At 41.7% G+C, this 112,500-nt stretch overlaps 7 protein-coding genes across 9 annotated transcripts; 5 read left to right on the top strand and 2 right to left on the bottom strand.

The window, feature by feature from the left end:
• Positions 1-863: 863 nt before the first annotated feature.
• LOC311034388 (kelch domain-containing protein 3-like) lies at positions 864-1,892 on the top strand (the record flags this gene model as incomplete). Its single annotated transcript, XM_084042269.1, has 1 exon — positions 864-1,892. A coding segment is annotated over one exon (1,029 nt), but the record flags the coding sequence as incomplete, so codon positions are not given.
• Positions 1,893-8,690: 6,798 nt separating this feature from the next.
• Positions 8,691-25,497, bottom strand: LOC311035391 (mothers against decapentaplegic homolog 1-like). Of its 2 annotated transcripts, none has more exons than XM_084043562.1 (9): positions 25,397-25,497; positions 23,153-23,512; positions 20,152-20,261; positions 19,078-19,183; positions 16,224-16,463; positions 15,021-15,152; positions 13,679-13,900; positions 12,075-12,331; positions 8,691-10,542 (listed from the first exon to the last, which is right to left on the bottom strand). In XM_084043562.1, the coding sequence occupies exons 2-9, from the start codon at positions 23,334-23,336 to the stop codon at positions 10,399-10,401; spliced, it is 1,395 nt and encodes a 464-aa protein (XP_083899688.1). In that variant the 5' UTR covers positions 23,337-23,512; positions 25,397-25,497; the 3' UTR covers positions 8,691-10,398. The 2 variants fall into 2 exon arrangements, with proteins under 2 accessions (XP_083899688.1, XP_083899689.1); XM_084043563.1 differs by having other exon boundaries at positions 23,153-23,337; positions 25,397-25,464.
• Positions 25,498-27,747: 2,250 nt separating this feature from the next.
• otud4 (OTU deubiquitinase 4) lies at positions 27,748-51,302 on the top strand. The gene is made up of 20 exons (XM_084043538.1): positions 27,748-28,196; positions 30,765-30,848; positions 32,997-33,047; positions 33,155-33,201; positions 33,946-34,018; positions 34,789-34,870; positions 35,422-35,587; positions 36,426-36,477; positions 37,818-37,923; positions 38,871-38,935; positions 39,917-40,017; positions 40,697-40,803; positions 42,732-42,906; positions 43,102-43,180; positions 43,511-43,570; positions 44,190-45,888; positions 45,991-46,031; positions 46,356-46,917; positions 48,511-48,575; positions 48,853-51,302. Exons 1-20 carry the CDS (start codon positions 28,047-28,049, stop codon positions 49,423-49,425), a joined length of 4,338 nt encoding a protein of 1,445 aa, XP_083899664.1. The 5' UTR covers positions 27,748-28,046; the 3' UTR covers positions 49,426-51,302.
• Positions 51,303-53,074: 1,772 nt separating this feature from the next.
• Positions 53,075-65,346, bottom strand: LOC311035387 (ATP-binding cassette sub-family E member 1-like). Its single transcript, XM_084043556.1, has 19 exons — positions 65,177-65,346; positions 61,700-61,814; positions 61,486-61,571; positions 60,876-60,973; positions 60,420-60,537; positions 59,339-59,476; positions 58,951-59,020; positions 58,733-58,829; positions 57,795-57,884; positions 57,590-57,711; positions 57,309-57,433; positions 57,084-57,180; positions 56,507-56,566; positions 56,280-56,338; positions 56,048-56,158; positions 55,619-55,761; positions 55,386-55,508; positions 54,681-54,792; positions 53,075-54,523 (listed from the first exon to the last, which is right to left on the bottom strand). Exons 2-19 carry the CDS (start codon positions 61,800-61,802, stop codon positions 54,470-54,472), a joined length of 1,806 nt encoding a protein of 601 aa, XP_083899682.1. The 5' UTR covers positions 61,803-61,814; positions 65,177-65,346; the 3' UTR covers positions 53,075-54,469.
• Positions 65,347-66,028: 682 nt separating this feature from the next.
• On the top strand, positions 66,029-71,410 carry anapc10 (anaphase promoting complex subunit 10). Its single transcript, XM_084043585.1, has 6 exons — positions 66,029-66,172; positions 67,685-67,802; positions 68,035-68,125; positions 68,708-68,828; positions 69,307-69,360; positions 69,872-71,410. Exons 2-6 carry the CDS (start codon positions 67,688-67,690, stop codon positions 70,046-70,048), a joined length of 558 nt encoding a protein of 185 aa, XP_083899711.1. The 5' UTR covers positions 66,029-66,172; positions 67,685-67,687; the 3' UTR covers positions 70,049-71,410.
• A 6,644-nt stretch (positions 71,411-78,054) lies between these two features.
• On the top strand, positions 78,055-96,752 carry naa40 (N-alpha-acetyltransferase 40, NatD catalytic subunit). Of its 2 annotated transcripts, none has more exons than XM_084043584.1 (8): positions 78,055-78,425; positions 81,408-81,503; positions 87,066-87,118; positions 87,282-87,377; positions 87,982-88,140; positions 88,998-89,081; positions 90,012-90,089; positions 91,338-96,752. In XM_084043584.1, exons 1-8 carry the CDS (start codon positions 78,420-78,422, stop codon positions 91,495-91,497), a joined length of 732 nt encoding a protein of 243 aa, XP_083899710.1. In that variant the 5' UTR covers positions 78,055-78,419; the 3' UTR covers positions 91,498-96,752. The 2 variants fall into 2 exon arrangements, with proteins under 2 accessions (XP_083899710.1, XP_083899709.1); XM_084043583.1 differs by having other exon boundaries at positions 78,055-78,431.
• Positions 96,753-97,832: 1,080 nt separating this feature from the next.
• Positions 97,833-108,584, top strand: b3gat3 (beta-1,3-glucuronyltransferase 3 (glucuronosyltransferase I)). Its single transcript, XM_084043571.1, has 8 exons — positions 97,833-97,967; positions 98,668-98,782; positions 101,023-101,203; positions 104,125-104,308; positions 104,620-104,781; positions 105,241-105,327; positions 105,583-105,786; positions 107,348-108,584. Exons 2-8 carry the CDS (start codon positions 98,689-98,691, stop codon positions 107,444-107,446), a joined length of 1,011 nt encoding a protein of 336 aa, XP_083899697.1. The 5' UTR covers positions 97,833-97,967; positions 98,668-98,688; the 3' UTR covers positions 107,447-108,584.
• The last annotated feature ends 3,916 nt before the right edge of the window (positions 108,585-112,500 follow it).

Genomic DNA, 112,500 nt, shown 5'->3' with positions numbered 1-112,500 from the left:
GAAAACATATTTGGACTTTAGTTGCATCATCTGTTCTTTTTCCTTGTTTGGTTTGCCTTTAGTATTGTTTCCCTGGTTGTTTATGTGTTATTTATTGTATTTTATATATTCAGCCTATAGTGTCTGTAGTTCTATGAGTTTGTGTTGTGGTCTTGTTGTTTTGTACTAGTTTCGCCAGGCATTGTGTGTCTTATCGTGTAGTATTGTTCCTGTGCTTCGTGTGATTTGCCAGTGTTTCCACCTGTGTCCTCTTAGTCCCCTAGCCTATCCTAGTGCTGAATGTCAGTTGAGTTCACCTGTGTCTAGTTATTTGTCTATTTATTTGCCCCTGTGTGTTCAGTTCTTTGACAGTTTGTGGTCGTAGGTGACATGGTCAGTATGTGTATTTCAAGTTATCTTCTAGCGTATCTGAAGTTCCTTGCTTCCTTGTGTTCCTTGTAATTTCCCAGTGTGGGTCTTTGAGAATAAAACCTCTTGCATATTTACTGCTCTGCCTGTAACTGTTCGTTTTGCATAAGTCCTACATCTCCCGAACCACATTGTGACACTAACGTTTTTATTTATTTTTACACAATGTGAACAACATGACCAATCCAAATCCTGACACTAAATTATAAAACTGCGTCTGACCTGTGCACCGCCCGTCCTGATAGGTTTCCGTCGGGTATCCCAACTTTAATGGGGTTGCTATGGCAAACAATTTTCACATTATTGGCCAACCGGATACCCTTTGGCTTTCCGGATTGGCCACGCTTTGTGTGACGTTAAGTTGTAGTGTATACATTAACACTCTTTTCTTTTAACATTCTTTTTTTACAGAGGATTTGAGGAATAAACTTTGATACACTGTTCTGCTGTGTGAAATGTTTCGCTGGGCGCCACGCCTGAAAGGACCAAAGGGAGACAATAACGTTCCAGTGGCGGTGGGGAACAATGTGTATTTATTTGGAGGGTACTGTTACGGGGTGTCTTACATGGACGACAACCATCAGATTGAGGTGCATGTGTTCGACACAGTGTCTTTGCACTGGATGAAGTTGCCCCCGGTGACAACTGGAAGAGGAGAACGTCCCAGGGAGGTCCCATATATGCGCGACGGCCACACTGCTGTGCTTATAGAACATGTCATATACATTTGGGGTGGGGTTTCTACATCTATTTACACAAGGGAGGACAGTAACGTGCATGCATTTGATGTGGACACCCACAGATGGTCCAAGCCCAAGGTTTCTGGTACTGTTCCAAAGGAGAGGTTCGAACACTCAGCCTGTGTCTTGGGGAAGGTCATGTATATCTTTGGAGGATTCAGCCTGCTGACTGTGTACAATGACATTCACAAGTTGGACACCACCACAATGGTCTGGGATTTAATTAACGCCGGAGCCGCTCCACCACCTGCTTCAGAAAAACACTCTGCCACCATCATCGGGACAAGGATGTTTGTATTTGGGGGCCAAGGGCGGAAGTACAACTACTACAACAGCATTAGAGTGTTTGACACAGTGACCAACTGCTGGCTGAGCACCCCTTATGCAGAGCTTCTTCCAGAAGGACGCGTGCGACATTCAGCCTTTGCCTACAATGGGGAGCTGTACATATTTGGTGGCCATAGTTTGACCCAGACCTTCAATAATCTGTGGAGATTCAACCCAGAGACCTTCTCCTGGAAGAAGGTTGAGCCCAAGGGGAGAGGCCCGGGTTCAAAGATGACTAGGATGTGCTGTTCTATGGTGGGAGATCGTATCATACACTTCGGAGGATTCAGAGTGGATGACATGTACATCTTGGACTTAAGTCCTAGCCTTAAGACTATATGCAAGCTAGTAGTTAAGAAGTACGTTCTGGAGCAGTCAGGACTCCCACACAACATCAGGTGGGAACTGGCAGCCATGACTATAAATAATAATAATACTAATAATAATAATAATAATAATAATACTACAAATAATAATACTAATAATAAACTAATTATTATAAATTAAAAATGAAGTAAATACATTTACAAAACAGCAAGCCTACTACATGAATAATAAATACATTGATGACCACAGCAGAGAGAAAGTTTCCTGCAATGAAATGGAAAAAAGGGAAAGGCCTCCTGCCTTAAAAAGGCTCCCTTCATTCACATGGGAAAGTCACTGCAACCAGCTCCAAACCACGTGACCCATGGCCATGTCCAGCAGGTAGATTTATATATTTTTGCATAGTGCATAGAACAAAAGGCACATTTTGTAAATATAAATCAGAAACCAGCAGCAAAAACTCATATTGTGCTCACAATTGTAGCTACTTATTAAATACGTTGTGTTGCACACACAGGTCCAGTGGCGTGTTGAGGTCCCTGCCACACAGAGGGAAATCCTGTGAACCACTCGTGCCGTGATGAGGAGCCATTATCGGTGCAAAACCAATAAGTGAAAGGCAATGATCCCACTCCATGTGTTTAGATCCAACATAAGCTCGCCTCTGCACGCTGTCTTTATCGTTTCATTCACTCTCTTAGTTTAGTTGGGTTGAGGGTGATGGAGGACAGTCTCCATCAAATTTTCCATGATGATTCAAACATGTTGCAGACAAACTGGACACCCCCTGTCGGATGCCATGTGTTTTGGTGCTCTATGTCTTGCAAGGCAGTGGTTCTCAATGTTTTTTGCCCCAGACCCCCATCTGAAAATGTTTTGTGCCAGGGACGTAGTCTGCAAAGAATAGAACGGCTTGTAGGACTCCTCCAGGCTTATATGGTTAGGGTTTCTGAACTGTTGTACAAGACAGCACACAGGTTGAGATCCTTATAAGGATCTAGGCGGCATGAGGATCCTCTATCTCTGAAGTAGACAAGGCCATCGTGAAGACAGAATTCAGAAGAATTAACTCAGTCAGGACTCAGGAGCCATTCCCCAGTATGGCATGTAGTGAACAGATGGTTGTCTCAGAGGCTGGTTCCTGAGATTCAGTGATCACACTGTAGCATAGCTAGGGAGTCAATTACTGTATGTCACCGAGTGAAACTCCTGAATCACTGCCATCCACTCCCTCCTGTCGCATCAGGATCTTGAGCTCTGCAATGTTGTTAGCTCTGCTGTCATGCTACAATGTGTCGACATAGGTGGCACACCTCTTTCCCCTCCTAGCTGCGCCTTGTGTTGGCTCCCACAGTGCCAGTTTGCTCGCTACCAATTCCAGGTGCCTGGCGCAGTGCCCCGCCAGCCTCATCCTTCTCTCTCTCTTTGACCTTGAGGCCTCCGTAGAGTACCATGTTTCTGATTTGGTCCTACCATGTGAAATCAAGTGCCATTCATAGCATTCGTGTGTAGATGCCACCCAGGGCCTTTTCCTGCTGTACTGTGAGTGTCCATGACTCGGCCCTGTACAGCACTACTGACTCCACTGTAGCCACGAACAGTCGCCCCTTGAGGTCATCTCCCATGTCAGATTACCACACTCAGAGAGCCCAGTTATGTTATTGTCACTGTTTGTTCTTCTTTTTTGGAATGCTCTAGCTCCACCATACGTTCACCCTGAAGCATCGTTCAGACTTCAAAATGTTTGTGTCCTTCGGGGCACGATATCTTTGCTACACTATGTCCTTTTCTCCTTTTAATTACCATTTTACCTAACCTGTTGTTTTTATTAGTTGTTGTGTTTTTTACCATGATGACTGTTGTAACTCCGAGGCAGCTACATTTCCCTCGAGGGATCAATAAAGGTCTGTCCTATCCTATCCTATCCTATCTTATAGATAATAATAGCTGGGACTTTTAGATTGTTTGCTAAACTTTTAATTTATTTTTAATTTTTGGTTATAATATCCATGTCATGTTTGATGTGACATCGCTCACTGCAACAAAATACCAACTTTGGAGTGTTCAGGAATAGATGATGAAAATCCTGTGTCAGATGATTAATAATTAGTTGATCAAGCCCACTGTTTCTTCCGGAATGTTACCCATCAAATGTTTTATCTTTGTGATGGCTGACTCATCAGCCACACATTGAGACAGCCTAGCCGTAGAATACAACTCTCGTAGACGTATTTATGATTCTGACGTTTTCAATCTACGAGACTTGTAGGGTTGATCCCCCATGGACAACTGGACTTTCAGCTCCTAGCCCGTAGACTCTCCAAACATGGACAAATGCAAAAAAAAAAGGTGCTTACCCCCGCGCCCCAAATGTTAACTCTTTCTACGGCGTAGCAGTGCAATGTAATAATCCAATAATCAATAAAGTTTTAATGCCATCTGTGGCCGATTCTGTTGGAAATTCACAATGGGGCGGTAGTAGTCTCACATGGCCAGACTGTTGCCTCCCACAATTGAATAGTTGTCTGGATACGCGAGACTAGGGCGGTAGTGACGAAGCGCCTCCCCGGAAACACAAAAAAAAATAAACAGGAAGTCAACGGGGGGGGGGGGGGGGGGGGGCAGACAGGATTAAAACACTTCTTTATTGAAAGATATGGATTATTACATTGCACTACTACGCCGTAGAAAGAGTTACAATTTGGGGCTTTTTTTTGCATTTGTACATGTTTGGAGAGGCTACGGGCTAGGAGCTGAAAGTCCCTGTGTCCATGGGGGATCAACCCTACAACTCTCATAGATTGAAAACGTCAAAATCAGAAATACTTCTACGAGAGTTGTATTCTACCTACGGCTAGAGACAGCCTATTCACCTGTTTCCTAGGCTGTGTGTTTTCCACTTCCTGTCGATTTCATTGGATATCATTGGTCATATGACCAGTTTCATTGGATTTCATTGGATCAAATCGACAGAAAGTGGAAAACACACAGCCTAGGAAACAGGTGAATATTGTATGTTCTGTGGGAAGCTGCTGAGTGCTGAGATAAATGGAGATGATGGGCTGGGCAAAGGAATGGGGATCAGCTGCTCCAGATCTGCAGCTAATGTGGACAATTGGACTGCACCACAGTCTCTCTGCAACATGGGGAGGGGCAGGGGTTATTAGAGTGTGTTTAAGTGGTAGTCTGTGTCTTTTCCCCCTTTGTGTTAACAGTGGTCTGACCCGTCCCTATATATGTCCACCTCATGTATCTTTCTGGTTAGTTGAGTTGAGTTCAGTTGTGTAGTTCAGTTCAGGTTTTGTTTAGTTCAATTGATTTTATTTATTTTGGGCACACTTATTTTTGTTATTCCTTAAATCATTTATTTGAACCAAAGAAAGAAAAAGAAATGAAAGAAAGAACAATGTTTTAAAACCAACAACCAAGTTTCCCTGTGTCTCTCCTTCCGACCAACTCGGTCCCTGACAATCTTGCAACTTTCTTTTGTAATTCTTTTTTTATTTATATATTTTTTCAACAGCAGCCAATCTACAGTACATGTATACATCTATGGTGATGACGAAATGCCACACACTACTTTTCAATGTGTTCACTCACTGTCCAAAATGTATCTCCATACAGCCTGTAGTCCTGGTAATGTTGACAAACCTTTTCTCTCGAAACCCAATAGATACATTTGGTGTCTCCCCGGGACCCAGACCTACAAACATACATTATGAATGAATCACTTAAGCCTTAATAGTGAAAATACCCGATCCACAAGCTCACAACGTGTCGTGATGCAGTATGTTGCGAGTTTAGATCTGCAATAAATGACTTATGGAAATATATGGAAATGTATGGACTTCATTTTTCATTTAAAAAAAATGCTTGTTTTACTTTTGAAAATATTTTGATATATTAATAACATATATATAATAACAAAATAACTATTTATCGTGCCCCATAAAATGGTTGTTTCACCCCCCAAAAAAATTGGAAACGCTGCTTAATTGCATCTTCATACGCACACAACCCCAAACCATTGTCATCACCCAGACAGACAGAAGGATGGACGGAAGGATAGGTTGTCCGTCCGTGTGTGTGTGTGTGTGTGTGTGTGTGTGTGTGTGTGTGTGTGTGTGTGTGTGTGTGTGTGTGTGTGTGTGTGTGTGTGTGTGTGTGTGTGTGTGTGTGTGTTTTTTTAAACATTTGTAATCTTACCTGGGTCTCTCCTGATTCAACTTAGCTACTGTTGCTGATGACTGCTTCTTTTTGTGATAATTTACCTGGTGACCAATTGTTACCCCAGCTGATTATCATTGATATTGGGACATTGTGTTTATATAAGAATATATAACTGGTTAAATCAAGAATCAAGACGGTTTGTTTGTCACTGCTCATAGATACAAGCATCAAAATACAAGTGTGTGGGGTCTGCTGCAAAAATACTGTGCAACATAACAATAACGACAATAAAACTATAAGGTAAGATGAAACCTTGTGAAGAGTTTCTATAGCAGCAGTAGAAACATTACTGTAACACAATACAGTATAAAAGATTATATTTGTTTTTGCAAATAATGCATAACCATACGTGCATATACCTTGTAAAAATATACAACAGCAGCAATAGGAACAGATACCTTGTATCATACTATAGCAGTAGTAGCAACATCAACATGGGTGACTATTCTATAGTCTAGTAGGCCTACCATGCTTTCTTTTTTTTAACCCAATTTGGTTGTTATGCCAAGCCTCTGTCCTACTCCTGTCCAACACCCCCTGCTGACAGCCCGACAAACTTGAAGCTATCCTCTCTCTCCACTGGTTCTCCGTTGATCAGGAGGGGTATGTAAGACCTCTGTCTCTGCGTACAGAAGTCCACGATCATCTGTTTGGTCTTTCTGACATTCAGGAAGAGGCTATTTTCCTGTATCAGGCTTGCCACCCACTGTAGGTCCTCTCGTGGAAATTTGTTTTTTTGTCGTCAGCAAACAATGGTGTTTAGGCTGTTCTTGGCCTCATCGCCATGGTTGTAAACAGGGAGGACAGCAGAGGACTCTGCTGTACTCCCTGGATAGGAGGACTTTTTAGGGTGAGGGTGGTAGAGGTGTGATTGCCCACCCTGACCACTTTGTCTGGCAGTTAGGAAGTCCGGTACCCAGTCGCACACTGTAGGGTTCTAATCCCATCTGGCAGCTTGCTAGGTGGGGACTACCGTGTTAAAGGGCAGAACTGTAATCAATAAATAGCAGCCGAACATATTTCCCCTCTTTGTTGTGGGAGAGGATGCATGTTGAACCCGGGAGTCGGGAGATGGCGTCGTCGGTGGATCTATTTGGGCAGTAGGCAAACTGTTGCGGCTCAAAGGTGCTGGGGAGAGATGTGATCCTTTACTAGCCTACCAAAGCACTTCATGACCACCGAAGTCAGCGCTAGTGGGAGGCGTTCAGACCACCTAGGGGTGTGTTCTTGGGTACATGCAGGGACAATGGTGCACCTTGTTTATGGCCCTAACAGTTGAAGCTCCTCCCGTGCCTGCCCCGGGCTTTGAGACACCTCAAGTACTTGCCAGTCGACATCATCTCAAACAGTCTGTATAGTTTTAAATAGTTATACTAAGAATTAGACCTTAATTTAAGGCTTTTATTGCATGAAAGGTGCCATGGACATTTTTACTTTTGTTAAATGTAGTCCATCACATTTAAGATTTCTAGGGGGTGTGGGGAAGAACTTGAAATTAAATATCGACTGTAAAAGGTAATTTTGTGTGTGTTTAATAGCTCTACAGTATATTCCCATATCAATCATTGGTATAGTGTTTGTTTAGCAACAGGGGTCTTCCTGTCTCTCCTGCTCTTAAAGCTGCACTATGTAACTTTCCTTTTCTACCTTGGATTTCAACCCGGTTTCCTGCGCAAGTGCTGACATTTTTACAATTGAGCTAATAGAGCCTGCCTGCTGGCCCAGGGGAGAAATGTAATCTTGACCCACCAGGTCAAACTTTGTGTCAGATCCTGTGTGAGACATGACCTTTGACACAATCTAAATGTCTCAATAGAAGAATAGAGGCATTGCATTGGGGGTTTGCCTATAGAAGCGGTGAAGGGAGCTGACACACCCTTCTTGATGTCAATCTATCAAGTCACCTTAATCCCAGTGGCAGATGCCAAAAAAGGAGGAGTTTTGTGATTTATATATATATATATATATATATATATATATATATATATATATATATATATATTATTATTTTTTTGCCAGACCCAAGGGGTCGGGCTTACATGAGGCTTTGTATCTGTTTTCTCCATACATGGGCATGGTCACTTTGTCCCCCGGCCCCAGCCAAAAAAGTCTGTCCCCCTTTCGTCATAGAAGGGACATAGAAGGGACACACGTCATGCGAAGCCCGGCCATTCAGATTTCAACCACTAGGGGTCTGGCAGTACCAGGTCTCCTGGTTCCCTTGTTTAGGGGCATGTCATGTACAGTAGTCTACTTGCACAGCTTTTGTGATCTACTGTTTTCTACATTTGGGCGCCATTGCACTAGGGGATTGTAATAATAATAGATAGTGTATTAACATATTCTACCATACAGTTTGGACAAAATTACATTGTATTCATTAAAAAAAATTACATGCCGCTTTAAGTAAACACAAGATATATTTCCAGGTTGGGATACCAATTTCAACCAGTCAGAAGAGATTGGATGAAATCGTTAAACCTCCATCAATGACTCTGGCCCTGGCAACTGGCAAACCATCTTAACAAGAATGAATTGCTGAATAATATTGGTCTAATTTTGGATTAGTCCCAATCGGCACACTCTAAAAGAAAAACACACCAATAAAATCAGCATTTCAATAAATGATTTTATTTCATCTTAGTTTGTCATTCTAAGCTTGTCAAGCTCAACTTAACCACATGAATCCTAGTGTTCTGGGCATGTGAACATTTGGCAAAAAAAATAGATCTACAAGCTTGCAAAGTAGAAATGACGTGTAGTGAGCTTGTAGATCTGCTATAAGAGATTTGGTGTAGAGGTAAAAGAAATGGAGGGGGCCAAGTACAGACCCATGAGGGACCCCAGTCAACAAAGTATATAGAGTTTAAGTTGCTACGGTGATTTGATCCACTGCACCACATCGATGTTGTCTCTAAACTCATGTTTATTTGGTTGCCTAGCAACATCTTCACGACTCCTGTCTGTAGGCCTGAAGGCATAAGTGAGGACAGTGACAGTCACGTAGATCAGTGGTTCTCAAACATGTTGATTCCCATGTTGATTTCAAACATGTTGATTCCCAAACTCCCAAATTAATATGTATTTGGCCGTGGACCCCCGTCTGAAAAGATTTTGTGCGATCGACCCGTAAGAGGAAATTAGTGTTATTAATGTGATTAGTGTTATAAATTATTCCAATTATTTCACATTTCACATCCAAGATATTTCAGTTTTTCTTCAAAGATAGCCGATATACAAGCTTGTAAATCGCTTAAGTATAAATTACGGTTAAACTGACTGGCTGTATTAACAGATTTAGCTGGGGAACCCTTTCAAGGACCCCTGAGAACCACTGACAACCACTGACAAACATACCTCAACATCACTCCACTATGTTATTATTTACAAAATGGCACAAAAAAAGTTATACAAATGTTCAATAAACAATGGTTATTCCACAGTTATTCTAAATTATTATTTGAGCCTGGCAGCAAAACTGAATCTTCTGAAAACATGTACCATAAAAAAGCAATCTGGAATACATTATTATAATTTGATAAACCAATATACTGAATCATTTATCCTAAAACTGTCTCAAAATGCAAAACAAGGAAAGATAAAGCAACAATACTGGTTAAAATGTGCCCCAAATGAGGCCCTGGTAAAAGTAAAAAAGGAACAAGAAAGAGAAAACAAATAGTAGAGAACATTTTTAATTTTAGACTATAATGTCCTGATGGAGATAACCTGCCTGCTCTCCCCTACTTCTGTCCTTCCACATTATACTAGTGCTACTGGTGCTTAAACCAGCAGTACTAGAGGTCCTGGTAGGATATAAAACAAACCAGCAGTACTAGAGGTCCTGGTAGGATATAAAACAAACCAGCAGTACTAGAGGTCCTGGTAGGATATAAAACCATCAGTACTAGAGGTCCTGGTAGGATATAAAACCAGCAGTACTAGAGGTCCTGGTAGGATATAAAACCAGCAGTACTAGAGGTCCTGGTAGGATATAAAACAAACCAGCAGTAGTAGGTCCTGGTAGGATAATAAAAAAAAGATATAAAAAAAACAGTAATAGAGGTCCTGATAGGATATAGAACCAGCAGTACTAGAGGTCCTGGTAGGATATAAAACCAGCAGTACAAGAGGTCCTGGTAGGATATAAAACCAGCAGTACTAGAGGTCCTGGTAGGATATAAAACCAGCAGTACTAGAGGTGAGGACCAGGACTGTGTAAACCTAACATAAGTACAATGTTGCAGCACCAGTCCAGCGCAGTTCCTGTACAGATTGTTCATGTTGTCTCAGACATATGTGTGTGTGTGTGTGTGTGTGTGTGTGTGTGTGTGTGTGTGTGTGTGTGTGTGTGTGTGTGTGTGTGTTATGAGACGGAGGATATAGCATTGTGAGGAGATCCCATCTGTGTCAGTACTTTGTCCAGCCACTGCAGAGGACCATGCAGATGCACCTCGATCCAGCAGGGGGTGCTGGTCACATCCTGACGATGGTACTCCGCCCCCCATCCCTGAGAGAGAGAGAGAGAGAGAGTGTGAGAGAAAGAGTGTGAGTGAGTGAGTGAGTGAGTCAGTGAGAGAAATGGAGAAGGTATTTCATGACATGGGTCCAAGATTAACAACAGCAAAACTATGTTAAAAATAACACTGGGACACAGGTTCTTTTTTTTTTCCATTTCCTGAAAAGTAACGGTTTTGGCCATACAAGGTTTCCACCGACAGCGACATTATATACCTTGTAGGGCTGTCACGATCATTACATTTTATTTGACGATGAATTGTCATTTCATTGTGTTTTAGGCATTGGATAATGGAACATAAAAGTTACATTTCTCTTTGCCTTTTAGGCTTTGTGAACAAAAATTGCACAGGGACCAAATGACAAATAACATAAATATACAAAGAAATGACTGACAATGATCAGTACCAATTATCAAAATGAATAATGTGCTACAGCCAAAATTGGCCATATTTAGTCATTTTATACTTTCTAAGTGTTCAAAACGATTGTGGAAATAGCCGATCTGAGCACGCAGAAAATGTATGAAAATATTTCAACATGGAAACGATTATGACAATTATGCAAAAATAATTGCTATTATCTCAAATAATTGCCATTATCTCAAATAATTGCGATCAGGCGATTTAATCATTTTGACAGGCCTTGTGGTTAGAGTGTCCGCCCTGAGACTGGGAGGTTGTGGTTTGATTCCCCTGCCGGGTCACACCAACGACTTTAAAAATGGGACCCAATGCCTCCCTACTTGGGAGCATCAAGCATCAGCATCAAGGGTTGGACTGGGGTACAGTAAGTCCCTGCAACATGTCCAGCGGGTGTACTTGTACTGTCCGCAACCTTTCTGACATGAAGTGCCATGTTTTTATTTTCTTGATAGCCAGTGTGCCATATCAACATTAAATTTAACTATGACACCACATGAAAATGAAATATTTCCAGTCGATTTTGATTGTCCAAATACAATGACTTGTTTTAAACATTATCTTTCACATCAGCACATAGTAATGATCATTAGAGCAATAACCCACCCATCTCCCAGACTCTCTTCCTCAGTCAGAGTTCAGAGTTTGAATGAATGTAGAATTATGTGCAGGATGTAATTTGCATACAGATGTGAGGGGACTTAATTTAATTGACTACATTTTAAAAATATATATTTTATTTTAAAAGAAAAATCCTCTCTCTCACACTGTGTGCCAGTGATCACCCTCCCCTGTGCCAATGGTGGCACCCATGCCTAAGGTTGCTTAGCCCTGCACTACAGTAACAGGAGATAGGCTCCTCCTCGCCTTTGTCGCATTCCTAAGCCAATCATTTGATTTGTGGTTCCGGTAGGACACACAAAGAGTCTCCTTTGTGTCTCCTACTGGAACCGCTGCCTACCGGTCCGCTGGTCATCAAATTATTGGCTTAGGAAAGCGACAAAAACAAAACAATATCCATGAATTCAAGTCTCCATGGGGTGACTAATCGATAGGAAGAAAAGGTCATTTTGGAGGTGAACTATCCCTTTAACATTATTACCTTGACGAAGCTCATGCGGATGGTGCACATCTTGGTGAGCTCGTAGACGGCCTCGAAGCCGTGGTTAACGGACTGGGCCAGCAGCTGGGCGAACTCCTGGTTGTTGAAGATCTTCAGGCTGCAGCCGGACGGGATCTTGCACACCGTGGTGGGATGGAAGCCGTGGTGGTGGTTACAGTTACGACTCTGGACAAATATGCTGCTGCCTGACAGACACTCTGCGTACACCTCACCACCTACGTAGTACAGGTGGACACCTGGAGAGAACGAGAGAGACAGACTTTTATGCCAAGTGAATGCAAGACATTGAAATACTGGCCGTCATTCGTTTCAAAAGGTTTACCCCAAGCTAATCTCTCAAGACAGATTCTGCTAACAACAGCAGAATCTTGTCTGCACCGCTGCCTCAAACATGTAATGTTGTTGTTAGTAGGAATAAACACAGAAGCACCCGGGAGGAAGTGGACTAAGAAAGGGGAGGAGCCAAACCGAGTTCCTGTTGCTACACAAAAAAAAAAGGAGGTGGTGCCCCCAGAGACAAAAACTGAATGGGTTCCCTGATAAGAGCCCAAACTTTCCTATGCGGATGTATAACTATTTCTGACAGCAAAAATGCACAATTCTTATGGTTTTAAGTTGCTATATAACACAGCTCTGTATAAACATTCATTTATTCCCTTTTAATTGTACATACGTTGTTTGGTTTGGTTGTTTTGTTCCACTTCTGCTTTGGCAATGTAAACGTATGTTTTCTAATGCCAATAAAGCCCCTTTGAATTGAATTGAGGGAGATGGAGAGAAGAGAGGAGTGCGGTAGGGAGGGAGAGAGAGCGAGAGAGAGACAGACAGACAGAGGGAGAGAGAGAGAGAGGAAACCCCTGTGGTCTCAGATAACTGGACTTGAGTTACAACTGTACTTTATTTGAGGACCTTTTCCGTCTACACCTAATCTCTTTGCCAAAAATAGCCGATCTACAAGCTCACGATGCGTCGTATTGTGAGCTAATGTTCCACCCCAGAATATGGACGCTGGGGTTCAAGTGGTTAAACTGTTTCTATATGTGTGTGTGTGTGTGTGTGTGTGTGTGTGTGTGTGTGTGTTTCCGTTTATGTTACTGTTCAGTCCATTTGTGTATTTGTATATGTTTGTGTGTGTATCATACGTGTGTGTGTGTGTGTGTGTGTGTGTGTGTGTGTGTGTGTGTGTGTGTATATTTGTATTTATTTATGTGTTTGGGCGTACAGTATATGTGTGTGTGTGGGTGTACTGTGTGTGTGTGTGTGTGTGTGTGTGTGTGTGTGTGTGTGTAGACCCCGGGTCTCCCACATGGAAAGCCAACATCTCATCCACTAGCCTAAAGGGGAATTCCCACTTGGCCGGGGGAGATACTATGAAGCTTTTGGCCATCAGGCAGAGGCTCTGAGCCACTATACTGCTATGTGTACTGTGTACTCTGTGTGTGTGTGTGTGTGTGTGTGTGTGTGTGTGTGTGTGTGTGTGTGTGTGTGTGTGTGTGTGTGTGTGTGTGTGTGTGTGCGTTGGCGGATGCGTTTGTGTATGTGTGTGCGTGTGTGTCTGGGGCGTACGTGTGTGTGCGTGCTACCTTTCCCTATGTGTCTGCGAGTGTTCTCTATGGTGCTGTTTCTGTTGACGTTGGACAGCAGGCCCAGACAGAAGCGCTTCCTGGTGTGTGTGGGGTCAGTGAAGCCGTCCACCAGCACGCTGCAGTCTGACGCCAGGAAGGCGTCGCCCACGCGGTTGTTCAGCTCGTAGTACACGATGCTGCACCAGTGTTTCGGCTCCTCATACGCCACTGGATGCACGTCTGGATGGATGGACAGAGAGAGAGAGAGACAGAGGACACACTTTGAACCCTCTAGACCAGTGGTTCTCAAACTGTAGGTCGGGACCCGTGTTTGGGTCACAGACCCATTTTTATGGGTTTATTATTATTAAAAAAAAATATTATTTCAAAAGATTTTCCATTTCTTTTACTTTTAAATCACAATTATTCATTAAAAGAATGTAATTCAAAAGAATATCTTATATTAAAAAAAAATAATGAAGACATTCCATTCCAAAAAATTAAGGAGAAGTGAAAATACTAGTGAAAATAGCCGATCTACAAGCTAACAACGCGATGTGTTGTTGTGAGCTTGTAGATCTGCTATTTATTATACATCACAAGCTAAAAAGTTTGGGAACCACAGCTCTAGACCAGTGCTTCTCAAGCTGTGATGATTTTGAGGGGGGTCCCTAGATGATCTGCTTCATGTGCAACATTGTTTTCTCACTCGACAGTAAACAAACCCAACATACAGTACAAGCGTATACAGGGTATCTGCACATTTCTACAGTGACAATTTAAGGACTTTTAAGTCAAAAGTAATCAACAAACTATGCTATAAAAATAATGCTCAAACATTGACCAAATTGTCAAATATTACCAAAGAAAGAGGCAAAAAATCTTGAGCGTCTTCAAGGCACTCTTGATGAAGGTCTTGATGAAGAGCATGTTCAAGGGCCTCACTATACATCTTAGCCGTTCTAAAATAACGGTAAATTCACGGCCTCTGGCGGCTTATTGTGTGAATGTATGCTCGTACAGTGTTGAAACAGCGAAAATTGCCCAATTGACTATTTTTGTATAAAACCGTTTTGTCTTCAAGCTCACAACACGATGCGTTCTGATTGGCTATTTTCGGCGCGCGACACCATCGTTCCACAGAGCAATTAAGCGAGAGACACAGACGGACAGACAGACAGAGGGATATAGAGAGAAGGTCAGAATAGTGAAAGAGGACATAAAAATAGAGGAGGAGTAGAAGCTAAAGGTCACACACACACACACACACACACACACACACACACACACACCGGGATGAGGCGTGAACACACACTTTGTCCTCCAAAGCTGTGACATGCTGGGTGGTTGCCACGGTTACCTGGCCTGTTGTTGGTCTCCATGGTGGCGGTCGGCATGGTGACCAGCAAGCCCGTGTCCATTGGCTGAGACTGAGAGTAGTCCTGGTTCAGCGAATCATCTGGGGGCATGTAGGCAGGGGGAGGGGTGTCAGCTGGGGGGGGCAAAGGGCACACCCACGTGTGCATGCACATATACACACGCGCGCACACACACACACACACACACACACACACACACACACACACACACACACACACACACACACACACACACGCACACACACACACACACACACACACACACACACACACACACACACACACACACACACACACACACACACACACACACACACAGTGTAAGTGATTAGACAGAACATAGGTTGTAATGACATCTGCTGTCTGATTTATGTATTTCCATATTTCATCTTTCTATGTTTTTTTTTAATTTATTTTTGACCAAAAATAGATCTACAAGCTCATGATGTGTTGCGATACTGTATTTTTTACTTCTTTTGCAAATCTTCAAAGATTATAGTGGTTACGGGTATCTTTGGGTTTTATAAATATTGAACCAATGACCAACAGCTTGTGACTAATAACTACATTGATCCATTGGATCACAGTTTGTTTTTTCCATTTATCTGGAAGGAAAGTAACGGTTTTGGACAAACCTGACCATATCAGAATGAAAGGAGAAAAGAGGGGTGAGACGATGGTGAGAGACAGGGAGTGAGACAGTGGGGTGAGACAGTATATGGTACATTAAAGGGACAGAGGGGTGAGACAGAGAGGAGGTGAGACAGACAGACTGACATACAGGAGATGAGACAGACAGACAGACAGACAGACAGGTGAGACAGACGGGGTGAGACAGACAGACAGACAGGTGAGACAGAGGGGTGAGACAGACAGACAGAGGGGTGAGACAGACAGACAGACAGACAGACAGAGGAGTGAGACAGACATAGGGGTGAGACAGACAGACAGACAGACAGACAGACAGACAGACAGACGAGTGAGACAGACAGAGGGGTGAGACAAGCAGACAGACAGACAGAGGAGTGAGACAGACAGATAGAGGGGTGAGACATACAGAGTGGTGAGACAGACAGACAGACAGAGGAGTGAGACAGACAGAGGGGTGAGACAAGCAGACAGACAGAGGAGTGAGACAGACAGATAGAGGGGTGAGACAGACAGACAGGGATGTGAGACAGTACCTGGTACATTAAAGGGACTGTCGGGGTCGGAGCTCAGAGGGGATGCTGGGTAAGCGTTGTCCGGGGAACAGGGGTGAGGGAACGCCCCCAGGTTGGTGCCGTGGCCGACCGGAGCAAAGGATTCTGGGTAGGTGGCGTTGTGGGGCATGAGGGGCTCGTTGCCGTCACCATGGAAACGGGAGAGGACGCAAGGTCGCGAGGTCATCTCGTTGTTCCTGGGGACGAGGACAGGGGGCAGCACTAACACACACACACACACACACACACACACACACACACACACACACACACACAGTTATTAAATATGGTTTAATGGACAACAAACTCTATGAAGAGTATACTGTAGCTGTATTTATTGAGACTAAACTAGGGCTGCAATTAACCAAAAATATATCGAAACCGATATTTAGCACCAATAACAGACTTAAATCGCCCAGAATTAAACATGGTTGCAGTACATCTGTGGTATCAACTTGACAATGCCTAATTTGTGCAGTATTAAAATGGATGGTATGGGGCGGGTTGTTGTGTAAGCACACGCATCAAGAGAGAGACTTAACACAGGCTGGATGTGTTTGTCAGAGAGAGAGGCTGTTGTGTAGCCTATAATATATATCTGCATTACTCCTCATCATTCAACACAGGACACCCTTTAACTGCTACTTAGTATTTATTTTATCATTTATATTGGTGTTATTTAGCCTACATACAATTTAGGCATTTAGCAGACGCTCCTATCCAGAGCGACATACATAGGTAATCACATACATCAAATGCAGAGAGACAGGTGGCCTGCAGGCCAAAATTGGCCCGCCAGGGATGATATCTGGCCTGGCAAATGATTTCGTAAATGATTTCTGACAGTCCCACATAAAGGCTAGTGATTCTCAAGGTGGGGTCCAGGGACTCCCAGGGGTCCTTGAGGGGCTTCCAGGGGGTCCCCAGCTAAATGACTGATAGTTTGGAACCAAATGGACCCTTAGAAAGATCTGTATAATATGTAACTCCTCCGACTACAATGTCCACTCCAAATAGAGAATCTACCCCCACCCTAGGAATGTTTTATCCATGTTGGGAGTGCTTCACAGTTTCATAAAGTTTCTCTCCATATCCAAGGACCTTGAGCTCCTATTCAATGAAAGAGGTTGTTTATCTCTGTTCAAACGGGAGTATGTCTGGCTATCTCCAGATGTTACTTTTCTTTTTCTTTTTAATTAACTAAATGTCCTCATTCAAGGATGTGGCCTTCACAAAGTGATTACCCTATAAGTATTCCTATCTGCACCTGTGACATTTGATTACAGACACAGTTCTATCAGTATGCAGTTATAACACGCAAATCTTTCTTTAGTAACTTTCATAGCAATAACAAGTAATATATTTGTAATTGTATAAGACGTTCTGTCAAAGTTTCAGACATTAAATTACCTTTTGATTGTGTTCTGGCCCATCATCTAATGAGAAACCAAGAACCTAGCATCGGTCTAAACTATACAGGTATACTATCAAAATAATAATATGTACATTGAAAGGATAGGATATCAGGTAAACAATGAACCAAAGCATCTGCCTAAATATGCAACTGTAAACAATGAAACACAATTTACTAGTATGTTACGTATATTATAATTTAGTTTTCTTTTGCAAATACATTTGTCAGATTCAGGATTTACTAATAGATAATTCAGATAAATTATCAACATAAATGAATATGACCATAATTATAGCCATATAATATCAAACATGAGTTCAACACCGCAATTTCTAAAAAGAACAGATATTTTATTAGGACCCATAACATTTCCCTGGGACCCATTCAACTGACCACCTGTGGGTCCTGAAACCTACAACATTGAAAACCTAACAACATAACTGGGTATTCGTATTGCAGTACTGTGATAGTAGAATCATTTGTGTCTATACTACTGCCATAATAGTAATCTTAATTAGAATAGAAAATGTGTAATGCCATTAATAATGAAACACCAACGTGGATGAACACAAAAAAGGCGAAAATTGTTTCCATTGTGGTCCACTCCATAAAAACACTCAACACAGAAAGAACAACAGTGCTAACTAATAAATAAAACGGTTTTAACAAAACAAAAAAAAACAATACGACGGGGGCAGGGGTCCTAAGAACTAGAGTAGTAGTCTCGCGTGGCCAGACTGTTGCCTCCCACAATTTTCAAATGTTTCCGGTCATACAGTCTGGACTCGGAAGCTCTGATCATGATTAAAATATAAAGCAGATGTGAAGCCTCCTCCCCACGTCGGTTTCGTCTTTAAAGTCGCGCAAATGTATCCTAATATAAATCAAAATCATCAAAGTATATTATATAGCTTGCTGCTGAGCAGAAATGGAAATTAAAAAATAAAATGTAAAGATATTTTAAAACATATTTTTGTGAACGTAAGTGCCAGCTTCCTCTCTCGGATTTCGGGAGGTGTAGTTCCAGACTCTATATAGCATTCGGCGTTTGTGGAATAGTTGTCTGGCTACACAAGTCCAAATAGAGTTTAGGTGGAGCCATGATTTAAGATCACCCTTGAACCTTGCAAGTGAAACCAGGGACTCCACATCCATAGGCAAGGCATTCCACTGGGTGGTGGCTGTATAATAAAAGCTAAATTTGGGGGGGGGGGGGTGCGAGGTCACGGGAACCCCCCCTGGTGGAGTACCTGTGAACATCTCTCACTTTAGAAAAACAGCTGATAAAGTACCTGGGCACAATACCATTAAGGATCTTGAAAACAAGGCCATTGTAGTAGTATAGTCGTATTCGTAATAACAGCAGTATAGTGTAGTATTCTAGAGGTATTCTAGTGTTATAGTAGTATTAGTAGTACTTACTGGGACTATCCACTCGTTTATAATGGTAGGGGTTGATACACACATCTTTCTGTTTGGAGCCGAAGGGAAACTGACAACAGTCTAGAGCTTTCAACTCATGATGAGACTATGAGAGAGAGAGAGAGAGATAACACACAGTTAATAACACACACACACACACACAGAACAATTTTAGGTATGTGCAAATGTACTTGACAAATACCCCAACAACAGCAACACGTGCACGTACGCACGCACACACACCTGTTGTTTGTTTGGATGGAAAAAGTTTTAAATCGGGTCTTCTGAAGAGCTTATGTCAGAGGACAGGAGGTTAGAGGTCTTCTAAAACAGTGTGTGAGTGTCATGTCCATGTCACTGATGTTTTACACAGAGTCTGGCTCATATTCGTTCAGTTGTTGTCACCAACACATATTCTGGTGTGTGGAAATAATGACCTTTATATGCTCATAATGAAAATGTGATATTTAATCTAGTTAATGTTTAACTGAATGGTGTGTGAAAGTGTACAGTTCATAAATACCATAATAAAGCATCCTCAGTAGGCTAGAACACTGGTTCCCAAACCTTTCAGCCCGAGACCCAAAAGACAAATTTCCCCGGGACCCAGACGTATAAAAATAGCCATTATGAAGTAACCACTTATGCCCTATTTAACAGTGAACATGGCTTATCTACAAGGTCACAACGCGCTACTAGTTTCACTTTTTTCTTTTTTTATGAAATGTTTGGGAGACTCTTTTCTTTATATTTCTAAAATGATTTTCTTTTGATTTTTTTGTATCTTTTGAAATAATAATTAAGAAATATGATAGGAAAAGCTAAAAAAGGGATACTTACTCACAATCCATAAAAATGGGTCCCGACCTATTGTTTGGGACCCACTGGGCTACAGAGCAAAGTGCATTGTATTGGCATTTTAATGCAACATCACAGACATTGGACAGAGTCCACTGGTTCATATCTGCTTTTAATCCTAGCAGTTTACCCTTAATAACTGGTGAGCGGTTAGAAAGAAATGCCTCACAGTTGGAAGATGACATGAGTAGTAATAGTACTACTAGCAGACAGTACCTGTAGATCAGGCCACCTCCAGACCTTACAGTAGATCACGTGAGGAAGTCCTTTACGATGAGACACTTGTAGGCGACCATCCAGAGACCTGGGGATGGTCACACACTGACCTACACACACACACACACACGTTATGAAACGTAAACGAAAGAACCAAGAATTTGAAGACCCACAATCACACACACATCATGTCCACAGAGAATACTCTGACTGGCCGTGGCCGGTGGGTGTTTTAACAATAGCGGCCTCATCACTGTTCTTCAATATTAATGCAAATGATAAACATTGTATTGTATTAACGGTTAACAAGGCTAACTTTTAGAGGACCACAATGGAAATAAGTCCTGGATTTTAGTGTGTTTTATCCTCCAATGTTTTATAACCAACACGTATGACTTGTGGGTTATTTACAATTCTAACTAACTAGCTAGCTAGCAAACAAACTAGCTAACTAACTAACTAGCTAACATTACATAAAAGCTATCCATAACCACTCAACCCATTTAGACCGGGAACGCGTCCCGGTCTAACGCATCCCGGTCTAAATGGCCGTGCCATGAGCTTGTAGATATTTTTTCGTGAAAATTTGTGCAAATCTTTTAATATTTTATTTATATATACATATCATTTATATATATCATTTTTTCCCCCATTATGTCTTTCTTTATTATTTTTATTTGTAGAATCGGCCTCAGGTCTAAATGGGTTAAACCACATAGTTGAACGGAGTCCCCCAGCGGCAGTGTTGGGAAAGTTCACTTAAAATATGAACTAGTTCAAAGTTCAGTTCACAAATTTTAAAATGAACTAGTTCAAAGTTCAGTTCATAATTCAAAATTTTGAACTAAAGTTCATGGTTCAAAAAATGAACTAGTTCAGTTCTTTTTCGTTCTTTTTTTCAATATATATTAGTGCGATTAATCGCATATTAATCGCATATTTTTTATTGGCTCAAACTTGAATGATGAACTGAAAAGCAGTGCATTGTATTGTATATGGAGCAGGATGCATCCAAATATATTTATTATTATTACTATACTTCTATTATTTATCCAATTCATTATAAAACCAATGTTATTTATTTAATTTTCTTATACATTATATCCTCTCTGGTGTTCATACATAAAGCACCCTATATTTATTATGTCCAGTGGTGTAAAGTAACTAAGCACATTTATTCAAGTACTGTACTTTATTTTTAATTATTTCAAAACTTGAGTTACTAGTTACTTTGTAGATTTTACAAATACATGAATCACTTCAGCCCTATTTAAGTTTTGGCTATTGGAAAATAGCCGATCTACAAGCTCACAACAGGTCACGGTGCGACATAGTGAGCTTGTAGATCTGCTATTTTCTAAAGATTTTCATTCATCTTGGGGGCGGGCTGGGGGCTTGTCAAAGTGAGTGTATGACACTGTTAACATCAAAAGCCAGGTGCAGAAGTCCACTTTTAATGCCAAAATAAAGTCGGGTCGGACGTCCAGACTACAATATGACGGTCATTCAGAGGTTCGGGGGCCGGGGCTACCGTCCTAAAGTCGGCTGTTAGGCTACGGTGCTACACAGCCACGTTGTTGTTGTGACATGATCCCAAACTCATTTTGCCATTCCGCGGTGTTTACTTATTAATTCAGCCCAGCTTCAAGTTAATTTTGTCGGCAGTGAAGCCAAGGAAACAACACCGATACTTTGGAAGAGACACAAGTCAACTTCCAAATGCTTGTGGCCGGGAAATGATCTTCGCAGAGCGGATAAAGTGTCAGCTCTTCGCCCTGGCCGAGTGGCCGTAACTGTTTGTGCTGCTCGGACTCCGCGCTCGGCGCGCTGCGCAGATGAATGTTAGACACCGCCTTGCTTTTCTTTTTTGGGGCTGATGGTGCGTTCAAGGCGCCTCGGAAACACAGAATAGGATGAAATACAACCAGTGATGCTATGCTCATTTGAGAAGTGGTTGCACTCTCTATTTTAATGACGTGACGCGCACGTCGCTTAACACCTACAGTACAGGTCACACAATGGACAATTGATATGCATATAGGCTAATTCCTATGTTAATGTACCGCGTGAGTCGGGAGCCTTTGTAAACTTTGATGAAGTGTGAATTTAAAGTAGTTTTAAATCTATGCGTGTGCCTGCACGTCCCCCTGGCCAAATAAGTGGTTGCACGGCGTGCAACCGCGTCCACTGAGCATTGCACCCCTGAATACAACATGACAAACCGATGTAACCATGGAAATTTGGGACACTCTTGAACGAAGAGAGAACGCCGTTCACAAACGCCAGAATGAACGCGTTCACGATAACGTTCATCTAGCGGATATACAGTACGTTCAGTTCACGTTCGCCCAAAATATGAACGAGTTCATGAACGATCGTTCATTGAACGCGTTCAGGCACAACACTGCCCAGCGGTCTATACTAGGACACTTCCTTTTGTCTCTCTACACCCAATATCTTTGCCAAAAATAGAGTTCTTCCCCAGAATAGGGCACGCTGACAACAACAAGGATTTGGACAAAACATTCATCCTTTTGAAGTAACATAAAACATGCTGATGTGTCCATGTGTGTGCAGTAGTTAGTATATGGGGCAGCAGTGGCTCAGGAGGTAGAGCGGCCATTGGGATTGGGGTTTGATCCCCGGCTCCCCCTAGGTTGGCGTCAAAGTGACCTTGAGCAATGTGTGTGGAAATGGGAGAATGTAATGTACATTGTAAAGCACGTTGGATAACGGGGCAATAGAAATGCACTTTTTTTGGGGGGTATAAATAATTTCACTAGTGATAGCTGACTGACTCAGTTGCTACTTGTTTCTAGTTCTTTACTGCGGACACACACACACACACACACACACACACACACACACACACACACACACACACACACACACACACACACACACACACACACACACACACACACACACACACACACACACACACACACACACACACACACACACACACACACACACACACACACACACTCTTGGTCCTCACTAGTTTGTCCGGGCTGGCTCAGGGCTTTCTCCAACTCCTCCATGGCGCCTTTCTTCTTCTTTAGCTTTTTGACCAGCGCGTCCACCGCTTTCTCGGCCCACTTCTCCTCCTCGTCCCCCTGTTTCCACCCCAGCAGCCTCTTCACCGCCGGGCTGGTGAACGAGAAGAGAGACGTGACGTTCATCCTGGACACAGCGAAGGACGGGCGGGCGGACGGACGGGTGGAGAGAGAGAGAGAGAGAATAAAAACAGAAGGTGGAATGGTAGAGTAGTACTTAAGACGATCAGAGGTTCTCCCTCTTCTGGTTGTCTGGGTCAGAAGGTTCAAAAGGTCAAAATGGCTTTGATCTTGGCGCACACCTGAGAGAGGGGTGAGGGGAAGGGGGTGGGATGGAGAGAGAGAGAGAGAGAGAGACAGAGAATGGGGAAGAGAGAGACAGGGAGGGAGCAAGAGAAAAATAAGATTAACCACTCTACCGCTTTTAATCTGGCATGCCTATTAAGGTCATTATAGGCGCAAATGTTCGAAAAGCTTCAGAAAGCTTACAACAACATGCTGCGATGTGACAAGTTTGTAAGACCTGCTAGTTTTGCTATATTTGAAATCTTTTGAAGAAGAACCTAGAATGACATGGCCAAAATAGGGATGCCTTATGTTCATCCAAAAAAGGTTTTTGTTTTTTTCCCGAGGCCACAAACAAGGCTCTCACACACACACACGCGACATAAAGTGCTTGCACACATGTGCAAGACCACTTAGTATAGTATGCACACATACAAATACAAATACACACACACACACACACACACACACACTTATCTGACACCCCCGTTGCCACTCTGCTGGAGAGAAAATCAATGAGTCTTTCTAAAAGGAAGAGAAGGATGGAAGGATGAAAGGAGAGCAAAGGAACAAGAGATGGAGGGATGGAGCTAATGGGGAGAAAGACAGAGAGAGAGGAGGAGGAGGAGAGAGAGAAATTGAAGTGAGGTTTCCAACCAGATAGATGGAAGGATGGATTGAGATAAAGAGACTGAGGGAGAGATGGAAAGAATGAATGAATGAATGAGAGAAGCATGGATAAACGTAAGGATGGGGAAGGAAAAGGAGGAGGGATTAAAGGAAAAGGAGGTGTAGAACACAGGATGGAGGGAAGGAGGGATGAACCTAAGGGAGGAGGGATGGAGGTGTTGAGTTGCACACTCCACTACATCACTGCTCTCTCTATAGAAACAACTACATTATTTATCAGAGAGAGAGAGAGAGAGAGAGAGAGAGAGAGAGAGAGAGAGAGAGAGAGAGAGAGAGAGAGAGAGAGAGAGGAATTAACTACTTGGGATATTCGCCAAAAATAGCAGTGCAGAGGGGGGGTGAGCAAGGAGAAGATGGGATGAGGAAAAACTGAGGCAGAGAGAATATGTTGCATTTATCTGTAATTAAATGTGTTTTACCTCACACAGCAACTTTGAAAATGTACATATATAAGTGTACTGATGTACATCAGTTTTGTCTTACTGTACACATACTGTATGTACTTGATCTACATATAGGCCTACTGTATGTGTGTATTTGCTTTGACCTGCGTTCTTATGCTACCCTCCAATTCTGCATATTCAATTGCATATTCCCTGTTGCTTGTTTATTTTATTTTTAAATAAAAAAGTACAGTAGTATTCTTATTACCTTGTTGTTGTTGTATTGTATTAATGTTGTTAGCAGGCTCAGTCTTGACAATGTCACATCAGAATTATGCTTGTATCTGTATGATGGAGAGAGAGGCCTGTCCTGTCGAATGCTATCATTACATAGTAGTTGTACACTCGTACACACACGCGCGTGCACACACACACACACACACACACACACACACACACACACACACACACACACACACACACACACACACACACACACACACACACACACACACACACACACACACACACACACACACACACACACACACACACACACACACACTATCCATCCTTTTACAGGGGATCACGTGGTTTCCATGGTGATAAAGCGTGTGTCTGTGGTTAACCACGGACACACAAGTTACTTTGTAAAAAAAAAGACCCCGTCCGTCTTGCTTCTTTTCACAACAATAGACCACCGTAAAAACTAAAAGACCACCGCAACTCCACGTTTTCGGCGACACCATTCCATTGTACGACGTCTGATAGACGGCCGTGCGCCGTTTAACGTCCATAAAAGAAGTGTTTAAAGTTAGTTAAACTTACCTTATAGTGGTTGACGTGTTCTGCTGAAACAACGCGCCGCTCAGACTTCTACTACTTGTCTAGTCTACTACTACTCACTCAGTGTTGCCAGGGTGTGTGAGACAAACAAGCACCCGGGGCTAGGAAAACAAGCCCAAAAGAAGCCCTTTAAACCTTCGGCTATTTTGAAAAAAGGAACACATTTTGAATATTTATTTTTAAACATTTGAACACAAATCTGGTAAGCGGGTCCCAGCTATTTTCAAATCTTACTATCTTACTAAATAAAGTACATCAATCAAAAGAATCTTGATAAAAAAGACACAATTTTAATATATATATATTTTTTTTAACCTTGGAACACAAATCTGAAAGGGGGTCCCAGCTATTTTTGAAAGAATCTTGAAAAAAAAAGTGACAAACTTTGAAAAATGTTAACAACACAAATATTGTATGGCCATGCCTTGCACAAAATATTTTCAGATGTGGGGGTCTGTGGACAAATACATATTAATTTGGGGGTCCTTAACTTGAAAATGTTTGAGAACCACTGTCTTAAACAACCTTAGGGGAAAAGTCCAAATAAGCAACTACACTTTAGAAATAAGCCCCCAAAAAATAGCAATATTTACAAGCAAATTTACAGAAAAACAAGCCCAAAGTCGCTTATAATAAGCGGACTTGGCAACACTATCAACTACTACACTGCTGCTGCTGCTCGCCCCGCCCATTGTCTCTTCTCCTGACGTCACCCCGTACGAAGGGAGCGTTCGAAGCATTGCACAATCCCTCCCCGGTCGCTTGATTTATTGATGATGATGATAATATAATAACAGTGGTGTAAAGTACATGTACTCAAGTACTGTACTTCAGTACAATTTTGAAGTATTTTTACTTTACTGAAGTATTTTCCATTTTCTGTACTTCTACTCCACTACATCTAAGAGGCATGCATCTAAAACATGCATTCATCACTACAGACATCACTTAGTGATGATCACTACACTACAGACTTAGTTTGGCTATTTGAAAATAGCAGATCTACAAGCTCACAACGCATAGCTTTGCAAAACTGTAATTTGTAAGCACTTTGGATGTTTAAAAACGGTTTTGTTATTATGATTATTATTAATATGTATTATGAATGTGTGTGTCATTCTGTCATGTGTTTGTGACACACACGCACGCGCACGCACGCACGCACGCACGCACACACACACACACACACACACACACACACACACACACACACACACACACACACACACACAGCATAGTTTTGATATTATTTTGTAAGCAAGACACATCAAATGGGGCCCGGGGAGGGACATCAAACAGAGGATATTGAGCGCTCCCCATTGAATGCTTGACGCTACTTCAAGGTAAGATCGGAGGAAAATATCAAACGCTCCCACGGTGAAGATAAGGTAAAGACTCGTTCCCATAGCTCGGAGGGATGGTCGCGTTATGATTGGCCAGTTGGTACTTACTTACAATATCCCATTTCATAAGTTTTCATATGTATAAAAATGTATAAATCATAATAAACCAGTTATGGCAAGCCATTTATAACGTAAGGACAAAAATCATCAATTTGATATCAAAAGCTTTATATCAAAATTTGAGAAGTTTCTTATACTTATTATTATTATTGTTTTAAAACATAAAAACGGCTGCTCATGATACAGCCTCTTGTGGCCGGGCTTTCCGCAGTACGGAAGTGTGGAAAGCCTGTTTTTTATTTACAGTTCCGTACTCAGATCCGGTCTAGATTCCGCCTACTGTATCCGGTCATTTCCACTACAGTACACCGACAGTTTCCGTATCCGTTCTAGACCGGATCTGCAAGTCAATCCAGTAGAGCAGTACACTTCTTGTGACAAACAACTAGCCAATCACATTGCGCCCGTCTCCAGTGTTGCCATGTCCGCTTATTATAAGCGACTTTGGGCTGTTTATTCTGTAAAGTTGCTTGTAAATATTGGTATTGCGGGTTGCGGTTTTTCAGGGCTTGTTTCTTATTTTGGGCTTGCTTCCTAAATGTCTTTAACCACTTGTTACAGTGGTTCTCAAACATTTTCTTGTGATTGATTCTTTGACCCAAATGAATGTATCCACCCCCCCCCCCCCATCTAAAAGTGATGAATCTGTTTTTTTTAAATAGCTCATCTACAAGCCCACAACTCGCCACATCGCAAGCCCACGACGCTTGGCTATTTTCAAATAACCGACGCTCACGTGCCTGTAGTCGCTCTTTTTGGGCTTGTTTTCGTTAGAACTAGTTGCCTATTTCTCTCACAACATGTGGCAACGCTGCTCGTCTCCCCGGCCTATGGGACCCAGGCTGAAAGGGGGCGTATCGCTGAGGGAGGGTTGTTAGCCACCAGCTAAAGTTCATCAAGAAGAAGAAGCAGCTAATAAGCTAACAGTTTCATTTTGTAAAAACAACATGACATGAATGTTTTCAGAGATTCGAAACTAACGAAGAATCGGGTAAAATCGTGCGTTAACTAGCAGGTTAACATCCAGTGAGTGTGAATGATCGCTAAGTTGTCACTCACTTCTAGATAAAGGTAAAACAAATTAAAAAAAAAAACGAAAACAAAAAAAAAAAGTTTCAGTTTTCAGCCCGGTTGTTTAGCCCAAATTCGGGGTTAACGCCTGTTTTAGGATGGACGGTGCCGCCGGCACCGCGCGGGGGGGCATTCCCGACGACAGGGCGTCGGAGCGCGGCATGGATCAATACCTCCGATCGATCGGTTTACACCGCAAGAAGATCGCCAAGGACGGCTCCTGTCTGTTCCGGGCTGTCGCCGAGCAGGTAAAGAAAAAAAGTTAAAAAAGCAGTGTGTGTAAAGTAACTAAGTAGATTTACTCAAGTACTGTACTTAAGTTCAATTTGTAGGTATTTTTTTTTACTTTCTTCAGTATTTACAATTTTCAATACTTTCACTTCTACTCCACTACTACATCTCAGACTAGGCAAATATTGTACTTTTACTCCACTACAAGCATTTGAAAACTTTAGTTACTTTGTAGATTTAGATTATTATTACAAAACATGCATTAACCACTTCAGCCCCTTTCTGGACTTTTACTTGTAATGGAGTATTTTCTACAATGCAGTATTGATACTTTAACTCAAATAAAAAATGTGAGTACTTTTTCCATCACTGGTAAAAAAGGTAAAAGTTCGACTTCTTTTCTGTCGGTGTAACTTATGTAGTTTTCTTCTTTTTTTTGCCGGGGAACGTGTTTTAGCTCGTTAGCAACACGATCTACGGTGACGTGTTGCGTGCACATCGGTGACCTATCGAATTGTGTGACCCTAGTGGAGGTAGCCAGGTTACTTGGTTTTGATTGATTGATGGAGTACTTTATTACTAATAAAATATTATAAATGTCTGACTGTACCTCGTACTGTCTACATTTCTGACTAATTTAGCCAGCACGAGTACAATACAGTACAGTCAGACATTTAGGCTGAAGGAAAACATTGCATCATCATAGCATAAAATAACACAATATTACATGATGATGTCAACAACAAATACAAAACATTATAAGTAACTAGTAGTAACTAAAGTTTTCAAATAAATGTTGTGGAGTAAAAGTACAATAATAGGATCCGAGATGTAGTGTAAGTTAAAGTATTGGAAATTGGAAATACTCAAGTAAAGTACAAATACCTCAGAATTGACCTAGTTACTATACAGCACTGCTGGTAAAGTATTATAAATGTCTGACTGTACTAAACTATTATGACTGTACCTCGTGCTGTTTACATTTCTGGCTAATTTAGTCAGAAATGTAAAAGTTCAGTCAGACATTTAGTCTAAAAGGATAACATAGCATAAAAATAACACAATACAATACAATAACACATTGTCATGTTTTTGTTCTGTAATTTGAGTTAAGTTAAGTTAAGTACTTTGTAACTTTGTTTCAATACATGCTCTGTTTATTATTATTATCATTATTGATGTTTCTAGGGCAGGGGTCTTCAACAGGGGGTCCGGGACCCCTAGGGGGTCCTCAGAGTTACTACAGGAGGTCCGCCAAATCTTTGTGTGATAGGATTTTTTCCTTTTACATTAACCACTTCAACCCTAGCATCCCTTTTCTGAGGAGAACTTTTGCCAAAAATAGCATATCTACTGTGAGCTTGTAGATCGGCTATTTTTGGCAAAGAGTTATAGGTGTAGAGGGAAAAAAGAGCAGTAAAAGTTTATCTGAAACACAATTTTATACAATACAGAGGGGGTCCCTGCTTCATCTCTCTCTCAGCTAGGGGATCCTTGGCCTGAAAACGTTGAAGACCCCTGTTCTAGGGGTAACAAACCGCGTCGTGTTACTGTTTCACCACACGGGGGCGTATGAATGATGTGACAGGGTCACAGAATCTGATAGGTCGTTCGATCCCGTGTAACACCGTCATTCCACCCCTGGCTGCACGTGCAATGCATGTATCCCCATCCTGGTCTCACTCTCATCCATTCCATCATCTCTTATCGTATAAACGAACTAAACCCGAGAAAAACAAAATGTCTGCAACTTATATTCTAAACAACACCACATTTATATTCATTTAGAATTACTTTTATTGCACCTTATTTGGAAAGGGAATTCCTTATTCCAAAGATGAAACACTAGAGAGCGTGGTGGAAACTAAGCATCTAAGTACATTTACTCAAGTACTGTACTTAATTAAAAAAATTGAGATGCTTTTACTTTACTGGAGTAGTTACAATTTTCAGTACTTTTACTTCTACTGCACTACATCTCAGAGGCAAATATAGTACTTTTACTCCACTACAATTATTTGAAAACTTTGCAAATGTTTAATTCCGGACTTTTACTTGCAACAAGTACTTCTACATTGCATTATTGATACTTTTACTTATGTAAAAAATGTGAGTACCTTTTCCACCACTGCTAGAGAGACAGTTGGAATGTCAGGAAGTTACTGGGGTGTTACCTAAAGCTATGGCTTTAGGTAACACCATGGGTAATAACTTGCGCAACGACTTTAAGCAAATATTCCGTTGTCATACATTTGTTTTGGGAATATCAAGATTGTCAATTTAGCTTGCAATCAAAGGAGGACATGTTGTCAATCTGATCAAAACGAAACCGAAAAACATAATTCTTCTGATAAAGTAGTGTTTCAGGTGGTTCAGATGTTATTTCCAGGTTTTGCACTTTAATATAGGTGTCAATAATAATAACATGAACCAGATTACAATGAGAGCCTGGCTGTAACCTCATGGTATTTAACAAAAACGGTGAACTAGGTAACGTAGAGATTCTGGTTCTAACCTCATGGCATTCCAGTCAAGGCTGCTACTTTCTCTGTGGTAAATGAATATGACCTTTGCCCTTTCTGCAGGTGATGGACAGTCAGATGCTCCACACCCAGGTTCGCAACAAGTGTGCCGAGTTCCTGAAAGAGAACCGCGAGAGTTATGAGGCGGTAAGTGTACAGTAACATACCAACAACACCCATAGTGACCTACATACATTTAAGTAAATAACTGGCCCATTCACTACTCCTTATTTAGGCTGTTCTATGTAGAGGACTAGTGAGCTCAGTGGTCAATTGAAAAACACATTTTGGACACTACTCGTACTCGGACGCTGTTAAGTACATCATTACTGTTGCACGATTAAAACGTCCATCTACCGGCGTGTAACCTCTCGTCACCAGCCTTTCCACCTCGGAGGAAAGTCTGGTATTCGTTCTAAAACTAGCCGTGTGATCCGGTTTAGAAAAAATAAAAAAAATAATCGTGGTTCAGGTGTAGCCTGGCAAATATGGGAGACTGTAATTGGTAGTTGGTTGTAGGTCTAACCAATTGCGTCCAGAGCCATTCTTTTGATCCCGCCCCTTGGAAAAAAAACGTCCTCATAGAAGCACCAGACTAACATCCACGCAGTAATATAGTCTGGCATCGCATTGTTTTTGTTCCCCACATAATGCAAATCAATTAGTTTAGTCTCGCTAGTCGTGCCACGGGTTAGAGAATAAAGGATGGACATACCAATCCATTATTATACCAAACGAAACGATTATACTAAACTAAACACGTTTTAAACTAGGGGAATCATTTTGGAGATGCACGGCGCCGGTGGTTCCGATTGGTGGTTCCGGCCACCTGATGACGTAAAGTTATTTCCGCTCCGGCCCGATCAGAAACCCGAAAATGGCATTGATCCCAGGCTAACCGGCATGTACTGCGTATGTTCCCAAATTAATGAAAGACTTTATGTATGACAGTTTGCGCCGCTCTCCTCTCTATCATCTGTCATTTCTTTTCAGCGCAATGCATCATGGTATAGTGCTTGGATAGTGACCATCGGTTGTACCTTACATTTAAAGATTCATTTGTGGGGTATGAGGAGCCCACTATAGGGTATAATAACTCAAATAACTGATGAGTAAACAACTCCTCGGGCAAGGAGAGGATGTGCTTCACACACCCACACACTCCTTTAGTTACTGTACTGCCTCCATACACATGCACAAACACGCACCCAAGACAGGTCTCCCGTACATTTGTCCCTTCAGTAAAAACAACCACTAAATGACGGTCTGTTTGATCTTTGATCTGATTATTCAGTACTAAAATCCTTTTCCATTTTGTAAACGTAATCGCTGTATTGCATGGCCGTACATGGCATCAAAAACACAGCAAACTAATATTTGAGGTGTGAACGGCATCAGGTGAGGATAGTCTGACTGAAATGAATGCCGTTTAATCAGTTTTTCTCGCTCACGTCGATGTATGCTCTGTTAGGAACGGGAGGGCGTGAGTTTGGACTTTTGGGAGGGGCGAGAGCGCACCACTGTAAAGGAAAGGGATGAACTGGATTTACTACACAAGACCACACAAGTGTCACGGCCACTGTGAAAGTGTTAACTTAATGTCGAGCCCGGATAAGAGCGAGAAAACAAAGTCGTTTTTTGACAATGGATTTATTGTCACCGGTAGTCACATAGCTACTTCAGTGTAGACAGATGGTGCTGGTGACTGTTTGTCTCACATAGTGTTTCTGTACATTTGTGTATTCCACTTCAGGCAGTCAACATTCACAAAAGTCCATTTCTATGACAACATAAGAATGTGTTTTTGTATTTACTGTTGGTTGATCATGTTTATAACCATCTTAAAAACTAACATAGTAACATTATACATACTGACACACAAATGAAAAGAGAAATGAAAGACAAAACATGATTTATTTGACTGATATTAAGAACAAATGTGTCTCGTTGCTCAGGTGGCATCAAAAGAAGTGCTGTGATGTTGCATGTTACAGGGACTGCGATAAATACTAGGGCTGTTAGTCTTCCTCTATAATCACAATCACATTTATAACCTATGCTTTATTTGTAATATTCAAATATATTTTTAAAGTTTTTAATGCTCAAATTTAGCCTATTACTTATGTACCTATGTCAGTGCCTAGTTTATGACCCATGCTCACAAAATAATCATCCTGAGAAAACAACCTTCTCCAACAAGTTATTTAGCTCAAATGTAAAATAATTAACCTGTACACGACTACTGTACGTGTCCCTTCATGTGTTTGTGTCCCCTCCTTGTCTCCTGTCCTCCAGTTCGTTGAGGGAGACTTTGAAGAATACCTGATCAAGCTACGAGACCCACAGGTAACTATAGCTTGTATTATAACATGTATATGAACTTCCCGTGAGCTGTTGTAATGGTGGCTGTGTGTGTGTCATAATCTGAACGTGATTGTTTTTGTGTTTTGCAGCAGTGGGTAGGAGAGGTAGAGATCAACGCTCTGGCTGTAATGTACAAGTAAGAACACTTCTACATTAAACAACTCTAGCTATAGCTCTGTTCTCTCCCTATCTCTCCCTCTGTTCTGTCCAGTCTAACTAAATGTCCTCCATCTACAGTCACACCAAATGTATCTCTCTCTCTTCAGTGAAACCAAATGTATCTCTCTCTCCAGTGAAACCAAATGAATATCTCTCTCCAGCCTAGCTAAATGTAGCTCTAAAAAAGTAGCTCTCTAAGTCAGGGGTCTGCAACCTGCGGCTCTGGAGCCACACGTGGCTCTTTAGCCCTTCCCTTGTGTCTCCCTGTAGCTATAGAAAACATTATATGGAAATTAACAATGTTTTTTCTTTTTTTTTTTCACATTTAAATTTGTATTTATCGTTGCTGTAATATGAGACATGGATTCTTACGTGCTCCAATACTGTAAAGATGTGTAGAATAAATAATAAGTTTCAACATTTCTGTCAAATTTGCGTCAAAGCTTGCAACACATTTATTGGCGCGGCACCGGCATTAGTGGGCTAAAATAGGTTTTGCGGCTCCAGACAGATTTTGAATTTATTTTTTGGTCCATAATGTCTCTTTTGACCTTAAAGGTTGCAGACCCCTGCTCTAAGTGAAGGTCTCTCTCTGGTCTAAATAAATGTCTCTCTCTCCAGTCTAAGTGAAGGTCTCTCTCTGGTCTAAATAAATGTCTCTCTCTCCAGCCTAACTAAAGGTCTCTCTCTCCGGTCTAAATAAATGTGTCTCTCTCTCCAGGAGAGATTTCATCATCTTCCAAGAGCCTGGTAAACCTCCAGTTCACATCACAGACAATGGATTCAAGGACAAGGTGAAACACACATGCACACACGCTCTAGGCTTGCTCTAGGCATCTGGGTAAAACCCATAATATTCCTATATACAAGAGGCTACATTTTTCTTTGACACTTGGAAGAACATTGATTGATTTTCTCTCAAATAAAATGTTCTTTTATTAACCTCTCTCTCTCTAACAGAGACCCCAGTTACCTTCATTTTTCTAGCCTCATGCATGGAAAATCTTTACCGTATATGACACCCTACCCCTCCTACTCCCACCGCCCCTGACAATAAGACTGTGTATCACTGACTTTTAATGGCCGTGAATCAGGCGATGAAAATGGCAAGGATTGCCCAAGCCTAATGCACACACTCATATATCAAACAATATATGCACACACACTAGTTACATCAAAACACTAGGGCTACTACAACAACTAATGAAGCAGTTTAATCCACGATTTGATGTGACCAAAAGTCAGAGCCTATGACTCAGGCTTTTGGTTGTGTTGCAAATTGCACACAAAAAAAATAAGTTGGTTAAAAAAGGTCCTTCTGCACACCGACACCGGCAGTTAATGCATCGGGTATCTGCCGATACCTGATGAACGTTGGTGCGACCAAAACGTTGTATTCTCAATAAATACTCTTTAAGTGAAGACCGTGTGCGGGATTCCCTTTTTATAATGCAAAAAAAAAAAGAAACGATAAAAATGGCATGCCACTCATAAAATTGGTGTCCTAAAATGTGGATGTCCTTACAAGTATAGTAAAATCTGTGTGTGCGTGTGTGTGTTCCAGGTGCAGCTGTGTTTCCTGAACGGTAACCATTATGACAGTGTGTATCCCATCAGCCGCATGAAGAGTGCTGCTGTCTGCCAGTGTAAGTCTGTCTATTCAAACCATCTAACTGTATTTATGCAGCGCATTTCAGACATTAACGTTCAGTAGAATGCACTATGCATTTACAGTGCACAGATGAAAAGCAGGTGATGGTGATTAAAGAATCGTTACAGAACACAACAAAAAGAAAGTTGTATAAAACCGAGATCAGCGGTTCCCTAACAACCTTTTCTGAATCGGGTCCCAATTGAAGATCCCAAAAGCGTTCCCATCTGACCACTTAACATAGCAGCCAATCAGTGCGTTCTCAGTGCATGTTTGTTTTAATGATCAATCAATCAATCGATCGTGTTCCGGCTTGGATCAATGGAACCAGCTTATTATAACTGAAGTAAAACATTTTGCGGTGTCATAATAATAACCATGACAAATACCATGTGTTCCCCCACAGGTTGTGAATCGCTGAAATGGAGAATAAAATAGCGGGAATTAATCAAATAGGTTATTGAAGTTAAATAATGTTAAAGGAGAGATTGAAAATAATAACAAAACAAACCAAAGTCATGACTATATTTTGTGTGTGTGTGGCAGCCATCCTGTATGATTGGCTGTATGAGCATGTGTTAGAGGTGGATCGGGCGACTATGGGTCAGTGTAACCGGATTCCTCGCAGCCAGGACCTCCTCAACGATGACGCCATGGACCCCTGTGCCTCCAGCGACGATTCAGATCACGAAGAAGACCACCAACCCCAGTGGTACGAACCAGGAAGTAACACGCAAATACTAACATTCTAACATTCATTCACAAAATCTGAAGGAATGTTTGTCTTTGTTCCACTTTGTAAAATGTGAGTTTACCAGGTATGTGTTGTGTCAACTACCTTGGGGCTACCACTTAACTAAAAGTCTTGGGTTGTCTTAATCTATATGTCAGATAAGGTATTTAGTCAAACATATTGTGATATTATTACCTTTATTGTGTTGTCATTTCTTTTCTTTTTTTTTTACTTTGTTTTACTATCCTGTTATGGTCTCAATTAATTACAGATACTAGACCATACCCGGTCGGCGCAGCCGTGGGGGGATATACGCACATGATCTGGCAACCCGGGAGGCAGTTTGTCCCATAGCTGGGCAGCCGCAGCTATGGGACGACATTCTTTGACACAAAAACGCTAATAAGAAGCTGAGATTTGATGAAATTGAAAAACGGGCTTCACAGTTAAGTTCAGATGGTAATGGTCAATGGCTGTGTGCAAAATCAGAGCAATTGGTCCAGCCAGTGAGGAGAACCGGGTGTCTTCACTCACGTACCACTACACTCACGTACCACTACAGAGGTTACTAGAATTATAGTAGGAGGATTAATGGAATAGTCAAAAACTTCATTTCCATCAGTCTATCTGGACTATAAACCTGTTTTTCTACATGGATTGATGTAACTGGGAGTTGAGGAGTACACGGTAAAATACTCTGTTAATTTAACTCTCGAGTGTAGAAATGGAACCAAATGGACCTGTAAACAAAGGAATGTATAAATAAGCACTGAGGATTTGACTGTAGATGATGTGGTTTGTGTTTGTGTTGTTACAGGCTGGGGAATGGAGGCAGCACTACAGCACCCAGACACAGCCGCTCATATAGGGTAACACACACACACACACACACACACACACACACACACACACACACACACACACACACACACACACACCTTAAAGGTTATCATATAATTGGTCCTCACTAATGCTCATTATAGGATGCCACTATTTGTTTATGTTGTCTACTAGCTCTACATCTCATTGGTGGGATGTAGACAGTTCAGACACCTGCCTACCGGTGACATCATCGATGGGGATTTCAAGCTAATAGGAACTACAGCCTTTCTCTTCCTGGAGAGTTAGCATGCTGGAATAGAAGCCGCCGTTCTTGCGTTTATTAAAAAGTAAAAGTTTGAAATCTTGTCTGAAATGACCAAACCTGCCTGCCGATGATGTCACTGGTAGTCAGGTTTAAGAACTGTCCACAGCCCTCCTCTGAGACACAGAGTGAGTAGACAGAAATAGTGCAATCTTACAATGAGCATTAGTTAGGACCGGCCGAAAATGGGTGAAGTGGTCCCTTTATCACTTCAACCCTATATTATAGGTTGACCGGGGTCCTCCAGGGGTCTATAATTGGCCCCCTTCTTTCTCCCCGCTACACCATTCTCTTTGCTGAAAATAGCCGATCTACAAGCTCACAACATGTCATGTAACGTTGCAGCATGTTGTGAGTTTCGGCTATTTCCGCCGAATGGTCGCATATTGTGACATACCCAGAAAAGGGACACTAGGCTTCATGCGGTTAAAGGGCAAGAACACTTTGGTTGAGGTTTCGGTTGTGTAATTAGCTTGCCATGATGTAACTCCAAAGGTGGGTAAGAAATAAAAAATAATTGCTTCACTGATTAGAAATGTATACCGGTAATTCAAATTATGCTCCTCATTGACTTACATTGTACGGCAAAACCACTCTGGAGGCTCTCTTTTAGCCCGTAAACGAACACAAACAAGGCTGATTCTGACATCACCAAACCCAGTACTGTTTTTTTTATATTTATAAAAATGTCAACTTCCTGTTCATTTTACTATTTGAAGATCCGGATCCAGATCTGCAGATCCAGTCCAGGATTTGTTCCTAATAAAAATAGCAAAACAAGAAGTTGACATTTCTTTCAACTCAAACCTCTAAGAAAGTGTTCTTGCCCCTTAATCCCTACGTACTTCGTTGACTGGCGTCCCCCTGGGATCTCTACTACTGTAGGTCCTCTCCTTTTTCCCCTCTACACCAAATCTCTTTGCCGAAAATTCACAAGCTCCCATCGCAACGCCTTGTGAGCTTGTGATATTGTTTCATGTGGTTGAAGCTCCATAGTGTTAATCTGTCTGGTCTTTGGTTTAATTTGGCATGATTTCATGTGTGTGTGTGTGTGTGTGTGTGTAGGGGAGAGGTGCAGTCCGGCCATATCTGTCGGAGCGAGTGAGACGCTCTCTGAACCCAACACTGTTCAGGAACGTAGAGTACGATGTGTGGGACAGAAACCAGAGAGGTAACACACATATATATCTGCCATACAGATTGGTTAAAATACCAATCAGTCAGTGAAATGACTTGTTGTACAGGCTCCATCGTTGCAGTTTCAAGAAAGTCGGATAGAGATGGAGAAAGAAATAGAAAAACTGATCAGATATCAATATGGGAAGTGTGAAATAAATGGATAAGTATCATGATACATATGGTACAAACTGTTCAGAAATCTGGTGGTATACTATTGCCTCGGAAAAATGGGTGTGAGCTAGGCTGGGGTGGTGAGTGTCGATCCACTCAGTTTTGACTACACACCGCTTCTCGTACTGTATATTCCCTGGAGGGAGGGAAGCTCACCAGGGACGTGCACAGATAGACTGTAGGTGCTGCTAGAGCACCGGCCCTTTGCCCTCTTGACCAGAAGTGCCCTTTTGAAAAAAAAAAAAGTTTTTTTCAACAGGGGGTCCGGGAGCCCTAGGGGGTCCTCAGAGTTACTACAGGGGGTCCGCCAAATCTTTATGTGATATGATTTTTCTTTTTACCATAACCACTCGAAACCTAGCATCCCTTTTCTGAGGAGAACTTTAGCAAAGAGGTATAGGTGTAGAGGGAAAAAAGAGCAGACCAAGTAAACAAAAAAAAGTATAATTTACTTGAGCACCTGCCCCTCAAAATGTCTGTGCACGCCACTGAAGCTCACCTCCAACGATGAGCTGGGATGTCCGCAAAACCCTCTGTAGGGCTTTACGTTTGCGGGCAATGCATGCCTCAACCTGGGGGTCGCCAAATCATTTGAAGGGTTTGCTTAGTCTTCAGAGCGAGCTTGTTCTCCTGACACCAGTGTCAGTGAGAGTGTCCGTAGTTCATTCTTCTGTCCTCTTGTGTTCTATTAATATAGAACAGTATAGTAGTTCTGCTGTAGTTCTATTTTTTACAGTGTTGTAGTTAAACTGTAGTTTGTCTTGTCAGCCCAACAGAAACTAGACTTCTGCATTGCTGCTGGGATGCACTTCAGTACAGGAGACAGATGTCAGGTAAGGGGTGTGTGTGTGTGTGTGTGTGTGTGTGTGTGTGCGCGCGCGCGCCCACTCATATTACTACACTTATGACAGCCAAATGTATATAGTAGAATTAGAGAAATTGTGAGGACAATTTTCCTTTTCCTCACAAAATAAATGGTGGTTTTAAATATTTGGGGAGTTGAGCTTATAATTAGGAAAAGAATCACCTTAGGATTGGAGTTATTCCTGATTTATATTTGGTTAAGTGCCGGTGTCACTCACCGAAAATATCAGATCTACAAGCTCACATAGGATCTCAGTACGATGTGTTGTCGGCTTGTAGATGGTTTCTTTTTGGTGGGCGACACCAGCATGCACCAAGTAAAACTCAGGCTTAAAGGTTGGTGATAAAATGGCCGTCCTAAAATGTTGATGTCCTCACAAGTATAGTAATACCAACATGTTTTTGGGTAGAATGAATAAAACTGCCAGTCCTATACTTAATATTATTGATGCATTAAGTATGCATTACGAGTGCTTCACCCATTTTCAACATATCTACACTTGGTCCGACTCCTAACTAATGCTCATAATAAGATGGCACCATTCTCGTCTATTCAGTCTGTCTCAGAGGAATGCTGTGGACAGTTCAGAAACCTGCCTACCAGTGACATAATCGGTAGGCAGGTTTGGACATTTCAATGACGATCTTTCAATAATTCTACACTAACACTATTTCAACATGCTAACCTTCCAGTAAGAGAAAGCCTGTAGTTTATATTAGCTTGGAATCCCCATCAATGATGTCAGTGGTAGGCAGGTTTCTGAACTGTCCATAGCCCACCAGTGAGATGCACAGTGAGTAGATGGAAATAGTGCCACTTTATAATGAGCATTGGTGAGGACCAATTCTATGAAAAAAAGGTTGAAAATAGGTGAAGTGCTCCTTTAAATATTAAATTGTGTTAAATATAAAAAATCATGAGTATTAATGAAACGTCAAACTGTCATCAGGTTCGTCTTGACAATGGTGGGAGGTATTTCAATGCTACCATCAAGGAAGTGATGCCCGGCAACGGCCCTGTGACTGTTTACATAGAGGAACTGAACAGGAAGTAGGTCACATGTACTTATTAATAACTGTACTAATTAGATGCTCACTGTGTGTGTGTGTGTGTGTGTGTGTGTGTGTGTGTGTGTGTGTGTGTGTGTGTGCACGCACACGTGTGTATACTTTTATATATCGTTGCTGTCGGACAGAAACCTTGTATCCATATTTCAACTTTTTTCATAAATTAACGCTGTACTTCGTTATACTACAGTGTCACACAGAAGTTGCAAAAACATATTTTTGGGTGGGTCTGTTTTTTTTTATGAATACTGAACTGATGAAAAGTATTATCAAGAGCTTGTGCAAGGGATTATCCATGGGGAGCACTGAAGCAGGCCATTATTGAGAAATAAAACCCAGACAGGGTAATTAGAGTGCTACAACCCAGATTGATGTGAGCCAGGTGCTCTGAGTCTTTGATTAGACAGCGGTCTGTTATTGAGTTCAGCGGTCATTATTAAAAAATAACAAGACCGCTGAATTCGGTGATTGACCAATCAGAATCAAGCATTCAACCAAGCCATGTAATAACATGAAATAATGAGTGCTTTGGATCCATTGGAACACATTCCTGGAAAGTTTTGGACATACAAGGTTTCCACCCGACAGTGACAATATTTTAGTGTATCATAAGTGTACTAAATAGCTTCTCACTGTGTGTCTGTCTGTCTGTCTGTCTGTAGACACACAGTGCCTCTGTTCAATCTGTCTCCTCTCGGTGACGACAGCAGTTGGAAGACTGTAGTGGCAACCCGCGACAACAGGAGACTCAGTAATGGACACACATCTGGTAATATCACTCATTCACCACACAGCACACCACACACCTGGTAATCTCACCCACTCAACACACAGCACAACACACACCTGATTCCAACTCCTACTTCATGACACTAGGAACGTCTGTGTCTGCATCTTACGCGCTCAACTTAAATCCTGTGTCTTGCGTCCTTTCCGTGGGTTATGTAAAGAAGGAAATCTCCGCTGTCTTGCAGAAACCTTGTATCTACATATTTCAGCTTTTTATATTTTTCGTCACTTAATGCCTTTCTTTGTCGCACAAGAGTGTCAAGCAAAAGTAAAAAATAGCCGATCTACAAGCGCACAACAACACGTTGTGTGCTTGTAGATCGGCTATTTTCACTATCTCTGAACATTTTCCTTTTGTAAGTAACGGTTTTGGACCTGCGAGGTTTCCACCCGACAGCGACGAAATGACATCTACAGTATATAACTGTTGGATTAGTGGATATGTTGCACAATTAAAGAGCCTGTAGGTTTGAATCGACCGCGAAAACTCACTGAAACTTTAACGTGTAACCTGCAATCACACAAAGAAAAATAGTATCCACATGTGTAGATACGGTTGCACAAGAAGAATTGTTTATTATTTGTGACTATGAATATTTTTTTGCAAGTGCAAATTTCATTGTAAGTCACATTTTACGAGTGCTCAAATCAAATCTACAAACTCTCGAATTCTGCAACATATATACCTTCATAAAGTTGTTCGATCCTTCTTTACATTAGCCTGGTTCCAGACGAATCTGCCATTGCAAAAAATAAAATTGCCCTTGGCAGATTAGGTCTGGCCCCTCTCAATAGAGATTGGATTGGAGATTGGAAGTTGTGAGGAACCAATCAGGGCCCAGTATGCAAATATGCGGCGGGTTTATCACCAGAGGAGGCATTTTATGAATTTGCCCCTCGGAAATGCAGGTTCCACACAGAGATTCCAGACTAATATCTACGCAGTGATATTAGTCTGACCATGCCAGGCTATCTTTACATAAGCCTTTAGGAGGGAGGATAGAGGAGCAAGGACCGAAAAGAATGAGGACCTGAGACACAGCCTCTGTCATCTTTTAATCACTTCTGAAAATTAGTTTTCTTTATTTTTTGTGGCTTTTCGTGCCTGTATTTGCGAACGCGGAAGGAGGCGCGGCGAAGCCGCGCCTCCGACCAAGTGGAGCATACTATGACACTCGGCTCGGCTTGTGTGTCTGTCTGTATGCAGTATGTGTGCAGCCGCGCCCCCATGTCACTCACGCTCTCATTGGCTGCCCCCATGTGAGTCACGCTCTCATTGCCTGCATGCACTACAGTGTGGCTGAAATTCGCCTGTGCCCCTGGGTGACTAATTACACTCCTCTGAGAAAAATATAGCAGCGACAGTCAAAAATAACACATCTACAAGCATCTACACGAGTTAATCTATTGGGATATCTAAGAATTCCATGTCATTTGTGCATATTTCAGGCCGGATGGCAAGTAATTGCTCATTCCTTTCTATTCTTCTTATTGTTATTTTCGAGCTGCGTTCGCTTCCAGCGTTCGCGCGTCTTACTTGTGATAGTATACAGTAGATTGGCAGGAAATGGGGAGAGAGAGAGATGGGGAGTGACACGCAGAAAAGGTCATCGGGATTAGCAGCCTAGGTGCCCGGACCGCTGCGCCAGCCTCCCGGGCCTGAAAATCAATTTCTATGTCAAGCTCTTCTTTATATAGTGTGCATTGTTTCCTTTATTCTGTGCTCAAACCCGTGTATGAGTGTTTTAACTCGTTCCATTGATGGCACTTGAATTTGAAATTAGCTTTATAGTATATCATTATGCCCCCCCCTCTCTGCCCTCTCTCTGTCGCTCTCTCTCCCTCTCCATCTCTCTCTCTGTGTTTCGCTCTCTTGTCTCTCTCTCTCTCTGTCTCTCTCACTCACAGAGTGGGGAGAGGGAAGAGGACGAGGAGGGAGGATGAAGCCTACTGGGTCGTTGAGCCCATCCTCATCTGTTTCCCTGGCAACGGGCCAGGGTTCTACAGGGCGCGTGCAGAAGCAACACTCTTGGCCCCCACAGTCCTCCATACAGGAACAACACACAGGAAGTCACAACAACAGGTCTGTGTGTCTGTCTGTCTGTCTGTCTGTCTGTCTGTCTGTCTGTCTGTCTGTCACAGACAGACAAGTGTCTGGCCGTCTCTACGGTAACCAATCTGTTTGTTGTCAACTAGAAAAGTCTAACTGTGTGTGTGTGTGTGTGTGTGTGTGTGTGTGTGTGTGTGTGTGTGTGTGTGTGTGTGTGTGTGTGTGTAGGAGCTATGCAGTGTTACCAGAGGATGACATTGACTTGGAGATCCTACTCACCGATGAGCAATGTTTTCCTGCTCTGGTGGTGAGTTGTTTTTTTTACTTGAGAAATAACACATCACATATTTTAATACAGTGGTTCTGTATGTTTTTTTGAAACATCCAAATCAACATCCAAATCAGTTGAACCAGTTGAACCACTGTTTTAATGTAACTTAACATGTATTCACATTTTGGTGAAGTTGTAAATATCATATGATTTGAAATATTCACATCAGACATCACAAAAAAAATAGTATAACTAAATGTAATACTAATTATTACTAAATGTAATTTGATACATTTTCTCAAATTTATACAATTTTCTACTGATTGACATTTTGAAACTTGGACTAATTGTGTGTCTCATCATCAGACACAGAGCCAAGGAGATGGAGGAAAGAGGAGAGTGGAGAAGAAAAACAGAAGGAACACGGTGTGTGTGTGTGTGTGTGTGTGTGTGTGTGTGTATTTGTTTGCGAGAGAGGGTGGTGAAAAAAACTATGTTTTGATGCATATCACTATTTCGGGGTCAGTGGACCGAGTTTGATATTTGGTACGTTGTGGAAATATTACCGTTGCCAATTCCAACATACTCTCCATATTTGGCAAAAACTCTCGAAGAGCAAAAACAGTGTAAGTCATAGTACTGAAGTGTTGCACTAGTCTGGCCTCTACAGCTTGAAACTTTGAAATAGTTTACACTGCTGGCCACAACCCAATGGTACAGAAGTGGTGTGATTGCCTGATCTGGAACTGTGGGTGAAATCCACATTTCATTTCACAAAAGCGATTGCAAAGCCTCAAATCACGTTCAAATGTAAACCTCGCCCTCATCTCGATCATTTGATTCTCCATGGACTACATGTTTGGCATCAGAATGCTGGGTTGCGGAGGTCGATGTGGTTCTCCATTTTTTTTTAAAGTGTCAGAACCAGAACAGAGAGGAAAGACATGAGGAGAGTAGACCGCGATGAATAAGAAGTAAAATCAAAAACACGAAAGAACATTAAAGACTTTATGTTCTAACGTATGTTCCTCTTTGCATTCTACAGAAGAGTCCAGTTGACAACCTCAAGCCTCCATCACCCTCTGGTGGTGAACGACCAAAGTCCTCCACTCCTCCCCTCACAGCTACACCTGCTACCACCACTACATCTTCTACTACTGCTGCACCTAAAGATAAAACTACACCCTCTACTACTACTACTGCTACCGGTGACAAAACTACACCCTTTACTACTGCTGCTACCAAAGATACCGCCGCCCCAACACCTGCCGACGTCAACTCGGCCTCTGCTTACGCTAGCCTAGCGCACATGACGGCCACTACGCGCACCGGCGTGATCAAAACGAGCGCTCCGTCGCATGCGGCGGCGGCGGCCACCACGGGCGGCGCTCCAAACCCCCCGTCTGCATTCGCCGCCGCGGCCCTGGCTTCTGCAACGAGCGCTTCTTCCTACGCGTCGGTGACCAGCTCCAACGCCCCTTACCCCGCCTTCCCCCACTCTGCCCTCCCTTCCGCCGTGGCCTCTGCTGCTCCTCAGCCGACCTTCATCGCTCCCATCGTTCCTCCCCCCGCCTTCCTGACCCAGACCACCCCTCCTCTCTCGTCTTCCTCGCACACCCATCCTCCTCTCCACCCTCCCTCTTCCGATCATTCCCGTCTCTCTCTCCAAACGCAAATCTCCCACCACCAGCCTTCCGTCTCTCACCCGTCTGACGTCCATCCTTCTGTCTCTGAGCCACAGTCTACCGTCACTCACTCCCAGTCTCCCGCGTCTTACCCCCATCCTTCTATGTCTCACCCTTCTCACCCACAGCCTTCTGTGTCTCACCCCCAGCCGCCCCCTGACTCTCGCTCCTCTCACCTCCATCCTTCTGTCTCTTACACACAGCATTCTGTGTCTCACCCCTCTCACACCCAGCCCCCTGACTCTCAGTCTTCTCACCCCCAGTCTTCTGTCTCTTACACACAGCATTCTGTGTCTCACCCCTCTCACACCCAGCCCCCTGACTCTCAGTCTTCTCACAGCCAGTCTTCTGTCTCTTACACACAGCATTCTGTGTCTCACACCCAGCCCCATGACACTCGGACCTCTCACCCCCAGTCTTCTGTCGCTCACCCACAGCCTTCTGTGTCTCACCTCTCTCACCCCCAGCCTTCTATGTCTCAGCCCCAGCCTCACCCCCAGTCTTCTGTCGCTCACCCCCAGCCTTCTATGTCTCACCTCTCTCACCCCCAGTCTTCTATGTCTCTCCCCTCTCACTCCCAGCATCCTGACTCTCACGCCTCTCATCCCCAGCCTTCTGTCTCTCTCCACTCTGACGCCCAGCCCCCTCACTCTCACCTCTCTCACTCCCAGCCACCTGCAATTCACCCCTCACACCCCCAGGCCTCTGCCTCTCAGCAGTCTCACCCCCAGGCGCCTGTCTCTCACCCGTCTCACCCCCAGGCCCCTGTCTCTCACGCCCCTCACTTCCAGCCCTCCGTCTCTCACCACTTTCACCCTCAGACACAGTTTCAAACGGAACCCCAACAGGCCCTGACCCCTCCTCCCCACCAGTACCCTCCCCATCCTCACGCCCACGCCAGGGTGCCGTCTGTCCCCACCGGGGCGGTCCCTCTCCACCAGCTGTCCCAGTTGTACATGGACCCCCTGTTCCCCGGCTTCCCAGTGGGGGAGAAAGGAGAGGCTCTCCAAACGGCTCCGCCTTACTCCATGAGCTTCAACGGAAGTGACCTGCCCAGGGGTGAGTTGTAGATTTTATTACCTTTTTTTTATATTATGCATAATAATAATCTGAGCAGCCCTATGATCATTTTCTTTACGAATATTGTGTTCTGTGTTCCAGATGTAAACATTCTGAGGTTCTTCTTCAATCTGGGACTGAAGGTAAGACAGATGCTAGGTATATGGTTTATTTGTAGTAAACGGATGCTAGGTATATGGTTTCCTTGTAGACAGGTGCTAGGTATATGGTTTATTTGTAGTAAACGGATGCTAGGTATATGGTTTATTTGTAGTAAACAGATGCTAGGTATATGATTTACTTGTACACAGATGCTAGGTATATGGTTTACTTGTAGACAGGTGCTAGGTACAGTATATGGTGTACTTGTAGACAGGTGCTAGGTACAGTATATGGTGTACTTGTAGACAGGTGCTAGGTACAGTATATGGTGTACTTGTAAACAGATCTTCTGTCTCTCTCCACAGGCATACTCCAACCCCATGTTCTCTCCGTACATGTACCTCCTCCCTCTGCAGCAGGCGTACACCATGCAGCCCACCCTCCCGCACCTCTACCCCCCTCCCCCCACCTCCCGGGACCCCTCTCCCCTCCCGCCCCCTTCTCCCCTCTACTCCACCAGTCCGGCTCCGACCATCAGCCCCCAGTACGACCACTTCACCCCCCCTCCTCCTCCCCACGACCCCAACCCTCCCCCTCCCGTGGCGGCGCCCTCACAGTGGCACCATCAGCAGCAGCACCTGGGCGGGGCCCGACAGTTCTCGTCCTATTCCGCCGTGGGGTACCCGTCTGCCGCCACGCCCCCCTACCCCCACGCCCACTCCCCCACCTCCCAGTACCTCTATACGCCTAGCCTGCCCCAGTACCCCACCTCCCCGCTGGGGTACCCCCCTGAGTTCCCGGGGGGCCAAGGGCCCGCGGAGCAGCCTCGACCCACCGACAGAGATCTGCTGCAGGGCCTGGCGCCCAGGCAAAGCCCTGGCTTCGCAGATGCCTCCGTGGCCAACGCTAACGGCAGTGCAGCCTCAGGTAGGAGCACTTTATTACACTTTATAACTCTTGAGAGTGTACAAATGGAACCAATGAGTTCCATTTGTACACTCTCTGAGTTTACAGACCTGTAATAATAATAATAATAATAAACTTTATTTGTATAGCACCTTTCATGACATGAAATGCAGCTCAAAGTGCTTTACAGAGCAAGAATACAATTACAGTTACAACTAATTTAACAATAAAGCAGAAAAGAAAAGCAAAAGCATAAAACAACATTAAAATAATAGCAAAAGGCAGTGAATCAGGCAATACAGTGAGGACATGGATAACAACACAGAGATTTAAAAATCAACCAAAAAATCAGCTAAAAGTAAGAGTGAAGAAGTAGGTCTTGAGCTGTTCTTTAAAGCTTTAAATCGACAGGGGCTGCCTGTCTTAGGTGTAATGGGAGTTTATTCCACGCTGTCGGTCCATAGACTGTAAGGGTTCATTTGGTTCCTAAGTATCACATCTAACTATGGACCCCCTTTGAATACACTCTCAGAGTTTATAGACCTGTAAGGGTCCATTTGGTTCCTAACTCACATTTAACTATGGACCCCCTTTGAATACACTCTCAGAGTTTATAGACCTGTAAGGGTCCATTTGGTTCCCAACTGTCAAATTTAGCTGGAAGTGGACCCCACTTTGAGATGCACTGTATCACACTCCACAGTTTGTCTGTCCAGCCCCTTTCCCACTGGCATTTAAATCCATTAATCCACTGCCAATGTGCCACATTGACGTCATGGACAGGAAGTGGTGTAGATTGCCGTTTAATTTCACTCCGTCAATCTGGACCTTATCACTTATGCTTTCCCCCGCAGTTGGAATGGGAATGAAAACATCAGGCTGATGTAGCATCTGAGGTTTTGTCCCAGTAACAAAACTTCATGGGAACAATATTGGCTTAACTAAGAGAAAAAAATTTAAATATATTTTACATTTATACTGTAGATCAACGACAATAGCCTGAGTATAAATGTTACATTCTCTTAATGACTTCAATTTCAAGTCATTTAGTTATCTCGGCTCTACACGTTGTACATTGTAAGTAACCGTAAGTACTGTGTAAGATAAGGTGTTTTGGTATGAAAACCCACATTTGAAATTTCAACCAAATATCCTGTATCATAGCACACTGTAAATACATGTGACATTTGTAACAAGCCAACCCGCTTGAAATTCGTTTGAGAATTCAGTCTTACTAGACATAAAAAAGGAAAGGGGCATACAGTACAGTACATGCATTAGGACAGTGGTCCCCAAACGTTTAGCTTGAGACTCAAAAGAGAAATTCGATGTCTCCCTGAAACCCAAACTAGTGAAATTATTGAATTTCTTAGATTATTTTTGAAAATATATTAAATGGAATGAAAGGAGGTCAATGTGTGAATGAATATCCATCTTTGGATAATATATATATATTTTTTTATCCCAACAATGTTATTGATTCCATGTGGTAAAGGGGCTTCTGTCTCCTCTGGCATTCTTTCATTATTTACTTAATTCTTCATTTGATTCTCTTCACGTCTATTTCCATCTAATGGTTTGCTTGTGTTCTGTTCTGTTCTGTTCCTCTGGTAGCTATGACAACCAATGGGGAAAACAAAGACGGCAAACGTGTTTCACCGGTGGACCCTCTTAACCTAGTAAGACACACACATACACACACACATTTACGAATTACAAAAAGAATTGTGAAAAAACTAAGTTGACAGATGGATGTACAAGATTTCTGCCCGACGGCAATGAATTATAAAGGCATCTTACACACGCACACAGTGAGAACCATGATCTACAAGCTCAAAATTGTGAGCTTGTAATGTACAGCTATTGGAACACAGGTTCTTTTTTCCTTTTCCTGAAAAGTAACAGTTTTGAACATGCAAGGTTTCCACCCGACAGTGATTATGTTTTTCTCTCCAGGTCACATTTGTCTCTGACTCCTCCCACCCGCCGCGTGGTTTTGGCAAATACGCAGAAGTCACTGTGGCGGCCGATGCCCACGGGGAGGTGGTGGACCTCAACTGCTTCGCCCCTCCGTTCCAGCCGGCGGCGGCCCGTCCGACCAGCCATTACGCGGCCGCCGCCGCTTTCGGCGGTGGGGGTCACCTGGCGGGGGCGGAGCCTGTCGTCCGGGGGACCACGCCCCTGTCCGTGGGGTGCAGCACGGAAGACGAGCCGCAGGAGGATGAGGAGGAGGAGGTGGAGGAAGGGGAGGAGGTGGAGCGCGCGGCGGACCCCATGAGCCACAGGGGGAACTGGCGGTACAGCTCCCGCTTCCGAGAAGGAGGGGAGAGGGGCGGCAGGGGGAGGGGAGGGATGGAGCGCGGCGGACGGGGGAGTTTCAGAAGGAGGAGAGGGGGGGAAGGAGGCGAAGGGTCAGAGGAGAGGCGGGAGTACAGGGAGAGGAGGCGGGGAGGAGAGAATTACATGTATAATTATAACCCCAGCTACAGAGGATATGGTTGGCCGGGCGGCCGGGGAAGGGGCTTCTAACGGCCCACAATTCGTAAACAGTCGACCTATTTTCGGCGCGCCGATATCGTGCGACGGAGCATAAGTTAGGCCTAACAACCCTCCGTCAATGTTGGAATAGGGGCGTATGGCACAGCAGCTGTTCTGTTCGTTTGTTTCATTGGACGAATGAAGCTCGAGGCGTTTTGTGTCATCCAATCACAACCCGGGGGTTCTGATTGGATCAAGTCCGTAACACACCCATGGCACTTCTGCACTTAAGTATCCCCCCCGCCCCCCCAGCATGCATTCTGGCTACATGCATTTGGTCCAAGTACAAAGCGGACGCGTTTATTTGGACAAATGGTTATTTTCTGCACCTTTTTTGTTTGGTAGGAGTCACGTTAGAAAGCGTCTTCACGGCTCTACTTTACACTTTATGTATGTTCTCGACAGCTCTGAGCTGCAGCCACAAGCAACTTGGATGCTAGCCACATCTCAAGGTGCAATACCCTCCATTGACAGCCCCATTCGCGAAACATAAAAGTTCTGATTGTATTAAACGATGACAAACTCGCCAATATTGCATCCGTACTTTTGAGTTATGCTCTTTGTCTCTGTTAGGTCTTTGTTTTAAAAGGTATTCAGTTTTGATCTACGCAAAGAAAGCTTTGCAGATTGGCCTGTGCGACATTAATGTGAATGTACCCCTGAGAAGGTGGCTGAGGCAGGGTTTGTCTACTGTCCCAGTGCAAATGAGCCTGATGTGGCCTGTTGGAGCCGCATGACAGCCCTAGGCTCTAACACGATAAACGCAATCCAAAATGTGCCTTCCTATGCTAGAAGAAAGATCTTCCAGCTGTTTCGGTGGTTTCAGATAGGACTTTTTCTGTTTCATGAATGGGGCTGTCAATGGAGGATATTTCAACTTACGCGGCTAGCAAATAAGTTGCTTGCGTCTGGCATGTTGGCATGTTCCTGAATGCCCTGACAGCCTGTCATGTTGCTGGCACACAGATTAAATAGTTAAAGCGGGAAAAGATTTATTCACAACGACCTGCACATCCCGCAATGCTTTGTGCCTTGATAATGAGATAAGACCTGTATTCTCCTCATTAATCATCAGTTCCTCTGGCGTAGATTCAGCAGTAAGACTCATGGCGCTGTCGATGTCTTGCTAATGCTATGCTATGTGAAGCACTGGTTCTCAACGTTGGGTCCAGGGACCACCAGGCCTTCTAAATGGACCTTTACGGGTCTGTAACTCAGAGAGTGTACACATGGAACCAAATGGACCCATAAGGGTCCATTTGGTTCCATTTATACACTCTCGGAGTTCATTTAACATCCCAAAGATAAACATTTGTTCCATTTGTACCCTCTCAGTGTTACTGACCCTCAAGGGTCCATTTGGACCCCCTGGTGGGCCCCGGACCAGACTCTGAGAAACTGAGTGTTGTAAAGCACTATAAACGTGTACAGTGTTGTCGTGTACAGTGTGTTTGTATGTATATATGTTGGTTTGCGTTTCAGTGGTGGATGTTTTTATAGTCTTCCATGGGCTTTGTTAAACGTTTCCTTCCTTTTGTTCTATGAAGTTGAGTGGTTCTAAACTCTGTACCAGGAGACTCGGCCTTCTTGCAGGCTCTCTGTCGTACCAGCTAGTTAAATTAAATGCACCTGGTGTCACTTATTAGACGGATTCGAAACCAGACGTAGAAGACCTCGACTGTTGCTGGAACATAAAATGTCTTCTCGATGTGTACTTTAAGTGCCTTAAGTTCAGTCTCTTTTTTTTGTTCTTCTTCCATTCTGCTGTAAGAAACCAAAGCTGTACAGAACTACAGTTGTTTTACTGGGTTTTGTTATTGTTGTATTTTTTCTGTAAGTTTAAATGAATAAATTTTGGTTCAACTGGAGATCAGTTTGTTTTTTAATGGAGTTAAAACAATGTTGAATTGTAATTTTTCCCCAAAGAGTTTTTTTGGTGGACTAGTGTTGAAATTCAGGAGAACCTTGGGTTCAATCATTGTATGGTGGAAAAAGGTCTCTAAAACATAACATTGTATTAGTAAGTAGGGATGCAACTATAAATTATCTAGTGATTATTCTATCGATTACTTTTTTGATTAATCAAATCGTAGTTCATAAACTAAAGCCTTTTTCTTACCTTAATATTTATAAATTTTTTGGGAGTTTGAAATTCCAATTGGTGGCCACTTAAAATGTAATCAATATAACACTAATTCATACCTATATCTCCACCCACCGTTTCTCCCTGCATATGCCAATGGTCAATGACCATGTGAAAGTTCAAAGAGTCTGACTGACTGACTAGAGTATATTTTATTGTAGGATACAATTGCATATATTGTGTGTGTACTGTTTTGTATTTTCTCCTCCCCTGCTTACAAGGTGTTCAGGATCAAGGACGTTGCTGGCCCTACCAGGAGTCCAGGACCTGGCTGCTACACTGAGGAGGTACACATGAAAAACACCGTCCCACAAATCATTTGTCAAAGCATGTTTATTTCTGTAGTCCTTTTAACAGTCTCAGAGAACTTTACTGACCCACATTCAACAAAGTAAACAAACTCTGCCGATGTCCTTAGACCCTCAAAGGCCAACGAAAACATTCCTTCTTAAACATCTCAAGATAGTTAGATTTTTATTTCAGTGATGCCATCACTATCACATCTCCATCTATTTACGGCCAAAAGCAACTGCCATGTTCGTCATTGACGGTAATAGTTATTTAGTGTTGATTTGATTACATTTACCCTCATCTTTAATATAGCTACATGGGGTACAGTATGTCATAACATGTATCACCAGGCCGGCATTCGTTGTTGCCCTTACCCCTCAATCTTTGTCATTGATGAATTGTAACATCAGAGATTCAAACACAGGCCTCCAGCATAGGAAGGGAAAGCAAAGCCAAGGTTTAATTCTGCAGGCATTGGCTCTGAGCCACTCTGCTACACTCCACAAAAAGTCATATTTATACATTTAGCTGCAGAGACCGTGGTTACAAAACGATTCCGTACTGTATATAGGTCAGGGCCACTTGATAATGCTAGAAATCATGTGTATAATGAAGAGGCAGGGGCCCTCCAGCTCAAGGACACAACTGCTTATGTCTATGTAAAACCTGCACCCACTGTTCCAGGTGGTGTGATTAAAAAGAAGTGTATGCTCTATATTCTGATAGTAAACATTGCTATCAAGTGTTTGTTCAGTAACACTGTTCTCAACCGTCTCTCCAGGTCTTGAATAAAGATTTATGGTTCGTGATACAAATTTCATCTAATTGGGAGAGACATCTCGGAACAAAAGAGAATGAGCAAATGTAAGGTGATGAATGGGTTCTCGACATTTTAAGAGCTGAAGAGACGGAGAGATCTGTTACTTAAAACTATTGCAATGATTACTATCAGAATATAGAGCTCTGTCTTTTTAACTAAACAAACGTTTAACCACCAAAACCTTATACAAGTATACCTGTATACCATTGACCTTGGGCCTCTACACCAAATTTCTTTACCGAAAATAGCAAAATGTTCGCCTATTATGAACCGAACAATCATATCACCATCCCAATATGAAGGACTGCACCAAAAGCTTGAATTTTAAGATGTCGCAAAAACATTATCCCTGATCGCAGCCCTGAGTAAAGTACAACCACATACACTAGCAGCAAGTATAAGATTTATTGCAAATTCCATTAATTGTTACATTGTGTCATGACACCCATTTTATCAAACACCTCCACAATGCTGCTGGGCTGTTGAACGCTGCCCTGTCCATTCAGGCTGACATGAGGCAGAGCGTTAAGCACGTTAAGGTATAGTTTTAAACGCTGCAATACACTGATGAAAATCAACGCATCTCTGGGATGTTTCCACGCTGCAAGGATACAGAATGCCATTCATCAACACGACGGCCATTTTCCTCTTAGGTCACACCATAAAGCACGATTTATACTCTGTATAATAGCCAATCTATTATAGATCTATTTTCGTTGTATGACAGAGCATGAATTGGGCTTAAGCCACAAGTCTAATAGAGTCTTGCTTAGCCAGACTATCAGAGATCACCGCCTACTCATACATCTGTGGAAATGTAAATTCAATGTATAGGCTAGAACAGCACTAACAAACCTGCACCCACCTGTTTGAAAACCAATCCTGATACCGTCCCAATATGGACCTAAGGTCTTTGTAATGGTTCTGAAACGTTATTTTATAAATTTCCAAATTGTTTCCACCCAGTTTTAGCCCCTACATTGCATTTAGATGTCACCTGACGTATCGGCAGGCAGAGATCTCTGATCGCCTGACTACGCAAGACTAAATTTAATATTAACTCTAAGAGCAAAATGTCCGCCATGTGAATACAACCCACATCTGCAGTAAGTAATGTCCAGTCATGTTGTTGTAGCATGGAGGTCTGAATGGTCCAGATTTTCATCCATAACCCCTCCCTTCCCACACACACACACACACACAAAACACGCACACTATAGGCTCTGTGTGCATAACTGCAGTCCCGGGTTTCAATTATTTTTTCCATAGCTTTGTTTGATTGGCTCTGCAGTAAATTTTACCTGCAAACACATATGAAGGTGTCATGTGTGTTTTCCAGTTCAAATCTGCTGCTGAGCACCTTCAGTAAACCCGGGACTACAGGTATGCACCCAGAGCATATTACTGCTACCAGTGATACTATGACCCCACCCAAACTCAGTTAAAGTAGCATCGTGCTGATCGGTGGAATCAGTTGGGTCTGGTGAAACCTGTGCACACTCAGATCTCCATTGGCCATACTCGCACGGCAGCCATTTTGCTCTTACGTCACGTTCTGGGTGGGTTACCCCCGAGAGCAAAATGGCTGCCGCCATGAGAAATATGGTCAATTATGAACTACTGCTGCTGTACAGTGATGACAAAAAAACACTGGAGAACGCTGCCGGCTGTCGAACACAACTCGCTGGCGTTCCGTCTTTGTTGAGCTGCCTTGTATCTCGAAACCGGCGTTGAATGTTGGAACACGCGGCAGGAAGCGGTGATGGGTCGGACAGGAAGTCTTAATTATAATCATCCAAGAAGAAGTAGTTTCCGCTTTTCTTCTGTTCTGTGTCCTAGGAGACGGGCAGAGGGCAAAGGTTATTCAAACAGTATAAAAACATCATGGACTTCGGCGAGATGCAGGGTAGAATAAACAGAGTGAAGCAGCTGTAGATGACAGCATCAGATAATTGGCTACAGTGTAAAACGGTGTGTGTGTGTGTGTGTTACCTTGATAGAGTTGAGTTTGTTGATACGTGGTCTGAAGTTGTTTGGGTCTCGTCTGAATGTGATCTCCAACAGAGACAAGAACTTGTTCATACCTGCCAACAGGCTCTGTGGACTGATAGACAGAGAGCGACAAAATGGATTGTTAATATCAACTGAAACAATGTTAACTCATCGGTAGATAAGATTGAATGTGCAGCAATAACAAATGGATTATGTCAGTTATAAAACTTGATTGTAACTTCAACTAACCAATACAATATTTCCACATTTTCATTTTGACTGAATATGTATCTCTCCTTACTGCGCCATCTAGTGGACAATTTAATCATTATGGTTTTCCATAGGAAGGGTACAACCGTTATGCAATATCTCATGTTGATCATTAAGCTTGATCGATGTCAAGTAGGTTTAAATTACATTTATAGGTTTCAAATTGTATAGGTTTCAAATACGTTTACAAGTAGGGCTGGGCAATATATTGATAAAATGTATATAACCATTAGAGTCCATGAGATTAGGACTGTATCCACAGCAATGTAAACAGATGCAGAACTGCTTAACTAACTGCAACTAACTAATCGGAATTTGAGTATTAGTTGTAACAAAGCCATGTAGTAATGTAACTTAATTTATTTTAGCATAGTGTGTGTGCTAGTGTGCATATAGTGTGTGTGCTAGTGTGCATATAGTGTGTGTGTGTCTTACGTGTTGGCTGCTGTGTCTTTGGAAGGGATTCCGTCGAAGACGATGACTCTGTCGGCGAGGTATGTCGCCATGATGAAGTCGTGTTCCACTACGAATGCTGTCTTCTTGGCATGGAGGATGTACCTACACACAAAACATTGCAGAAAAGGTACAAATGGCACTGATAAAATTGCTGTCCTTAAATGTATGACGTCCTCACAAGTACATTAACCGTTTGTGTGTGTGTGTTGTACCTCTTGATGACTCTAGCAGCCATCAGCCGTTGTTCAGAGTCCAGGTAAGCAGATGGTTCATCAATGAGATAAACGTCTGCTGGTTTCCCCAAACACAATGTTAATGCTACTCTCTGTAGCTCTCCACCAGACAGGTTCTGAACCTAGAGACAGACAAACACAATGTTAATGCTACTCTCTGTAGCTCTCCTGAGAGAGAGCGTGAGAAAGACAGAAAAATAGTGTGACATCTATTTTCTTGTCAATTATTTCTTAATTTAACTATCAGTTTAAGGAAACACATTAAATTGAAAACTGTATTCAGAGAGTGATTAAAAAGAAAGTTGTGTGTGTGTGTGTGTGTGTGTGTGTGTGTGTGTGTGTGTGTGTGTGTGTGTGTGTGTGTGTGTGTGTGTGTGTGTGTGTGTGTGTGTGTGTGTGTGTACTTACGTCTTGGTCTATGATGCATTCGATCTGCATGGGTTTCATCACATCAGTGATGAACTGGGGATGCGTGTACGCATCTCTGATCTTGTCATGAAGCAATGCTCGAACACTGCCCTGTAACAAAGACATACATTATATTATTAGAATAGCTTCACATCATTTGATACATAGATATATCAACAGACAGACTATTACAGCAGCTTTACACCATTAGACAGACGGACTTTAAGGGTACCTTGAACTTGGGGCTGATTGTCTGAGGTTTGTAGCTGACGTTGAGGATGGGAACATCACCTGACAGAGAGACAGACAGAGGCTGTCAATTTAAACTCTCTCTCTGTGTGTGTGTGTGTGTGTGTGTGTGTGTGTGTGTGTGTGTGTGTGTGTGTGTGTGTGTGTGTGTGTGTGTGTGTGTGTGTGTGTGTGTGTGTGTGTGTGTGTGTGTGTGTGTGTGTGTCTTACCTCCTCCATCAGCTTTGAGACCTCCAGCCAACATCCTGATGAATGTCGTCTTCCCCGTCCCTGAATACAGAATCACACACTGCTTAGATATACGGTAATTACACACACACACATTTGTATTACTTATGTCTACAGAAGTTCATAATAAACCAACAGCTGCGGACACAAAACTACATTTGAAGCATCAAATAGTTTAGACATTTAGCAGATGCTTTTAAGATCCAGAGTAACTTTGAAAGTGTAAGATCAGAGGAAATGGCATGAACCCTAGTCAATAATTGATCATGTAAACAGAGTGCCAAGAAAACTATGTATTGCTACAAAGTAACTAGGATGGTAAATATCAAACCTAGCATCTGTGTTAAGTAAACTGCATGCAACATAATGTTTATCTACATAACATGTGAACATGTAACCAATATACATCTATAATAACTACTAACTACTGTAGCATCTATCAAAATAGTGCTAGGGGGTGGGGTGAGTCTTAACATGTGGGTTTTCAGCCTGGGACACACAACAAACATCACTGCATCACACAACAAACAACACATCAGTGTATGACACGCAAACGTACCGTTCTCTCCCAACATCACCATGATTTCCGAATCAGTGAACTCTCCTTCTTTGATGTCCAGACTGAATTCTCCCAGGGTCTTCTTCATGTTTGGATACTGCAAAACAACACAGTCAAGTTGGTCCAAGGAACACTGACACAACATCTACATGCTCACAATTCGTTCAGCTTGAAGATCTGCTTTTTTTTTGCAGAATAGCGATGCTAGGGCTCAAAAGTACACACCTGGTAATGTCTAAGTCGTTTGACGTCCTCCTCGTTGGCTGTCTCAGCCACCTTGAAGACCAATGAGGTTTCACGGAACCTCAGGTTCTCCGTGGGAACGTAACCATCCAGAAAGATGTTGATACCTGGAGCACACACAGATTCCTCTCAAAAATGTAAACAATCCACAGGACTCTAGGGTAGTGTTTTAACTCTGCATCACCAAGACCAAAAGTAAAATGTAATTTCTGAGCTCAGCTGACAGCCGTGTGTGTGTGTCTGTATGTGCGGGTGGCATTTACCCTCTCTAACGCTGAAGGGCATGGTCACCACTCCGTATGCGCTGGGAACGCCGTACAGACAGCAGATGAAGTCAGACAGGTAGTCCAACACACTGAGGTCATGTTCCACTACGATGATGTACCTAACACACACACACACACAAATACACGTTAGTATCAGTCTGTAAACAGTGCTTGGTAAAGGTTGTAATGTCAGGAGTGTTACCTAATAGGTGTGACCAGGGATCTGATGGTGATGGCTGCCTTCAGCCTCTGTTTGACATCCAGATAACTGGACGGTTCATCAAACATGAAACTACAACAGAGAGAGAGAGAGAGAGAGGACAGATAAATAACTTTCAACTGGTTAGAATAGAAATACTTTATTAATCCCCAACAGGAAATTAAGAAAAAGCCTAGTTCAGACGGACCCAAGATTGGCGACCAAACCGCCGCAAGCCCAATTTATAATTCTTCGTACAACAGCGCGCCAAAAATCAAAGATTGTGCACCAAAAATAGCAAATCTGCTATTTTTGGCACATGACACTATTGTACGACGTGGCATAACTTCAGCATTAGAACGTTGCGTAGAAAAGTCGTGGCGGTTTGAATGACCCCTTATGAGGAGAAGAGCGCAAAGATCGAATGATAATTATGTGAGCATCCACACAGGAGACGAAGTCCTGACGTCACTCGTTCATCCCCTGGGTCACGGAAGTTTTTCTCTATGAAAAATAACTTCTTCTTAGAATCGTCTCATATAAGAATTGTGGTCCAAAAAAAAAAAAAGAATGTCCCAGCGCTATTGCCTGGGAGGTGGCTCTGTATCTTTTACGATAGTCAGTCACTGATATCTGATACAGTCTGTTTCTGGCAAAATAATTATTAATTTGGAGACGGTAACATTAGCGTTTTCTCACCGTCAGTTGATACTGAGTCAAACCGCCAGGATCATTTGTATATGCCGCGATTAAACACGTCTATGGGCATTCAGAATGGGGGGGTGGAACGCGACCTAGGTAGGATGTGTACATTACGTCAGACATCGGTGCTCTATACTGCACATATTTAACATAACAGCTTTCTGTATGCAGATCACAGAACAGTGCTCATGTGTTTAAAGGTACAGAAGGAGAGGTGTGTGTGTATGTGTATATGTTACATGTCAGCTCTCTGTATGCAGACCACAGCACAGGCAAATCTCTGAAGTTCTCCACCAGACAGATCCTCTACGTTCCTGTCCCGAAGGTGAGTGAGATCTGACAACCCAAAAACAACCCGTCAGAACACACACACTGAACTTATCAGAAACATGAGCATGCACGCACGCACACACACACACACACAATCACTCCTTTACCTAGAAAAAAGTGTGTGTACCTAGCTGTTTACAGACAAGAGTCTGAGAATCCGTGTCATCCTTCCTCGTGAGGATGGCTCCTACTGACCCCTGGTGGCCGACACAGGAAATACAACCATGAACTTGATTGAAAAATCTATTCATTTATCCAGTCGCTCGTCGTGAGTGACGTTTATTGATCTACCTTTTATTTGATAGGGACCGGTACATAGAATCATCATGTTAACATATCATTAAGCCCAGCAACACAACAAACATTGATCTTGTGTTCTATTTCTTAAATGTATAAACTAATAACCTGTGCCACCCTGTTTTAATAGGATCTATTTCTAACATATTTTGATAGACAGACAGGGGAAATTGGTTTGTCATGATAATTTTGATAATTCTTTGTTTTGTAATGTTTACCTTGACAGTCTTGGGGATCTGGTCGACATACTGTGGTTTGACGATGGCTCTCAGATCGTCTTCCAGGATCTTGGTGAAGTAGTTCTGAAGTTCAGAACCTCTGAAGTATGTCAGAATCTCCTGCCAGTCTGGAGGGCTCTGGAACATAAACACTAGGGTTAGTAGCCTATCAATTCTACAAGTATTCATTTGAACATACAATACACTACACACGTCGCTAATAACACCAGATGTTGTTGTCAGGGTCCCCACACATTTTTAGCAATGAATTTCCAAAACTTTTCCAGAATATTTAGCCCAATTTCCAGGCCTATATAACAATCATTCAGCGCAATAATGTGTCTCTTACTCCTATGTACAATGCCCAAAGATAGGCAGTGTAGCAAAATAAATAAATAAAAAACAATAAAAAGTGTTTGGGGGTGGGGCACAGCCGCGAAACCTCGCTCAAATAGAGCCTGCGAGCGGAAATAGGAGGGGTGGACGACGTCGTTGCACGGTTCGTTGTCGCTTGCGGTAGGTCAGGACGGTCTCATTCAAAAACATGTATTTTAATGAGATTTCATCGCCCGCTCGCGTCGCATCGCTGGCAGTGCGGATGGGGTGTTACACAGCCTGTTTGGCGAAAAACGACTTATGTTACATATTTCGTGTAATGTTATACATGCTTATGAAAAGGTTTTGTATTTAAAAAAATCAATAGCCAAAAACAATGCATAGCCAAATATTTTTCCAGGACCCTTGATAAATTCCAGGACCTTTGATGAAGTTTGATCAATTCCAAACCTTTTCCAGTACTGGATTATTTCTTTTTTAATTTCAAAATATTTCCAGGAATTTCATGACCGTGGGGACCCTGTGTTGTTGAAGAGGACAGTAGAGAGGTCACTATTCTAGAAGTGGGAAACATTAGACCACAGTCTGGAAGAGGCATTTCTTACCTAGGTGCTAAAGTACCAGCGTCTTACGGATGCTCTTAAACAGCTTGGAAAGCGCTTGTATCTACATTTGGAAGCCTTGGTAATGATATCGTGTGTGAGTGTGTGTGTATGTGTGTGCTAAGAGCAATTGTCATTCTCACATCATATTTGCCAAGGTTGGGTTTCAGTTTTCCTGCCAGGATCTTCAGAGCGGTGGACTTTCCAATACCGTTGGTACCAACCAGACCCAAAACCTCACCTGGTCTGGGGATCGGAAGACTAGATGGACAGAGAGAGAGAAGGGGGGAGAGCAGAGACAAAGAAAGATGGAATGTGTTAAAGAGAGAGAGAAAGGGAGATCAAAAATACTTTTAAGGTTAGGGCTGGGCAATACACCGATATTATATCGATATCAGGACATGAGAATAGATATCAGCTGTCATGATATGACATAAGTATTAAGTGTTTTTCCCCCCATTTTTAATCACTTAATCCTTATTTTATACAATTGATAAAATAGCCAATCCACAAGCTCACAACAATGTAACCAGTAGATCTGTCATAGCCATCTACCACATATTGTCCACAAATGTACTGTATAAATGAATTGTCCATACCGGTGCAGTTTGAAGGAGTTGGCACAATACCGATGGGTCGTCTCCTTCACCAGGTTACTGGGCAGGTTGACGATGGACAACGCGGCAAATGGACATTTCTACACACACACACACACACACACAACAGAGAATGTTGTACTACGTCAAGGAACACATTGTCTTGCGTAGCCAATTAGACGATCATAGATCTCCGCCTCCCAATACATCTGGTGACATCTAAATTCAAGGAATATTGGTTAAAAGTTTAAACTGGGTGCTAACAAATTAAGAGTTAAAATAAATATCACGAAGAACCAATGTGAAACCTTTACAGCGGCCCTTCATATTGGGAAAGTATCAGGATTGGTTTTCAAAGCTGTGGGCATAGGTTTGTTATCGCTGGTTTTCTCCAGCGTCCAAGCCCATTCAGTCAAATTTAGAAGTATCAGTTGGCAGAGATTTCTAATCATCTGGTTACGCAAGGTTCACAATCAACTTATTGGTTGAAAAAAGGTTTAGAAAACTCTTCAACTTGAGTGAAATCTCACAGAACAGAAATGTAATTATTTACTGTACATTTATTTGATCGATGTGGAAAGTGCAGAACAGGGTTCAGTCGAGTGATTTTTACCTTGATACAGATTCCACAGCCAATACACAGCGACTCAGAGATCCACACCAGTTTACTCTGGGGAGTGACTTCTATACACAGCTTACCTGAAAGCGAAAAAACACATTTTGTATAAGTAGACAAAAGGCATAAGTGATTCAGAAACTGTCCCCCTCAGTTTTTTTTAAAACAAATCGAACCCTGCGTATATTCGCACACGCATACCAAGACGTACCCATGCGGACAACAGGACAACTCTTCTTGCATTCTTGTCGACATTTCTTGGGTTTACACTTGTCATGGTTGACGATGGCAATCCTCGTGTTCTTATCCGCCATGATGCACAGCAGCTAAAGGAGAGACAGGGAGAGAGAGAAGGAGAGAGAGAGGGAGGTCAACTTAAACCTCTGTTTATCCACAGAACATTGAGTTCAGACATCTTTTACATCTTCTGTGACATATTGGGACACTGCGGACGTGCGGCTGTGTTTAGAGGACAGATAGAGAGACAGAGGGAAGGAGTGAGAGATAAGAGGAGGGAGGGAGGACACACACCCATTCTGAATGACGTCCATCAACCATTCATACTGTCACCTACTGTATGTCTGTCCTACATCAATATTGTCACTTTGCTGCATGTCTGTAAACTATATCAACCATCAATACTGTCACCTACTGTATGTCTGTACACTATATCAACCATCAATACTGTCACCTATTGTCTGTCCTACAGAGACGAAACAACACTGTCTCTATCCTACGAGACACACATTGCCTGTCTGTCCAACAGAGACAAACACTGTCTGTCCTACAGACACACGGACTGTCTGTCCTACAGAGACATACAACAATATATGTCTGTCCTACGGAAACAAACAATGTATGCCTGTCCTACAGAGACGAACACCACACAAATTTAAATAGAAATAGCAGATATAGTTAAGCTTTTAGTAATATTAAATGTTATGATCTAAACCCAGTCATGACTCATGACCTCTGACATTTAAAGCAGACTAGTAACTACTGTTTGCCTTTGTATTGCAGGATTGTGTATAATGAACAAAAGAGTGTATGGTGAACAGAAAGACAGAGCTACCATCCATAGAACACCATTATTCTGCTGACAGACTGACCTGACTGACACGCTCAATAGATTCACAGACCAGTGTGTATTAGATGGAAATATAGATCAACATTGGGGTGCAACAGGTAATCAAACTAAGTGATTTAATCAATTATTTAAAAGATAATTGATTTTAATTAATTAATCAATTCTGGGGAAAACGGGCGCCACATTTAAAACAAACTAACTCAAAACTAGCTGGCAACTAGTTCTCATCACATTAGTCGGTAACTGGTCCCCATCACTTTAAACAATATCACAAGTCAAACTAACCCATAGTTAGCAATAACTAGTCCCCAATCCCCATCACATTTAATGTAATCATAGATCAAACATCAATCATAGTCCACATCCAGGGTTTCACCCAGGAAACAAATGTAGTCTAGGTGGCAAGACAAGCACTAGAGTGGGGCGCATATGCACGTGCACACTACGGCTGCACGTTATGGACAAAATGTAATAAGTTGATATTTATGCCAAATATTTCAATATTTCACCATTTTTATTTTATATTTTAAGTGTGGCAACAGCGAAACATTCTTCAAAAAACATCATATTGAAAGTCAATAATATCGTATTATCGCTCGTATTTGCATTCCACCAATCGGAAGTCAAACCTGTTTAAGGTTGTTTAACCCATTAAGACCTGAGGCCGTTCTACAAATGTCTTCTAAATCCTAACTGTTTTCTGCAACTCATGTTGCTATATCAGTGGTGCTCAAACCTTTTCATGTCCAGGATCCCCCAAAATGATATATATTTGGCTGCCGACCCCTATCTCAAAATATTTTGTTCCAGGGACCTCCAGAAGCAAAGATTTGCACAATTTTTCAAAAATAGTAGATATACAAGCTTGCTGTGAGCTTGCATATCTGCTATTTTTGAATAGCCAACACTAAAATCTAAAATAACATGGATGCTTTCCCGAATGTTGGATGTTTTAATGAGTTAAAGGTGTGCTGTAAGTGAAGATTTTTGGTTAAAAAGTTAAAGATTAATCAGTAAAAGGGGTCTCTCTCCCCAGGCTCTTTAGTAAACAACATCGTAAATATATTTTCAGGTGGGTAAACAATTTCATCCACTCAGGAGAGAGAACCCATTCATCAGCTTTTTGTTCCATCACTTCCAATTTCACTTTTTTCTCCTGTATCAGTTATGAGTTCTCTCACCTGACTGGATGAAATTGGACCTTAAAATGTATTTTTCATTTACTGGGCAAACACCCTATATATATCAATGATTACCATGGAATTATAGAGCCATTTAACACTTATTTTAACCAAAATAATAATAATAAGGGGAAAAAATCACTCACAACACCTTTATGGTCTTTCAGACAGCACCTAGAAAGTCATTTTCAAAGCGAAGGGAGCGAGAAGGTCCCATGAAACTGTCACAGTCGTGCTCATCTCATACAAACAAGTCTGCCCGTGCCAGACTTTACCTGGTAGAGTGCATACCATTGAGAACTTGCACAGCCTTACTTCCCCATCATCTCTCTCCTTGTTTACCACATATCTCTCACTGTAACTATCCGCATAAAACTATGAAAATGACAAAAATAAATCTATAAAAAAACAACTAACCCACAGCTATTGTCCATCATGTAAGATTGACATCACATGACATCATGAGTCATAAACCCATAATTAACAACACCACCACAAGTCAAACTAACCCACTATTAACATCACAAGTCAAACTAACAGTACACATATAAATAGCCGGCTAGAAGCAGCCAGCAACTAGTCCCTGTACATTTAATGGCATATCACCTGTCAAACCTACAGTTAGCCAGAAACTAGTCAAACTAACCTAATGCACAGTAAGTAACTAAGTCCCCATCACATTTAAGGCCATAACAAGTCAAACTAACCATCAGTTAGCCAATAAGTAGTCAAAGTAACCTACAGTTAGGCTGTAACTAGTCAAACCTACCCTACAGTTAGACTGTAATCAGCAGTCATCACATATAATGGCATTGCTAGTCAAAGTAAGCTACAGTTAGCCAGTGAGTGACTACTCAAAACAAACCTACAGTTAACCTAACGAATCAAACTAAAACTACATCAGGCAGTAACAAATCAAACTAATCTACAGTAATCAAGTCTCCATCACATTGAATGGCATCACTAATGCTACAGTTACCCGTTAACAAGTCAAATTAAACAACAGTTACCCCACTCACCCGTTACCAAGTCAAATTAAACAACAGTTACCCCACTCACCCGTTACCAAGTCAAATTAAACAACAGTTACCCGTTAACAAGTGAAATTAAACTAGTTACCCGGTAACAAGTCAAATTAAAGTACAGTTACCCAGTAACAAGTGAAATTAAAGTACAGTTACCCCGTAACAAGTTAAATTAAACTACAGTTACCCGGTAACCAGTCAAATTATAGTACAGTTACCCGGTAACAAGTCGAATTAAAGTACAGTTACCCCGTAACAAGTCAAATTAAAGTACAGTTAGCCTGTAATAACCAGTCTTCATCACATAAGGCCCAGTAGTATTTGACAGCTGTGAGGGGGAAAAGAGACACAAAACCTTTCCATTTCATCTCCTGCTTCAAATAAATCAAACTCACCCGCCGGGCTCCGCGGCCACGCGGCTCACGACTCGTTCGGTGGTGAAATGAAGCCTGTCTGGGCAGCAGATAGACTGAAATGTGAGTGAATTAAAGTGCTGTTTAGTTTTACAGCAACGTGTTCTTGTTCAGCAGAAAAAAAAGCCGGCTGACGGAGCTCTGTGCGTGGGGAAAGATGGCGGTGGACTGACCTCACGTCACCGGGGCGTTCCGCAGTAGCTGTGTGGAAGACTGGTTCCGTGCTCATATCTGGTTTGGAGCCCGCCCACAATATCCGGTAATTTCCACGCACACATTACACACAAACACAGAGACCGTTTCCGTATCTGCTCTAGACCGGATGCGATAACTCTAAAGTGAACTTTGACGCTGGTCGGGAAGACGCAGGCGCGGCGGGATGACGCGGTAAAATCGTTTTCCTTTTTTTCTTTTTGTCTTTTACATCTTTAATGAAAATATAAGAAATACATACAAACAAAGAACAACACCAGAGCCAGGGGGAATCTTCTAAGAAAACTTAAAACTTATATAAAAGGAAAAATACAAGTAGTCAAATTAAAATACTCAAAACAAATAATAATCTTTCTGAGTTAAAAATAGTTTTAATTAATTTTTGGCTTCATACAAAAAAAGAAGACAAAAGGCTTATAATAGCAATTTAAGGATTTATTTATATGAAATTTAGCTAAAATAATTACCAAATTGATTATGTATTACGTTTATTATTATGGTAGATGAACAAACTATAGAGTATAAAAACATATCGGAAGAAACCAACCATTTTTTTCCGAGTAATGACGCAATAAAGCCTGCGACTGGCGGTGACGTCACCAAACAGCGACCGAACTTGACTTGAAGAAGTGGGAGATTCGAAGGAGGAGAAGAAGCGACGAAAACAAACAAAAGAGGAACGTTTTAAATACATTTTCGGGGTTAAATAACGCGACATTCGAGCCGCTGAACTGACACGTTGGAGACATATTGGCAGGTTAACATGTAAGTACCGTTGTGTGTGTGGAAATAACGCTTTAAACCAGTGGTTTTCAACCCTTTTCATGTCAAGGACCCCCAAATTGACTCTTATTAGCCTGCGGACCCCCATTTGAAAAGATATACCAGGGACCCCTATAAGAGAAGACTTTTACGGCTCTAGCAGTGATTCTCAAACATTTTAATTTCAAGGACCCCCAGTTTGACATGCATTAGGCTTCGGATTCGGACCCCCATTTAATGGCTTTTCTGTCTCTGGGACCACAATATATATCGTAAAATCAATGTTAATTTAACTCAGAGTGTACAAATGGAACCAAGTGGACCCGTTAGGGTCCATTTGGTTCCATTTGTACACTCTCAGAGTTACAGACACGAAACACACATAATACCCTTATGATAAGGGTCCATTTGGTTCCTAAATATCTATCATTTAACTGGGGACCCCCTGGAACACCCTCAAGGACCTGGTGGTCCCCGGACCACTGGTTGAGAACCACGGCTTTAAACCACCATTCGTGTATGACAATAATTAACGTGTGGAATGTTGTGCTAAATAAATGAGTCCCAACACTATTCAATGCTTGCGGTTATTTTTGCCTATTGAAGATTTGTCCTATCACATTAAACAAAAGAAAAGCGGTCAGTCATAGAGTCATGGAATTGGATAGGTCACCTCACCAGTGGTGCTAGCCGCAAGCAACTCTTAGATCCTATTTTTAATATCTGGAATCTAGAGTTGCAATACCAACCCTTGACGGCCATTCATCCAAACATAAAAGTTGTATAAAACAACGTTAAACTCACTAACATTACAGCTGTACGGAAAGCTTGATTTATCCTCTTTCTATCTGCAAGTTTTTGTTACATAAAAATCCACCGTAGAGTAGACATGTTTTGAGATACTTTCTGTCAATACATTTCGTGCAGGTGATTATTTTTCTTAGTGTCAGAGTAGTTTGGGAACGCTCGTTTTCAATAACGCAACGTCCTGCTGCCTCCTGCTTTATGTGCAATTTCAAAACCGGTGGTATGCAGGACCACTGAGTGATTTCCAACAAGCGCTTCCAAACTGGAACACATACAAAAATAATCAGCTGTAGGGAATTTATTGACAGAAAGTAGCTCAACATGTCTACGGTGGATTTTTATTAAACACAAAATTGGCATAGAAAGAGGATAATTCAAGCTTTCCGTACAGCTGCAATGTTGGTGAGTTTAACGTTGTTTAATACAATCAGATCTGACTTTTCTGTTTGGATGTATGGGCTGTCAAGGGTTGGTATTGCAACTCTAGATTCCAGATATGAAAAATAGGATCTAAGAGTTGCTTGCGGCTACAGTGTTGCTGTAACACCTGCCAGGCACGTTCAACAACAAGGCAGTTCAATGTGCTTTACACAAAACATTACGCAAAGTAAAGGCACAATATATAAAGGACATTTTAAGTTGTGTAGTTGTGTTAACGATGCGTTGGTGTTGTTGAGCTCTGCTGACAAGTGAACTGTGGCTATTTAGAGGATGGCCACGCCAAGTAAGACCCCCCCGGGGGCGGACCCCAAACAACTGGAGCGAACTGGTACCGTCCGGGAGATCGGCTCCCAGGCTGTGTGGTCCCTGTCGTCGTGTAAACCAGGTGAGATTGATTGACAGAATGACAGCTCCACTGGCAAAATACAGTATGTTTTACAATGTTATTGATTTGGTTATCATTCAACATGTTGACTGCCTCTGATGAGCAAAGTCTCTCTCTCTTTCTGTCTGTATCTTTCGCTCTCCCTGTCTCCTGTCTGGCTCTCCCCCTGTCCCCAATCTCGGTCTATCTGTCTGTCTCCCATCTCTCTCTGCTCCCTCCCCCCCTCTCTCAGGTTTTGGAGTGGACCAGTTGAGGGATGATAACTTGGAGACCTACTGGCAGTCTGATGGCTCTCAACCTCATCTGGTTAATATACAGTTCAGGTACACACTCAGCACACACACGCACATTTGACATTAACATTTTACCACAGTTCAGGGAAAAGTGACTCAAAGCGTAATCAGCGAGCAGAAGTAATCGTTGGAACAATCCATCTAAAATATTGTCGCTGTTGTCGGCAGAAATCTCCATATTTCATATTTTTATGGTTTTTCATAAATTAATGCTATTGGTCATTCTTTAACCACTTAAGGCTTATTTAATGCCTGGTCGTACGACTGAATTTCCTCTGCGGGATCAATAAAGGTCTATCTATGACAGTGTCGCGGTCCCGCAAAAGTAGCAATAACGAACCAATCTACCTCATTGCATCGTGAGCGTGGTCCTTATATCCATAGATAAGGTTGCCGACAGCAACGCTATATGGGTGAAACGATTAATCCTCTGCAGAAAATTCATCAAATTAAAATGTTTGATCATTTTGGTCCAAATTCATCACACAGAATAGTCGAATAATCACAAAAACAATTTAGCGATATTGAAAATAATCGTTAGTTGCAGCCCTATTAACATAACGGATGGCAGAGATGATGATAATGATGATGATAGTGTTTGTTATTCTCCAGGAGGAAGACCACAGTGAAGATGTTGTGCATTTATGCTGATTATAAGTCAGATGAGAGCTACACTCCCAGTAAAATCTCTGTCCGAGTCGGAAACAACTTCCACAACCTGCAAGAAATCACAGTAACCATGCTATCTTCTGTTATTTCTATCATCATCAACAGTATCCATAATAAAACATTACATACTGTAACATATTCTAAGCTGTAACATGTGTTTTTTTTCCTATGGCAAGTTATGGAGTGCCCATTTTTGTCATGTGTATGTGGGAGGTTTTACTACAAATGCATTACTTGTTAAAGCACTTTAAAATAAGGCAGATACGGCAACGCCTCACTTTTCCATACACTTGCACAGCAACATCCCTGTTTGTACAGGCAGCCGCAGGGACTACTTTTTTTTAGAAATAGTTTTTGTAGTGACATTTTATTTGGAGTGTGTTTATGATTTTCATGTTGCTATATTTTGTAACCGTTTTATAAGAAGAAATCATTTAAAATCATGGTAAGCATGGCCTTGCATGGCTTATTGTTTCATTAACCTCTGTTCCCATCATCCCCTTCTCATCCTCTCTTCTATTCATTTCTCCTCTCCTCCACAGCAGTTGGAAATGGTGGAACCCAGTGGATGGATCCACATCTCCTTACTAGACAATGTAAATATTACGTTTTGTACAGTATATCTGTTCTGTGTGTTCTCATATATGTACAGTATGCTACATACAAAAATGTATTGTTGCTGTCAGGCAGTAATCATGTATCTCCATATTTCAACTTTTTTTTATGTTTTGTTTGGTAAAAGAATGCCCTACTTCGTTGTACAAGAGTATCACTCAAGATAATAAAAAATAGCCAATCTACAAGCTCACGCTCTGCTATTTAAACTTTTTGTTTCATTTGGAAAGTGAAAGTGGTTAAGTCTGTCTTTTTTATAAATATTGAACCAGTGAAGTATTAACAAGAGCTTATGACTAAATAATAACTACATTGGATCCATTGGAACACAGGACTGAGGTTCTTCTTTTCCCATCACCTGAAAAGTAACGGTTTAGGTCAGGACATACAAGTTTCCACCCGACAGCGACAATGTTATCTGTATTCATTGATGTCGCCTCACTTTGTGTGTGTGTGTGTGTGTGTGTGTGTGTGTGTGTGTGTCCCTTTCAGGCGAACAGCCCTATCCGTACGTTCATGATCCAGATAGCCGTTCTGGCCAACCACCAGAACGGCAGAGACACTCACATGCGACAGATCAAAGTCTACACGCCCGTAGAAGAGAGTTCCATTGGAAAATACCCACGATGCACCACGGTGGACTTCATGATGTACCGAACCATCAGATGATTCATAGACATTTCTTCACCTGTAAACGCCTGTACACCTTTTACCTACAAGCCTTCATCTGGACGAGTCTTAAAGTCTGGGAACTGCACAAATTGTGGTTGTTTGTAGCAATGAATTGAGAGCGACTGGGAAAAAGTTGGAACTCTGTGGTTGTACTCATAGATATATATACATGTTTGATTGATTGAATACTTTATTATCAGGTTTGTTAACAGTACAGGTAGTACAGTCAAAGGTTATGCTAAAAGGATAACACAAAAAGACCCATGGGGCTTGTTTCCATTGTGGTCCATTGTACTCCATTCATCAGTAATACTCAATTCATCAGTAGTGTAGACACCACATTGGCTGCTGCTTTTCATTCAATGTGTCAATCCGGACGCCATATTGGCAGGGGCAAGCTGTGCCTCCTAATACATGCATGACCCATGTATGTCTAGTGAAGCAGGAGGCCTCTCCTCAATTAAATCATCATAGCTCGCTAAACAGGCTTTGAAGCCGATATAGGATACTTGGTACCCATTTAGACCTGTTGCACCTATACGTTATTATACCTTCAAGTCGGGAACGTCTCTGTTATTTTAGTTGCCATTATAGCAACATCATTCTTTTTCCATTTTTTGAATAAAAAAGTTATGTTTTTCAGAAAACATTTAGAAGGTGTTTTTAGAATCAGCCTCAGGTCCAAATGGTTTAAATAAATGTGGGTTTTTCATTTCAAAACACCTTATCTTATGTAGATAGCAATGATTATAAAACAGAAAAATAGTTTTGGTCTCATGTACTTGTAAGTCATATTTCTTGCAGTGGAGTTATTGAAATTTGCCCTTGTCAATATGTTGGCGATATTGACGTACGATCCGGTGGCCAATGTGGCGTCTACATACATTACGGTGATTCAAACCACTGCAAATCTGGTTTGTTTGCAAAATTCATAAACTAATAATCAACTGCATGAAATAAACAAATCAAACAAGGTCTATGTAAATAGCTCAACTAATAAACTAATATGAGTGGTTTCTCCAAATTCAACACAAAATGCCACTTTTAATTACTATTGCAGTGTCAGAATTATTCAGACCCTTCATGGCAAGTGTCCTTAAAAACTTTGTAGAGCACCCTTTGACGGAAGCATTTGAAAATTGTGGGAGGCTCGAGAGACTAGGTTGTACTGGGAAAGTTCTGCTGAGCTGACACCTGCCCCCAGCTGCAGGCTTCTTCTACTGGTGGCCACAACTTTGTGAGTATTGTGATGGAATTAGAGAAACTGATAGAGACTGTACGTCTAACACTGTTGCTGACTGTTCTGAACACATCTGTTTTACTTGTTTTCCTGGTTTGAATAAAATCAGTTTTTATTTTCTTAAAGGGACCGCTGCTTTTGATAACTTATGAGATGCGGTGTGGAGAGCCACAACACAAAGCCAACATTAGCAATTGTCTATTTCAGTGGTTCTCAAACATTTTAATTTCAAGAGCCCCCAGATTGGTGTGCAATAGGGCCACGGACCTCCAAAGCTCTGAGAGTGTACAAATAAACCCTGTATGGTCCATTTGGTTCCATTTGTACAGTGTCAGGGTTTCAGAACTGCAAGGATCCATTTGGTTCCTAAATATCAACAATTAAGCTGGGGACCCCCTGGAATCCCGACAACACCTTGAGAGCTCATTGATAATTAAAACAATGCAGCTGTGTCTCATTAATGAATGACGTATATAATACAAATGATTACAATACAATTGCATTACTAAGAGTATCAAACATTACAGATCCCACAACCACAAACCCATGCTTTTCATTACAAGAAACAGTTAAACATGAATTCCTCATTTAACCCCTTTGAGTCCATATGTCTGCTTTTGATATCCTCTAGTCATTTGTTTTTATGGCTCGTGGGGATTTGTTTAATCCCTGCTACATGCCTTTCCTTTTGGGAAAGGCATTTAACAAATATATATAATTATAATTTTTAAACCACATCCCTACCTGGCTTCCCTATTTTAGGGAAATTTGTGAAATGTGAGCCTGTAGATGGGCCATTTTCACTATTTGTCATAAAAATAAGTATATAGGGCTTAATTGGTCAATAAAATGTCCCGCCTTCTGTTTCTTTTTCATTTTTTTTTACAAATCAAACCCTGGTAACATGTAAGTACCTTAACTTGAACCCTAAGCCAAATCCTTACTCTAATCCTAATAAGAATAGTGCCTATAACCGTAATACTGGAACTACATGGTCACTCAGTATTCTGTCATGGTGCATGACAGAGTACCTCAGAGGCATATTTTTAGATATAGTTGCAACACTGGAGATAGATAGTGGAGGAGCCAATACCAACAGTATGGTTGATTGATTGATGGATTCTTTTCAGTGGGTACTGGGTAGGAAAGAGCTGCATCATTCTAGATATATACTGTAGCTGACCCATGTCTGGATGGTGTGGATATTCTGGAGTTTGTAGAGTTGGAGATATGAGTGCGAGAACTGGTTGTGTGTACCAACGTGTATGATATTATGATACCAGTCTGACCTCTGCCCTTAAGCTGGCCTGATCTGTTTGTTACAGCTTACACAAACATCAAATATTTATACATATTGTTTCTTATAATTTCCTTTTTTCTTCTTGACTCAAGGCCCGAGAGAGAGAGAGAGAGAGAGAGACAGACAGACAGAGAAAGAGTGACAAAAAGGGAGAGAGCGAGAGAGATGCATAGGTTGTATTCAAATGTGACAAGCACATTCGCTTTGTGATTGACCTGTTCAAGCTCTTTCAGTTGTAAACCGTTTTTCTTTGCCGTTTTTCTTTCTTTGCCCTATACAGAAATTCCACAGCTATCATGATTTCTTTGTAAAAATACAAGTCAAGTATTATTGTTAATGGATAAAATACATATTTTAATGGAAAAAGGATGTTTCGGCCAAGAGAGCTTCAAGAGGTTGAACCTGAAGCTGATGAAGTCTCTGCTGCACTCGAAATGATTCAGTCCCCACTCCCCACTGCAAATCAGGTTTATCGGCAAAATTCACAAACTGTCAACTGTTGGGGGAAAATAATACCTTTTTATTGCTCACGGTTCCTTGTGCACAGTCAGAGCTATAGATGAAGGCAGCATTCTCTGTCAGTGCCCCACCAGAGATGTTCTATTGGCATTCAAGTCAGGACAGTGACCAGCCACTCTAGCATTTTATGTTAGTGTCATTACATTTGTTGTGTTTTGACATGTTTGTTCTCCATATTGACAATTTGTTCTTTGATCTGTGTGCCCATGTGCCAGACTTTAACAGATATAAGCCACATTTGATATATGTTAAATGAATAAATAACCCTCTGGTATGAAGGATTCTCTGACCGGAATAATTTCCATAGTGCTTCCTCATTTTATCCGGACAAGGCCACTTGGCCTTTTGTGTTGTCCATGTTTTGAGGGAACAAAGGCCAAATGCCAGGGTAGCAAGGTCATCGAATAAAACAATGATATCAGGTCCACAGAAATAACTTAAGGGTTAGGGCCTTGTCAACAAAAGACAATGGTGTCTGAAAACTGAATTGATAGGAAAGAGGAAGAGGAGAAAATAGTTAAATCAGCTGGGGCATTAAGGCCTCTTTGGTGGCATATCATTTTTTGAAGGGCATAAGGCCAAACTGAGGGGCAACGGCGGCCATGGCCTTCATGGCCTCCGCGAAATTCCTGCCCTTGTATCAACCCATGCAGCATTAAAGGGTAAACTTGAATAAGTTGTTGTTTTTTATAACCCCCCCACCCTACCCTCTTCTGTCAGAGGCTAAAATTGCATATAGAGAGCTTTATTGATCCCTGTGGGGAACTTGAAAATGAGTTCAAATTCAGGACAGATCATTTACAGGATAAACAAATGAAATAGGAAGGGATGAAACAAAAACAAAAACATAGCAGAGATTGAATCTGATAAATAGGTTGTCTGCAAAAAACAAACAAACAAACAAAGCAAACTTGTCTTACAGCATAGGCATAGGGCAATGACCAAACCAATGATGCCATTAGCCAGGACCAATAGACATCAACAGCCAATAGACTGCTCCACCCTTTGGACTATAGGCTGCTGTTAAACTAAACTAAACTAACACACACACACACACACACACACACACACACACACACACACACACACACACACACACACACACACACACACACACACACACACACACACACTATCTATTCGTCTGACATTTGTAGCTGCTACAAAAGCTACAACAGCTACAAAGCTACAAAAAAGTTGAGCTGCTTTCAACTTCAGCTACAAAGATACAAAGCTACAAGTACAGTGTGTATCTTTGTATCTTTTGTATCTTGCCAGTGTGAACGCAGCATTACAGGTCTTTAACTCCAAGAAAGTACAAATGGTACCTTCTTGGAGTTACAAGTGGAACCATTAGGTTCCATTTGTATGCTCTCAGAGTTATGGTGGATCTGCGGCGATAAAGAAAAAATAAATATTAACATTATTACGGGGACAGAGCTCTGCTCTGTACACGTATTGTTATTGGCAGTATTCTGTCACTTCTTCTTCTTCTTCTGCCACTTTTCGCAGTTCTGGCTGAACCGCGCTGTCGCTTTTTACGAAACTCGGCCATATGGTAGATGGTCATGAAAAACGATCAAAAAATAATTCTCACAATCTTTCGTCCAAAGGTGGCGCTATAGCACTCAATTGAAAATGCCAACTTTGACCAGGTACAACTCATGCCCTGTTTGACCTACAGCCATGAAACTTGGATACACATATGCGTCTCCTCATGCTGAATAACTTTCACCCTCTGACTTTTGACCTCTGACCTTTAGATCTCCCACCATTTTGAATTATATGAAAAACAGTCATTGGCTCCTAACTTCTGCATTTTTTCACTTATGGAAAATCCGTTGGAAATTTTTGTAGGCAGTGGTCCAAGGTTCAAGTGCTAAACGTTTCGTGCAGATTGCTCAAAAATCCCAGGAGGAGATAGATTTTAACTATTACAGTTTAAAGAAAATTATTCATCTGTGCCTAAAACATACATGCAGACTCACATTTCTTTGAAACTTTGCAGAAATGTACAGGGTCATTCCAAATATCACTGAAACCAATCTTACTCCAATTGGCCAAAAGGGGGCGCTATAGCAATTTTTTGAAAAGGCAGACTTTAAACAGGCATAAGTCATGCCTCGTTTGGCCGAAAGTCGTGAAACTTGCTTACACATGTGCCTTGACTCATGAGGAACACACGTATCGATTTGACCATTAAGCTCCGCCCTTAGATTTTCCGCAATTTTGAGCAGTTTGAAAAATACTTGTTTTTGCCAGTTCTGGCTTAACCATGCATACGCTTTTTACGAAACTCGGCCATATGGTAGATGCTCATGAAAAACTACCAAGAAATAATTCTCACACTCATTCGTCAAAGGGTGGCGCTATAGCACTCAATTGAAAGTGCCAACTTTGAACAGGTACAACTCATGCCCTGTTTGACCTACAACCATGAAACTTCGATACACACATGCGTCTCTTCATGCCCGACAACTTTCGTGGTCTGACTTTTGACCTCTGACCTTTAGATCTCCCACCATTTTGAATTATATGAAAAACAGTCATTGGCTCCTAACTTCTGCATTTTTTCACTTATGGAAAATCCGTTGGAAATTTTTGTAGGCAGAGGTCCAAAGTTCAAGTGGTAAACGTTTCGTGCTGAAAAATCCCAGGAGGAGATAGATTTTAACTATTACAGTTTTATGAAAATTATTCATCTGTGCCTAAAACATACATGCAGACTCACATTTCTTTGAAACTTTGCAGAAATGTACAGGGTCATTCCAAATATCACTGAAACCAATCTTACTCCAATTGGCCAAAAGGGGGCGCTATAGCAATTTTTTGAAAATGCAGACTTTAAACAGGCATAAGTCATGCCTCGTTTGGCCGAAAGTCGTGAAACTTGCTTACACATGTGCCTTGACTCATGAGGAACACACGTATCGATTTGACCATTAAGCTCCGCCCTTAGATTGTCCGCAATTTTGAGCAGTTTGAAAAACACTTAAACCCAGGATTTTTCAGCTATTTGCGTGAAACTGTATCATCTGTGTGATCTCCTTTTTCACAGTTACTTGTCTGTTGGGCCAATGGCGTCTCCCTTAAATGAATGCCTCACAATCTCAAGGTCGCCAGTTCAAGCCTCACTTGATGTAGACTTAAGTTAAGTTGAATTGCAAACAACATGACTGTATCAATGAATACATGTGCAAATGGTAAAGATAACCTGAAATGCTTATTTGAGAGTACGTTTTTTACGTATGACATACTTCATTCTGAAAATAGCTGATCTACAATCTCACAACTTTTCATGGTTTGTGAGCTTGTAGATCGGCTACTTTCATTAGTTTTGGTTCTGAGGAGATGTACAATTTCTTCATTGGTAAATGGCTTGTGAACGAGTGATCTTAGTGTTAGTGAAACAGGGGCTTGGTTCATGAAAGAAGGCAAGAGTTTATGATCTTCAACAGACAATATCAGCCTGGACAAAGCTATAGCACTATAGGTAGTGTTGCAGCCTATTAGTCTGAAGGTTGAGAGTTCGAATCCTGTTAATGGCAGTAGGTTGAGATGTCCAATCAAACCATTATGTTTCCATCTCTCTCTCTCATCAATCTATTGTTTCCATGTCACTCTCTCTCTCTTCAACTATTCCGTTTCCATGTGTCTCTCTCTCTCTCTATTCACTGGCCCCGTATTATCGCTGCTTGCAGCTATATTATTATAATTAAAATCGTAGCGTTTTTCCTTTTATGTGGGGGCCCAATTGCAATATCCTCACGGCCCCCCAGTGGGCCCTGGCCCGCAGGTTGAGAATCACTGGCCTGGAACTGAAAGCCATATGTAAAATAGATCAGTGGTTCTCAACCTTTTCAGGCGGTGACCCCCCAAAATAATCATATTTGAAATGGGGACCTCCCACCCTGACAATCACTGGAATGTAGGAGTTGAGGCATTACATTTTGTCGGGTCCACAGATAAATATTGTGAAAATAGCTGATCTACAGCCGATCTTTCTTTTGTATTTCACAATTTGGCCAATGTATGACCAGTTTTTATAGTATAGTTTGTTGATTACTTTTGATGCAGTTATGGTCTTTTTTTCTTGAGGTATTAAAAAGGTCTTAAAATCCTTAAATTGTCACATTGTCCCGAAGCACAGGTTGAGAACCACTGAAATAGATGACTGCCTCAGCAGTGCATTACTGCAACTGTGGGGGGGGGGTTTATAAAGCATTTTCCCATGCATGAGTGTCAGTTTGGAAAAATAAATGAATCAGAAAAATAATATCATTTAAAATACATTTCCTTTCAGAAATTGACTGTTTTTTTATACCACAGCATGTGAACGGTTCAACTTCATAGCAACTACTATAGGCTAATTGACAATACACAGTATGATATAATAATACAAATTAAGATTAAGATGAATTAAGATGAAAAATACATATCAGGCTATATAGGCTAGAGATGCGGTTTTCCCCCCCAGGGGTCCTTGAGGCAGTTGAGGGGGTTCCAGGGGGTCCCCAGCTATGAGTCAATATAGCATCAAAATCAGTTTAACCACATTATATATTTTTTTGAAAATCACAAAAGAATCTCAACAGACATCTTGTTTTAGGGGTACAAAATATTTTCAAATGAGGATCCACAGACAAATTCTTATTCATTTGGGGGTCCTTTCCTTGACATAGATTATCATTTGACCCCCCCTCTCCCGTCCATGCCAGCCCCCTGGGTGCCTGTGTGTGTGTGTGTGTGTGTGTGTGTGTGTGTGTGTGTGTGTGTGTGTGTGTGTGTGTGTGTGTGTGTGTGTGTGTGTGTGTGTGTGTGTGTGTGTGTGTGTGTGTGTGTATGTGTGTGTGCGCGCGCGCGCTCAGCAGCTGTCGTCATTTCCCCAACAAGGAAACCATATTCGCGCTAAACTAGTTGGACGCCACGGACTAGAGAGAGAAAGAAAGAGAGAGAGGAAAGAAAGGGAAGAGAGAGTGAGGTAGAGGGAGGGAGGAAATAAAGTGTGTGTGAGAGAGAGAGAGAGCAGGGTTAAGGGACCTCCATAATTTCTCATGCTCTTGGCGCCAATCCGGGGGCGAAAAGACAAATAAGACTTGTTCGCTTAATTTGGTGCAAATTGATGGTGTAATAATAATAATCGGGGTTTTTAATCCGCGATCAATCAGCCATCGATCCGTGCTAACCTACCTAGCCTCGTTAGCACGTTAGACCCAGTGTCACCATATACATTAGAACTAAAACCTAAAAGCCCAGACAGTCCCAACAACAACAATAGGCCAGGTGTAATAATCTACAAGGTGCTCGACATGGGGGTGAGTGTGAGTTATTATTGTTTATTATGTGTGTGAGTGCGTGTATGTGTGTGTGTTAACCCTGGACTGTGGACTGGATGTGAACAAAGAGTGTGCGTGCGTGTGGATGGACCCTGATCGGTGATGGAGAGGGAGAGAGAGAGACTGGAGAGAGAGAGGGAGAGAAAGAAAAAGGAGGAAGCAATGAGAGGATGGATGGCTGGCACCCACCACCAGGCTGTTAGCCTGTTAGCTTAGCTGTTAGCCCGAATACCAAAACGCTCGCCCCAAAACACAGTTGCCCCGGGGGGGTGCAAATCCGGCGACCTCGGAACGGTCGCCACCTGGTTTTCCTAAATGTAACCTCAATAAACTATGCCTAAAGAAACCTAACCTTATTCTTAAACGTAACCTCAGTAAACTATGTCTAAACCTACGTAACCCCAGTACACTATGCATAAACCTGAGCGTATTCTTAAACCTAACCTCAGTAAACTATGCCTAAACCTAACCTAAACCGCTGCAAGGGGGCGAGCGTGTTTTGGGGCGAGTCTTCCTGTTACCGCCGTTAGCCCCGGTTAGCCATACATCCATTATCGTTGCGTCCTGCTGGTTTAGTAACTTTAGTACCTAAATACATACATCACTTTGGGCCCTACTGTGTGGTTTTTAAGTGTGTTTGTGTGTTTTGTGCGCGATCGACTGTTGTGGTTGTTTGTTGCATTATTATGTGACATTGTTAGCTTGTTAGCTTATACCCTCTCTCTCTCTCTCCAGGAATCCATCTTTATGATGGGTGCTTTGCATTTCTATCACTGCTGATTGAACACTTTTGTTTTCATGGCCAGTCGGGTATTAAAACCCATGTGTTTTACATGTGATCCAACTGCCCCTGTAGTTCAATGCCCCGATTAAATATCATGAGATTATTAAAGCTAGTTTGTGAGAGCATTGTGGGCTTTTTGGCCATGCTTGCTTTTGATCCCGTCACTTTCACTCAAGATAAACCAATCCACGTGTTGTGTTGTGTGAAGTCTGTACCTTGCTTGTGCATGGTACAGAATGAAACAGAATTAATTCTCTGCATATCAATGCATTCCTTCTCCTAATTGTTGCCTTTGCTGTTTGTTCTGGACTGTCAGTTAATTAAATGCACTTATTGCAATCAATAATGACCTGTTGTTGATGGTCCACTGCAGCTCTTAAACATTCTCATCCCTTGGTGCAGTGTAACCATGTCAATGTACATTCTTTTACAGAGTTTGTATTGATGTGAACTGTCCATACTAGTATAGTCATTCCCAAAGACCCCCAGGATCCATGAGGGGGTTCCAGGGGGTCCCCAGCTAATTGAGTTAATATATCATCAAAATCAGTTTAATCATTTTAGCCCTATTTACAAGGGCTAATTGAAAATAGCCGATGAAAATAGCCCAAAAAAAATAGAACGGATATTTTTGAACTATTATAACGAGTCAAATCTTGTATGGGGGTCCCTGGCACAAAACATTTTCAGATGGGGGTCCACGGTCAAATACGTATTCATTTAGGGGTCCTTGATAAGAAAGTTTGAGAACCAACCACTGCATTTGTCTATTTAAATAATAAAGCTTCTACATTGGTAGGGGGATTAATTTGATTTTAAACTTAAAGGCCTATAATAATAATCACAACACCGTGCATTGCATTACTTTACCATTCAGCTATTTTTGGTGGTCAAATAACAGGTGTTAATCAAGCCACACATTTCAACAATCCAAGACACAGCCAAAGAAAGGTGTTTTATTTGTAGCAATGAACTTTTGTTAGAATTAGTTTTGTAGCATAGCATTATGCATAGCAGCTGCTCAATGCTCCATTAAAATATTGTCTGCTAACTTGACAGCTGTCTTATGTTCACACACTGAACAAAATAAAAATAGATGGATCTTAACAACTTAAACCCTACGACCGGAGTCCCCCGGGGTCTGTACTTGCCCCCCCCCCCCCCCCCCCCCCCCCCCCCCGCTTTTTTGGCCGAATGCATGTTCGCCCCCAGAATGGGGACGGGTCACGCTAGAGTTCATGTGGTTCATCATCACAGTGGTCGCATAGCTAAACTACTGGTTCTGTATTTCCTGGAGCTGTGGTTAGGTGGTTAGTGTGCAAGGCCTGTGTGAACAGTTTGCAACAAATTGAGCAAAACGGTCACCTTTTCTGCTCTAAACCGCAAGGATCAAATTAGTAGCAATCTAGCTAGCCTACTAATGTTCAGCCGTATTCTGATCACAAAATTACCAACCCAAGCAGCTTTGCTTGCTCACCTGCTGTGCTGCTGTCCAAAGAGTTATGGCACTAAGAGAATGCTCAAATGAAAATATGAATCTGTAAAGTACTACATTTATCATTATAGGGAGAAGAGAATTTGTTGAATGAAATAATTGCGTTAAATAACAGAACAGCCAGTTAAGTTTGTTCTTGTCTCCTAGCTGGCTCCTCGATTTGTGTGACTGTTGGCCTGGCAAAGCATTGGAAAAACGTCTGCAATGCAAATCCATAAAATATGCAGCCAAGCACAGAACTTGTTTCTTTGGATTACATTGAGAGGTGCCAACATAGCCTTCCTCAAAATCTGTGTAGGCGTACCTGAATGGTTACCAGACAACGAACAGTCTCAGAGTGTAGTATTGTACTCAGCAGTGATGCAGTGATTGATTATCTCACATCTGTCCTATCTCCCCACCTGTCTTTCTCTCCTCACTCCACACTCCATCACTCCTCATCACCATCTTTCTGTCTAACACCTGCCACCTCCCTCTGTCCTTAAACCACCCACCCATTGCTCTCTCACCCCTCCCACATTTCTCCGTTTATCATTCCATTCTCATCCCTCTCTCTACTCCCACATTTGAACTCTTGACTCTCTCTCTTTTACTTTCTCCTCTGTTCACAATTCCTCTAACTTGGCACCCTCTCTTCCACTCCTCTCCTCTTCCTCCACTATCCCTTCTTCCGTTCTTCCAGAGGAAGTCTAACAAAGCCAAGGAGAAGAAGGCCAAGCGCCAGGAGGAGAGAGCAGCTATGGATGCCGTTTGTGCCAAGGTGGATATAGCCAATAAGGTGAGAGGCCTGAGTGGGATTAACCAATGAGATTAGAGAAACGGTTTGAAAGTCCTGGGTGAGGGCACAAGCTGGCTTAAAGAATTTTCGTGGTTGGATCAGGATCCTTAGTTTTTTGTTTAGTTTTTTCGTCTAGTCTAATCGATGGCTAATCAAGTGAAATATCTTTAAGAGTCAAATAAAAATCCCACCCCAGACGGCAGCATTTCAGGTGGACAGCAGGACCACAGCTGTTTGAAAATCATAGTTTGTTTGTTGACACAGTTTGTCAGACTTGTCTCAGTAGCCAGTAAAACAATGGCTGTGTACAGGGTAAAAAAAGGAGGGGTCCTAGTATAGACTTCTAGTCATTAACCTTTTTGGCTGGCGACACCTCAAAAAGACTTGGCCACCCAGGCTCGCGACCCCCCTCCTTCACGACTCCCCAATCTAACAACATACACACACTGAGCAAACGCGTGTGCGCACACTGAACAAACACGTGTGTGCACACAATGGCTGAGACTGCTTAAGTTGCACAGTCTTCTGCTACTGAGTGTTCCCCTCAGCTACATAGATGGACAGACAACTGGATGCAGGTTAAATTGACATGTATTGGCCTCCCACGGACACTCAGTTGAACATCCTACTATCCTACTATAATCCTACTATAATTCTAGTAACCTCTGTAGTGGGAGTAGGTGAAGCTACCCGGTTCTCCTCAGTGGCTGGACCAATTGCTCTGATTTTGCTCACAGCCATTGACCATTACCATCTGAACTTAACTGTGAAGCCCGTTTTTCAATTTCATCAAATCTCAGCTTCTTATTAGCGTTTATGTGTAAAACACTGTCGCCATGGTTACGGGGCTGCCCAGCTATGGGACGAACTGCCTCCCGGGTTGCCAGATCATGTGCGCATATCCCCCCATGGATGCGTCGACCGGGTATGGTCTAGTAAACATAAATACTGTCAGGGCTAAAATAATGTCAGCCACCCACACCAGAACCCAAATCACACCCCACTACCACACTGCTATACTAAGTAAAATAGCTACATTAGTCGTTATGGCTTTAAAACGCAGATTTTGATAAGAGGAGTAATATTTCACTCGAGTCGAACCGTGCATCCAATTAATAGGAAAATATACAAAACACTTGGGTGTCAGAATTGACACAATGTATTCCCCCCCCACACTTTGTAAACAGCTGTGCCTCAACTTGCACACTTTGAGTTTCTCACTTGCAGGTTGAAGTCAAAAATAATTGTGGGGTGTTAATTATGTGATATTTTTATGGATTTTAGTGTCTTACTAACAGCAAGATGCATCCACCACACTGTTCCATCCACCGTCCACAGGCTGTTGAGAGCCACAGTTTCATGTATTGTGACGGTTTCCTTACTTAAATTTACTTTTCACTGTTGTTGTCAAATGAAAGGGAGCAGGGAGTGCAGAGCTAGCGTGAACTAGCTGTCTGTCTCATTGTGGCCAGTGCCACACACACGGACGTGTGCGTGCGCACACACGCTTCCTCGCTCTCTCTGTTCTTTAAATGTGATTCTTAATAATCCTGCCAGATATCTTTTTTTGTGTGTGAGGTCAGTACCAGGAAATTATGAAATGCAGCCTCAGCATTGGCAATTATAGACCTGTCTCATATCATGTATAATGTATATATGAGAAGGATTATCCTAATATATTTACTCATTCTAATAATAATGAATCATTTAAAGATCTCTTTGTTGGTGTTCTGCCATCTCTCCGTCTGTTTACTGTCTGCTGTCATGCTGGTCTGCTACCCACTCTGTCCATCTAGACTGGTCCCTGTAATGCCACCCTCCAAATTTATTGATGAGGGGGTGCTGTGTTGATGCCAAATGCCTTTGAAATTGTGTGGGTTTCATTGCAGAGACATTTGTCGGATCACCCAGGCAGCCAACTGTTTGCTGGATCCAAAACCAGACATAATGGACATTGTCCTTGAATCATACTTATGATTGAATGGACAATATTTGTTCTTGAATAAAGATGCAAATAATGGGACAATGGCGTCACAAACAATCGGAAGTATGCATAAGCCTGCCTGTAATTGGCCTGGATGGCATAATTCTGCGGTTCGAGTGCTCTGTGAGTTCTCAGGGCGATCTAGATGACGATTGGGTGTGACATTATCATAACTGACTAATCCTTTTTGTGTTTAGCATTGATTGGCTGCTGGCATAAAGATGTCGGCTCTTTTATTTAGAGCAGGCCATGGCTAGCTACATTCGAGTTAACATTAAGGTTCCCAGGAGGAGTGGAGTGGTTATGGAATTCTGTAACGGCTTAAATACTAAATTGTTATGGGAATGAGATTAGGATTTGTTTACTGTATTATTTGTCAGTCTCTTGGGTATTGCAGGCTGCAGCCTTGTTTGCACCGCTAAAAGTGGCACAACATTTAGCCTACCACTCATTGAACTGCACACAGACATACTAATTTAGACTTCTCTCTATGCATTTTCCAAAAAGTTAGAGCCTAATGCTTTGTTTGTATTTACCCAGGCATTTTGTATCCACTATTTACCATTTACATTGTATCTACTATTACATTGTCTTGTGTAATAATAAGTAATAAAAAGTTCATTACATTACTATACCCTAGAAGAGCAGTGGTTCCCAAACCGTGACAAAAGTCCAGACCTTTTTTGTGACAACCACATATTGCAATATACAACTATACAAAAAGTTAGAAATTATTTAAAAATTAATTTACTATATCAGTACGTTGTGCACACACATTTTACAATACAGAGACGAATTCTATTCCTTAAAAAACATAATCTAACCACTACCACTTTCATCCTGGAATTTTCCACAATTCTGTAAAAATAAAAAAGATTGCTGATCTACAAGCTCACAATGCAACTCGTGAGCTTGTAAATCGGCATTTAACTCATTCACTGCCAGAATTATTTCTGGCCTGTTTGAACACCGCCAAGATTTTTCATTGAAAAAAAAAAGTACTCAGGAGCCGAGATACAGAATTTTTAAGTTTTAAGTTAACAAGGAAGTGGATGGGAGTCTATATCTTCGAAAAATCATATCTCCTTGGTCTTTGGGTCAAAAAAAAAAAAAAAAAAAAAAAAATATTTTTAATTTTTTAAATTTTTTTAAAAAGTCGTTTTAGTCGTTCTTGGCAGGCATGGCTTATGGACAGAAGTCGTTTTAGTCGTTCTAGGCAGTATATGAGTTAAGGCACATGCCTTTTTTTTTTTTTTAACTTTGTCTTTATTTTTCACACAGACAAAACAAACATTCAAAAAGGACATTACAATAAGGAAAACAAAAAACAGAACGAAAGAAAAAGACAGAACAGTAAAAAAGAAAAGCAATTAAAAAAAAAGAAAGGGACAATACAGGGGGGGGGGGTATACACTATTCATTTACTCTTATACATATGCCATTTCTCCCAACGTTTCTCAAAAATCTCTGCCTTAATCCTTAAATTATAAGTCATTTTTTCCATAAGACATATTTCTTCAATAACATCACACCAATGTTCCTCTCTAGGAGGGTCTGTTTTCAGCCATTTCCTTGTGATGGCTTTTTTAGCTGCCAGTGTCAAGATTTTGAACAGGTAAACGTCCTCGTGTCCTATTATGTCATCTGGTGTCAAACCGAGATACAAAATCCGGGGATCACAGACAATCTTGTAGCCCATTACTGCCTCCAAAACCCGGAGAACACTGTCCCAGAATGACTGTATTTTCTTACATGACCAGAAAATGTGTGAATGATTGGCGTTCGGATGCCCACACTCTCTCCAACAAAACTGCTGCTTACCCAGTTGTTTGCTTTTGATTTTAGGTGTAATGAAAAAGCGTATTAAATTCTTCCACCCAAATTCCCTCCATTGCTTAGAGTTTGTTGAAGATTGTTGTGTGGAACACATGGAACGCCACTCACTCTCAGACATCTCAATATTAAATTCAGATTCCCATTTCGATTTCACATACATTGTATTTCTTCCATGTTGCTTCTGCAAGCCTCTATACAGTTTGGAAACAACCCTTGAAGGTGTTTGTTTATATGCACCTGTCAAAACACCAATCACTTCATTTCCTTCCACTGATATCTCCTTTTTAATTTCTGTGTCATAAAAATGTCTTAGCTGAAAAAATCTGAACATGTCACCATTTTCCAAGTCAAACTCCCTCTTGAGTTGATCAAACGATTTGAATTCTTGACCCTCTAAAAGTGTACACATAGCTGTTATTCCCCTTTCTCTCCATCTTTCATACGTCTTATCTAGTTCCCCAGGTCTGAATTTCGTATTATGGGAGGGCCAGATCAAGAGTTTACTGTCACCTGTCAATTTATACTTTTTAACCACATCATGCCATATTCCCAATGTTTTGCTTACAATAGAATTGTCTCCCTTAAATTCTTTTCCACTTAACATGGCCTGAGGGGGAGCTCGACCCACACCCACCTCAATGTCCTTCCACCTGGATACATAGTTTGGGGAACACCAGTAGACGATATACCTCAATTGTGCAGCATAATAGTATTCTTTAAAATTTGGCAGTGCTAGTCCTCCATTTTCCTTGTCTAATTGCAGAGTCTTGAATCTTACCCTGGGTCGAGCTCCCGCCCAAATAAACCTAGAGATCAACTTATCCCACGCAGAGAACTGTGATTCTGGTATTTTAACTGGGAGTGACAGAAAGAGATAAGGCACATGCCTTTTAATGTTTCTCTACATAACCTATTAAATGAAAAAACGGCTGGTGGTAATTGTTTATTTCCCACACACTTCCCCCTAAAACACAAACGCATCCTCTTTAAGCTGCTGGAAGGCCATGATGTAAGCACTTAGCACAGTGAAAAGGCCAGAATAAATCCCAAGAATGAATTGGTTTGTTTTTTTCATCTGTTTCGCCAGCCGTTCATCTGCATCCTGTCTCCTTGCTACCACTCAATGTAAACTCGCCAACCGGGCAGGAATGCAAACCATTCCCTCCCAACATTTTCTTGTTGCCGGCAGACATGATTTGTCAGTTGGGCCATTGTTTATAACGCACAAATGATGCCTTCAGTCCACGTCGTTGGCTGGAACAGGTGGTTATTGTTAATCCTACAGACAGTAGATTAGGTGCAGGGCCATTATAAATATTCCCAGGCCCCAGGAAAAGACGACTTTATGATCCATGATGATAATGTATGGCACTAACTGTCTTAATAGATCATTCTCTATGGGGCTTCGGTTCAGAGGACATGCAGCAGCGCTTGTAGATGTGCCTCTTTATGGCAAAACAGGTTGAAGAGAACAGGCAGAGATTTATTTGACCTGGGTCTTAATATTCTGAGCATATTCACATTTTTAAGCTTCTTAGAACATTTTACTTAATCCATTGAAATTTGAAAAATAAATATTGCACTCTATTGTACAATGCCAGAAATTGTTGTAGTTGGCCCCTCCTTTTTTCCCTCTACACCAAACAGCTTTGCCTATTTTCTACTAGTATGACATGCCCATAATAGGGACACTAGTGTTGATGTTCAGATGTTGATTTCATTTTTATCCTCTCTTCTCACAGCTTGATGACCCATTGGCTGCTTTCCCAGTCTTTAAAAAATATGACAGAAATGGGTATGTATTGTCCTAGCATCAGATACATATGATCCTTATAGAATACTCTATACATCTTGTTTCATTTCTCCACGTTGGGTTGTAATTAAAATAAACATACAATCACATACAGTTTGATTGTGTACAGTATGTTGCTGACTTCAGCTCCCTGTCCTGTGTCCAGACTCAACTTGCAGATAGAGTGTAAGAAAGTTTCCACCCTCAACCCGCTGTCTGTCGAATGGGCTTACGAACTCACAAGATCTAACATGCAGACGCTGTAAGTATTTTGGTCTACTCTGCTGTGGTAGAGGTTCAGTCACCCTTCTTTTAGACGGCTGAATGGTTAGATAGGAATTAGGGTTGCAAATAACGATTCCTTTCATACTCAATTCATTTGTAAATGTGTGATTATTCAGTTGGACTATGCGATTAATTTAAACCATGAAATGATGGTAAAATAAGGTAATAATTTTTTTTAATTACAATCACAAGTTAACTGAACCCAAACCAACATCTAACCCAGCATTAAACACATTCTAACATGATTAGAATAGAGAATAGAGAAAATTTGCTATGCCTCAAGTGGTTAATATAAAAAAAAAAATAAGTTCCCATCACTCAAATATTTGGCAACCCCCCTGTAGTAACTCTATGGACCCCTTAGGCCCCCCCCCCGTCTATATTTTTAACTGCTCCTGCTGCCGTATGGCAAACTCCCACAGGGACTTGGGATTGAATTAGTTTTGAGTCTCTCCACAACAATTATCCTGAATCTCATATTCAGGCCACCTGCTGTCGGTTCAACATCTTTGATGGTAAAACGTCCCATTTGGGCTCGTGTCCAAAGTGAGAGCTGTGTTCACCATGCTGCCACTGTGCAGGTACGAGCAGAGCGAGTGGGGGTGGAAGGAGAGGGAGAAAAGGGACGAGATGAAAGACGAGAGGGCGTGGTACCTCCTGGCTCGCGACGCAGACTCCGCCCCAGTCGCCTTCTCTCACTTCCGATTCGACGTGGAGTGTGGCGAGGAGGTACTATACTGGTAAGACGTAAGGCTTCTCTTTTCTAAGACTGTCATGTTGTCTCTGTCAGGCAGAAACCTTGTATCTCTGTATTTCAACTTTTTTTTTTGTGAATGAAAGGCCTATTTCGTCGTATGATGTTGTCACACAAAAGGAGGTTAAATAGGCGAACAAACAAATCAGTTGTAGATCTGATATTTTTTCTATTTGTGAAAGTGGTTAAGTGAAAGTGGGTTTTATAAATATTGAATCAATGAAAAGTATTAACAAGAGCTTGTGACTAAATAACTACGTTGGATCTATTGGAATAAAAGTATATTTTTTTATTTCCTGAAAAGTAACGGTTTTGGACATACTGTACAAGATTTGCCCCTGACAGAGACGATATGTTTTGCTCTGATACTGTTATGATTTCATTCAGAGTCTAGGATCATTCGCTTTGGTTCTACATTTGGTATATAGGGCTACAACTATCAATTATCTTCTTAGCCCATTGTTCTATTGATTACTTTTCGATTAATCAAATCAATGGATGGATAATTTCTTTTAAGTCAGATTAACTACTCATGCCCTATTTTGTATTTTGTTTTAACAATGGTGTCATGCAAAAATAGCCGATCTACAAGCTCACAACATGATGTAACATGTAGATCTGTTATTTCTATTAGCTTTTTTAAGATTATTTTTTAAAAGGTATTTTTTATAATTGATTAAACCAATTAACTGTTGCAACTGTAGGTATTTTTTTTATTGTATTTATATTGAGATTAGCTCAATGAGTCGGTCAGTTAAATTGAGCACATTGAATTGCTGTTGCACATGTCTCAAACAATCGTAGTCCAGCACGTCTATAATGTGATCTCTCTTCCATGTGCAGTTACGAGGTGCAGCTGGAGAGCAGAGTGAGGAGGAAAGGTCTGGGGAAATTCCTCATTCAGATATTACAGCTCATCGCTAACAGGTAAACAAACTGTTTGAAATTCAGTTGAAGGCAATCTACAGCAAGACGGTGGTGTTTCTCAAATATGTTCATGTCAAGGACCCCTAAATTAATATGTATGTATTTGACTGCGCACCGCCCTTTGGAAAGAAGTTGTGCCAGGGACCCTATAAGAGAAGATTTGTATAGTTAAAATGTTTCACAATGATTCCAAATCTTTCTACAAGCTCACAATGTGTCGACACGTTGTGAGCTTGCAGATCTGCAATTTTTGAATTATCCAAATTATGAAATGGGGTTAAAGTGGTTAAACTTATTTTGATTGTCGTGACGTGTTGTGAGCTTATAGATCTGCTATTTTCAAAAGAATCTTGACAAAATGTGAAAAAGTTTGAGTATTTTCCAAACATTTTAACAACACTATTCTTGTATGGGGGTCCCTGGCACAAAATGTTTTGAGATTAGGAGTCTGCGGCCAAAGACATGGTGGTCCTACTAGACAATAAAAAGCTTGAGAACCACTGTGATAAAACATTTACATGGTGTGTTATCAGACAGCTAATGGTATCTGTGTTGAAGTGCTGCCTTGAGTTGTAAGCTGCCTGGGAATGATAGAAGAGCAGATATTGTCGGTCTTCTTTATCTATTGCTTACTTTACCCCTGTGCCACCCGTCATGATTTCGTCTCTGTGGGGTGGAAATGTCCAAAACTGTTACTTTTCAGGACTCAAATACAAAAATAGCAAAATTAGCAAATCTGTAAGCTGAAAACGTGTCGCTTGCACCGCATTTCGAGCTTGTAGATCTGCTACTTTTAATACTTTTGTGTGTGACGCTGTAGTATGATCAAGTGGGACGTTTAATTTATGAAAAAACACGAAAAGTTTAAATATGGAGATAAAAGGTTTCTGCCCGACAGCAACGATATGTTTTCTTTCTTTCTCGCCCTAGTACACAGATGAAGAAAGTGATGTTGACAGTATTCAAACACAACCACGGGGCTTACCAGTTTTTCAGAGATGCTTTACAGTGAGTATATAGCACACACAAACAGGCTTTACATTGAGTATAGCACACACAATCAGGCTTTTCCTAAAGGGAAAGTTGACTGCATTCTTATGTTGTTATTCTTTGTGCGCAAAATAACCAAATACTGTTGAAACAAATTTGGAACACATAAACTGTAATTATAATTAAGAAATGCATCACGACCAGGCCATGGTATATGAGTATGACGTCTTATGTCTTTGAATAGTCGCTCCGCGGCTTAGAAAACAAAATAACAGTCCACTAAACTGGAGATCAAAATGAAATCCACAACAACATTTTAAGGTGAACTTTGTTCCCTATGGAGGAGTGGATAGATATTTATTTATTTTATTTGGACAGGACAATGCATATTAATGAACGTCATGACGTAAATACACCGGAATTAGCAAAGATGCTAGTTTTCATCCGCAGTCCTCACAAAGAAACATAAAACAGACAGACAAACAACCAAGATAGAGCAATGTCTCCAGGGAAATGATCTCCTTAAAAGGACTATTCTATGAATCAAACCATGGAGGGTCGCACTCAGAAATGAAAACTTTTTTTTACTTTTTGAGGTGACAGACTTTTTGGCTATCCAGCCTTCATCAGTGTCGCCTTAAAAGGACAACATGTGAAGAAACTCTCCATAAAGCCATGGTCAACTATCGATCTGGGCTCTTTATTATTTCATAGTTTTCTACACAGAAGGATTTTAATCATGTCATAGCCTTCAACCTTTCCCCCAAACAATATTAAGACCGTCTGTGCTCGCCGTCCTTGGGAATTTCATTGGTGGAGACTGGAGAGTGAGACCAACCTTGTAGTTGACAAAAGATTACAGGAAACCCACTTTTGTTGTCCACTTGCCACAGGGGCTGAAGGACTGCAAAGTTCACCAGCCGCTTGTACTTTAATTTAGAATCCAAATGGGGTTTGTAAAATAGAACAACACCTGTGAATGCTTGCTGTCCCTTCAAAAGTAGACCAACTACTTTTGTGCTTATAAAGCACAAAAAAAGTATATATAGATTATTTCTTGCTTGGCCAAACGAGATGAAAACCATCAGCACACTAGTCGACACACACACACACACACACACACACACACACACACACACACACACACACACACACACACACACACACACACACACATTAGACTATCTTTTTTGTTCTAGTTTTATTTATCCTTCTCCTTTGTGTTCATGCCGTCTCACACTCTCTCTTTCTTTGCCGTCCCTCCAGATTCGAGATCGATGACAGCTCACCCAGCATGTCGGGTTGCTGTGGCGACGACTGCTCTTACGAGATCCTCAGCCGGCGGACCAAACATGGCGAGGCGTTGATGGCGGCGGCAGCGGCGCACACCCACGGGGGCGGGCACTGCGGGGGCTGCTGCCACTGATTGCCTGCGTCGACCCACCCCCCCCCTCCCCACCCACCTAAACGGTTAAAAACCAGCAACTTTCGTGGCCGCCTGTGAAACCTCACACTGCCTGCTGTGTGTGTGCATCAGCGTTTCGGAGAACCTCTGGTCAGAGCTTTTGGGTGTTCAAATCCACCCACACACCATGCTTGGCTACAGAAGTCTTATCATAGATGGAGGTAACCTCAGTGGTGTGTGTAGGCGGTATGCAGTGTGAGCTTTCAGACACGGCACCCGTTTTCCTACGTCCTGGTTACCCACCCCCCCCCTTCCAGAGATCAGCTGTTACTGGTTCCCAGTCATGTAAAAGCTAATCCACCCACTCCCAACAACTTTCTAGCTCATCTGACCCTGCTCTCATCTCCTTTTGTCATACTGCACTCTATCCTCATTTGTCACGCAGTGTTTCCTAACCCCCCCCCCCCCCACTCCGGTCCCCAAAATGGAAATCGTGGCAGGGATTATTTCTCACGTTTAGAGTGTGCAATCATGTTTTCAATGAACTTGGTCTTTCGGTTTATGGACCCCCTCCCCCTGGACAAGTTACATGAACCCTATTCTGGGGGGAAATATTCGCAGAAAATGGCCGATCTAGAAGCTCTCAACGCATGCCGCTGTGTGCTTGTAGATCGGCCATTTTCGGCCAAGACATTTAGTGTAGAGCGAAAAAAGTGGGGGCCTAGTACACAGCCGTGGGGGACCCCACTCAACTAAGTATAATAGGTTTTAAGTGGTTAAGAGTCCCTGCTGTACTGTAGCGTACATTCACTACCGTACCGTTGTCCAGGTACATTGTGAAGATATACAATGTTTGTGTACGACAGCACAGCGGTCGCCGACAACCACGCGCTTTTGAACCTCAGCGGCCCGTCCTACTACTGTTAACATTGTTACATGTAACTGTGAGGGTTTCCAGCTTTCTCCTACCTTCCTATCACTCAGGTAATTTCCACAGTAAAATCCTGATTTAACTCTCGGGTGAGAGAAAAAGAAAAAAAAAGGACCCGCATGCTTTCAAGAGTTAACTTAATACTCAGAATTTTACTGTGTATGTTGACCTCCTCTTGCTTAGGTTTTTAACCTTAATTTAATGAGTTCTTATTTTATTCTTTTCCACTTTTCCCATTCGTCCTAGTTAAGTGATAGGAGCCATCTTGTCCTTGTCCTCCTCTGCTGTGAAGTGCGAGTCCAGTCCGGGGAGCGTCCCCAGCGCTCCTCCAGTGTGAACCAGTATGCCAGTGTCCTTTCCCCCCGTATTCCAGTGCAGCAGCATCAAGCTGTTGGTGCGGGATAAAAATCACTGCTACCGCGAAGAGACAATGTGAAATAATGAAGGCCGATTTAGCAAAAGTTCCTCTTGAAACACGCGTTATGGTGCTTCCGTTGTGGTTAGATTGGCTTTCAGTGCTGCAACCTGCACTTCTCTTCGTTCATTTATACTTTGTTGTGTGCTGGCGACACGCGCCGAAAATAGTCGATCTATAAACTCAAGACACGTTGCGCTGCAATGGGTTTTGAGCTTATAGATTTGTTATTTTTAGCGTGTGACAACAGCACGCGACCAAGTATCAAACAGACTTCCCTCGCTGTACAGCCATCCTCTCGTCGCCCAAGCCCCATCTTCAACCCCTCTGTTTCTTATCTCCTGCTATCCTCTCATTTGACTTTGATTGGAGTTTTGAACTAATTGCTGTCATTTCCAGGGTCTCGTAATACTACTGATCATGGCAGGCTGGTCTGTTAGAGACACCAGGTGTCGTCAGGCGTTATGTGACTCATATAGTCAGGAGGAGGTCGGCCGCCGTGTCCACACCAAGCGTTTTATGAGTGGAGGGGGGCCTTGGATATCATGCCCACAGCGCTTGCATGCAGTGTGTATTAGCACGCACAATGTTCAAACCAATCAACGATTGCTGTGCTCAAATGTCCTGATCTATGTTATTAGCACAAATAGCTTAGCTGAAACAACGTAAACATGGACTTCTCATGGTTGTGGTAACGATTCAACGTCAGATCGTAAATTACCAGGTTGTCAGACACAGCCAGAAGGATCAAAAGAGCAGCGCTCCTCTCCAAAAGTTGAACTGTTCCCAGCTTGAAGCACCCAGGGCGCTGCGCCATAGAAATGCATGACAGACGTGCGCTGCCAACTAAAAAACACGCTTTGTGTGGACATGCCGACACGGTCCCTTTAAAGGGTAAAAGAATATGTGATATGTTAAATGAAATCAGTCAAATCACACTCTTCTGCAAAGCTTGGGCTGATGCGGGCTTTATGGCTCCAACTTCCAGTTGTGTAAAAAGGCCTTAGTTAGTCTCGACTCCACGTTTAAAGAAACCCACAGTGATGGGAGTGGGGCGATAAAATCAAGAATTTCATCACCCATCTCATCTTTATCTTCCATTGCCTGTTCCTCAACCACAGTGTAAGCCACTGCTTTTTTCTCTTGTTAGATTGAGCTTAGATTTAAGTTTCATAGGTTCTCTTAACACAAAGCTGCCATTGGCCCTGTTTGGATAATTGTAAAGACAACATCCTTCCCTCATGTATCCTTTCCTCTCTTCCCTCCTTCCAGCCCCCTTTAGGCACTGATGACTGTTTTCCACAAGGCCAGGTTTCAAATCTGTAGAACTGCATCCTTCCTCCCCTTCCTCTGTGCTGCCTTCCTCCCCCACTTACGTGAAGGTACTGATGACAATAGATCCATTGATCCATTACCTTAACTTTAGACCTCCCCCTGTTATCCTCAGCGGTACAAATCAAAACAAATTGATGCTGAAGTTACTTTTTGACTTTGTAACTACTAAATACATCCTCATGCCCCTCTTCTGCCCCCCCCCCCCCCCCCCCCGCACCGCTTTTCACCATGAGCAAATCATATTGATTTAATACAAGAAGGATAGGTACAGTATAAGTGAATGCTCCATTACACAGCTGTCTTCAGTCCACTTATATTAAGTTGATGAATGCTATCACTGGTAGGACATTAAGCTAGCAGGAAGGATGTATTATTTTTTGGAAGATTCAAGGTCTTTTTCATTGAGATAATGTCCTCCCTTCAGCCCTCACCCCTATACCCAAACCAACCATCAGTAGGTTGCATGACGAGATTCAAAATGTACATACAATCACGGTCAGTGTCTTTATTCAGGATAGCCCAGCAGCTAGGTTTCCTCTCCTGCCTCTGACAGCATGACTTTAATATTTCACACAAGTCTCCCATTAACAGCTGTGGTTAAAATGTATGTGAATTGTTGGAGTCAGAAGGAGACTTAAAGTTGATGCACAGGTTCCGCTGAGCTCAAAGCGTTTTGGCATTTAGAGTCAACAGTCAAGAGATGGGGCCAATTTTTACATTGTGGTATGGCTGTGTCGTCTGACAAAAGTAAATATTTACATTTGTTGGGTGACACAGAGGCAAAAACCTAACCTATTCTTGTTGCCCTTAGCTTATCTGACCCTCGGCTTGACCTTCACACCATGCCGACGTCACAACCCGTGGATATTTGGTCGTATTTCATGTGTTCATAGCGCTACAGTGGGATAAAGAAGCTCTTAGCCCTAAGATACTGTTGGCTGATGGAGCCCAGATTGTTACGGGAGGATTTTGGACAAGAGGATGTACTAGGCTACCTAGGCAGGCTGATGAGGTCTCTTGGGTTTTTCATGGGTCGTTTCCATATCTGTTTACAAAACCTTCAGGGTATCTTGACCATCTCGAGTGCCCGTCTGCTGGGTCATATTCCATTTCTAGAAACCACCAACCAACCATTTCACCTCAGAACTGTGGTTCACTTGTATGTGAGGTAATGTTTCCTCGCCTTTTTTTTGTTGAGATGAGATGCTGTCTTAATTTATTTATATTCCACTTTGTGAAACCCGCTGTCATCAGTGAAGTGGGACTTGAGATTTTCAGTTAACCCAGTTGGTGTGAAATAACTGTCCATGAGGCCAACTTTGACCAATCCATTTTGACACGAAACACCATCCAAGGTTGTATCAATCGACAGTTGTTTTTTATTTTGTTTTTTGTAGAGTCACTGAAAAACTGCTATTACCCAGCTGGCGAGCACTCAGAGGTTACATTAGGTGTTTCCTGCTTGTTAGAACAACGATCATGAACAAAAACAAAAGACAAAACTTTTCAACATTTTTGCTTGTATGTTTTAGTTCTAGCCTAACTTCTGATAAGTACAATCATTCATTTGTATTGGCAGAGGCTACACAAAAAGAACAGGATATTGTATATAGCAACGGTATATCAACGACTGACCGAGTCTTTCTCTCTCTCAGGTTACTCAAATGTAAACAAACCTCTGTGTTACTTTTGCAACCATGTTGGCTGTTGGATGTCAGTTGGATTGGTTTGTCCCTCAGCTCTGATCTAGAATCAGTTTTTCTTTTTCTCACCATATTTAAAGCACTCTTCACTTTCGGTAGACGTTTTTAAGTGTTCATGCTTCAGTAGGAGTACACGAACGGTATTGGCAGTTCTGTAGACCCAATATGCAGCGCTCACATTAAAACCATTTATACAAGCATGCTAAATGTGTCTCATGTAACATTGTTTTATTTTCTTATCCTGGGTTGTAGTTTCCAAGAAGTCGTTGACCACTGAAATTATTTTTGGTAAGAGCCTGAGGTCACAGAAAGTCCGACTACAGGTTAAATAGTGGCTGTTCCATAACTCCTATTGAGGCGTGCATTTGAACATTTGAAAATGTTCTTCCAAAGTGCAACGTTGCTTTAAAACCGACCCTAGAACTGTGCCCGGGGTCGACATTTTATGTGAAAAAGCTGAGGTGTCTTTGAGGAGGGATTATTTGGAGTGATCATTATTTTGTGATAAAACATCTTTTGTTTGTGAGTGAACCTATTTTTTAAAAATCACTTCAAACCTTTATTTTACAACCTGTCAACAACCCTCACCTGTCCTGTCAAATTGTTTTCATTTTCCCTCCCTCCTCTGATGCGTTCCTTTCTCTTTGTCTTTTTCCTCAGTGTGTATATATATTATATATAATCGGTTGCGAATCCATTTTCAGTTAATTGTTTTTGCCTTTTACAGGTTAAACACTTGCTTTTTTAAATGACATTTTAAAAAAACTTGATGTTTGAGAATGAGTGTTCTAGTCCTGTGCTTAACCGACAATGAAAGGGAAAAATAAGTCATTTCTGCCTTGTCAGTGTTTTATTTGTATGTTACAAATAAAGGAAAGTTGTTTGACTTCTAGATGGATATTCCTTATTCACCCCCCCCCCCCCCCCCCCCCCCCGTTTTTCCCCCTCCTTTTTTTTATACTGTAATGTGTACCTAGTAGCCTATATGTTTACTATTTTTATGGAATCAAATCACACTACTGTGGATGCCGAGTAGAGACATGACATGAGCACAGTTTTCAGTGAAAGCTGAAAAGTAAGTTTTCAAACTAACCAGATGTATGTTAGCATTGTCATAAACACTTCCACCTTTTTAAAATGAGTGTTCATCCATCATTGAGACCAGCTGTTCTCGAAGTGGGGTCTGACGACCCCCAGGGGCCTTTTAGGGTGTTCCAGGGGGTCCCCAGCAAAATTAGTTGAAGTAGCATCAGAATTAGTTATAACCACTTTAACCATACAGCCATCAGCTATTTGAGATTGGCTATTTTCTCAATCTTGAAAATAAAAATAATTTACAATAATTTCCTAAACATTTAACAACACAAATCTTGTATGGGGGTCCCTGGCACAACATTTCAGAGGGGGGTCCGCGCGGCAAATTAATTTGGGGGTCCTTGAAATGAAAAGGTTTGAGAACCACTGATTAAGACATTTCTGTGGTAACGGAACTACTGTGTTGGTGTGATGTTTATTCCGAGGACTTTTTTAAGAGCTGCACTGTAACCGGAAGTTGTTGGTACCTTGCAGCAAAAATGCGGTGTTGCCATGTCCGCTTATTATAAGCGACTGGGCTTGTTTTTGTGTAAAGTGGCTTGTTGCGGTTTTTTGGGCTTGTTTCCTAATGTTGTTTAAACCAGTGGTTCTCAAATATATTCATGTCAAGAAACCCCAAATTAATATATATTTGTCTGCGGACCCCCACCTGAAAACATGTTATGCCAGGGACCCCCCATACAAGATTTGTGTTAAAATGTTTCAAAAATGTTCCAATTTGTTTCACATTTTCGTCAAGAATGTTTTTGAAAAACAAGCTCACAACGCGACGCATTGTGAGCTTGTAGATCTGCTCATGTCATGTAGCAGAGTTGCTTCTTTGGGGTTGTTTTCATAGACCTAGTTGCTTGTTTCTCTCTCAAAATCTGGCAACACAGCGAAAATGTCTTAAATAGCCACTACCAGCTGAATGAATGGGTTGTATTTTACACATATCTGATCAAAAATGACATAAATTTAATCAGGTCACATTTCAGTCTGAACCTTTGTGTCTTCCAGGATTTAGACCTCGGTAAGTGTAAAAAAAAACATATTAGACAAGTAAACATTTAGCCATAAACAGCTAATGTGAATGTTACCTTGACATCAGATGGCCACATTAGTCTCTTACATATAAACCAGTAGCCTTGGATCAAGACTATCATAGATGTATTTGATCGATTTTGATATCTTTATATGTATCATGGATACATAAAAAATATATAAAAATCGATCAAATACATCTATAAAAACAGTCCCCTTTAAACGACCTTTTTATATGATCAAAAGGCTTTAAAATAACTCTCTGCAGATATTAAGTCCCCAACATGCAGCTACCTTATATTCATGCTGTACTTTAGCCTAGCCTTGTAGCAAATAATTAGTCACAGATGATGAATGGCTTTAGTGCAAAATGATCCAAGTTATGTTAGCTAAAATGCTAAAAAGAAAATAGAATCTCAAATGCTGGTTCACTATGATGAATTAGTTATTTCAGTATCTCAAACTGTTTCTGTATTGTAATTACATCAGTACAGTTAAATAAATGTATTTCAAACTAAAGGGATAAAATAACAAACTGTTGTATTCTAAATGACATCAATACAGTTGAATCCATTGATATGTTAACACACTGGGGGGGTGTGTGTGTGTGTGTGTGTGTGTGTGTGTGTGTGTGTGTGTGTGTGTGTGTGTGTGTGTGTGATATCTTCACATTGTCTTGTCCATTGTAGCCTGTTGTTGCAGACGGTGCCATGGCAACGAGGATGAAGCTGAAACTGAAGACGGTGTTTGTGTTGTATTTCATGGTGTCCCTCATGGGTCTCCTCTATGCTCTGATGCAGCTGGGTAAGTCAGTCACACTGATCCTTCACACCCAAGGCCTAGCTGGAGTGTTGAATGTGAATACTTTATTAACAGTTTGAAAATACAAGCAGAGTACAGTTCAATACACGGCCTGTTAAGAGTATTTTAAACCCAATAAATGACAGACAAATATACACTACTATGCATATGACTAAAACTAAATAGAATTCTATTCAAAAGTATGACTAAAACTAAATCAAAATTTGCCGTCAAAATCAACACTGATCAATTATTGGATCCAATGATTTCAAAAATGTATATTGTCAGCTTGTAAATCTTCTATTTGCAGCACTATTTGTCTAAAGCGGTCATTCTCAAACGTTCTAATTTCAGAGAAACCCCAGTTAGATATGCATTCGGACACAGACCCCCATTTGATACCATTATCTACCTCTGGGACCCCAATCTACACTGTAAAATCCTAACTCAGAGGGTGTGCAAATGGAACCAAATGAACCCCATTTGGTTCCATTTGCACACTCTCTGAGTTACAGACTCGTAACTCCTCAAGGATCCGGTCAGGAGCAGTTAGGGGTTCAGTGTCTTGCTCAAGGACACTTTGACACTTGGGACAGGACGAGCCGGGGATTGAATTGGGAACCTTAAGGTCCCCAGGTGGCCGCTCTTACCTCCTGAGCCATTGCCACCCATGACTTTGCTATCATCATCACACTATCATCATCGCTCTGCACATTGTAAATGATGAAACAGGAGGCGTTTACGTTGCATTATGGGTGATATTTGGGTTTGAAGTGAACAGATCTGACCACTCTAGATGAGGGTGACCTGTAGTGACGTTGACCTGCATCATTTAGGGTAGGAACTACACTTTATAATGTGAGAAAAAAATCCTGTGGAAATGATTTTCCATTAGAAGGACACAAAGGATCTATCTTCTCTGGAACTGCATGCAATGGAAGCCTATTAGTTTTGTTTACCCATTTATGTAAAGAGAGGTGTGGTATTGAAAACACCATATTTAGTGGTGTTCCTTCATAAAACGTGCCTCAAAGTCTGAGAGTCTAGACTTGAGCAATCTTCAAATTTGCCTACTGATGAGTTTGCTTTAAGTAAAATGATGATATAAGATGTTATCAAACAGAAAACCCTTGCAAAGATGCATATATTGCTTCCACGACTGACTTTCAACATGCTGGAAAGATGCATATCTTGCAATACTGTTACGTGGCCACTATGTGGTGCCACTAAATACTATAAAAAAAATAGGTCATAGTAGTCATCAGCTGAGAACAATAAATCCTATCATTCAGTATATTTTTTATCAATAGTTTATTTTATTTTATTACCATTAAAGTAAAATTTCATGTAAGAAATGTAACCAGGAAACATGATTAATGACTTAGTTAGTAGCAATCTAAGAATAAGAAACTATAAAAGTCTGATTTGGTGTCTAATGTGACATTGACAGCACTGCTACACAATTATGCAAGCCTTATGCCAGCACACAGCCTTCTATGCATCTAAACATGTTACCTGCCATTTACCGTATTGTTGCAGTGACAATTTACAGCATCTCAATATAGTTGATAATAATAATTCCCAAGCCACTCTCCACTTAGAGCGGCACTATGTAACTTTTTGTTTATGAATACAATGTAATTTTGTCGTCCAATCTGTATGGTAGAGTATATACGTTATAACTTATACAATTGGGGTGGTTGTGTTTTGTCTCCCTGCTCTTCTATAGAGACTTTTAGATAGTGTCATGTCTCACACAGGATCTGACATAAATTTTGACCTGATTCAATTTATCCCCTGAGCAAGCAGGCCACCTCTATTACCTCAATGGTCAAAAAAATTTGTTCAAATCCGGGGTAGAAGAAGAAAGTTTCATAGTGCAGCTTTAACTGGGCAAGTGGAGTGGACTTGAATAAATGAAATAAATAAATGAATAGAAAGCGCTCGGGTGGCGCAGTGGTAAAGTCACTGCCAACCACCACAGAGGTTGTGGGTTCGAATCCACCGCGGATACGACAGCGGTGACAACACAGAAATGTGTGTGGAGGAATTAATTAGCGTAATGACTAAATTGGGGAGAAAAAGGGGTAAAAAAATTGTCTACTCTAAAATTTTGGGAAAAAAATAAATAGATAGAATAAGGAATAAGATTGCAATTGAATACGGAGAGAAACTCCCCGTTATTGTCTTATTGTTTTTATCTCCTCTTTCTGTTTTGTTCTGTTTCTAATACCATGATGCAGGTCAGCGCTGCGACTGCACAGAGCACGACATGCCTAAGGATCGTACCATCTCTCGGCTACGGGGGGAAGTTCACCGTCTCCAGGAGCAAATGAAGAAGGCAGAGACGACCAAATCCCCCCAGAAGCAGCCAGTCAAACCTCCCCAGCCCACCATTTTTGTAATCACCCCAACGTATGCAAGGTAGGGGTGTCATTCGACCAGACCCTTAAATAACTCTCCCCCAAAACACACAACTCACTGTCCCCAAATCAAACACACAAACACATTATTACAATAATTCAGTCTCTCTCATTCTCGCCTTCTCTCTTTGGCATTCATTCGCACAAATACACACATGAAGGATTTCCACTCTTGCACTGCTCTTTAATTTCACTGTCTGTGCTTTTTGGCTTTGTTTGGACTGCAGGCAAATCCAATTAGTTTCTCAAACACAATAGTTACGTCTGACTGTCCACTGGGGCTGTGAAAATTGGCAAAACAAGGACGAACATTCCAAACAGAGTTTGGAACGTTGCCATCACTACCAAATGGATCGCCTGTTTCAGCTTGACCTGTGTGATTGAACGTGTTTTGTACATTAAGTACAGTTTTCGGCCGAGTCGAGGTTTGTGTGTCTGCGTCTGCGGTGAGGAGTCTATATGGATAGTAAGGGAGGATCGTAACTCGCGAAGCTGTAGTTTGCAGACTCTGAAGTAATCACAACAATCATGAACAAAAATAGACACACTCAAAAATTCACCTATATATTAACTGCATATAAACATATTTAACAACAAAAGAAGAGAAATAGTTTAGTCAGGTTCTTAGTTCTGGGTTAATAACATCTAAACAATATGAGCATACAGAAGCTCTAATCTTTAATCTTCATCTTTAATCTGCTTTGACCATACAGTTTATTTTGCTATTGTTCTGTCGGTAAACCTTCAAACACACCTACACATGGAATCACAGTACTGTGCCAAGACTTTCTCATCAACATAGAATACCTGTTCACCTTAATTGACCTAGTTTAGTTGGTAGAATTTGGTCTCCTCTTGTCCTCAAAGAACACTGTCCTCTACACAGTCAACCATCTTTATACCAACCATTGTATGCTGGAGTTGACTTTTGAAGAGGGAATAGGCAGCTCCTTACCTTATTTCATATAGTTTTTGCTTATCTTTTCATAGTTAGAGGCAGCAGGAAACCTGAGAAGGAAAGAAATGGTGTAGGTGGCCATTTTTGTATTTTGAAAACGTGAAATATTTTGTCTTTGGTGTGAGACAGCAAGTCTGTTTACCAGTAGTAACCAGTAGGTTACTGGAGACCCTCTATAGGCCACAGGAAGATTGGTTGAGATTAGTTTATCTTTATACGTAGAAGATAAACACGAGTTTATCCTACAGTGAATAATGGGATTTTGTTTATTTTATACAAACAAAATATAAAACGTACTGCAATGTACACCTTAGAATACATTTTAAAATCAGTAATTCTAAAACCTCAAGTTTTGTTATTAGAGTATGTGTACATATACAGTATATACATATCCATGCTGATAATTCCTCCTCTTAATGTTTTCTCTCGTAAAAAAACAGACTGTTTTTATGTTTAAATTATCTTTATTGTAGCATGAAACTAAAATAATACAGAATCAAACTAGTGACACTCCCAAGGTTCAAGGTATCCACATTAATGTAAATATTTTATGATGCAGAAGCTGTAAATTGTTTCCATTCAGCTTCCTTTTAAGCTACATTATTTTAAATCCTGCCATGCCCTTCAACATTGAGTCCATCTTCATGAATCTGTTTTGACTGTCCTGTTTCTTTTGCCATTGTTCCATTGGCAAACAGTATATTAAAACAACGCTGAGTGACCACTGATAAAGGCTGATTAGTTGAAACGTGTCCATTGCTTGTCCCAGTGACGCTAATACATTTTCGAAAGGACATTACAGAGTGCTGGCTTTTTTAATTTCATGTTACATTTCTTGGCACCTAAAGAGGTATTTAGGGAATGTTGCAGGCATTCAGGTTTCTCTAAACCTTAAAACACACCTACACATGGAGTCATAGTAATGTTCCTAGACTTTCTCATCAACGTAGAATATCTGTTCACCTTAATTGACCTAGTTAACAATTTCATCTCCTCCTGTCCTCAAGTAACCTCTGTAAAGCCAAGCCTCTGTTTAATAACTAGAATCCACGATATTGAAATTTTGGCCGATATCTGATTTGCTGGTGAAAGCTACAGATGTACACATATGGTGTGTGATATACAATCTAAGCTTATCATGAACGCAATAATTATTCTTTAGTTAATAACATCACTGTCTTCCATTCTATAATGGTCTTTTGGTGAGAAGTGAAACTTAAAGGTAGGGTAAGTGATTTTCTTTGGTTAAAATAAGTGTTAAATAGCTCTATATTCTGATAGTACTCGTTGCTATAGAGTGTTTGCTCAGTAAAAGGAGTCTCCTTGTCTCTCCAGCTCTTTATAAAACAGAAAATGCATTTTCGTTTCAGTTTCAGTTTCATTTCCAATTTTATCCAATCAGGATAGAGAACTCAATCAGGATATAGATTAAACAAGTGAAATTGGAAGTGATGACACTAAGAAATGAGCAGGCAAAATTTTAACTGGAACACTATAAAAATGAAGCTTAAAATGGGTACTTTCTCCTGATTGGCTGAGATTGTGACACCTACCGGACTACTGTTTATTGAAGAGCTGGAGAGACGGGGAGACTCCTGTTACTGAACAAACACTCTATAGCAATGATTACTATCAGAATATAGTATTTTAACCTTTTAACAAAATACTTTTTGTTTTAACCAAAAAATATCACTTACCCTACCTTTAAGAACAGTTAAGCACGAGGCGGCGGAGTACGCTCATAGACTGAGTACGTTCAACATTCACATACAGTAAAGGACAGAAGCATTTACCAGTTGGAGTTCATTTTAGCTGATTGCCTATGGTTAAATACAGCAGTACAATATGACAAAGCATGAATCAGGCTTTAGTCTGTCCGTCTCTCACACACACACACACACACACACACACACACACACACACACACACACACTGATGGACTTGCTCCGTGGGTCTGTGTCCAGGTTCGTGCAGAAGGCGGAGTTGACTCGTCTGTCCCAGACGTTCATGCACGTCCCTCAGCTCCACTGGATCCTGGTGGAGGACTCCCCTCACAAGACCCCTCTGGTGACCGACTTCCTGGCCAAGAGCGGCGTGACCTACACACACCTCCACATCGCCACGCCCAAAGACCGCAAACTGCAAGAGGTGGGTGGAAACGGTAGAGGATGTTTGGGTCTGATGCTGATCCCGTGAGTCCTAGACCACTGGTTGCTCATGTTTCACCGATATTACTGATGTTTCACCTCTATGAAACTGTTTTTAACTTAACTAGTTTTCTGTTTTGGTCTTATTTGTTGTTTTTGTGTTTTATATCTGTATGTGTCTTAATTGTTAATTAATACATTTTTGTGTGTGTGTAATCTCAACAGCATTGCAAATGAGGGTAAACCTCAATGCTCTTATCGAGAATAAATGGCATGTTGACTCTGAATGCTGTGTGTCTGTGCCCCCCTCAGGGAGACCCCAGCTGGCTGAAGCCTCGCGGAGCGGAGCAGAGGAACGAGGGTCTACGGTGGCTCAGAGACGACAGGAGGGCCCAGCAGGGAGCGGGGGACCAGCAGGCTGTGGTTTACTTTGCAGATGACGACAACACGTACAGTCTGCAGCTCTTTGAAGAGGTGTGTGCACGTGTGTGTGTGTGTGTGTGTGTGTGTGTGTGTGTGTGTGTGTGTGTGCGTGTGCGTGTGCGTGTGTGTGTGTGTGTGTGTGTGTGTGTGTGTGTGTGTGTGTTAACCACTTGTATTATATTCTGGGCATCTCATAATCGGGGAACATTTGGCAGAAAATATGCGTCGCGTTGGGAGGTTGTAAATTGTCTATTTCGTCTATTAAGAAATTTGTTGTAGAGGGAAAAAAGGATGGGGCCCAGTATAGACCCCTGTGGGACCCTGGTCAATTAAGTATATAGGGATTAAGTGGTTATTAAGAAATGGTTTAATGTGCTATGAATAAGCAAGTACTTACTTACTACTTTCTTAGTAAGCAGGAACATCGTTGATTGATCAATAATCCTAATCCCTCTTTCCACTCTGGTTTTCCTGTCATTCTCCTCTCCTCCTCCTCCCTTCTCCTCCTAGATGCGGGGTACCCAGCGTGTGTCAGTATGGCCGGTGGGCCTGGTTGGAGGGATGAGGTACGAGAGGCCTGTGGTTGAAGGAGGAAAGGTTGGTACCTTCGCTGTCCTCGTTTGTCCTATTTATTTACAGAACCGTGCTTCTGTTCTGTCCACACTGGTGTTTCAATGACACGTCTCTGTACAATTGTATTATTAGCTGCAACCACACAGCTGGTATGAGAGCACGACCGATGCCAGATTTCTTTGTCTGATCCTGATTCTCTTTTCAACTCGGAAACTTTCGAAATAATATAATAATATTTAATATGATATTTATTTGTGGCCGTCCTCTGTTCTTCCCCAGGTTGTTCGCTTCCACACTGGCTGGCGTCCCAGCCGTCCGTTCCCCATGGACATGGCCGGCTTCGCCGTCTCCCTCAAACTGGTCCTGGCCAATCAGGACGCCTGCTTCGACGGAGACGCTCCAATGGGCTTCCTGGAAAGTAGCTTCCTTCAGGGTCTTGTTACCATGGACGAACTGGAGCCCAAGGCAGACAACTGCACCAAGGTTAGGAGAGAGAGAGAGAGAGAGAGAGAAGGCCTGGGTCAAAGCAGGGTGTCTGCAAAAGAACGGACAGTTAGGGCTGGAGATGTAAACAATGAGCTGGTTAAACTTTCTGTGGTAAAAGTCAAGCAGGGAGGATATTTCTGATAAAACACGTCATGTTCACAATCTTCTTCTTGCCACATATCACCAAGCCTCAGCTGTCCAACACACCCATAACAGGTCGATCGGTCACCATGTCAAAGGTCTTCTCATTCACTTCATGTCTTGTAGACTTGTCTTTCTCGGTCGTGTGCCACTCCCACTGTCCCACTTGGATGACGTGAGCTGGCAGGGCACACGCTGGACAAGACCTGGGCTGTTGGTTGCCTAGGAAGTGACAACCGGAAGTGGTTGAATTTGGCGGAAGTACCGCCCAAGGAAATGACGTTGATGCTTTACAAATCTGTTTACATTCTCTGTGAATGAAATGACTGTGATTTGTTGAAAAAGATCGTTCCGGGGGAAACACGTACGATGGAAGTCGTGCCCTATAGACACTCTCTGCTTTAGGTCGTGACCAGGCTCTTCTCTTCGCAGATGAGGCTGGGAACGAGGCTAGGCAGGGCAGGGTGTTATTTTGTCTCTGCACTTGCTACTCCTGCAGGTTGGTTTGGGTGCCTGTTCAGCCCGGAGTGTAACTGGGGAGCATAGTGTTTTCCTCCGTGCGTGTTATGTCCTCCCCGGTGAAACTCCACCCTATCAGGTGAAAAGAAGCAGCTGGCAACTCCATAGCCAAATTCAAATACCCACATTTCTGCCTCCTCCGTCCTCCAGCATGCCCGTGTGTTACGGTGAAATTGGTGACCTGCTGAAATATGTTTTGATGATTGATTGAATATTTTATTAGGCAAAAAAAATTTAACGGCACAATTACATTTATAATACTTTGTCTAAAGGTCCATCCAAAAAAGTACTTGTGGTCTTGTTTCCATCGGGGTCCTTAGTATTCAATTCATAGACATATATAGTAGCAACCAAACAGTTCAAATATCAACACAAAAATACAGAAAAAAATAACACTAACAATGTGACTAGTGGGAGAGTGATTATGTGATGTCCACAATATGGTCACATATTTCATCAGGTCATCAATTTCGCCATAACACTGCCATAATGGAGGACGGATAACAGAATTTGAGTATTGGCATTTGCTTGCTTGTTGGAGTAGAGGTGGTTGTCTACACCCTTCCCAGACACTAGGGGTCAGCAGTGACAGGGACTTAACACATTGTGGCAATTGGCAACAAATAGTTTAGGAAAAACAAGGAAACAGTTTGATCAAAAAAGCTTTTGCTGTGCAGAATGTAATGTTCAGAAGTAAGGGCTAGAGGCCATTGGTTTGAATTGCATGTATGACACTGTCTATATAATGATATCATTAGGAAAAATCAAATTGTCTCCTACTCCAGCACTGAAGCGAATAATATTTATTACAACTACTGCTATCATTTGAACTTATATATTTAATTAATTCTTATTATTCTTAGCCATAATAAATAATTTTGCTTGTGTGTGTGTGTAGGTGTTGGTGTGGCACACACGGACAGAGAAGCCCAAGATGAAGAGAGAAGAAGCTCTGCAGGCTCAGGGTCTGGGCTCAGACACTGCTGTGGAGGTCTGAAGAACACACACACACACACACACACGCGCACACGCACACGCACACGCACACGCACACGCACACGCACACACACACACACACACACACACAAACTCAGAAACTACAGCTGTAACTGTATATATTGTATACAGTTCTTGCCATTATATTTCCATTATACAGTATATTACAGACATATTGCACACATAAATATACATAATTATCACATACCAAGCCTTTATTTGCCCTAGGTGAGTTAGGTGATTATTATTATTAAAATGATTATGAAATATTACATACATATAATAACCTTAACCTTATGCAATTAACCTTAATTGCAATTAACATTTTATTAATTATGATAAAAAACATTGATACGTTATAAACTATAATCAAGATAAGATCAAAAGTTATTATTTAAAATGAATCTTTATGAGAGCGAGAGAGATCTTTGAGTGTAAACTCAAGATAACATTTTTGGGGACATTTTAAATTGCAATTTCTTAAAGATGGGACGGTAAAGTCTGTATACGTCATGAATGAACCGCAAAGTTGGGAGTTGATCAAGACCCCGTAATCACTCCCATAAACTTGTAACTAAATACATACGGCAGCTGGCTGCTTTAGTTGAGAATCCATGGTCAAGCCTCTAGACCAGTGGGTTTCAAACTGTTTCAGGTCAAAGAGAAAATGAGTGTCTTCCCAGGACCCCAACTTAATGTAGATCATGTTTGGGAAACACTGTACTAGATCATGGATACCAGCTCACACTTTTATTTTGTCCTTCACTGGTTGGATCCCAGACATAAAGGCAGTGCTAGCTGACTAGAAACCATGGAGCTGTCGTTTAGCAACTCCTCTAGACCCGCCATTCTCAACCTTTCTCATTTCAAGGACCCCCCAGATTTGATGCAATAGGTCACAGGCCCACATTGATTCAAATGTAATCTCTGGGACCACAATCTACTCAGTAAAATCCACAGAGTTAACTTAACTCTCACCATAAGGGTCCATTTGGACCCCGGGTGGTCCCCGGAGCCCAAGTTGAGAACCAGTGCTCTACGCTTGTCATCAGGGAGTAAGGAAAGTCTTCTTCTTTGTCCCCTGCAGAGCTGGATTCGCTCTGGATTACTACAGAGTACAGACAGTGTATGTTATTAAAGATAAAGTACCACAAACACTGAGCAGGTTGACTGTACACAATAGACATTATAATGAGAATACTGTTGTATTTATTGCTGACACGGCTGTATGTTCATCAACAAAGCTCGGGAAAAGACCCGGGCAGCTGCATTCTTTATGCAGGAAGAAACCCTCTATCTGATAGGGCCCTAGGGTGATATGACAGGTAGCTGACCATTCTGTCACCTCAGTGAATCGCCGAATCGCAATTATTTTGCATAAACGTCAAATCGTTTCCATGTTGAAATGTTCATACATTTTCAACAACTGTGGAAATGGCAGATCTACAAGCTCAACGCGTCACAACGCGTTGAGCTTGTAGACTACACACACACACACACACACACACACACACACACACACACACACACACACACACACACACACAAACATCCAATGGTACCTTTCTCTTGTAAGATGTTGTACAGGGAATTATTTTGTAAATACTGTAAAATATGAAAACTCTGTCCAGTGGTGACATATTTAAAATTACGCGGTTATGTTTGTCTACGTTGTTTTGTGACTGGTAGGGAGTGCTTGTACGGGCATGGTACCTACAACGTAATGAATGTGTGAGTTGTGAAATGAGTGAATGTACAGTATTAATGTGGGTTAGTGTATATGTATCAGGGTTTTCCTTGGCTTTATTGAGGTTAAAGCTGTATTATGTAACTTTCTTTTTGAATAAAATGTTATGTTGTCCAATCTGTATGATAGAGTACACTATAACTTACAATATAGCTTATTGGTGTGGTTGTATTTGGTCTCCCTGATATTCTATAGAATTTTGACGTGAAGGTCAAAATTCTGTTTCTCCCCTGAGCAAGCAGGCAGGCTCTATTAGCTCAGTGGTAAGAATGTCAGCGCTTGCGCAGGAGACCCGGGTTCAAATCCGGGGTAGAGCAGGAAAGTTGCGTAACGCAGCTTTAAGTCACCAGTGTTGTTAGCTGTGGTTCAATAATAACTTAAAGGATAAGTCAGCTTTTCTGTTTTCCTTGTTGCTAACGTCATGCCGATCGTTTGACCACATGAACCCTGGCGTCCTCCCTGTTCTGGGCATGTCATAACAGTCCCAACGGTGTGAAGGTGGTAAACTGGTGCACTCGGCCGACAGCTACTTTGCGCCATGTTTTCTCTTAAGTTCTATGCAGGTGCTAACTATATCTCCCACCTATGCTGAGTTTCCCAAGTATTGTAAGCCGCCATGGATGTGGCGTTACTTAAGTGGGTGTGTCAGCATTCCGCTGACAACGTGCAAGTTTGACTAATGCATTAGTGGCTAATGCAAATGTTACACCCCTCTTCACCTTTATATGGAAAAACCACGTCAGCAGAATAGGATGCACAAACTGAGGAAAAGAAAATGGCAAGATGAAAAGCAATAACAGCCACCAATGTTCTTGAGGCGGGTTGTCCCTTTTAATACGGACCACCTTTTTAGCCCGTTAGTGCCAGCTGTGTGTGTAGCTACCGTTGCTTTGTGTCAAACTTCTTAATGATTCAATGCACTGCCGATAAACTTAATGTTTACCACCTTCAAACGAGGGGCATTCATTCCTAATGCTTTTATGTAGGAGAATCATAGGTATTTTGCTCAGACATACATGTGGCATACATGGACAGTAATGATCAGGCTTGGCTAGTGACCCCCCTTATATATCATTTTTTATTGAAACTTTTGATATACTTACAAAATGTTCTCATCACAAAGCCATTGAACCACAGAGCTAGCTCTGTACTTAGTTCCCTGCATGCCTTATCAACACATAAGTAGGATAAATGAAATGCGAGTTAGGCTAACACCTGCATTAAAATGCTTTCTCAACAATGGTGACTGGTACTCTGTTTCTCCCCTTGCTGAGTGACGCTGTGGATGCATTAGCCTAACTGGAAGCAAACTGAAAGCTACAGGAATACGTTCAGAAACCCTACACTGCAAAATCCCGAGGGGAAACATTTATTGGATGTGATTTTAATGCCTTATGCCAGTCGTTCTCAAACTTTTACATTTCAAGGACCCTCACAACTACTCTAGAGAGTGTACAAATGGAACCAAATTGACATTTGTTTCCATTTGTAGTTTTGTACACTCAGACTTACAGACATATAAGGGTCCATTTGGAACCCCCTCAATGAACCCTGAGGGTCCCTGGATCCTGTTTTGAGAACCACTGCCTTATGCAATAACATTTTCACCATGGTTGTCCGAAAAAACGCTACAGTTGGTGGACATTTCACACCACCCTCTGAAAAGCCTTCCAACTATTAACTGGAAGTACTGAGGCGTACTTAATTTAAGTTTGTTATATGCTGGAGCGGGGGACGATCTTGGATCAAAGCGTAAAACAAGCGCTCCTCTGGGCTTCTCTGTATACGTGTGCTGTTGTATGATACTGTAAAAAAACATCAGAAATACAGCTACTGTCTGTTTGAGTGTTTTTAATGCCTGTAAGTCATTTCAAACCCAGTGTATGATATATTATTTATTGTTACAGATAGATATTGTTCGTTGTTTACATTGTACAATGTGATTCTAGTCTTAACTGTCTGTACCAGCCTTGGGGAAATAAACCAAATAATGCAAAAGATTTTTAGTACTGTCTGAATGTTGTTTTTTACGGTGAGCTTTGTTTTTATGGGGTGGCGTTATGGGGGCTTTACTTTTTAGAAATGGGATTGTCTGTCTGTCTCTGTATCTCTGTCCCCACAGAAATAGACCAATCACAGCTCAGCTCACAGCACTGCCACGCGCATACAGTGAACTACAAGGCCATGGTCAGTAGACCTTATCCACATTAACATGTTGGCACGTTAGCCCATCATTGTTAAAAACGTGTTCATCATTATGCATATCACTGTATGTAAAAAGGATGAAGACAGCAATTCTCTCACTGCAGTAAGACTGAAGAAATGTTTTCAGTTGACATATTAAGATGTAGCGTTGACATATTATATGTATGGGGATACAAGCCAGATAACTGATCATTAATTTTTCGATTGTTTTGTTTGAGCACATGAAGGTTCATGAAGGTTGGAACATGATGACTGGGGAAAAAGTCAAAGAAAAAGGTACATTGAACCTGCAATCCATAACTATTTCTAGTAGATAAATTTATATTTTGATCAGTCTTTATATTACGGTATGATAATACAATTTAACTAACACAATTATGGTGGTTGTAGTTGGTCTACCTCCTGTTCTATTGAGACATTTATATCCTGTGGTCGGGTAGGACCACTACTGTTTGACACGTGGTATTGCATGGAGCTCAAAGCCCAATTTATCCTCTAACCAAATGGGCTTATAGCTCAACAGTAGCTGCACAGGGCACCCGGGTTTAAATCCTGGTTAAAGGGCCTTTCACTCATTTTATAGTTGTGCTGTGGACTCAGCCATCCACTTGAAATATATTTTTTTGTAACTATGACATGACAATTTGAACAGCCAACTCAAAAATCTATCTCATGTAAATATCTACTTTCTCTTTGACAGTGCTGAACGTGGTTAAAAATGAATGTGTGAATTCCATTCACACCCCGATGGCAGAGGCAGCCATGTAAGGCGCCAACCTTGCGTGTGGGGATCGAACCGGCAACATTTCGATTTCCAGACAACCGCTCTACCTCCCGAGTCATTGCCGCCCCATATGGCACTGCTATTAAGTGAGTCACTGCAAGTTAGCTGTGGGCAATATGACTTCAAAGTGTTGTCACGATTCTTACAGATCATGTGTCAGTAATAGATATGTCTCTACACTGTATCTTTAAACTTCCTTTACCACATAAACCCTATCGTCCCTCTGGGCATGTCATAATAGGCAAAACATTAAGTGGAAATGACAGATCTTCAATCTCACAATTTTTGCTTGATTTTGAGCTTGTAGATAGTCTATTTT

The sequence above is a fragment of the Gymnoscopelus microlampas genome (assembly GCF_963454915.1).
Source record: "Gymnoscopelus microlampas genome assembly, chromosome: 19".
Lineage (NCBI taxonomy): Eukaryota > Metazoa > Chordata > Actinopteri > Myctophiformes > Myctophidae > Gymnoscopelus > Gymnoscopelus microlampas.
Note: the sequence above shows the minus strand (reverse complement) of the source record. Positions and strands in the feature narration are given on the sequence as shown.

What these genes read in the sequence shown, in the direction of transcription:
- b3gat3 (XM_084043571.1), top strand. Translation starts at nt 98,689, where the DNA reads ATGGCAACGAGGATGAAGCTGAAACTGAAGACGGTGTTTGTGTTGTAT. An exon ending in GTCTGCAGCTCTTTGAAGAG is followed by an intron (nt 104,782 to 105,240) that starts GTGTGTGCACGT and finishes TTCTCCTCCTAG; the next exon opens with ATGCGGGGTACCCAGCGTGT. An exon ending in CTGTGGTTGAAGGAGGAAAG is followed by an intron (nt 105,328 to 105,582) that starts GTTGGTACCTTC and finishes GTTCTTCCCCAG; the next exon opens with GTTGTTCGCTTCCACACTGG.
- anapc10 (XM_084043585.1), top strand. Translation starts at nt 67,688, where the DNA reads ATGGCCACGCCAAGTAAGACCCCCCCGGGGGCGGACCCCAAACAACTG. An exon ending in CTGGTTAATATACAGTTCAG is followed by an intron (nt 68,126 to 68,707) that starts GTACACACTCAG and finishes GTTATTCTCCAG; the next exon opens with GAGGAAGACCACAGTGAAGA. An exon ending in ACAACCTGCAAGAAATCACA is followed by an intron (nt 68,829 to 69,306) that starts GTAACCATGCTA and finishes TCTCCTCCACAG; the next exon opens with CAGTTGGAAATGGTGGAACC.
- otud4 (XM_084043538.1), top strand. Translation starts at nt 28,047, where the DNA reads ATGGACGGTGCCGCCGGCACCGCGCGGGGGGGCATTCCCGACGACAGG. An exon ending in ACAATGGATTCAAGGACAAG is followed by an intron (nt 34,019 to 34,788) that starts GTGAAACACACA and finishes TGTGTGTTCCAG; the next exon opens with GTGCAGCTGTGTTTCCTGAA. An exon ending in CGGAAGTGACCTGCCCAGGG is followed by an intron (nt 45,889 to 45,990) that starts GTGAGTTGTAGA and finishes TCTGTGTTCCAG; the next exon opens with ATGTAAACATTCTGAGGTTC.
- naa40 (XM_084043583.1), top strand. An exon ending in AGGTGGATATAGCCAATAAG is followed by an intron (nt 81,504 to 87,065) that starts GTGAGAGGCCTG and finishes CTCTTCTCACAG; the next exon opens with CTTGATGACCCATTGGCTGC. An exon ending in GGCGAGGAGGTACTATACTG is followed by an intron (nt 88,141 to 88,997) that starts GTAAGACGTAAG and finishes TTCCATGTGCAG; the next exon opens with TTACGAGGTGCAGCTGGAGA.
- LOC311035387 (XM_084043556.1), bottom strand. Translation starts at nt 61,802, where the DNA reads ATGGCGGATAAGAACACGAGGATTGCCATCGTCAACCATGACAAGTGT. An exon ending in GGTGATGTTGGGAGAGAACG is followed by an intron (nt 56,567 to 57,083) that starts GTACGTTTGCGT and finishes TTCTGTATTCAG; the next exon opens with GGACGGGGAAGACGACATTC. An exon ending in AATGCATCATAGACCAAGAC is followed by an intron (nt 55,762 to 56,047) that starts GTAAGTACACAC and finishes GTCTGTCTCTAG; the next exon opens with GTTCAGAACCTGTCTGGTGG.
- LOC311035391 (XM_084043562.1), bottom strand. Translation starts at nt 23,336, where the DNA reads ATGAACGTCACGTCTCTCTTCTCGTTCACCAGCCCGGCGGTGAAGAGG. An exon ending in TAAACGAGTGGATAGTCCCA is followed by an intron (nt 16,464 to 19,077) that starts GTAAGTACTACT and finishes TGTGTGTGTTAG; the next exon opens with TGCTGCCCCCTGTCCTCGTC. An exon ending in TCGCAGACACATAGGGAAAG is followed by an intron (nt 12,332 to 13,678) that starts GTAGCACGCACA and finishes CGTTCTCTCCAG; the next exon opens with GTGTCCACCTGTACTACGTA.